We start from the raw sequence: 122,661 nt of genomic DNA on the forward strand, positions 1-122,661 counted from the left end.
TTTTCAAAAGGTGAATACAGATTTATGCTTATACATTTATTCTGAAATTAAGAGCTATTATGAGCTGACACGAGATAGATAAGAAAAGCATATTTCCTGGAATACGAGAAATAAATATTAACCACTACCAAAAATTAGCTTTGTGACCAGTAGGTGTCGCTGTAGCACATCATTCCGGTTATCCTTATCCGCAGCACTGAAACTTTTAGAGGCTGAATGTCTAAAATTGTGTATAAGCGCGTATGTTAAAAACATGTTTTAATGCTTTCCATATTGTTAGAAACACATCTTTGAACTGCATCATTTACTTTTGCCTTGAGCAGGTTAACCGGCTGCAACCTGTAACCTGCTAGCTAGTAGTTTGCTCACAAATTCGTGGATTGGATTGTACAGTAATTTGGCCTAAACTGTTTGCCGTAGTAAGAAAAAATGGCGACGGTGGCGCTGCTTGGCCGTCCTGCGAGTGTCCTTCCTAAGATTTCAAGTGAGTGATGTCGGAAGAGCGAACATTATATAATAGCACAAACGTGATAGAATATGAAGTTATAATTTAGCACCTTAACACGTGTGTCCTCCTTATGCTTTGTCGCTGTGAGAACATGCACCTGGTTCGAGTGACCTTGCTAACAGACATAGCTAGTCGCTTGCTAGCAAGAGCGTTAACTAACTAGCTTTAACTCGTCTCCCAACCTTTGGACCTCTAACTTATCAAACAGCAAAAGTGTGGATGCGCGTTAATAACTGCAGGGTCATGCCATTATGTAGCTAAGCTCTTGTTATTGTCCCATTCAGTGGGATACGACATATTGACGTCATTGTTGTGGTTACAATCCCTGCAAGACTCAAGATTCAAGAGTTTTTATTATCATTATGCTAACATAAACAAAATCGCGTGAAGGCCCACGGCTTAAGGCACACATAAGACATGAAACAAAAAACACAATCCCTCCTAAAACAACGATGTATTTATATAAAGACAAATTAACGTAACGCTAGGTTGTCACGCTTGAACTTTGGCTTTAGATTTAGATGTCTGATATGTTGTTCTGATGTTACATTGATTTCAGACGCTACCTCCTGAGCCAGAGGCTCCCCCAAGAACAAAGGCATTACAAATGATAGCATGAAATGATTTCATGTCGTAAGGATTTACTTTTGAATTCATTTGTCCATGTTGATTAAACGCTGTTCTTTTCTTCTCAATAGGTAGCTGCTCCCCTGCTGTATTATCAGCTTCCTCTGTCGTTGCAGTCCAGCAGAGAAAGCTGCACCATGCGATCATCCCCAAAGGAAAAGGAGGGCGTTCCTCCTCCAGTGGAATAGCAGCAACTGTGTTCGGTGCGACAGGCTTTCTGGGCCGATATGTGGTCACGAGGCTGGGTGAGTTAAAAATGCAAACATTAGTACGGCTGCTAAGTGACATGTGTTTCAACGTAGAAGGTAAATGATGTGGGGTGATACGTGAAGATAGTTTAAATTCAGCAGCTGGTTCATTATGGTGGTGTTAAATTGATTTATATTTTCTTAAGTTATTAAAATAGTCCATTACTAAGTTGCAATCTAAAACTGTTCCTGATTTGCAGGTCGGATTGGCTCTCAGATTATCATCCCTCACCGCAATGATCAGTATGACATCATGTACTTGAAGCCCATGGGTGATCTTGGACAAATCATGTTCATGGTGCGATATACACAAACATACAGTGCAACATTCAAGGATCTTTTATCTGTATATTCATTTGGATTCTTAAATGGCACACAAAAATGATGTGCCATGCTACAGGAATGGGATGCCAGGAACAAAGACTCCATCAAACGGGCTTTAGAGCACTCAAATGTTGTCATCAACCTGGTGGGCAGCGAGTGGGAGACGAGGTATCGACTCAAATAATCAAACTAATGATTGCCTGCATGTTGTATTGTGTTGAAGAAACAGAATTTCGCCATTCAGGTGGCTTTGAGCGGCATAGGTTGGAGTGTTTGTCCTCTTCCTGTGTTTAGGAATTATCGCTTTGAGGATGTGTTCGTGTCCATCCCTCAGCAGATCGCAAAGGCAACCAGAGAAGCCGGAATTACGAAGTTTGTTCACATGTCTCACCTCAACGCTGACATACGAAGCCCGTCCAAATACCTGAGGAACAAGGTAGATGTCTACTTTCCTCATACTGCATGTCTCTGTTTTGTGTCTGTTACGCCGTGTATACATGCTTTAGAGCAGGGGTATTCAATTAAAAGTCACCGAGGTCCACTACGAAAATTTCCTCCGAATAAAAGGTCCGATTTTCAACAGAGTGCACTTGTATATTAAATAGCAGATTTCCCAGTCAAATAAATGTGAGGCCTTTATTTCAAATTCAAGAAACCGTAAACCTTATACCTCCTGCGTGCTCTCAGCCCAGACTTCAGGGGATAACTTTGCTCAAAAGAGCGGTGCCTTGTTTTGTCGCGGCGCTTCACGTTGCAACCATTAATTAATGCGACGGTTTCGGAGCACACGAGGCGCACTGGTTTTGAACCGGCTGCTGGAAGAATGAACATAGATTTCTCCGTCCATTCCTCTTTAAAACGGCCGCATCGACCTTCCTAACCTTTGAGCAGAACTGTCTCTTCCCCTCTGCTGTTCTGGTGTGCTGGCTGTGCAGGGTAAACGAAAGGTTTGATTGGCTCAACTGAGTAACGCCATTGCCGCATTAACTGGAGTAGCAGCGGTCGTCGGGGGAAATACTCCATGAAAAATGTATGTTCTTGTGAATTTATCAGAGATTTGTCATCGGTCCGGTCAGGATCCGGACCGAGGTCCCCCATTTGGTGATGCCTGCTTCAGAGAGTATTGTAAAAGGTTAAACGGGATTGAGTTGTATAAATGTGGGTTATCATTGTACACGATGCCGCTTTACAGGCTGTAGGAGAGGCGGCGGTGAGAGATGAGTTTCCAGACGCCATCATCATGAAGCCCTCAGAGATATTTGGGAGGGAGGACAGATTCTTCAACCATTACGCCAGTAAGAAAGCCGTTTGCTGCATTGTGCGCCGTGACTGGGCCATGGGAACAGCTTTGTTTTATTTGTCCCAAAAATACAAGAAATCCTGTCCTTTAAAAACTGTCAAGCAGCCAACCGGCAAAAGGTTTATGTGGCTGTAATGCTTTTTCAGACATGCGCGTGTTTGGCAATGCTATTCCACTCATCTCCCTGGGGAAGAATACTGTGAAGCAGCCTGTTTATGTAAGTTTGTCAAGAGATTCATGAAATAAAGCTGCCTGGTAGTGACAGCATTCTACTGCTACTACATCAGAGCTCCACATGCCAATAATGTGTTTTTGCTGGCAGCATGTGAACCGTCTAAACTGTCGCCGTCCCCCCTCAGGTGGTGGATGTGGCCAAGGCCATCATCAATGCTGTTCAAGACCCTGACTGTAATGGAAAGACGTTCGCGTTAGTCGGGTATGTAGCTGTAACCTGTACTGCGAGTGGCTTGGACACATAAAGCACAGATACTTCATAGATATGGAGGAAGCCTGACTAAGACTAGTCTGATCAAGTCAATTGGGTTTTGCTTAAAGGCTTTTTGAAAACGGCACACGCTAGATTTGCTCTTGTGCCGAAAACCAAATTGCATCATCCTTAAACAGTTTGTTTCTTGAATGCGTTTATGTGCGCAGACCTTGAGGTCAGCATTTGTTGGTCTGTGGTTCATGCCCTGGCGTTGCATTATACGTAAGCTCAATTTGCAATGTGTAGACTCAACTTAATGTGTTTATATGCTGTTCTTTTTGTGTAGTCCCAACCGTTACGTCCTTCATGACCTGGTGGAGTACATCTACAACGTGATACACAGAGCCTTTGTGCCCTACTCCCTGCCCCGCCCACTCTATCAGTAAGTAAAAGAAAAAAAATAACACAGGGGTTCCAGCAGTTTCTAGATTTCTGTTGCACAGATTCCATTTCATATCGGACTCGGTGTGTCCAAGTAGAGGGCCATGATTTAGACTTTCTGGAGATAACTGAAGGTGTGCCTCAAGGTTCCATTCTGGCTCATACTGTATCTTATTTTCAATTTTTATAACTTGCGTTTGTATGCATATTATACAATTGTTTACTCACTCTGCAGCACAGGCGAAATTCAGACTGCATTTGTCATTACAAAGCACCGTGGTAAAATAAAACCTCAAATTTAATAACCCTCATATACTTTAATGATTAAGAGCATCATATAGACTGCAGCTGTTAGGTTTCTCCTTTTTCCCCCGGTTCTTTTATTATATCTCGTGTTGGAGGTGTTTATTCAATAATGAGTCAGGATTATAAAACGAATCAAGTTTACTGAAGGTTTTCAGTGAGTACAAAGCTGGTAAGGAAATACAGCGCTGGACTCTCCTACAGACTCTCCTACAGACATTCGGGACTCTTCTACAGAGTTCATAGATATAGAGGAAGCCTGACTAAGACTAGTCTGATCAAGTCAATTGGGTTTTGCTTAAAGGCTTTTTGAAAACGGCACACGCTCTCTGTAGGAGAGTCCAGCGCTGTATTTCCTTACCAGCTTTGTACTTACTGAAAACCTTCAGTAAACTGGATTCGTTTTATAATCCTGACTCATTATTGAATAAACACCTCCAACACGAGATATAATAAAAGAACCGGGGGAAAAAGGAGAAACCTAACAGCTGCAGTCTATATGACGCTCTTAATCATTAAAGTATGAGGGTTATTAAATTTGAGGTTTTATTTTACCACGGTGCTTTGTAATGACAAATGCAGTCTGAATTTCGCCTGTGCTACAGAGTGAGCAAACAATTGTATAATATGCATACAAACGCAAGTTATAAAAATTGAAAATAAGATACAGTATGAGCCAGAATGGAACCTTGAGGCACACCTTCAGTTATCTCCAGAAAGTCTAAATCATGGCCCTCTACTTGGACACACCGAGTCCGATATGAAATGGAATCTGTGCAATAGAAATCGGGACTCTTCTACAGAGTCCCGAATGTTCTACGGCAGTGATCTTTATAGTGGGCATGAAAACACCCTCCTCCTGGGGGGTGCTTACACCCTCCTCCTGGGATGGGCCGTTAGGGCCCTAACTTATTCCCATCGTGTATCAGTTACAATGTGTGATACTTTATATGTGATTAATCTATGTGTGTGATTATTACCACAAAGTATGTAGAGATAAAGAAACTAAAAGTGTTTGTGCACCCTGTGTATTGTGAGCGTGCATGCATAACTCAAATATCTAACACAGTGCTAGAGGAACGTCACGTCTCTTCTATTGCTTTAATGTTTTTAGTGTTTCATACTTCATTTATTTATATTGTACCTGTGTGATAGCGCTTCTGCTTTGTATCGCTGCTACCTTGGCTGGGCTTCTCTTGTAAAAGAGATTCTGATCTCAGTAGGATTTCCAGAATAAATCAAATAAATTGTGGTTCAGTTGGGAGAGCTCACTGAATCTCGTCTGATCGTCCTTGGTAAGTGCCCTTGAGCAAGTCACTGAACCTTAATTCGCCCCCGGTGGGCCTGGCAGTGCCTTGCGTGGCAGCAGTCGCCCACTGGTGTATGAATGTGTGTGGAATGCGAGGCACTGTAAAGCACGTTGGACACTGAAGGTGTCAAAGTGCTATATAAGTGCCATTTGCACCGTGTTTCTGGTGCACATGCACACAACTAATCAAGATTGAAATATTTTTTATTGGGTGCAGATATTGCATGATACGTGATCATGTCTTTTATTTAATTTTTTTCTTCAGCCTTGTCGCTCACTTTTTTGCGAAGACCCCTTTTGAGCCCTGGACAACACCGGACAAAGTTGATAGGGTAAGAAATTGAAGATTTGATGACTTTAAATGTGAATTGTTCCATCTTTGGAGCCTCGACCACTCACCAAAGTGTGATTATGTGTTTTTGCTTCCAAGTACTAAATATGTTAATTCTCATCCTGTGCTACACTTTTATTTTCTAGTTCCATACCACAGACATGAAATTCCCAGGACTTCCAGGTCTGGAGGATCTCGGCATCACTCCCAGCATGGTAGAACAGAGGGCTATTGAGATTCTGCGTCGCCACCGCCGATTCCGTTACCTCGATGCTGAACTGGAAGATGCAAAGCCAGCAAAGACTGTCAACTATTAAACCAGACAACAACTTCCCAAAATACTATGGACATCGAGACTATGTCTGATTGCTCTTAAACTATATTCTGTACATAAATTAAAACAATCTAAAGATTTGTATTGTTTTATGTGTTTGATTTGCATATTCATTAGATTTGATTGGACCCGATGTGATTCTTGGCGTGTCCCTGGAAAGTATGAATACTTCAAATTTTCCTCATTGAACTAGCATTTTGTGTTGTAATACATTTGAATCATGAATTTAGTAGTGGAAAAGGGGATTTCATGAGGATGACTGCAACTAAAAATGTAAATTTCCTTCAGTTTAAGTGTTGATAATAGCGCGGTTGACGGGATTCTCCCAAAGGAAAATGCATTAAAGTGCCAAGTAAATATGCAACAAAAGGTACAAGTAGGCGAGCTCATTTACAAAAGAACTTGAGTAGACTTAATTTAAAAAAGGAATGACCATGCCTTTATAATGTATATATTCTGCAGCTATTATACATCTACGTTTGGGCCCTGATTCTAAACACCCAAATCCTCATTAACAGCCGTGTAGACCATAAATATTAGTGTACTTTGAAACTTGTATAATATTTTTATCTTTACAATATCAAATTCTGCTCCCCAGTAATGAAGTCATTAAAGCGCTGTTGGGTCGTCATTTGTTGCGCTAAACTGCTCTCACGGTTTCATTTAGCCGTACCATTTGCACAAGGTTTCATTCAAGTCGCCGTATTTTACGCACAGCCCCTCCTCCACTCTGTCTCAGTCAATTGACTGTTTTCTAATGTCAGCCTCAGTAAACTGACTTATATTAGATATCAAACTTTAAACTGTAGCTTCTTCAGGTGAATGTTGTTGGTGAACATTTATTGGTCAAGCAGGACTGAGGACAGATAACGTGCAAAGAAAAAAAGAAAATAGTTGTATTTATCCAGCGTTAAGTTATTTGAACTTAAACAGTTTTGTTTTATATTTCATTTAAAAATATGACGCTTAGAATCAAGTTTTGCATGATGTATGTAACGGCATCTTTAGAACACATACAAAAGATGTGAACAGAAACAAATTTGAAAGATGTATGGAAACGTCGAGCCTAAGGAGCAGTCAACTGGTTCAAAATGTGGGCCCAGAAAAAGAAAAGATGGCGGTACCAAGTCCATCCTGTTTGCCAAGTGACAAGAAATGTGATTCTTTCCTTTCCTAACCTTTGCAATAACTGTGCAGCAATTTAGTTCCTCCTCTGTCTCACAAGGGGCCCTTTATGCACAATTAAAATTACGCAATTAATAGTGATTTTGATGGAGCTAGAAGATATAAATGGCCGTTAAAAAAATAATAAAATAATAATTTTAATTATTGTATTATTCGAGTCAATTTGTATGCTTTTTATTTGCATAGGTTTCAACATATTCACAAGATGTAATGATGTTCTCTTATTCATTGTGAAATAATCTGAGGACTGGGGACTTCTGGTCGACTCAACAAATATCATCTCGTGTCATGTCAGAAGAATGGTCATGTTTAGCTCAATGTGTGTGTGTGTGTTCAGAACAGTCTGAAGATGTTTACGCAGGAATGGCACAGACGGTTCCACCCCCTCCACTACAAAGCAGTCCTGGCAATTTTTCCAAAAAGGAATTCTCAGACATTTAGAAGGGTTTGTGGAATATGTTTCACCAAGAGTTGTTGATAGACATGCTTTGGGTATAGTTCTAGTGTTATAAGCCTAAATAATGCAGCATGCCTTATCGGCACCATGTAAAAGAATCCTTTAAAAACATTCCTGTGTTCTGATCCTGATCATGTAGCCGAGGTTTTTTTGTAATATGTATGTATGTATAATTGTATTTATTTTTTATTTTTTGTAATATGTATGTATGTATAAATGTATTTATTTTTTATTTTATTTTATTTATGCCATCAGACAAACAAACAAAAACCAAACGGAATCCATTATAATTACATAATAAGTGTGAACAAACAGAAAGTACATGACATTTTTTTTATATGATCTTTCGACTGGTGACGTCACGATGTTCATTCCCACGTGCCCATTAATTAGGAACACCTTTACCTGTTACGGGCAGACAGATGGCTGAGTGCAGGTCGACGCTGACCCGATGTTGTTACCGTCATGTTGATTTCCTGTCCGGTCAGTCGAGTGATTTAAACTTTGCGGGGGGTCCGGTGGGGGTTTACTCTGCTGACGGTCGGCGGTACCGACATGAGATCTGTGTGGCTAAAGCGACAGGTGTTCACGGTGGGGGGGATTGGGCTCGTTGTCTGCGTCGGCTTGTTTCTGAAGAGCGGATACGAGCGTACCAAAGAGACGGACCTGGAGGCGAGCATCAATAGACTCTGTGAGTTCAGTGATCGATCCTTCCTGGAACTAATCAGTATAAACTGATGTGGTTAATCCCGATTTCTCCAGTTAAGTAGGAGGAGGGGGAAAAAAATATTTTATTAAACCTCACAAACCTCTGAGGCTGGCAACTAAATTCAGAGAATAACGTGTTCATCATTTGACCTCGGAAGGAACTTTTACATTTTATGAAAATAATAAATTAAATCTAATTTCAGTTGGGAGTGTGATCAGAGTCCTAATTTATATAGCTGATTATGCTTTTTTTTTTTTTACAGCGCACTCCATTGTTCTACAGGGTTTTGAGATCATCTACATTTTGTTTGTTTTGAAATGTTCTCAACATATTTTATTTAAACTTTAATGGAATTCGTGTCAATTTCTGAGGAAGATCTGCTTTTGAATGAGGATTCTGGATCACTTTTCTTTCTCGTCCTTGTTCGTAGTGTAAGAAATGACATTAAGATTAACAAAGGCTCCTGATCGATTATGCTATCTTTTTTTTTTTTTTTAACAATAATTAATAAACTGCTGTTTATGTGGTATTAGTTGATTTTCCATGAGGAAGATATGATGATGATGCTTTTTAGTCATCAGCTGTTCTTGCACTAGTACACCTAACCCCTGTATCAATAAACTGTTAGGTTCATAGAGAATTAATCAAATGTTCATTTGAAGGACAATTATTAATCTTTTATTTAACATTTTCTGAGGTGATCATGCCTCTGCCTCATTTTAATCTCTCCTTGTTGTGTTTGATTGCTCATATTCTACAAGACGATGTATTCAAAGCTATTGAGCAGAAGCAGGATGCCATGCAGAAAATGCTTGAAGAGGACCGAGACGGACGGGGAAAAGCTGCAGGGGTTGAACTGCTTGTATTCAAAAAGCAGCTGGAGCAACTTGAAGCAAAGCTTGAGGACCAAAAGAAAGCCCCTGAGAAGAAAAAAACAAAGAACCTCTTCCCCAACTCCTACTTGTTCACGACGTGGGGGGAGAATCTGTCGGAGGAGGATCAAAGAGAGGCACAGAAATTGTTTGAGGACTATGGATATAATGTTTTTCTCAGCAATCGCCTTCCACTTGATCGAGATCTTCCAGAAACGAGGGATCCAAGGTACAGCTTTCATGAAACTATGTCTCATGGTGTGAGCTCTGTTATTTGAATTTAAGCACACAGGTTAAAGAAACTTCTCTTGGTCCAAATAAAGCTAACCCAATGTAGTCTTGAGCGGTGTGCTGATGGAAGACATCTGTAGATAGAACATTTGCAGAGGTTACTGATGTTGGTTTAAAATTCTCCTTGTCTGTGACTATAGGTGTTTGAAGAAGAGTTACCCAAAGGACCTTCCAAACATTGCAGTAGTGCTGATCTACTTAAACGAGGCCCTGTCCATCATCAAAAGAGCCCTGACCAGCATCATCAACCGGACCCCTAAAGGCCTACTGAAGGAGATCATAATGGTGGACGACGGCAGCTCTAATGGTTGGTTGGGAGAGTCCTAGAGAGTCTCTCTCTGTTAACACACACACACACAGACAGACAGACAGAGAGAGAGAGAGAGATTCTCATCTAACTCTCTGTAAGAATGCAATTAGTATTTCCATTGCATCTTCTCTGCAATGCATCCTAAATGTACATCACACACTCTCTTCAATGCAGAGGATCTGAAGGAGGACATTGATGTTTATGTGAAATTTCTTGAGCATCAGAACCCAAATCTTGACATCAAAAGAATAAAGCACAAGGAGCAGCGAGGCCTTGCCCACGCCAGGGCTTCCGGTTGGAGGGCTGCAACTGCCGATGTAGTGGCCATCCTGGACGCACACATCGAAGTCCATGAGATGTGGTAAGAAGTGAATCCTTTGATTCACTAAACTAAGTTAGCCCAACTCACATTTTAGTGTTGTTCAATATGACTTCCCTACCAACAAAAAAATACTTTTTGAATAATATTAGTTAAATCTCAATTTCCATGATTCTATATTTGGTCCATTATGTTTATAATCTGAAATGAATACATTGATCCGCGTTTTCTTGCTCGACATACTTGGATCCGTGGCATCCCACGACATCATGCATAGGAGAGAATAGTTTTTTTTTTCTTTTTAAATGCAGACAAAAAATGTTGCATATGTTGCCTCATAGTCACTCTCATCCTTACGTTTCTCATGCATTGGGGTTCTGCTTCTGTGGTTGCTTTTGCAGCTATTTATGGAATGTTAGTGGTCGAGTGGTTTGCTGATTGTGGTTGTGGAAATCATAAAAATGAATATTGTTAATGGAATTTGAATTTAAATGATCTCAGCTACTTTCTATTTTCACATAACTTTACAATTGCTTTTTAATCCTAATGACGCTGATGCGTTGCTCCTCCTCCATACGTCTTGAACATTTCAGTCTGAAGCTGCTACCATGTTTAAAGGGCAGGCACCAGAGCTTTTTGACAATATGTGAAAATAACAGTAAGTACACGGGATATTGCAGATGTATAACATTTCAGTCTTGAAATGTCAAAATGCCTGCATTATAATTCCATTGAGTTGTGTACTTTCATTATCCCATGTGTTCCTTTAAATGTTCAAATCCAGTTTCTTTGTAACTTTTTCAGTAAAGGCTAATTAAAAAAAGTAAAAAAAAAAAGAACCAACCTTTTCAATTAGTGCATTTTTTTTTAAAGTAATGTGTGACACTCCCATCTTCCCTTCTTGACGTGCAGGGCCGAACCCCTACTCACACAGATCGGAGCTGACCGAACAGTAGTGGTGTCTCCTGTGTTTGACAAAGTCAACTATGATGACCTCAAGGTCCTTACCCACAATTCAGCAGCGCACGCCTTTGACTGGGCTTTGTGGTGCATGTATGAGCGTTTCATGCCTGAGTATTATGAACAAAAAGATGGATCGTTGCCTGGAAAGTAAGATGCTTTCCTTTGCGTGATATATGTGTGGAACTGTATTACTTTGTGCAAAATGATTCAGTTGTAGCGGTGCACTTCCTTCTATTCAGGAGTCCGTCCGTAATGGGAATCTTCGCAGCCGATAGGAATTTTCTTGGAGAAATTGGAGTCCTCGATGAAGGCATGAAAGTATACGGTGGAGAAAATGTTGAGCTGGGAATACGCGTGAGTACGCTGCTTGGCTAATATTTGAGTGCCTAGTACCTTTTGCCATGTGGCCTCATATTAATGATGTTTGCACATAGATTTAACATAGCTCAGAGACAGTTAATGATCTGATGACTCTCAAACCAGGCTCCCAGCCAGAACACCGTAGATCACGTGTCAAAATCCAGGCCTGGGGGCCAAATGTGGTCCTCCAAGTAATTTTTTGTGGCCCGCGGTCAGCACTGGACAGCTCCATAGGTTGTCTGCAATATATGGAGCTGTCCAGTGCTGAACCTGAAGGTGAACTTCAGCACTAGACAGCTCCATATGTAGTCAGCAATATATGGAGCTGTCCAGTGCTGATCCTGAAAGTGACGTCTTTTCCGCGGCATTGACTCGGGGAATGTTCTTTATCTTGCTCACTTCGATTGGTTTTTTTGGTTGCGCATGTCCATGACAAGACAAGGTGGTGGCATTTTGGTTTTGCTTTGATTTTGTATCGATTATCTTTGTTCCTGCATGATGATTGCATTTGAATGGAACTTTTCCACATTATTAGACGTGTTAATTTATTCCCATCACAAACTTTTGTTCATGGCTTTATCTTTTTTTTTTAAGTGATATCAAAACTAAAATCAAATTAAATTAAAAAATAGTTATTTAACAGCATGTTAAGGAGTAGTTACATTTATTTTACATTAAATGACATTACATTTTGTTACGATTTACATTTGGCGTTTGGAAGGCAAACATAATGCTAATGTGGCCCTCGGAGAAAATGAGTTTGACACGCCTGCCGCAGATGAATTTGAAACAATTCTTATAAGAAGCTACGGCTAGTTATCTTAGCATAAAGACTAGAAATTAGAAAGCAGTCTAAGCTTGGCTCTTAATAGAAGAGCCTACCACCACCTAATTGAGCTAACCAATGTAACATGTTGGACCTGGAGATAAATCCAAGGTATTAAAAACAGCATTGGAGTGATAGATTATGCATAAATGTGAGTACGAGGAGTAACGATGGCACCTTACAAGCTGAACAATGAGGTATATGAAGGGGCAGCAAATCAGCAGTGTGGTTTCTGTTAACCTTTTTGATTTATGCTCTTCCTGACATGGAAACCTGTGGGTTATTTTTTTTTTTTTTTACATGTGTTCATACAGGTGTGGACGTGTGGAGGCAGCATTGAAGTAGTTCCCTGCTCCAAGATCGCCCACATTGAGAGGGCGCACAAGCCTTACGTGCCTGACCTGAGTTTATCCATGAGGAGAAATGCCCTGAGGGTAGCAGAAGTCTGGATGGATGAATACAAACACAACATCAACTTGGCTTGGAACTTGCCCTTTGAGGTGCTTCAGATGTATTCAAAGGACAAAATGATGCTTTTTCATGGTTTACCACACGTTTCTGCATGCAGGATTCCAAAGGAACATTCAAGGGTTAATTCAAGTTAATTTTAATGTCTTGAGTTAAAAATAGTCTTTGTCTCGGCAGAATCATGGAATTGATATTGGGGATGTCACCGAGAGGAAAAAACTCAGAGACAGGTTGAACTGTAAACCTTTCAAATGGTACCTAGAAAATGTGTATCCCAAGTTGGATCCGTGGGACAACATCCTCGCTTACGGAGGCGTAAGTTTAGTTTTCTCTGGTTGCTGAATGTGTGAGTGCAGACGGTGCTGCAGAGTGACTCAGCCCAACCTGCCATCGTGGTTGAGCAGGTTCCATCGTGTTTCAAAAAGTGATAAACTCCCTTGATTGCAGATGAAGAATCTCGATGCAGAGATGTGCCTAGACCAGGGTGCGGTGCCAGGTCACGCTCCCATTGCCTACCACTGCCACTTCTACGGGCCTCAAGTAAGAAAAGCTGCTGCTGAATGAGTATTGATTAGTCTCTCATACATGTTGACCTCTTATTCTGTTTATCTGGGTAGTTCCTGTATTTTACTGTAAGATGCATTTTGACATGTATGATCTGAAAAGTAACATGTTGCATTTGAAAATGTTGTTTGTCACAGTTGTTTACTAAACCCTTTCCTTTGATATTTTAGTTCACTTATTATCGTGCGAATGGTGAGCTGTACATCGGTGGCATCAAGTCCCACAAGTACAATGACAACCGCTGTTTGGCTGATGACATAAAAGAATCTTATCCTGTACTTTACAACTGCAAGGAGGCTGTTCAGAAAGGAATGGGGATTCACTGGGACTTCACTCAGGTAGTACTTTAAGACTTTAAATTAGAGGGTGGAGTAGTTTAAGATGATTCATACAGCTTGTTATTGTCTGGGATTTCCTGAATGTTACAAAATACCATACAGCAACACTCTTGATGCCTGTCCTGTGTTTTTTTTTTTTTAGGGCACAGAACTGAAGAACAGGGAAACAAAACGTTGTATGGAGATTATAGACAAAAAGCTTATTATACAGAAATGCTCTGGCCAAAGATGGGAAATCCAAAATATAATTAAAGCCTTTTAAAAGCATGTGTATGTGTGCATCTTTCTGCTCATAGGTCAGTGGATTATATTTAAAAGTGAGTCAAATCTGTTTGCTATTCTGACGCCTGTAAAAAAAATTCTTTTATTTTTAATGTACTTTTTTAAAGGATGCAAAAAAAAAAAAATTCAACATCCAAACTTTATCCAGATTGTAATTTTTCTTGTGTAACTGCATCAGAATGTTAGCTTCATTTGAGGCTACGCTTTTCTAGGCCTGAAAGTAATTGTTTCGTAAAAAGTCGAAGTCATACGAAACGCTGACGACATCTGGTTCCCTAGCAACCGGTATGTTTGGTTCTTCTCGTCTGATGGGACCAGTGTGTTTCAGATAAAGCTCGGCGGCTTTAGTCAAAAATGATTAACATTGAATTGTTCTCGGACCGGATGGTCAGAGCAGGAACGGAGAGGCGTCGCCAGATGGAAAACGAGAGGCGAGAGAGGATTTTTAACCAGAAGGAGAGGACGATCGGGGTAGGATGCAGGAAGGCTCGTGATGTCACGCTTCCATTATCCTCAAATATCACTAACACATTTTATCCTTGGTTGATTTGCCTCCAGAAAATTATTTGCAGAAAATTGTTCACCAAGTTTTTTGTGTCAGGCTTGGTTTATTTGTTGAATACATAACTAAACCCTGATAATGAAATCTTGACTTGTCCACTAGCGCCACCATCAGGCCAAACGTAAGAATTACTTAATTAGAATCTATCTTGAAAAAGAAAAATTAGCAAAACCTATGCTGTACAAGTAAAAATCCTGAAAGGCCAAGTATATCAAATATAATACACTTGGCTTTAAAGGGTTAAGTATAATTTATAGTCGGTGACTATAAACTGGCATAAAGCCTGCCTTCTGCAGCAGATGTTCCATCTAAGATCTGGAGATGGAGACATGCTGGCCTGGAAGAGATTCTTACTAAGACACTGTAATAACTTTGTCAAAATAAGCACACTTTATTACAGACAGCTGATAAATAGTATATTTTACCAATAATACTGATGTAAAATGAGGTTTCATACATTTTCCTTCAAAAACTCAAAACAAAGTTTGGAAAAACCAAGATAGTCTTTCCTTCCAAAATTAATGACTCACCAAGCTAATCAGGAGCAGCAACTACTGTCTTCCTCTGTTAGTGTGCATTTCCCTCTGCTCATGAAACAGTATTTGAGTTTAGAATACTTCCTGGATATTCCCAAAATAACCGAGATTGATCAATTTCAATATACATGCCGTATAAATAAGTTAAAATACTCAATGCAGAAAACTGGCCTCCAATCATTACAAACCCCAATGATTACACATAAATTGTGCCTAAAATTATGAATAGAAAAATATGAAAATGCTCTCATTGATAAGATAGAACCACGAAATGTTTTTGTTTAAATGATCACAATAAAACATCATCTGGTTTATAGGTTGACAAAGACACCCTCAACATGCAGATGGCGGAAAAGAAGAAACAAGAAGAGGAAGCAAAAGAGGGAAACAAACGTTATGGTGAGTCATATAAAGTGTTTTTTCCTAATGTCACTTTACTTCAGTGTTTTTAGGCGCTGGGTGTTATGAGTTATATGAGCCAAGTTATCACAGAAAAAATAGCCTAATCAGCATATAGTTCAAAATCTGTAAAGCGCATTTTGGTGGGAAATGTCTTCTTAATACAGATGCTGACACGCTCCACAACAGCAAAGCAGCGTGCCTTCTCTTTAGAAAGCAAGAGAAGGAGAGGCGTGCGATGGAAAAGGCCATAGCCACCTACCGGCATCAGTACCAGCAGCCACGGAGTCAGCGGGAGTACGACTTGAACGACCCAGACCGCTGTAGAAAGACAGAACTCTCTGATGCACAGATGATGCCACCGGGCCTTGTGGGTGAAGACCCAGATTTTAAGATCAGAAGGCAGAGACAGAGGGAGCAGCAAAGAGACTGGCTCATCCAGCAGCAGAGGGAGAGGGCGGCAGAGAGGCATCAACAAGAGCTTCATGGTAGTTATGGGATAAGCAGGATACGTTCTCACACACACACACACACACACTCACACACTCACAAGGCACCAACTCACCTCATGTTCTTTGCATCATCAGATCGGCTCTATGACCAGAGCAGAGCAGAACTGGACGACAAAGTTTTGCAGCTTCACAGTGTTGAGATGGAGAAGAGAAAGGCAGCAGCTATTGCAGCCAAAGAGTTCAATGTGGCCAAGGTATGTCAATGTAATGGGGGGGGGGGGGGGGGGGGTAATTACAATGCGTTATAGAGTCATTTTCAACATGTCAAACACTATAGTATAATATATATAATACAGTAACTTTCTTTTCTTTTTTTCTGTTTTGGATTGACATAGATTGAAGCCAAGTGACAGCAAGGACAGCTGGGAGGTGGAGGTGATGAACCCACGCCGGGTGGAGCGCGAGTAGCAGGTCTTTGTCCCAGCAGTGATCGGCCAGACCCACCAGAGAGCCTGCAGCAGGTCGTCCAGTTCCAGAAACATCAAGTGGAGGAGAAGAAGGTAAAATGAAGAAGAAAACACCCAAAATACACACTGCTATTCGTTCATCTAGAAAGCAGCCAGTAATAATGTGTTGTATAATCATCTCTAGAGGATGGAATTAGAGACAAAGCAAGAAGAGGCGCATCTTGATCGTGTCCGCTTGGACTCGGCTCGTACTGCGCTGCTGCTAGAGAGGCAGCAGGCGGGACTGAACAAGCAGCTAAGACAACACCTGGACAGCGCCAATGCAAAACTGGCCCAGACACAGAAAGAACAGTCAGTAGCCTGTAAGACAAAATACTCTCTCTGGTTATCTGGTTAATGGTCTTTTTTTGTGACGTGTAGGAAACCGGACATCGAAAGAGGAAGCATCAACGAAAGCTTCTTCTCCAAGTTCAACGCCTGCAGCAGATGAACAATGGATGCTGCACCGATGATGGGCTCAGCACTGACAGTGGTGGTTAAACGTCTTTCTAACATCATCATGATTTTAACACTTGTTCAAAATAATCTAGGCTGTTTGTTTAATAAACACTCCAAGACAGATATATTTTGTATCCATTTCTTCATGAGTATTCTACATTCAATGTGCCTGTACGATCTGACCATGATCCTATACAGAGCACAACATATACAAATCTAAAAGCACGAGAATTTACACTAGTTCTTCATTTCATGTTTGTAAAGCAAAAGCAAATCACAAACACACAATACAGAAAACTCTTCAAGCACTGTTTAAGAATAGGCAAAGCTGAATTTAAAGCACAGACATTCCAAATCCATTTAAAACCTAGACATAAGGTGCCTTTCAGTAAAAACCATTCCGGGCGTAGCTAAAATATTTATTGCCTGCTGTAACCATACTCCTTGGCAATGAGAAACAGGCCTTTTTCACATTTAATAAATCTTGCCATAGTACCATCCATCCATCTTCTGTCACTGCCTATTCGTCCAAGCTCCCGAGTCCAACAAGAACACAGACAACACCGGACAAAGTTGATAGGGTAAGAAATTGAAGATTTGATGACTTTAAATGTGAATTGTTCCATCTTTGGAGCCTCGACTACTCACCAAAGTGTGATTATGTGTTTTTGCTTCCAAATACTAAATATGTTAATTCTCATCCTGTGCTACACTTTTATTTTCTAGTTCCATACCACAGACATGAAATTCCCAGGACTTCCAGGTCTGGAGGATCTCGGCATCACTCCCAGCATGGTAGAACAGAGGGCTATTGAGATTCTGCGTCGCCACCGCCGATTCCGTTACCTCGATGCTGAACTGGAAGATGCAAAGCCAGCAAAGACTGTCAACTATTAAACCAGACAACAACTTCCCAAAATACTATGGACATCGAGACTATGTCTGATTGCTCTTAAACTATATTCTGTACATAAATTAAAACAATCTAAAGATTTGTATTGTTTTATGTGTTTGATTTGCATATTCATTAGATTTGATTGGACCCGATGTGATTCTTGGCGTGTCCCTGGAAAGTGTGAATACTTCAAATTTTCCTCATTGAACTAGTATTTTGTGTTGTAATACATTTGAATCATGAATTTAGTAGTGGAAAAGGGGATTTCATGAGGATGACTGCAACTAAAAATGTAAATTTCCTTCAGTTTAAGTGTTGATATTAGCGCGGTTAACGGGATTCTCCCAAAGGAAAATGCATTAAAGTGCCAAATAAATATGCAAGAAAAGGTACAAGTAGGCGATCTCATTTACAAAAGAACTTGAGTAGACTTAATTTAAAAAAGGAATGACCATGCCTTTATAATGTATATATTCTGCAGCTATTATACATCTACATTTGGGCCCTGATTCTAAACACCCAAATCCTCATTAACAGCCATGTAGACCATAAATATTAGTGTACTTTGAAACTTGTATAATATTTTTATCTTTACAATATCAAATTCTGCTCCCCAGTAATGAAGTCATTAAAGCGCTGTTGGGTCGTTATTTGTTGCGCTAAACTGCTCTCACGGTTTCATTTAGCCGTACCATTTGCACAAGGTTTCATTCAAGTCGCCGTATTTTACGCACAGCCCCTCCTCCACTCTGTCTCAGTCAATTGACTGTTTTCTAATGTCAGCCTCAGTAAACTGACTTATATTAGATATCAAACTTTAAACTGTAGCTTCTTCAGGTGAATGTTGTTGGTGAATATTTATTGGTCAAGCAGGACTGAGGACAGATAACGTGCAAAGAAAAAAAGAAAATAGTTGTATTTATCCAGCGTTAAGTTATTTGAACTTAAACAGTTTTGTTTTATATTTCATTTAAAAATATGACGCTTAGAATCAAGTTTTGCATGATGTATGTAACGGCATCTTTAGAACACATGCAAAAGATGTGAACAGAAACAAATTTGAAAGATGTATGGAAACGTCGAGCCTAAGGAGCAGTCAACTGGTTCAAAATGTGGGCCCAGAAAAAGAAAAGATGGCGGTACCAAGTCCATCCTGTTTGCCAAGTGACAAGAAATGTGATTCTTTCCTTTCCTAACCTTTGCAATAACTGTGCAGCAATTTAGTTCCTCCTCTGTCTCACAAGGGGCCCTTTATGCACAATTAAAATTACGCAATTAATAGTGATTTTGATGGAGCTAGAAGATATAAATGGCCGTTAAAAAAATAATAAAATAATAATTTTAATTATTGTGTTATTCGAGTCAATTTGTATGCTTTTTATTTGCATAGGTTTCAACATATTCACAAGATGTAATGGTGTTCTCTTATTCATTGTGAAATAATCTGAGGACTGGGGACTTCTGGTCGACTCAACAAATATCATCTCGTGTCATGTCAGAAGAATGGTCATGTTTAGCTCAATGTGTGTGTGTGTGTTCAGAACAGTCTGAAGATGTTTACCACAGGAATGGCACAGACAGTTCCACCCCCTCCACTACAAAACAGTCCTGGCAATTTTTCCAAAAAGGAATTCTCAGACATTTAGAAGGGTTTGTGGAATATGTTTCACCAAGAGTTGTTGATAGACATGCTTTGGGTATAGTTCTAGTGTTATAAGCCTAAATAATGCAGCATGCCTTATCGGCACCATGTAAAAGAATCCTTTAAAAACATTCCTGTGTTCTGATCCTGATCATGTAGCCGAGGTTTTTTTGTAATATGTATGTATGTATAATTGTATTTATTTTTTATTTTTGTAATATGTATGTATGTATAATTGTATTTATTTTTTATTTTTTGTAATATGTATGTATGTATAAATGTATTTATTTTTTAGTTTATTTTATTTATGCCATCAGACAAACAAACAAAAACCAAACGGAATCCATTATAATTACATAATAAGTGTGAACAAACAGAAAGTACATGACATTTTCTTTATATGATCTTTCGACTGGTGACGTCACGATGTTCATTCCCACGTGCCCATTAATTAGGAACACCTTTACCTGCTCAGATCCAACTCTGTCAACCCGGGCTGATTGGCCAGGAAGGCCCCGGGCAGCGTTGTCAGCTGATTATACCCCAAGTAAACTCGCCGCAACGAAGGGGGCTCTTTACCGTTGGGTTCGATGGAACTGATGTTGCAGCAGGAGAGGTCGAGTGTCTCCACACTAGTCGCGTTGGCAAAGAGAAACCAGCGGACGTGGCCGAAGGTGGATCCAGAGTAGTTCAAGCAGCAGGCGCCGGGACGGACCTCTGCAGGAAAGTGGGACAAAACAGTGGCTGCTGGACACAGGCATCCACCTACAGGCCTCAAGCTCGCCAGCAGCAGAAAGCTCCACGCAGCGCCCAGCTGGTAAAGCATCTCTGAAACAGGAAGCACAGCAAACGCTCGAGAAGAACGTGGGACTCTGGAGCGAACCAACTTCCCTCCACCTACCTGTGGCCTCGCCTCGTTCACTCAGCTGACAACGGGGCCGGCGAGCCTAGCGACTTCTCTGAGGACTCCAAGTTGCCGTGGGGATCCTGAGAGTTGGCATGGCGACGGCTCGCTCGGGATCAGGAGTTCAGCTCTTGGCTGTTTGGAGGGGAAGCAGATGCTACTGTGACTTCATCGTGAAGCCTGACAGAAGTACAAAAGTATCTGTTTGACATTGCTTTTAATGTATAATTTCGCTGTTGGAATTTCTATTGATTGCTTAAACCGTGTTCACTTTTAATGTATTATTTGACTGTTTGAATTTTATTGATTTTATATCCGTGTTCACATTTTTATCGTTTGTATTTTCTGTATTACTTTACTGTTTTTATGTACACTGTAAAGCATCTTTGAGTTCTCAGAAAAGCGCTATATAAATAAAATGTATTATTATATTATTTATTATTATTATTAAAACGCTCGCCAAGACTATGACCTTTAGTAAAGGGGAGGGACGTGCATAGGCCACGCCCCCGTAATCATGCCCAACAATAGCACAGAAATTGTGCCTATAAATGTAGAAATAAGCTAAATTAAGAGGTAAAATTATGAGGTGCACACACATGCACTATCATTTATACTCTATATAATGTAAATAGGTGTAACCGGGTGATTGGAGTTAATTGGGCAGGCAGGTGTGGGAGGGAGCACCTGTGGCCCATTTACCACTGATTGGGGGGGGGGGGGCGTATATAGGTGCTTCCCCTCCCTCGTTCCAAGTCCTCATTTGTGTTTTCCCCGTCTCAAGGGCAGGTCGGCCGTAGACTGTCACTGCCGTTTCTCTCCTTTTCTTTTGTTAGTTTTGCTTTTAGAGTGTTAATAAATGTTTTGAATTCCTAATGCCGTGCTGGTCATCACTGTGAGCGGACCTGTGGGTGGGGAAACCCGCTAAAACGAGCTGGGAACCAAAGGAACAAATTAAATAGATCTTCAGGTTGAAAGTCCTGGAGTGGCGTTGTCGGCTTTGGCGACCGTCGTCTAGCCCCATATCCCCAACGCTACATAGGCAAACATAGGCAGATATAAATGCACCTGTCATTGTGGCTACGGACAATCGTGAGGGTGATTTGTTGTTTATCTTTCCGTGCGTAGCCCTGGAAACAACAACACATTTAACCAGAGTGCTTTTGTTCAACAGGAAAATGAACAGACCAAAACAGGCAGCATCCAATCATGAAATAAAATACAGAAACAATTACAAGGCTTAGCGCCAAAGGGAACGTCAGACCGTGTCATTTCCTGCACTAAATGACCTTTAATTCCAAGTTTCCCGAACGTTGTGCGTCGACAATAAGCAACAACCGGAGAAATGGTCACTTCCTGAAAACGACTTAATAGCACTGCCTGAACTTAAAAACATGTCTGACATAAACATGTGTATTCTGATATATGTTCTTCACATAAAATGAGCCAAAGCCAGTGAGTCTCAGTTTGAAAAAATAATTCATTGTATCCTTTTTCTTTGATTGAAAAGTGAAAACGGGTCCCACAGACCCGAACACCACACAAGGGTTAAACTGACATAATGGCCAACACAGAAACTTTTATAACGACTTAATTGTTGAATGTTCTCTTTTTTCCCAAGTTGCTGATAAAGCACAGATACTTCATAGATATGGAGGAAGCCTGACTAAGACTAGTCTGATCAAGTCAATTGGGTTTTGCTTAAAGGCTTTTTGAAAATGGCACACGCTAGATTTGCTCTTGTGCCGAAAACCAAATTGCATCATCCTTAAACAGTTTGTTTCTTGAATGCGTTTATGTGCGCAGACCTTGAGGTCAGCATTTGTTGGTCTGTGGTTCATGCCCTGGCGTTGCATTATACGTAAGCTCAATTTGCAATGTGTAGACTCAACTTAATGTGTTTATAGGCTGTTCTTTTTGTGTAGTCCCAACCGTTACGTCCTTCATGACCTGGTGGAGTACATCTACAACGTGATACACAGAGCCTTTGTGCCCTACTCCCTGCCCCGCCCACTCTATCAGTAAGTAAAAGAAAAAAAATAACACAGGGGTTCCAGCAGTTTCTAGATTTCTATTGCACAGATTCCATTTCATATCGGACTCGGTGTGTCCAAGTAGAGGGCCATGATTTAGACTTTCTGGAGATAACTGAAGGTGTGCCTCAAGGTTCCATTCTGGCTCATACTGTATCTTATTTTCAATTTTTATAACTTGCGTTTGTATGCATATTATACAATTGTTTACTCACTCTGCAGCACAGGCGAACTTCAGACTGCATTTGTTATTACAAAGCACCGTGGTAAAATAAAACCTCAGATTTATTAACCCTCATACTTTAATGATTAAGAGCATCATGTAGATTGCAGTGCTAGAGGAACGTCATTGTTTCTCTTGAGAGGCCACTGTTATTCTCTTCTATTGCTTTAATGTTTTTAGTGTTTCATACTTCATTTATTTATATTGTACCTGTGTGATAGCGCTTCTGCTTTGTATCGCTGCTACCTTGGCTGGGCTTCTCTTGTAAAAGAGATTCTGATCTCAGTAGGATTTCCAGAATAAATCAAATAAATTGTGGTTCAGTTGGGAGAGCTCACTGAATATCATCTAATCGTCCTTGGTAAGTGCCCTTGAGCAAGTCACTGAACCTTAATTCGCCCCCGGTGGGCCTGGCAGTGCCTTGCGTGGCAGCAGTCGCCCACTGGTGTATGAATGTGTGTGGAATGCGAGGCACTGTAAAGCACGTTGGACACTGAAGGTGTCAAAGTGCTATATAAGTGCCATTTGCACCGTGTTTCTGGTGCACATGCACACAACTAATCAAGATTGAAATATTTTTTATTGGGTGCAGATATTGCATGATACATGATCATGTCTTTTATTTAATTTTTTTCTTCAGCCTTGTCGCTCACTTTTTTGCGAAGACCCCTTTTGAGCCCTGGACAACACCGGACAAAGTTGATAGGGTAAGAAATTGAAGATTTGATGACTTTAAATGTGAATTGTTCCATCTTTGGAGCCTCGACTACTCACCAAAGTGTGATTATGTGTTTTTGCTTCCAAATACTAAATATGTTAATTCTCATCCTGTGCTACACTTTTATTTTCTAGTTCCATACCACAGACATGAAATTCCCAGGACTTCCAGGTCTGGAGGATCTCGGCATCACTCCCAGCATGGTAGAACAGAGGGCTATTGAGATTCTGCGTCGCCACCGCCGATTCCGTTACCTCGATGCTGAACTGGAAGATGCAAAGCCAGCAAAGACTGTCAACTATTAAACCAGACAACAACTTCCCAAAATACTATGGACATCGAGACTATGTCTGATTGCTCTTAAACTATATTCTGTACATAAATTAAAACAATCTAAAGATTTGTATTGTTTTATGTGTTTGATTTGCATATTCATTAGATTTGATTGGACCCGATGTGATTCTTGGCGTGTCCCTGGAAAGTGTGAATACTTCAAATTTTCCTCATTGAACTAGTATTTTGTGTTGTAATACATTTGAATCATGAATTTAGTAGTGGAAAAGGGGATTTCATGAGGATGACTGCAACTAAAAATGTAAATTTCCTTCAGTTTAAGTGTTGATATTAGCGCGGTTAACGGGATTCTCCCAAAGGAAAATGCATTAAAGTGCCAAATAAATATGCAAGAAAAGGTACAAGTAGGCGATCTCATTTACAAAAGAACTTGAGTAGACTTAATTTAAAAAAGGAATGACCATGCCTTTATAATGTATATATTCTGCAGCTATTATACATCTACATTTGGGCCCTGATTCTAAACACCCAAATCCTCATTAACAGCCATGTAGACCATAAATATTAGTGTACTTTGAAACTTGTATAATATTTTTATCTTTACAATATCAAATTCTGCTCCCCAGTAATGAAGTCATTAAAGCGCTGTTGGGTCGTTATTTGTTGCGCTAAACTGCTCTCACGGTTTCATTTAGCCGTACCATTTGCACAAGGTTTCATTCAAGTCGCCGTATTTTACGCACAGCCCCTCCTCCACTCTGTCTCAGTCGATTGACTGTTTTCTAATGTCAGCCTCAGTAAACTGACTTATATTAGATATCAAACTTTAAACTGTAGCTTCTTCAGGTGAATGTTGTTGGTGAATATTTATTGGTCAAGCAGGACTGAGGACAGATAACGTGCAAAGAAAAAAAGAAAATAGTTGTATTTATCCAGCGTTAAGTTATTTGAACTTAAACAGTTTTGTTTTATATTTCATTTAAAAATATGACGCTTAGAATCAAGTTTTGCATGATGTATGTAACGGCATCTTTAGAACACATGCAAAAGATGTGAACAGAAACAAATTTGAAAGATGTATGGAAACGTCGAGCCTAAGGAGCAGTCAACTGGTTCAAAATGTGGGCCCAGAAAAAGAAAAGATGGCGGTACCAAGTCCATCCTGTTTGCCAAGTGACAAGAAATGTGATTCTTTCCTTTCCTAACCTTTGCAATAACTGTGCAGCAATTTAGTTCCTCCTCTGTCTCACAAGGGGCCCTTTATGCACAATTAAAATTACGCAATTAATAGTGATTTTGATGGAGCTAGAAGATATAAATGGCCGTTAAAAAAATAATAAAATAATAATTTTAATTATTGTGTTATTCGAGTCAATTTGTATGCTTTTTATTTGCATAGGTTTCAACATATTCACAAGATGTAATGGTGTTCTCTTATTCATTGTGAAATAATCTGAGGACTGGGGACTTCTGGTCGACTCAACAAATATCATCTCGTGTCATGTCAGAAGAATGGTCATGTTTAGCTCAATGTGTGTGTGTGTGTTCAGAACAGTCTGAAGATGTTTACCACAGGAATGGCACAGACAGTTCCACCCCCTCCACTACAAAACAGTCCTGGCAATTTTTCCAAAAAGGAATTCTCAGACATTTAGAAGGGTTTGTGGAATATGTTTCACCAAAAGTTGTTGATAGACATGCTTTGGGTATAGTTCTAGTGTTATAAGCCTAAATAATGCAGCATGCCTTATCGGCACCATGTAAAAGAATCCTTTAAAAACATTCCTGTGTTCTGATCCTGATCATGTAGCCGAGGTTTTTTTGTAATATGTATGTATGTATAATTGTATTTATTTTTTATTTTTGTAATATGTATGTATGTATAATTGTATTTATTTTTTATTTTTTGTAATATGTATGTATGTATAAATGTATTTATTTTTTAGTTTATTTTATTTATGCCATCAGACAAACAAACAAAAACCAAACGGAATCCATTATAATTACATAATAAGTGTGAACAAACAGAAAGTACATGACATTTTCTTTATATGATCTTTCGACTGGTGACGTCACGATGTTCATTCCCACGTGCCCATTAATTAGGAACACCTTTACCTGCTCAGATCCAACTCTGTCAACCCGGGCTGATTGGCCAGGAAGGCCCCGGGCAGCGTTGTCAGCTGATTATACCCCAAGTAAACTCGCCGCAACGAAGGGGGCTCTTTACCGTTGGGTTCGATGGAACTGATGTTGCAGCAGGAGAGGTCGAGTGTCTCCACACTAGTCGCGTTGGCAAAGAGAAACCAGCGGACGTGGCCGAAGGTGGATCCAGAGTAGTTCAAGCAGCAGGCGCCGGGACGGACCTCTGCAGGAAAGTGGGACAAAACAGTGGCTGCTGGACACAGGCATCCACCTACAGGCCTCAAGCTCGCCAGCAGCAGAAAGCTCCACGCAGCGCCCAGCTGGTAAAGCATCTCTGAAACAGGAAGCACAGCAAACGCTCGAGAAGAACGTGGGACTCTGGAGCGAACCAACTTCCCTCCACCTACCTGTGGCCTCGCCTCGTTCACTCAGCTGACAACGGGGCCGGCGAGCCTAGCGACTTCTCTGAGGACTCCAAGTTGCCGTGGGGATCCTGAGAGTTGGCATGGCGACGGCTCGCTCGGGATCAGGAGTTCAGCTCTTGGCTGTTTGGAGGGGAAGCAGATGCTACTGTGACTTCATCGTGAAGCCTGACAGAAGTACAAAAGTATCTGTTTGACATTGCTTTTAATGTATAATTTCGCTGTTGGAATTTCTATTGATTGCTTAAACCGTGTTCACTTTTAATGTATTATTTGACTGTTTGAATTTTATTGATTTTATATCCGTGTTCACATTTTTATCGTTTGTATTTTCTGTATTACTTTACTGTTTTTATGTACACTGTAAAGCATCTTTGAGTTCTCAGAAAAGCGCTATATAAATAAAATGTATTATTATATTATTTATTATTATTATTAAAACGCTCGCCAAGACTATGACCTTTAGTAAAGGGGAGGGACGTGCATAGGCCACGCCCCCGTAATCATGCCCAACAATAGCACAGAAATTGTGCCTATAAATGTAGAAATAAGCTAAATTAAGAGGTAAAATTATGAGGTGCACACACATGCACTATCATTTATACTCTATATAATGTAAATAGGTGTAACCGGGTGATTGGAGTTAATTGGGCAGGCAGGTGTGGGAGGGAGCACCTGTGGCCCATTTACCACTGATTGGGGGGGGGGGGGGGCGTATATAGGTGCTTCCCCTCCCTCGTTCCAAGTCCTCATTTGTGTTTTCCCCGTCTCAAGGGCAGGTCGGCCGTAGACTGTCACTGCCGTTTCTCTCCTTTTCTTTTGTTAGTTTTGCTTTTAGAGTGTTAATAAATGTTTTGAATTCCTAATGCCGTGCTGGTCATCACTGTGAGCGGACCTGTGGGTGGGGAAACCCGCTAAAACGAGCTGGGAACCAAAGGAACAAATTAAATAGATCTTCAGGTTGAAAGTCCTGGAGTGGCGTTGTCGGCTTTGGCGACCGTCGTCTAGCCCCATATCCCCAACGCTACATAGGCAAACATAGGCAGATATAAATGCACCTGTCATTGTGGCTACGGACAATCGTGAGGGTGATTTGTTGTTTATCTTTCCGTGCGTAGCCCTGGAAACAACAACACATTTAACCAGAGTGCTTTTGTTCAACAGGAAAATGAACAGACCAAAACAGGCAGCATCCAATCATGAAATAAAATACAGAAACAATTACAATAATGTGCGTATTTTGTAACCTGGCCCACATGAACCACAGTCTGACTGTGTCAGGTAATCATGTCTAGTACAGAATGATGCCAGGACCACACCTAATATTATCAGCACTCAGTGGTTGTGTGCAACAAACTTTAAGACAACACCCACCTGCGAGCAGCTTCATCAGGCAGACGTGCACATAATACAGGATTACAGCAGTATTATACTGCTGCTTCTGAATTTAGGTCACATCTTATGCTCTTTGTCTGGCTTTAGTTTACAGTTATTGTTCTTTGATGAATGGTCTTCATCTTGGAAAGAAACCTGCTGCTCCGGGTATCTGAGGACTGGGGACTTCTAGTCGACTCAACAAATATCATCTCGTGTCATGTCAGAAGAATGGTCATGTTTAGCTCAATGTGTGTGTGTGTGTTCAGAACAGTCTGAAGATGTTTACGCAGGAATGGCACAGACAGTTCCACCCCCTCCACTACAAAGCAGTCCTGGCAATTTTTCCAAAAAGGAATTCTCAGACATTCAGAAGGGTTTGTGGAATATGTTTCACCAAGAGTTGTTGATAGACATGCTTTGGGTATAGTTCTAGTGTTATAAGCCTAAATAATGCAGCATGCCTTATCGGCACCATGTAAAAGAATCCTTTAAAAACATTCCTGTGTTCTGATCCTGATCATGTAGCCGAGGTTTTTTTGTAATATGTATGTATGTATAATTGTATTTATTTTTTATTTTTTGTAATATGTATGTATGTATAAATGTATTCATTTTTTATTTTATTTTATTTATGCCATCAGACAAACAAACAAAAACCAAACGGAATCCATTATAATTACATAATAAGTGTGAACAAACAGAAAGTACATGACATTTTTTTATATGATCTTTCGACTGGTGACGTCACGATGTTCATTCCCACGTGCCCATTAATTAGGAACACCTTTACCTGTTACGGGCAGACAGATGGCTGAGTGCAGGTCGACGCTGTCCCGATGTTGTTACCGTCATGTTGATTTCCTGTCCGGTCAGTCGAGTGATTTAAACTTTGCGGGGGGGTCCGGTGGGGGTTTACTCTGCTGACGGTCGGCGGTACCGACATGAGATCTGTGTGGCTAAAGCGACCGGTGTTCACGGTGGGGGGGATTGGGCTCGTTGTCTGCGTCGGCTTGTTTCTGAAGAGCGGATACGAGCGTACCAAAGAGACGGACCTGGAGGCGAGCATCAATAGACTCTGTGAGTTCAGTGATCGATCCTTCCTGGAACTAATCAGTATAAACTGATGTGGTTAATCCCGATTTCTCCAGTTAAGTAGGAGGAGGGGAAAAAAAATATTTTATTAAACCTCTGAGGCTGGCAACTAAATTCAGAGAATAACGCGTTCATCATTTGACCTCTGAAGGAACTTTTACATTTTGTGAAAATAATAAATTAAATCTAATTTCAGTTGGGAGTGTGATCAGAGTCCTAATTTATATAGCTGATTGTGCTTTTTTTTTTTTTATAGCGCACTCCATTGTTCTACAGGGTTTTGAGATCATCTACATTTTGTTTGTTTTGAAATGTTCTCAACATATTTTATTTAAACTTTAATGGAATTCGTGTCAATTTCTGAGGAAGATCTGCTTTTGAATGAGGATTCTGGATCACTTTTCTTTCTCGTCCTTGTTCGTAGTGTAAGAAATGACATTAAGATTAACAAAGGCTCCTGATCGATTATGCCATCTTTTTTTTTTTTTAACAATAATTAATAAACTGCTGTTTATGTGGTATTAGTTGATTTTCCATGAGGAAGATATGATGATGATGCTTTTTAGTCATCAGCTGTTCTTGCACTAGTACACCTAACCCCTGTATCAATAAACTGTTAGGTTCATAGAGAATCAATCAAATGTTCATTTGAAGGACAATTATTAATCTTTTATTTAACATTTTCTGAGGTGATCATGCCTCTGCCTCATTTTAATCTCTCCTTGTTGTGTTTGATTGCTCATATTCTACAAGACGATGTATTCAAAGCTATTGAGCAGAAGCAGGATGCCATGCAGAAAATGCTTGAAGAGGACCGAGACGGACGGGGAAAAGCTGCAGGGGTTGAACTGCTTGTATTCAAAAAGCAGCTGGAGCAACTTGAAGCAAAGCTTGAGGACCAAAAGAAAGCCCCTGAGAAGGAAAAAACAAAGAAACTCTTCCCCAACTCCGTCTTGTTCAAGACGTGGGGGGAGAATCTGTCGGAGGAGGATCAAAGAGAGGCACAGAAATTGTTTGAGAACTATGGATATAATGTTTTTCTCAGCAATCGCCTTCCACTTGATCGAGATCTTCCAGAAACGAGGGATCCAAGGTACAGCTTTCATGAAACTATGTCTCATGGTGTGAGCTCTGTTATTTGAATTTAAGCACACAGGTTAAAGAAACTTCTCTTGGTCCAAATAAAGCTAACCCAATGTAGTCTTGAGCGGTGTGCTGATGGAAGACATCTGTAGATAGAACATTTGCAGAGGTTACTGATGTTGGTTTAAAATTCTCCTTGTCTGTGACTATAGGTGTTTGAAGAAGAGTTACCCAAAGGACCTTCCAAACATTGCAGTAGTGTTGATCTACTTAAACGAGGCCCTGTCCATCATCAAAAGAGCCCTGACCAGCATCATCAACCGGACCCCTAAAGGCCTACTGAAGGAGATCGTAATGGTGGACGACGGCAGCTCTAATGGTTGGTTGGGAGAGTCCTAGAGAGTCTCTCTCTGTTAACACACACACAGACAGACAGACAGACAGACAGACAGACAGAGAGAGAGAGAGAGATTCTCATCTAACTCTCTGTAAGAATGCAATTAGTATTTCCATTGCATCTTCTCTGCAATGCATCCTAAATGTACATCACACACTCTCTTCAATGCAGAGGATCTGAAGGAGGACATTGATGTTTATGTGAAATTTCTTGAGCATCAGAACCCAAATCTTGACATCAAAAGAATAAAGCACAAGGAGCAGCGAGGCCTTGCCCACGCCAGGGCTTCCGGTTGGAGGGCTGCAACTGCCGATGTAGTGGCCATCCTGGACGCACACATCGAAGTCCATGAGATGTGGTAAGAAGTGAATCCTTTGATTCACTAAACTAAGTTAGCCCAACTCACATTTTAGTGTTGCTCAATATAACTTCCCTACCAACAAAAAAATACTTTTTGAATAATATTAGTTAAATCTCAATTTCCATGATTCTATATTTGGTCCATTATGTTTATAATCTGAAATGAATACATTGATCCGCGTTTTCTTGCTCGACATACTTGGATCCGTGGCATCCCACGACATCATGCATAGGAGAGAATAGTTTTTTTTTTCTTTTTAAATGCAGACAAAAAATGTTGCATATGTTGCCTCATAGTCACTCTCATCCTTACGTTTCTCATGCATTGGGGTTCTGCTTCTGTGGTTGCTTTTGCAGCTATTTATAGAATGTTAGTGGTCGAGTGGTTTGCTGATTGTGGTTGTGGAAATCATAAAAATGAATATTGTTAATGGAATTTGAATTTAAATGATCTCAGCTACTTTCTATTTTCACATAACTTTACAATTGCTTTTTAATCCTAATGACGCTGATGCGTCGCTCCTCCTCCATACGTCTTGAACATTTCAGTCTGAAGCTGCTACCGTGTTTAAAGGGCAGGCACCAGAGCTTTTTGACAATATGTGAAAATAACAGTAAGTACACGGGATATTGCAGATGTATAACATTTCAGTCTTGAAATGTCAAAATGCCTGCATTATAATTCCATTGAGTTGTGTACTTTCATTATCCCAAGTGTTCCTTTAAATGTTCAAATCCAGTTTCTTTGTAACTTTTTCAGTAAAGGCTAATTAAAAAAAGTAAAAAAAAAAAAAAGAACCAACCTTTTCAATTAGTGAATTTTTTTTTAAAGTAATGTGTGACACTCCCATCTTCCCTTCTTGACGTGCAGGGCCGAACCCCTACTGACACAGATCGGAGCTGACCGAACAGTAGTGGTGTCTCCTGTGTTTGACAAAGTCAACTATGATGACCTCAAGGTCCTTAACTACAATTCAGCAGCGCACGCCTTTGACTGGGCTTTGTGGTGCATGTATGAGGGTTTCATGCCTGAGTATTATGAACAAAAAGATGGATCGTTGCCTGGAAAGTAAGATGGTTTCCTTTGCGTGATATATGTGTGGAACTGTATTACTTTGTGCAAAATGATTCAGTTGTAGCGGTGCACTTCCTTCTATTCAGGAGTCCGTCCGTAATGGGAATCTTCGCAGCCGATAGGAAGTTTCTTGGAGAAATTGGAGTCCTCGATGAAGGCATGAAAGTATACGGTGGAGAAAATGTTGAGCTGGGAATACGCGTGAGTACGCTGCTTGGCTAATATTTGAGTGCCTAGTACCTTTTGCCATGTGGCCTCATATTAATGATGTTTGCACATAGATTTAACATAGCTCAGAGACAGTTAAGGATCTGATGACTCTCAAACCAGGCTCCCAGCCAGAACGCCGTAGATCACGTGTCAAAATCCAGGCCTGGGGGCCAAATGTGGTCCTCCAAGCAATTTTTTGTGGCCCGCGGTCAGCACTGGACAGCTCCATAGGTTGTCTGCAATATATGGAGCTGTCCAGTGCTGAACCTGAAGGTGAACTTCAGCACTAGACAGCTCCATATGTAGTCAGCAATATATGGAGCTGTCCAGTGCTGATCCTGAAAGTGACGTCTTTTCCGCGGCATTGACTCGGGGAATGTTCTTTATCTTGCTCACTTCGATTGGTTTTTTGGTTTGCGCATGTGCATGACAAGACAAGGTGGTGGCATTTTGGTTTTGCTTTGATTTTGTATCGATTATCTTTGTTCCTGCATGATGATTGCATTTGAATGGAACTTTTCCACATTATTAGACGTGTTAATTTATTCCCATCACAAACTTTTGTTCATGGCTTTATCTTTTTTTTTTTTTAAGTGATATCAAAACTAAAATTAAATTAAATTAAAAAATAGTTATTTAACAGCATGTTAAGGAGTAGTTACATTTATTTTACATTAAATGACATTACATTTTGTTACGGTTTACATTTGGCGTTTGGAAGGCAAACATAATGCTAATGTGGCCCTCGGAGAAAATGAGTTTGACACGCCTGCCGCAGATGAATTTGAAACAATTCTTATAAGAAGCTATGGCTAGTTATCTTAGCATAAAGACTAGAAATTAGAAAGCAGTCTAAGCTTGGCTCTTAATAGAAGAGCCTACCACCACCTAATTGAGCTAACTAATGTAACATGTTGGACCTGGAGATAAATCCAAGGTATTAAAAACAGCATTGGAGTGATAGATTATGCATAAATGTGAGTACGAGGAGTAACGATGGCACCTTACAAGCTGAACAATGAGGTATATGAAGGGGCAGCAAATCAGCAGTGTGGTTTCTGTTAACCTTTTTGATTTATGCTCTTCCTGACATGGAAACCTGTGGGTTTTTTTTTTTTTTTTTTACATGTGTTCATACAGGTGTGGACGTGTGGAGGCAACATTGAAGTAGTTCCCTGCTCCAAGATCGCCCACATTGAGAGGGCGCACAAGCCTTACATGCCTGACCTGAGTTTATCCATGAGGAGAAATGCCCTGAGGGTAGCAGAAGTCTGGATGGATGAATACAAACACAACATCAACTTGGCTTGGAACTTGCCCTTTGAGGTGCTTCAGATGTATTCAAAGGACAAAATGATGCTTTTTTATGGTTTACCACACGTTTCTGCATGCAGGATTCCAAAGGAACATTCAAGGGTTAATTCAAGTTAATTTTAATGTCTTGAGTTAAAAATAGTCTTTGTCTCGGCAGAATCATGGAATTGATATTGGGGATGTCACCGAGAGGAAAAAACTCAGAGACAGGTTGAACTGTAAACCTTTCAAATGGTACCTAGAAAATGTGTATCCCAAGTTGGATCCGTGGGACAACATCCTCGCTTACGGAGGCGTAAGTTTAGTTTTCTGTGGTTGCTGAATGTGTGAGTGCAGACGGTGCTGCAGAGTGACTCAGCCCAACCTGCCATCGTGGTTGAGCAGGTTCCATCGTGTTTCAAAAAGTGATAAACTCCCTTGATTGCAGATGAAGAATCTCGATGCAGAGATGTGCTTAGACCAGGGTGCGGTGCCAGGTCACGCTCCCATTGCCTACCACTGCCACTTCTACGGGCCTCAAGTAAGAAAAGCTGCTGCTGAATGAGTATTGATTAGTCTCTCATACATGTTAACCTCTTATTCTGTTTATCTGGGTAGTTCCTGTATTTTACTGTAAGATGCGTTTTGACATGTATGATCTGAAAAGTAACATGTTGCATTTGAAAATGTTGTTTGTCACAGTTGTTTACTAAACCCTTTCCTTTGATATTTTAGTTCACTTATTATCGTGCGAATGGTGAGCTGTACATCGGTGGCATCAAGTCCCACAAGTACAATGACAACCGCTGTTTGGCTGATGACATAAAAGAATCTTATCCTGTACTTTACAACTGCAAGGAGGCTGTTCAGAAAGGAATGGGGATTCACTGGGACTTCACTCAGGTAGTACTTTAAGACTTTAAATTAGAGGGTGGAGTAGTTTAAGATGATTCATACAGCTTGTTATTGTCTGGGATTTCCTGAATGTTACAAAATACCATACAGCAACACTCTTGATGCCTGTCCTGTGTTTTTTTTTTTTAGGGCACAGAACTGAAGAACAGGGAAACAAAACGTTGTATGGAGATTATAGACAAAAAGCTTATTATACAGAAATGCTCTGGCCAAAGATGGGAAATCCAAAATATAATTAAAGCCTTTTAAAAGCATGTGTATGTGTGCATCTTTCTGCTCATAGGTCAGTGGATTATATTTAAAAGTGAATCAAATCTGTTTGCTATTCTGACGCCTGTAAAAAAAATTCTTTTATTTTTAATGTACTTTTTTAAAGGATGCAAAAAAAAAAAAAATCAACATCTAAACTTTATGAAGATTGTAATTTTTCTTGTGTAACTGCATCAGAATGTTAACTTCATTTGAGGCTACGCTTTTCTAGGCCTGAAAGTAATTGTTTCGTAAAAAGTCGAAGTCATACGAAACGCTGACGACATCTGGTTCCTTAGCAACCGGTATGTTTGGTTCTTCTCGTCTGATGGGACCAGTGTGTTTCAGATAAAGCTCGGCAGCTTTAGTCAAAAATGTTTAACATTGAATTGTTCTCGGACCGGATGGTCAGAGCAGGAACGGAGAGGCGTCGCCAGACGGAAAACGAGAGGCGAGAGAGGATTTTTAACCAGAAGGAGAGGACGATCGGGGTAGGATACAGGAAGGCTCGTGATGTCACGCTTCCATTATCCTCAAATATCACTAACACATTTTATCCTTGGTCGATTTGCCTCCAGGAAATGATTTGCAGAAATTGTTCACCAAGTTTTTTGCGTCAGGCTTGGTTTATTTGTTGAATGCATAACTAAACCCTGATAATGAAATCTTTACTTGTCCACTAGCGCCACCATCAGGCCAAATGTAAGAATTACTTAATTAGAATCTATCTTGAAAAAGAAAAATTAGCAAAACCTATGCTGTACAAGTAAAAATCCTGAAAGGCCAAGTATATCAAATATAATACACTTGGCTTTAAAGGGTTAAGTATAATTTATAGTCGGTGACTATAAACTGGCATAAAGCCTGCCTTCTGCAGCAGATGTTCCATCTAAGATCTGGAGATGGAGACATGCTGGCCTGGAAGAGATTTTTACTAAGACACTGTAATAACTTTGTCAAAATAAGCACACTTTATTACAGACAGCTGATAAATAGTATATTTTACCAATAATACTGATGTAAAATGAGGTTTCATACATTTTTCTTCAAAAACTCAAAACAAAGTTTAGAAAAACCAAGATAGTCTTTCCTTCCAAAATTAATGACTCACCAAGCTAATCAGGAGCAGCAACTACTGTCTTCCTCTGTTAGTGTGCATTTCCCTCTGCTCATGAAACAGTATTTGAGTTTAGAATACTTCCTGGATATTCCCAAAATAACCGAGATTGATCAATTTCAATATACATGCCGTATAAATAAGTTAAAATACTCAATGCAGAAAACTGGCCTCCAATCATTACAAACCCCAATGATTACACATAAATTGTGCCTAAAATTATTAATAGAAAAATATGAAAATGCTCTCATTGATAAGATAGAACCACGAAATGTTTTTGTTTAAATGATCACAATAAAACATCATCTGGTTTATAGCTTGACAAAGACACCCTCAACATGCAGATGGCGGAAAAGAAGAAACAAGAAGAGGAAGCAAAAGAGGGAAACAAACGTTATGGTGAGTCATATAAAGTGTTTTTTCCTAATGTCACTTCACTTCAGTGTTTTTAGGCGCTGGGTGTTATGAGTTATATGAGTCAAGTTATCACAGAAAAAATAGCCTAATCAGCATATAGTTCAAAATCTGTAAAGCGCATTTTGGTGGAAAATGTCTTCTTAATACAGATGCTGACACGCTCCACAACAGCAAAGCAGCGTGCCTTCTCTTTAGAAAGCAAGAGAAGGAGAGGCGTGCGATGGAAAAGGCCATAGCCACCTACCGGCATCAGTACCAGCAGCCACGGAGTCAGCGGGAGTACGACTTGAACGACCCAGACCGCTGTAGAAAGACAGAACTCTCTGATGCACAGATGATGCCACCGGGCCTTGTGGGTGAAGACCCAGATTTTAAGATCAGAAGGCAGAGACAGAGGGAGCAGCAAAGAGACTGGCTCATCCAGCAGCAGAGGGAGAGGGCGGCAGAGAGGCATCAACAAGAGCTTCATGGTAGTTATGGGATAAGCAGGATACGTTCTCACACACACACTCACACACTCACAAGGCACCAACTCACCTCATGTTCTTTGCATCATCAGATCGGCTCTATGACCAGAGCAGAGCAGAACTGGACGACAAAGTTCTGCAGCTTCACAGTGTTGAGATGGAGAAGAGAAAGGCAGCAGCTATTGCAGCCAAAGAGTTCAATGTGGCCAAGGTATGTCAATGTAATGGGGGGGGGGGGTAATTACAATGCGTTATAGAGTCATTTTCAACATGTCAAACACTATAGTATAATATATATAATACAGTAACTTTCTTTTCTTTTTTTCTGTTTCGGATTGACATAGATTGAAGCCAAGCGACAGCAAGGACAGCTGGGAGGTGGAGGTGATGAACCCACGCCGGGTGGAGCGCGAGTAGCAGGTCTTTGTCCCAGCAGTGATCGGCCAGACCCACCAGAGAGCCTGCAGCAGGTCGTCCAGTTCCAGAAACATCAAGTGGAGGAGAAGAAGGTAAAATGAAGAAGAAAGCACCCAAAATACACACTGCTATTCGTTCATCTCGAAAGCAGCCAGTAATAATGTGTTGTATAATCATCTCTAGAGGATGGAATTAGAGACAAAGCAAGAAGAGGCGCGTCTTGATCGTGTCCGCTTGGACTCGGCTCGTACTGCGCTGCTGCTAGAGAGGCAGCAGGCGAGACTGAACAAGCAGCTAAGACAACACCTGGACAGCGCCAATGCAAAACTGGCCCAGACACAGAAAGAACAGTCAGTAGCCTGTAAGACAAAATACTCTCTCTGGTTATCTGGTTAATGGTCTTCTTTTGTGACGTGTAGGAAACCAGACATCGAAAGAGGAAGCATCAACGAAAGCTTCTTCTCCAAGTTCAACGCCTGCAGCAGATGAACAATGGATGCTGCACCGATGATGGGCTCAGCACTGACAGTGGTGGTTAAACGTCTTTCTAACATCATCATGATTTTGACACTTGTTCAAAATAATCTAGGCTGTTTGTTTAATAAACACTCCAAGACAGATATATTTTGTTGCCGTTTCTTCATGAGTATTCTACATTCAATGTGCCTGTACGATCTGACCATGATCCTATACAGAGCACAACATATACAAATCTAAAAGCACGAGAATTTACACTAGTTCTTCATTTCATGTTTGTAAAGCAAAAGCAAATCACAAACACACAATACAGAAAACTCTTCAAGCACTGTTTAAGAATAGGCAAAGCTGAATTTAAAGCACAGACATTCCAAATCCATTTAAAACCTAGACATAAGGTGCCTTTCAGTAAAAACCATTCCAGGCGTAGCTAAAATATTTATTGCCTGCTGTAACCATACTCCTTGGCAATGAGAAACAGGCCTTTTTCACATTTAATAAATCTTGCCATAGTACCATCCATCCATCTTCTGTCACTGCCTATTCGTCCAAGCTCCCGAGTCCAACAAGAAAGTTACCGCTAAGCAAGTTTACCAAACTCGCAATCTCATTCTACATCACTGAATGCATTGCATTATTGATCCTCGGTGTCAGTTCTGAACAATTCCAGCAACTCCGGAGGAGCCCTGTTCCTGGTTCCACAAGCACTTCCCCGGTCCTGCCTGATTATGCCTATGCCATTTTCAGACAGACATTGCACAACCTGCCATATTATATTACCAAAAAACTGCAGAAACGGCATGCTTAAATTGGTCTTTTTAGGGAATGGGACAAAATGAGTTTGAGGACTGGGATTCAAATGGATAACAAGACATTTCAGCCTAACAGCTAATAGCAGGAAAATGCTTATGCACATTGTCAGATAAGCGCGTACAGAGATACATGCATAGTCTTCCTGTCTGAACTTCTGCAAAGCTTCATTTAGCTAGGCTGCTCCACCCACTCGCTTGGTATTTAAATTCCAAAGTCCACCCAACTTATCAGTCCTGCCGATGTTTGAACAGATTGTACCCACTGAGCCGCCGTGACATCAACCTGCTTGCCTGGTTGAGTTTCGACTTCCTGGAAAGGCAGCCTTTTTCGTAAGTTTGTCGTTTTTCTTTTCTTCATTTAACTAAAATGCAGAGAAGTTTATGCTAAGTGTTCTTTTGATAAATGTCATTGGAGACTTGAGAAGAAAATCTAATGCCGGTAAACTTTTACCAGCATTAGATTACTAATTCCTAATTTAATTACTGGGAATTTTACTGTATTTAGACATTCACATGTGTAATTGCAAAAGTGCATGCTCACTTGAAACAAGATGGATTCTATAACGGCAGGTCTTTGTTATGTACAAGTAAAACTGAATTGACCTTAATTTATCCTTTTGTGATCAGAGACAGTCAAACAAATATGGGTGATCATGACACCTGGCAGAGGCAGTCAAAAGTCAGCAGCGTGACGCTTCTGTTACCTTGCACTACTGGTATTTTCACTATCAAAAGAGTTCATGAAATCAGTCCTGTTTTCAGTTATGTGGCATGGCATTTGAAGTTAATCTAGGGTTTAAAAAAATGTATATACCTGTAGCTTTCAGTTGATGCTGATAAATACGGGTTTTGCTGCCGTCAACTTCCACTATTGTCCCACAATGATCTGATTATGAAGGAATTGACACACAATGAAGCTTACATTTGAGAACTCCCTAAATAAACACAAATCTACATAAAAACAAGTTTGGTAGGTGAATACAGATCTCAGGAACAGACTGTGGGGAGAGCATTTAAGCACTTGTATGATGATCTTAAAGGTTCTCCTGTGGCAAAAAAAGATGTGAAAATATAGGTCACATAGGTCAAAGTTATTTTTGTATAATCAAGGAACTTTATTAAGTAATCCATTCCATGTGATCGCTAAGGCGTGACTGTAGGTAGTGAGCAAAAAATGTCATTTTGATTGAAAACATTTAATACTTAAACTGACATAATGGCCAACACAGAAACTTTTATAACGACTTAATTGTTGAATGTTCTCTTTTTTCCCAAGTTGCTGATCTAAAGGAGGCAGTGAAGAACTTTTCACATAATGGAAGCTGCGATTGAGATTATTAATCTGTTCCACATCAAGGAAAGTGGAATATCTGTGACGCTTTTCCTCATCCTTTTAGGTCTCCTCTACTGGTGCGTAATGCTTTGAAATATTCTGCAGCTGCTGTCAGATATATAATGTAAAATAATTACATACAGTACTCACTATTCTAAACTATTGAAGGACATTAATATGTTAAATATAAATATACATCACTCATTGAACAAGCTCACAGAAAGACACAGTCTCCTGTTCATTTAAAAACAATAACCAAGACATGCAGCGGTGAAGATAGGTAAAAATACATATTTGAGGAAACTGGTAAAATACCATTCACTGCATTTCTTTTTCTTTTTTTTTAGGTATTCAATTTATCCGTTCTCTTATCTTTCTCGATGCGGCATAAAACATCCAAAAACAATGCCTTTCTTCGGCAACATATTAATGCTTCGCCAGGTAAGACGTTTCTCCATCCGTCCATCCGCTTTGTTACATTTCCCCCCTCACAATGAGGGACATGTACACAAATTCCCCTCATGGCTATTACTAACATTTATTTACAGTTTGTACTGATATTGTTCTTTCAGGGTTTTTTCTACACTTTGCCTGATCTTATAAAGAAATACGGCAGAGTTTGTGGGTAAGTACATAAAACCTTTATGAACATGTTAATGTTCTTCCACTTTGGAAAAAAATTATACGAATTCTGAAAAAATGTAAGATTATAATTTTATTTGACTGAGATTGGTTTAATCGTTTTAGGTATTATGTGGGTCGCACACCAGTGGTGTTGGTAGCGGACCCTGACATGCTCAGACAAGTGATGGTCAAGGACTTCAATATGTTTCCAAACAGAAAGGTGAGTACATCAACCGGAGCAATCACGTCAAATATGCGTTTGTAACTTAAACTATGATCATGTAATAACAACATAATGTCTTTTACTCTCCTCAATCCCTGGAGATGCTTCGTTCGTTCACCGAGCCCTTGTGTAACAGTTTAATAATGTTGAAGAGTGAAGAGTGGAAGAGGGTGCGAAGCGTGCTCACCCCGTCCTTCAGTTCTGCCAAGATGAAGGAGGTGAGATACGAATGTGTCCACTGATTCAGCAAAAGTTAGAATTAATTCACAAGATTTTTCTGTTTTCCTAATTAATAAAAGTGAAAAGATCTGTCACATATGGAGGGTAAGTGAGAAGAGTCGAGAACAAATAGCTGATGGAGCTATTTATATTCCTCTAGATTCCCTAATCATTGGATGAGCAGGAAAACAGACAGGGCAACCTGCACCAACAGGCTAAAGCTGAGCGTTCTCTCTAGTGCGTGTCTGTTCCGGCTCTGCTCAGTGCGCCTTACTGTAGTAACAGAGGAATTGAAGCAACGGCACCTCGTGGTCCTATTTGGTTATTACACTTATTAAAGTTGCTATCAACTGTACTTGCTCAAGGTTGTTTCACCTGTCATCCAAGAGCTTATTCTACCTATAGGGCCATTCTTATTATTAGTTGGTCTTTAAACTTTGTAGTGTTGTATGTTTGTGCAACCAAATGCAGTTATGGCAAGTTATGCAAGCCGTTCATGAAATTATTATATATAAAAAGTGAAGTTTCAGAATATGGACAGAAGGCTGATATATATATACCGTACGCTGATATTCATATATGTGTGTGTCTATATATGTCTCTTTCATGCTCCTACAGATGGTTCCGCTCGTCAACACAGCCATCGATGTCCTAATGACCAACCTAGATGTTCATGCTGAGTCACAAGAGGCCTTTAACATCCACAAGTAAGACATGACTCAAAACATGTCAGTAATGCTTCTTTTTTTCCATCCCTCACATTTTTTGTTCGTGTCCTTTTCCTCTGCAGGTCTTTCGGCTTCTTTACCATGGATGTTATTGCTAGTGTGGTCTTTGGAGTACAGGTGGATTCGCAGGACAACCCGGACGACCCGTTTATACGCCATTCGCGGATGTTCTTCTCCTTTTCTTTCATCGGGCCCATCATCATGTTTGTCTGTCAGTACACATCTTGTATATTAGTGTTTATGCACGTGAATGATTACAATAGACATGTCAAGGAATCGGTTAAAGCACAGTATAAAGTATTGATAAGGCATAGATGAAAAAAGAAAAGAAAATAGAGGTTTTACCATTCTGTTATTTACAAATCAAGAATATGCCTGGTTTATATGGGCTTCCTAAATAATGTTTAATTGGAGAGTAAAATTGAACAAACATACAATGGAAAGATGTTAATATATATATTTTTAAATGTTTAAATTTTATGACTGTGCAGAGACATGTTCCTATTTTTTTAGTTTGTAATTTCAGGTCACACCAACACATTTGTTTTGTGTGTCCAGTTGCGTTTCCATTCATTGCGACGCTCCTGGAGAGACTCGTCCCCAACAAAAGAGAAGACCAAATAAATCAGTTCTTCATCAGCAGCATTCAGAAGATCATCAGGCAGAGAGAGGCGCAGCCTCCCGAGGAGGTTCGTCTCAAGGACATTTACTTAAATGCAGTGTTGCTTACCCTTTTCAGAGAAATTATTTTTAAATGAGTTGAATTAATATCATCTTTGGATACAGCGGCGTCAGGACTTACTTCAGATGATGCTGGATGCTCGAACCAGTGGGATGGGCGTGTCCGTGGAATGCTTTGACCTGATGAACCCCGCCGCTGAGCTTGATCACAGTAGCCAGCAGACACAACCGTCGACCTCAGATCAGAAGGGCCAACTTCACCCACATGAGCAACCTACAAGACGTCCACAGAAAAAGATAACTGAGGACGAGATAGTGGCTCAGGCTCTTCTGACCCTACTAGCAGGCCACGACACCAGCAGCAGCGCGCTGGCCTTCACGTGCTACCTTTTGGCCATCCACCCAGAATGTCAACGTAAAGTGCAGGAAGAGGTGGATGACTTCTTCACCAGACATGTGAGTGTGTTATTCATCTATTTTTTTTTATTCTATTTGATGACTGTTGAGGATTAATGTGACAGACTTTGATTTTCAAGCACCCACTAAAGGAATGTCTGTTCTGCCCCGTCCTCTGTAACTTCCTATTCACAGCCCCTTTGAAAACCACTGGACACAATTCAATTACCTTTTGTATTTCGTCTTATAATTTATCTTGTACTTAACTCTTTTTTTTTAGGAGTCACTGGATTACACAAATGCTCAAGAGCTCAAGTATTTAGAAATGGTTGTGAGCGAGAGCTTGCGCCTCTACCCGCCTGCATTCAGGTAAATTAAATGAGGAATATTTTTAATTACCTCCGCCGAGGAGGTTATGTTTTCCCCTGCGTTTGTTTGTTTGTCTGTTAGCAAGATAACTCATAAAGATCTGGATGGATCTTGATGAAATTTTCAGGAAATTATGGGACATTTTCAGTAATATTGCAGTCAATGGAGCTGAGACGCACCTGTTACACATCTCACCTAATCAGCTCCTGCCTCTTTGGACCCGACTCTCTGGACAGTTCTCTGCCAGAACATCCTCTCTGTTTCCTCAGTATTTTCCTGTTCTCCCGTTCTATGTTCTTTACCAAGACATTCTGTGGAATTAGTAGTGGACAAACGGATTTGTTGTATATTCAAAAGCTATGGATCTAGATCAAATAAATGTAGGGCCATTATTATTGGGGTAAATCCCAATATAGAGAGACTGAGGTGCTCGGCGGAGGTCTGCGCTCTCTCAGCTCTCTCCTCTTCACTTGTTTCTGGACATACAGGCAACATATTTCTTAGAAATGTTTATATTAATTAAAGTCATAATAGAAAAACAAAAGTAAAGGAAACTGAAAATTAGTTCAGGTTTCTTAATATTTGTGGTTTTTGCCCTGCCAAGGTTTGGGAGACACATTGACCGCGACTGTGTTGTGAACGGCCAGTTGCTCCCTCGAGGAGCGATTCTGGAGGTCCCAGTGAGCTTCCTTCACTATGACCCAGAACACTGGCAGGAGCCAGAGAGATTCATCCCTGAGCGGTAGGAGGCTGTTCCTAAACTAAATTTGGATAATATATACAGTATGATTGAAAGATAAGGATGTTTTTCTACAGACGGCTGCTTAAGATGCGCCGGCAGCAAAGGCACAGGACTGAATAATAAACAACTGAAGAAGATATTTATTAATATTACCAGTATGTAGAGTGAAAAAAGCCTGCTTTTCATCACATTGAAACTAAATGAAAGGCACCTAGACGCTGACTTGACTGCATCTACGTTTAATGCAGCCAAATACTGTACTTAATTCCACTCGAACAACCAGATTCACGCCAGAAGCCAAAGCCGGTCGACATCCGTTTGTATACCTGCCGTTTGGAGCCGGTCCCAGAATGTGTGTCGGGGTAAGGCTGGCCCAGCTGGTGATCAGGATGGCTCTGGTGCGTCTGTTCCAGAGGTTCACCCTTGTGACCTGCTCTGACACGAAGGTGGGCTGAACACAGAAATATGTTGGAAACTATTTTTAAATACAACAGGCATGGATAATGGTCCTTTTAAAAGTGGAATTCTTTTCATGTGCAGATTCCTCTGGAGTTGAGTGGGACAGTCAGTCTCGGACCAAAGAATGGCGTTTTCGTGAAAATTCAAAGAAGAGTCTTGAAACAAGGTCCCGGAACGTCCTCACCAGATTCTTAGACACTGGTAATCTTAATTTTTGGATAGATTCTCTCATTCTGCAGGTCCATGCGGTCACACTGACACATACTGTATGTGAGCAGTTTATTTTCAGGAGCAGATGTAGAAGGTATAAGCACTGTAGAGTGAATAATAAAATTAAATATCAAGTAAAACAACTCAGTGAGAGCAAGTGGGGGGTCCACAAACCCTCTCAAACTAATTTCACTATTTTATGTAATCTCATTGTGTTCCTAATCTCATTGTGTAGCTACTATGCCATGACAATAAAGGCTTTCTATTCTATTCTATTCCTATTATTTACATACTGAAGGGGAAAGGACACTTAAGCTCCTCCAAATTAAAGCTGCCATTTCAATTTTGCAGAAGTGTCAAAAAGGCCAAGGAATAAAAGCACTTTCATCCTTTTTCTCTGGGTTGAGTCACTTTTAAGGAGCACATTGATGAAAATCCAATCCTTCTCATATTGGGATTCACATATTTTTAGAAGTTTATTCAAAGTTTAAGTATGATTCTGAGATACTTAAATTGCATGAATATTTATATATTAATATTGAATGTCATCTATGAAAGGGGTTTGCCAACGATGTAAACGTGAAATAGGAATATTTCAGCAGTTGCGATCAAAGTACACACTCACACAATACACGAAATGAAAGCACGCAATATCATTTATTATTTGTTAATGAACTGGAATACCAAAGACATTTTCTGTTGTTCGGCAACGTCAGCTACAAATCCATCCGCACAAAGGTCACCTAGATTATTCTAAAGACACACACCAAGAGATGAAAATAGAAAAAAAACACTCATAACTGCAGTGTGGATGTAGCCAATGTGAAAAACATCCCATAATAATCCCCCTTGAACAAATACTTCAGAAAAGTCAACAATATGGACTTATGAGTAGTTGATGAGATACTCTGGATAAATCTGCTGTTTATCAAACACAACATGGATGCTGGGGTCCAACACAGAGTCAACACAGCTGTCATAGTAGGTGCTGCCATCTCCTTTGGGCGGGGGCCCGATGAAGCTGCTGTTTCCCACAGTGTAGTCTCCCACCAGGACCCGAGCAACAAACATGAACTTGTTCCGACTCGTGCTACTGCTGTAATATCCGTCAGCACAAGATGCATCTGTGTCAAAGTAGCTCCCTAAAAGAAAGACAGCGTTCCTATTGATTCGTGCTTAGAGTGAATGAAAGTCCCGACAGTTATGGTTGGTTTGTTCTCTGCTCTCTGATGAACGATCAGAAGCGTTTTGCGAATCCAGATTTTACTGTACCCTTAGCATAATGCAAAAGAGTACAAGGAACACATTCCTTTGTGACTCATTACTCATTCATTTGTACAACCCCTTTTCCAAAAACATTAAGATGCTGTATAGAAGGTACTTGTAAACAAACACTGACGACACACTAATGCACCCCCCACCCGTGATGGTATGGTGGGGGGGGGGGGGGGGGGTTTGACCTTTGATTTTTTTGGGACTTTTTGACACTAACCTATGAAGGCACCATTAATGCTGAATGATATAACCATATTTTTGAGCAACACATGCCGTTTAGTACACAAACATCACCCTGGCCCAATTTGTCTGAAACGTGTGGCATCAAAATCCAAATGAGGACATAACTTTCAAAAGGTTTTTTTTTTTGTTTCACTGGGATTAAATGATTTGTTAACTGCTGCATGCTGCTTTTATAATTACATTTTAGACAAGTGTCCCATCATGTTGAAAAAGGGTTTGTGCATTCATCAGACAACTGGATCGGCAGCTGAAGACGGTTCTTTTACCTTTGCCATATGATATTCCGTGACCACCGCAGATCCTCAAGTCAAAGTTGTGCTCGCAGATGGCATCGATCAGAGACTCGGTCGACCCGTGGAACAACTGCAACTGACTGACTTCATTCCCCCCCTTTCTCCTCATCATATGTTCTTTCTGCCTGGAAACACAATATTGAAAACATGAATGCATTAACGTGAACCAAACCATTGCTTTCACTTCTGATTGATGTTATTTTTCACTTACCGGTAGTTAATTGCTTCTTTACTACTACTATTATAGTACTACTACTACTACTACTATTATTGTACTTCTGGCTTGTCCCATCGGGGGACGCCACACCAAATCAACCTCCTCCACTTCACCCTGTCCTTCGCATCGTCCTCCCTCACTACGTCCATGTATCTTCTCCTGGCTCGTCCTCTAGCCCTGTTCCCTGGCAGTTTTAGTTAATTGCTTCCATAACATCTATTTTTGGTCAATAACAATTCCTGAGAAAATGACTTAATATAGAGAAGCTTAAAGCTCATCTATATTGACAACTTGCCAGCACTTTTCTACTTAAAACAGCCTATGAAAGCAGTGAATATTAAACATAACAGGCATGACGGATAAACGGTGAGCTGAAACTCATGAAAAGCTCTAAAACCAAGGAGAACTGCAAATTCAACGGATACGTCTCTGCAGGAGCAACACACGCATCATGATTATACAAATATAATAAATATATTCAGGCCTAAGATTTACCACTGAAAGACTTCCCACAGAGAGCGGTTCTGGATCCTCTGGATGCTGTTAATTTTACTCTGGGACATCGTGCGTTTGAACAACATCTCAATCGTTTTGTACTCATTTGCAGCTGTAGAGAGAGGCACAAGCTGAAAGACAAGAGTAGAGTACAGATAAACACAAAGGAACAAAACATAACTGAATATTAAGCACTTCGATAGACAATGCTAAGCTACCTTGTATCCAATATTTGGGAGAGCATTCTGGTCCCAGTGGGATGGGAAAATGTCAGATGTGGAGGAGCTGGAACTCTGTGATGGCGTACTACAGAGGTAATCAATATAACTAGTGTCACTTGATCTCACCATGTTGAAAGGGTAATTCAAAAACTCTCTAACAGGAAATGAGAATACCTCTTAAGCATCGACTCCACATGTGGAGCAGACACGAAGCATGGCCTCCTCCTAATCTCTCTCTTTGTATTGCTCTTCACATTCCATTGATACATCTGGGCTCCCGGCGCATCCGTGAAGTGGAAAATGTGCTGCTGGTCGCCGGTACCGACATTAAACTCAGCATTTCTGTCTGTCAAGTACATGTTCTCCAGAATTTCAGAGGTGACCAAGGCCGACGGGTCATCGGTAGTCTAAAGAGATCAAATCAGAGTTAACAATCCATGAAAGTTTGCCAGTGATGAAACAGGAAAAATTACGACCAACAAATAAAAAGGAAGCAATCTGTAGATTGAAATGCACGCGCTCTTCTCAACAAAAGGGCCAGAATGAAGCAATACACACAAGTTTGACTGACCTGTGCAAAAATCAGCCATGCACCACTGTCGCCTTTCCAGTACCAACGCCACTTTGTTGTAAAAATTAAGTGGTCAGGCTTTACGGCAGAAGAGGGAGTTGACAGACGCCGGACTGGAAGCGCTCCATGTGTCATTGTAATGAAGTTAACCGATGGCACAGTGGAGGCTGAGCTGAAAACAAACAGGGTGAGTCAATCAGCAATGCCTTAAAGGGGAACGGACATTTCTAAAAGGAAAACAATGAATGTGAAATGTGAGTGTACTTTGCATTATCCATTTGTCGCTACACGTAGAAAATCGAATGCGATCTATCACCTTTGAACATCCTGCTGTGGGTCACAGTAAGCCATCTCAATGTCCTCCATATTTGGCAGGTCTATCCAGGTCACGGAATCAGGGCTTAAAACCTGCCATCTGTAAGGCAGGTACCAGTGTACGAAAGCACACTTCTCTGTTAAAAAGCAATTCAAATACACGAGACAGTGTTAGACATCGAGACGTCATCCGGTCTCCTCGAGAATCTATGCATGAGAAGTCACCGACTGGCTTCAGTGTTACCTCTGTAGCCGCAACTTTTGCGAATGAAGTAGAGGCAGATTTCATTCCTGTCAGCATCGCCCTTGAGCAGTCCAGGGTTCCGGCAGGAAAACACCTGAGTGGGGGGGCCTCATTGTAGAAAACACAGCTTGTTTAAATATATTGTGCAGACGTACACTATCCATAGATTAAAAACAAGGGCTCTTTATTCTTTACCAGCCTCGCAAGTGGCTTGTGTCTCCTGTTGTGCCATGATGATGAGTTTATTTCTGTAGCTCTTGGAAAGGTTTTCAATATTTTCTTGACTGAATCCTTGGAAGATCTTCATTCCTTGGCCATCAAAATGATGAGTTCTCTTACAGGAAGATCCAAAACTACAGTTGCCCTGGAGATAGTGCTGGCAAACATGGAGTTTGGTGCAGATGGTTTTGAACTTGCATAAGCCGTGCAAACCATCCCCTTTGTTGTAATGCATGCAAATCTGGAGGGGTTTACAGAGAGCGGTGATCTCGTTACAGAAAATAGCATAACTTTCCACACAACAGAGACAAGAGTCTGAATTCCCACCTCTGTGTCCAGCTGCTGCCAGTGAAACGTACCTCAGGAAGAATGTAAGGATCATTCTGCAGTAAGAGCTGGAACAGCTCCTTCTCCGTGAAATACTGAAGGTCATATCTGCTCAACACCTCTGCGTTGTGCAGGGAATTCAGACTATGAGCATTTTTACACCTCTCTCTGAAAATAATATAAGTATTAACATTTCAGTTTAGATTCAGATTCTAGTTTTTAATCCATCACTGGAAAAAAAAAAAAAGCATTTAAAAATCTTTTGGTGATCTGTTACACTTAAAGTGTGAATAAAAACTCTCCTCGGTGCCTACTCATCGGTTACGATATGTACATGCAGGAAGCAAGGACTGGACCGTACAGAGGTGACCATGATGCAAACAAAGGTCAAATCAAGTCAATCAATGAAGCTATCAAAACTTTATGCAAAAAACAGCGAGCCCGCTACAGTAAATGCAACATTTAAGGGAAGCCTAAATTCTAAATAAAAAGATCAAACGCAATAAAGGCAACAGCAAGCTACTCACCCAAAGGTGCAGCCTCCACAAATAAAGTACCTGCACAGGTGTAACTTGTCGCAGCGTTGACACCCTTTTATTTGACAGAGCCGCAGACTAGTTTTAGCTACAATTAAACTATCCGGTTTGATTGTTTTACCAGGAAGGGCCGCCTCGCTGCCTTCTTGAATAGCTATCGTCCCCTTGTCTAAAAAGCTACGTCGCCGTAACGTTTCCTCGACGGTGATGCGCCGTGATAACTCTTCATCCAGATTCCTGAAGTCCAAACTCCCCTGGTTGTCGCACAAGATCTTGATGATATGTCTAGAAACAAGCGAGACCATCTTGAAACGACTTGAGCTCCGCTGTTGTGTTGTTGCTATTCTGGGCTAGCTCCTCGCAGAAGCAGACGGTGACGTCACTTAAAATGAAACAGAAACTGAAAGTTAGAGCAGTGTTTCCTTTGAACTGCGAAATAAATACAAATAATAATAATAAAAAAAAACAACGTTAATGTAAAACGAATGATTAATAGTCGAACGGAAACTATTAATAGCAGACGTGCTTATTTTTCCGAAAAACTTTTATGAATGGACAGGCCTACGTAAGTACGTCGACGCAACGCGAGCCCTAGCAACGACGCTGCTAGGGCTTCTAAGCTTCAATAACCATGGAGAATGAGCTAACAGTGACGGAAGGAAAGATCAAAGAGGGCGGCGCAGAACAAAAAGAACTATTCTGCAAACAAGTCGAAGAACTCAAGTAATGCAAATTGATGTTTGGTAATACGATTTTATGCTAGAATATCATCACCGTGTTTTATTTTATTTTCACGATATTTGTACAACCTGCCAACATTGACCGTGGACGCTAAGCTAATTGCTTTGTGGTAAAAACAATGAGCTCAGTGCTAAAACAAACCGTATGATGTTCCAGGGTAACCAAATATCTGTACGCAATTAGTCACGTAGTTGGAGATCATTTTATTATTGCATTATGACATTTAAAATAAATCAGATTTATAAGGATATTTTTCACATTAGATACATCAAAGTTTTAATATACCGTAATAAGATGAGTTTTTTGTGTGTGAAATTATTAGAGCTCAGTAAATAAATAGCATTTGGCAGGCCATAATGTTTTCATTTACTTTCCTCCAGTAAATTTCATTATCTCTTTTTAATGTTAATTCTACCCAAGACACTACAATGCAGCTCTACTGGCAGAAAATGACATGTTTGAGCGCTTCATTGGTCGCATCCTGTCCCAAGCTGGGCGAGATGGTCTGGAGGCAGCAGGAGCCTTTGAGCTGGAGGGTGGGGTGAGTAATTATGGACTGACTGAAGAGGCAAAACCAAAACTTGTACACTATAAATACTAAACCAGAAATCTATTGTGTTTGTAAGAACACTGGGGAGACCTATGCTGACTCTGTACAAAGGGAAATGTTTATTGTAGTCTGTAGATTTGAATCCATCTCCTAAAATAGGTGGCCTCACGACACTATGTTGATATTCCTACATCATTCTGTATATGCTTGTGTGATTTGTCAGGGTCATGAAAGGATATCAAATCACCCTCACCAGCTGACCTTGGAACAAAAGCTCTTTGTGGCAAAGAGAGAAGTAGCAGAGACAAAACAAGACCAGGAGAAACTCAGGCAAAGATATGAGAAAATTCAGGACGACTACAAGGTTGAAACACACTCTTGCACCGAGAAAAAAGAAATAGAAAAAGAAAAGCAACCAGAGAAATCGTACACTTCCACTTTGCCTTTCCAGATTTCACTGAAAGTGGCAGAAATGCATCTTGCTGAAATCAAGAAGGCAAAAAGTGAGTTTGAACGCAGGCTCCTCAAACCCATGAGGGATGGCAGATTGAAAATGGCACCTGAGAAGGTGATTCAGTCCATTGAAGACAAGTCAAAGGTAAAAGTGAAGCTCAGTATAGTGACATCAACCTGTGCAAAGTGGCAGTAGATTAGACTCAAGGTTCAGTATTTTTGTCATAAAATATGGGTCTGCATAATAAATTGCAGGTTTCCTCATGACCTTAACATACAAACTATTTTTATATCTAAGTAAATGTCAATTAATTGAAAAATGTGCACACACTGCACATTTAAATATACAATAAATGTCCAAAAGAAATTTGGCAAGAAAACACAAAGTATCTTTTTGTCATACTTTAAATGTATCTGGTCTCTCTGGTTCTGTGAGATTACATAATTTATTTATTATTATCCTTCTGTTTTCTATTCAAATCCAAACAGTTCTCCCAGATGGAGAATCTTAAATTGAAGAACCAGGAACTGAAGACCCACGAGAAGAAGCTCCAGCAGCAGCTTCTGCAGAAAAAAGAAACAAGAAAAGCCGAATACGAGGTAGATAATAGAACATCCACAGAGGTTCAGACCGCCGAAATAAAATATCATTTTTCGTCGACTGATTGTGTCGTGATTGAGGTTGACTTTTGCAAGAGATGCAGCTTATCCTATTTTCTTTGGTTAGTAGATGGAACAATTTACCAGAAAATGTGTTGTGCTTAGGAATTTTTCCAGGAGTACAGTGGGCAGGGGATTGAAAAAAACCTGGATGAACTTCAAGACAACAATCTGAAAATGCAGCGTGTCCTCCGTTCACACAAGGTGACTCGACAAAAATGAGTGGATAGAGGGAGATCATTTTTTCTGTAATTTCCTGCGCATGCATGAATCCGTCTTTGCAGTGCAGCTACCGGTAATCATCTTTAGCGGAGATCCAGTTTTAGAAGTCAGTGTGTGTATCCAGGTCTGCTTGTGTCCGCAGGAGAAGCTGGAGACTGTGACATTGGAAACCGCACAGTTGAGCCGTGACATCAGTAGCAGGAAGCTGATGCTGGCAAAAATGGAGAAGGAAATACAGCATGCTGAGATGGTTGGTCATTGGAATTATAGACTACAAATGAGGTCCTTTATCCATGTTTTGGCCGACTGTTTATCGTTTAGAGATTAGGAAAGGAAATTAGAAAATAATTAAAACACGCGAATCAGCTCATAATTTATTTCCCCTTTGTTATTTGTTAAACCTGCATTTTTAACCAATTCTCTTTGTGCTTTAAAAAAATATCTTAGAATCTTAAATCTTTTATTCTTTGTCATTATGCATGCAAATACATAGTAAAAACATACACAACGAAACACTTCTACCCATCCATGTTCTCTCTCTTAAGGAGCGATTGAATGCAGAGGCTCTCAACCAACATCTGCGCCGCCAGATGGCGGATTATCAGGCTCCAAACATTTCTGACTACATGCATGTCAAGGACAAGTGCAAGAAGCTGCAGCAGAGCATTCACACTTGGGAGAGAAAAGTCGCGATTGCTCAGGTAAAATATCTTTTGCAGGATTCTTTTTCAATCCTGTGAAAACGTGTTGCTGAGCTTGTATCATACCTCACTGACTGTATCCAAAACAACAGACTCTCACTTTTCTGTTTACTCCAGATGGTTTGGAAGACTCACAGTAAAGGAAACAGGAAACAGCAAGCCGCTTCATATAGAGCTGAGGCTGGAGTTCGACCTGCATGTAGGGGAGTAAAGCTCCCCTACATCACGGAGCACAGCACATAAAGAGAGACTCTATTACTCTTTTTATTTTACAGTCAATAAATGCACATTCTGGTAAAGTCATTTCATTCAGTTCTCTAAAATCTTATTACAACTGTGAATGGAATTTTGGGTGTGTTTACTCATTCTGTAGTTTGAAGCGTGTTTCAAAGATGATCTTATGATCTTATCTCATAATATTATGAGAATAAAATAGAACTAAAAATGTATTTAATTCAAATATGCAAAAGGACTTAAATGCTAAATATATCACATTGTGGATGGGGACAGTCGTGATGTAGTCAGTTTTAAATGCAGTTTTTACTGAATGCAATACTCTCCGACTGTAATCTACGGAAGGAAGAAAATGCACCTTGAACTTGACAAGCTATATCCTTTATTAGAAAGAAATCCTTGGAGGCATTAGCCCTCAAATAATTCTAAATGTTATGATGTTTACATGCCATATATACAGTTATATACAACATAAAAGTGCAATGCCACAATGGTTAAGCTGTAAAACGGCAGCATTTCTTATTCTTGCGATGCATTTTCAAACACGACATCGGACATGAGAATTCAATGGTACCGAATGTCAGGTCCTCGAAACATTTCAAAGGCACTTTCACAAGTACATACTAGAGATGGACATAACACCACAGGGTAGCTTGAAGCCTACGGAGGCCATGATGGAGTCCTACGGTCGATGGTGTTAAGACAAAAAAACACACTTTTTTTTTTTTTAACAATTGGCTTCATGCTGTAGCTGGGACACCAGAATCCCTGGATTTATCCTACCCAGAAACACGAAACAATATAAAAATAAGCAAAGTAAGTAATCCAGGAAAATCATCTATGTTTCTATTACTATTATACATATATCTGTCAAGTCAAAGTAGTGTAAACCTGCATTGCTTATTAATTACAACCCTAGTCTGTTCTCTGTGTGTACAACGCTAGCTAACATTTTGAGGACATGCACCCCACTTCTGTCATTTCAACAGTACAGGGGTGCAGTCACACAGGTGGGGGAGCTCTGGCACATACAGCATCACGGGGAAGGGGGGGGGGGCTATTGCATTGAAATGATTAGACATCCTCTGACTGCAGCGGAGGCCTCGCTGCCAATCACAAAACGCGTCACTGACATTCTGTCAACACAAAACCGGCTCGAGGGACAAATAGCAAGCTGCAGGTTTGAGCGACTTAGTCCAAAAGAAGCGTAGGAGACGGGGTGAGGCTTTTAACAGTCATTAGGTCCATGGCTAGTGGCGGCACTCCCACAGGGCGCTGCCGTCTGCACACACACACACACACACACACACACACACACATACCGTGCCTTTAGCTTGTACAATCGTGTCTTTGCAAAAAAAAAAATAGAGCCAAGCAAGACATCAAAAGAAGCTACTGCATGTGTTGTACTGCAAATGGGAGGTGATGCATCGTCAGACTCTCACACTGTTCCTCACAGCGTTTGATGATGCAAAGGTTTAAACCATTAAGTATATGTAATCCCCGCATCATGACTTATTCACCAGGAAATCAAAATGCATTGGAAATGTTCAAACAACATTTACGATGAAGTAGTGGTTTTATCCGTTAGTCATAGCTAATCCAGGCAATGTGGAAATATATTCAAATACATGTGAGTGAATCCAGCACAGAGGTGATCTTTGTACATTTCTGAGAAACAAGAATGATGGTCTTGTCCTTTACAAGACAAAAATGAATACACAAGAAAACAACAGCCTATTAGTTAACAAGTACCGTTAGTTTTGACGGGCTCACCGTGCCCCGCAGTCATCGCCAGCAGCACCCTTCATAATATTTGACATTTTGAAACATCAGAGAGTCAGTAAGGCCTGAACGAGTTTGCGATGCCTTCAGATGGGCCTCTCGGGTGAGAGAGCAGTCTGGATGAGAGTTCCCATCCAACTCCAGGCTCATCAGTGTCTTCTTCAAATACACACACAGTCCACGAAGGCCGCTCAACGAATCTAACGAGTGAACATTCTCTTTGAGGAAGCCTTTGTGATTTGTTGTTTGATTTTATTTTTTTTAAAGGCGTCTGTTAGATAATACTCTCCTAAGCATATTAGTGTACGAGAGAGAGAGAGAGGATTTTTCCAAACCACAGATGTCCTCTATTTTCACCACAAGGAAGGATCCTAATCCTTTCACTCTTACATATTACTTAGCTGTACATCTATAAAGTCCACACACTGGTAGCATTTTGCAGCTCAGTCGACGTTTTCGTTTTACAACACCTGCTCCTGACCCAGATGTTACATGGTGCACGACTTGTCCGAAGGGTCCTGAGGAGCTGGGGGTTGGGATGCCTGGTTGGACTTGGGCAGGACCATGGGCTTTGGCCTCAAGGCTGGGGGTTTGAGCTGCACCCCCATGCGGGGCACCACCAGAGGCTTGAAGGTGCTCATGGCGTCGCTCGAGGAGCTGGTGCTGCGACGGATGGGCGGCTCAGTGTTGGCGGTGGACCTCAGCATAACGCCATGGATTGGGCTGAGGGACTCGCTGGGGCAGGCCAGCGCGGGACCCCCCCCGCCGCCGCCGGAGGTCTGCCGCTGCTCCAGGGTGTCCAGCACCACATCAGGGGCGTGCTTGGCTGAGCTCTGCCTTTCCAGCTCACGCAGCTCATTCAGGGCAGTGTTCATTGTTTCTTCAATGTCCTGTAGAAGACAGAGAGACAAGGAGAGTGAGAATGTGAAAATATGGTAATAATGATGATGAGACAATCAGGATAGTTGGGGGTTGAAAATAGAGGAAAAGAAATAACGTCATAATAAAAGGGAGAAGGCAGAGGAAACAAAGATCTCATATTGAGAGGATCACAGTGATGGTTTAGATGAGTGTGTTACTCCCCACCCGCACCTCTCCCTCTGCATGCTACCTCTGGATAGCAGCGAGATGCAGGGATGTGTTCATCTGAGCATACGCCCCATAGGCAGACAGACAGACAGACAGCCCTGCCCAGATTAAACTGTTCTGACTTACTTCTGCTTACTATTCGTAAATATGTGACAACTTTCCATCTAGTCGACAGCCTTCCTTTCAGCAGAGCTGAAAACATGGATGCTTTTCACTCGCGTACATTCAGAGTATTTTACACTAACTGTTTATGTTCCACTTTTTTTTTTGGTATGGTCACTGCGTCCCAGTGTGGAGCCGAGCTCCCTGCTGCCTGTGAAGCTCGTCTTTCGCGTGTTCTTATCACACAGACACGGTTGCAGCCAGAGGAAGCAGAAGACGGGGACTGACTATGTTTTTACAGCGCAGGGCAGGGCTTTGATGGTGGAGGGAGCTGCGGTTGGTTCGCCGCTCGTCCCGCGCTGACCTGTGCGATGGTCTCCGGGTCCAGAGGCTTGCCTCCGTGGTGGCGGTGAGCATCGGTAAAGCTCGTGTACTGGCCCGAAGAGGTAGAGCGGCGGATCGGGGGACTCTCCATCTTCTTCAACGATTCGTGACGGCTGATGTTGCTCAGGCTGCCGTGGCCAGCGCGCCGCCGACGCTCAGGGCTGTCCGTGGGCATGTGGTTGTGACTCCGGAGGATATCCCGTGGGCTAAAATGGCCTAGAACAGGGGAGCCCATCTCTGGAGTGCCATGTCCTCCATGACTATGCTGCGAGGCATGCACCATGCAGTGGACATCACTGGGACGCCCTGGGGGACGACGGGACGGCGGCTCAGATCTTTTCTTGTGCCTGCTGAGAGAGAAGAGAGGAAACGACACAGGAAAGCATTTATTGGTGGAGTTACAGCATTCAAAACTTTGCGTTTTCTCTCATATATTTATGGGCCTTGCCTTGGAGCTCGCTGTGGAAATAAAGTAAATCCTTCTGACATGAAATCCAAATCGGTTGCACACGGGTTTTCATAGCCAAATACCTGGAAGGCCTCGGTGCCGTCAGAGGAACCCTGAGGTCCGTGTCTAACAGCTCATTTGGAGAGTGGGCAGAAGGGACCTGGAGATCTGCCAGTGGAAGGGGGGGGGGCTGTGTTTTGTCAGAGCACCAAAACAATCTATCCTCGATCTGATCCTGGACCAGCACAGGGCCACACACACGGTCCGACACACACATAAAGATGACGAGGAACCGCGTGTCTCTGATCGGACTCAAACATGTTCAGTTATGCATGATGCCTTTACACAGAAACACGGTCTCCTTTGAAGCCGCTCTATTGCTCCATTAAAGTGCGACGGAGCAGCACATCCTCTTCAGGATGGCTCTAATAGGCTGCGTGCTCTGCATATTTATGAGCAGCGGCACTGCAGGAGCTGCAAGATAACCCGCCTCCAAGAGCAGTTATGTTTTATCAAATCAGTCATCGTCTGAAATTATAATGATTAAGCTACTTGACATTTACTAAATGACATCTGAGGGATTGAGATGAAAAAAATGGTAGACGAAAAAGACAACTTAAGAATCCACTTGAGTATTACATGCTCAGTTTTTCAGTTGGTATGAAGAATTGATAATTACGTGACTAATTTTAATTGCTCTCCCGACTGCATTACTGGCTCTCCGTGATGATAAACAAGCAGCAAATTACATCCAATCATCGCTTCAGTGAGGCCAATGGAGTCATTGTAGTTTAAGGCCAGACCAAGGTCTCGGTCATTATCACAAAGATTTAGAGGCGTGGAGCTAAACAAAATGCAATGGTAGGTAAGGAAATGGAGGACTGTGACACTGCTGCTTGGCATCTATTGCATAATTTAGCAGAGCAAACCTCTCTTCTACGTGAACTCGAGTCTCACGTCGATCCTAGAAACGTGTGTTTATGTAAGACTCTGAAACTCGTACCTGATGCAAAACAAAGAGAACACAATGTGGTGTGATTTAATGTCCCAAGCACTAATGTCTACTGATGAGGACCAAAAACAGGAGATCATGGATGGAGCGGCACTGGTGAGAGAAACACATCTATGTTTGGACTGCAGTGAGAGAACTACATGAGTAAACAGGTGCAGGATTCTCGCAGAGCCACCAGAGGACGCAGTCTGCATTTTCACCGCTCGTCACCCTCTGTAAGGGATTCCAAGTTCCAACAGGTACTGGAAGCCGTCATTAAGACGGCCCACTCTTTTACTAGTAATATTGTAAATGAGAAAACACTCAGCAAATACGCCAACGAAAATGGCTCTCCGGGCTATTTTTAATAGAATTTCACAGGTGGGAAGTAACAAAGTACAAATATTTGGTTATTGTACATTACATTGATTTTTCAAGTATCTGTACTTTGATCATGGACTTTTCTGGCCACTTTAGACTTTTATTCTTTACAATTTAACAGAAATATATTTAGTTTCTCCTCCTCACATTTGAAAATTAACAGATAAATAAAGATCACTTGGTTTAAAACTAGCCGTTTGTGTCACAGATGATGGATGAAACGAGATGATGCCAAAACTACTTTGATTTTCCCGGCATGTGTTCTATGGTGCAGAATACATTCTACTCCTCTATACTAGCAACAATAAAAATGACATATGAGCTTTACTTTAATATTTATGTATATTTTGCACAAACATTTTACTGTTCCTACACTGTAAGGAAAGAATGTGTGTATTTTCACAACCTCTGCAACATCCGAATTGGCTGCAGTGACACTTCTCCACTCTGGTCTACATTATTATCCCAGATCCAGATTATGATCTCGATCTAATAATACAGTGATGAAAGCGATGCCTCTTCCTTTGCTAAAGCTCCACCCCTAACAATATCTCATTGAAACAACTGCAAATGGCGTCCTGTTTGAGAGGCTTGTCTCAGCGGTGATGCTGAACTAGCAGATGTCTGTTGAGCATGTTGCTGATTACCAGGACAAGAAACATATCCAAGTAAAGCTCAGTATATAAGTGACTCAGCACTCATGAATGGAGGGTAGAAACATAAGGGTGAGTGGTCAGGTGGGAGCTGAAGCGTGTTGAGACAGACGTTTGGGAGCTACAAGAGCTTCATTACAGCTGATGTGAAAAAGATGACTCATTCAGAGATATTCTCCACGCGCATACACAACCCTGCAGCTGCCTCTAGGATGACTCATCACTCGACAGTGAAGTAGAGGCTGTGAGGAGGATAGCATTTGCTCTTGTATCCGACAAGCACCAGTTTCAAGGTCACTTATGCTACACCACGTGCAATGCAGCGGCAAAAGAAGAGGGACATTCAGCCAACAGGCGCTACCAAAACTGCAGAGGTGTGATTGAATGTGTGTGCGTCTTCTCTCTGCATGCCGTTAATCCCCTCAGCGTGCGTTTGTCCAGTGCACTCTAGTGGATGTAGATGACGACAAGCCGCCACTGTGAAATATGTAATAATACTCATCCCATCCCATAAAACCGGAACTGCCTGGTTACTGGGAATATTGTTCCACCAATGACAGTCGGGCTGGCGGAGGTGAGATGAGGATACGGGATGACGACAGGGAGAGCATATGCAACAGGATTGGGTGTGCTATTGTGCAGGTCTTCACCGCTTCCTTCAGTCAGGCTTGTGAAACAGACAATCCGGATACATGCCATTAAGCTGCTCTCTCTACGTGAAAGGAATAACTTCAACAACACACAAACAGTCTGTGCCCAAAGGATGATGCAACAATGAGGTCATTGCAGACTGATGTTGGACTGGCCCGTCTGAATTAGTGCGGTATCTCGGTCAAACTGCTGTGGCCCCTGCGATGAACTGGCAACTTGTCCAGAGTGTAACCCCGCATCTCGCCCGTTGACTGCTGGGACAACCTCCAGCATGATCCGCGACCCAGTAACGGGCAAAGCGGTTAAGAAGGTGTATGAATGGAATACTGTTGGAGTTAACTTTGCTCCTTGTTGTCATTTGGGGGTCATTCAGTGCAAGTTTCTGCTGGTGGAATCTGTAACATTGCCTTTCCAAACAGATCACTGTTGCTCCTTGTACAGGAAACCCGACGCAGCTCATCGTTTTATTCCAGTGGAGAAGAAAAGCATCAGTTGTCCCAAACAACAAAGTCTGAGACTTTTGTGAAAGGCAGATAAAATGCATAGGATTTCAATTTAAAATGGCAGAGTTGTAATTCAGGTCTCTTACTTCAATCGATATTTACGGTAGTCCAAAACCAACGCAAACCGACCTGGTAATGTAGGCCTCAGAGATCCTCGTGTCAGAAGTCGAGCAGACATCTTTCCCCGAGCATTTATCTTCTCCAGCGTGGCCGCTGCTCGCCTCGCTGTCGGCCTTCTGGCTCAGAGTGTCTGAGAAATTGTCGTCTCTGTAGCAGAGCAGAGACAAAATGACATTGAAGTGAAGAGATAGAGAGATAAAGAGGCAAATCAGCAAATCGGTTGTTTGCGCTATTCTTCAAAGACAGTGTTTGATATCCCTTTTCCTGCCAGTCAGCACGTCTCCCTCCCCCCCCAAGGTACAGAGAGTCAGATGAGACACATTCCCGGACTTCTCAATATTCTGCTGGTGAAATATCAAGCTAACGGTATGGGTTTCAGTGAGGTATGCGTCTGGATGCTGGGTACAGTCCGTGTCCATCCGATAGCAGCTTCCACAGCAACAGGGCTTCTCTGTTGTTGTACTAGCTGATGTAAAATAAAACCTGCATGTCCACATAATTACACACCGACAGAGACAGACCAAGGACAAACCAAATGTACAGACAAAAAGAAATCTTAAGCACCCTGGCAGCCAATTCTTGAGAGGGATGTCAGACGTTTCTCTCTGTGTCTTTTTTTATTGGACACAACATAACCACCTTGTGTGCTCTTAAGCCTGCTCTGTTCAAGTAGAGAACGGGATGCTACTCAGCTTGGGAATGACCCATAGAGCTGTAAATTCCCCTGCTCTTTCATTAAATAAGAGGACACTGCAGGAACAGTGCCCCTCGTGGTGAATTATTGATTGAGGTACTACTGACGGGATAGCAGCAGGAGAAAGAAGAGTGAGAGGAAAAAAGCCTTCTAAATGGCCATTTTGTTAGTCAGCTACTAAAAGGCTAGAGCGATTCTCTTTAGTGAATCCCGTCCATTAGTCACCGACAGTGGTCATGTCAGAGTGTACGCGTGGTAGCATCGAGAGTCGGGAAAAGGTAACAGAAGGTCTGGTTTAGGATTTTCAGGTGTTTGGGATGAGATATAGAGAATGAGGGTCAAGAAATGGCTTGTAGCCTCTTTTGGAGAAACATCAACACGGATAAATGTGTCGTTTTACCCATTGGGACATCGTTCGAGAGCGCTGGAGGATTCCTCAGTGGAGCCGATGGTAGATTTGTAATAGAAAGCGTAATTTACCGACATCCTTTGCGCTAAATGCCACAGTCACTATGCTACCATTGTCATTGTGAAATGCTATTCTGACAACTTTTAGCAGGCAAAATGCTTACCATGTTAACATATGCTAATTAAAACTGAACCAGTCAAGTGAATTGGCCTCATCACTCCGTTAATATGACTCACATGTCTTGGACCACGATGTACTGGTGTGGCACCAGGCCATCGATGCCGTTGTGCCGTCCTTCCCACCAGTCTTCCGACGCCCGCTGATAGAGCAGCAGGGAGGCGCCTTTCTTGAAGGACAACTCTCGGGAAGAGCGGCCAACATAGTCGAACTTGGCAATGGCTTCAATGGGCTCACCCTCTGTCAATGGGGGGGGGGGGGGGGGGATTACACAGGTCAGGTATGTCAGACAGGACAAACAGCTATTATCACACGTGGAAGCATCGGCACTGATCGATAAAGGTGGTGGAGAATGCTCAATAATACTCCTGATGCAGATTGAAAACATGGACAGCAAATACATACTCTGGCATATTATTATAGACCCATGGCTGCTCGCTTCATGCCCTGCATTATTAAATAGCAAAATGCTCAGGTGAATAATCTAGGGTCAGCGCTGTCTTTTTGCATGTGCGTATCTCAAACATATGCATGCACTGCAGCAACACGGGTCTAAAAATAGCTTTCTCATTTCTTCCTCACTCCTACCTCTGCCCACCTACCGTCTCGCGTCATGAGACACAGGGGGGGGGGGGGTCCCTGGACAAGCATAGCCTCACCCTAACACAGTCTCTATAAAATGGGAACAGGGTAAATGGCAGAAACTTGTACTGGCTATGAAAAGCCATCATGAAATGTCTTTCACAGGTGCTTGAAAGTAATTCCCAGATGAGAATATGGGCGTTATTCAGGGCAGACGGAAGGATTCTTTTTCAGTTGCATTTATTTCTACCTCTTGGTTGTTTGACATGGCGCCAGATAAATCTGAGATTTATTGTCTGAATGAATTGGGCAACACTGCAGCAGACAGGAGTGTTAATAACAGTCTGACAGAGCCCTTATTGGTGCAGGGGGTTTTCTCTTCCTCCCTCTTCAACCCATGCATCCATCCTCTTTGTGTGAATGTTTATCCAGTGCACACACACACACACACACACATACACACATACACGTACACACACACGCACACACTCACACCAACAGTGCAGTGACGCAGCAGCGGCTGAAACCAGCAAACCGTAAACTCAAATCTCAATGCCGTAAAGAATCCTCTTTGTCAAGATATGCAATTACAATGGAGAATTGCTTCAGCTCCAACCACCGGAGGTTACGCATGCAACATGGAGATAAAAAGAAAAGAAAAGTTGCACCATGAAAGCTGCAGCCCTGTCAGATTTCCTACACAAGCCAGTGACGCTAACTCAGCGGGGTGTCGCTCTACATTCATGCTCATACACAGAAGAGGGGCAGGAGCCTAGTGTGGGAGACTGCTGTGATCAATAGAATAGGAGAGAGTGTCAAATGTATTTCCTCTTCAGTTCACCTTCATCTCATTTTATTCTCAGGCGCTTGCTGGTGTAAACACAGCAGGACACCTCATGCGGAGCAGGTGCAATGTTTTGTGCAGAAACAGGATAACCCTTGTAAATTAAAATATCCTTGACAATGCATTATCCAAATAAGCAGTGCTGGTGCAGCTGCAAAGTGATATATCCTCAATGTGTCGACCGGTTAGATCACATTTGACCCTGTAGTGAATTTACCAGCAGATAAGATCAATGCATTGATAGTGTGCAAGCGCCACACTAAAGCGCTGAAAGACATTCCAGAAAGTGAAAATATCCCCCCCCCAAAAATAAACATCTTCAGTTATATTACAGTTAGGTGCTGAACCGGGATGCTGCAGCGCTTTTAGCTTAATGCATGCGTTAAGTTTCTGAGATGTGCCATCAAACAGCTTCGTTTAGCATGCTAGAGCACGCTAGGCATGGCTGTCTGTCTGAGTCTGAGCTTCCTTTTTTTACACCAATGTTGGATTTTCTTTCTACATGAACAGAAGATAAAAGGTGTTTTATGTTGGAGGAGTAACCTTTCCCTCCCAACATCACACCTTTAACGTACTAAATCATCGGGAGACTTATCCGAACGATTTATTTCCCCCACGCTGCAAATTTGATCATATAGCAAGGATGACTTTGGCTTCTCTTTAAGGGTAAAGCTGCCCAGTCTGGATCTCAGCTAATGAGCTCTAACACACTCCCAAGGGGTGAGTGGACCAGATTTCCGGACAGCTTCTTAGACCCCCACATGTGGAATGACTTTAAGTCCTCTCTCTCTTCCTGCCTTCATTTTTATTCACTTGCTTCCAGGCCAAAAGCAAGAGAATAAACCTTTTTTATTTTTTCAGCCTGAGACATGAATTAAGAACCGGAGACAAAAGGATATTTGGGTATTTCTTTTGTGTCTGAAATTCATACGAGGACACGGGAGTTTAAAAATAACCGGTGACAATGACCACATTTCAAGACTTTGCAGGGAGGGGTCTCGACTCAGTGAGAACATCTTTCCTGCAAAGATACGCTTTTGGACCAAAACCATGGTAGCAAGGGATTTTTGGTAAACATAACCTTCCATTAACTGCTCAAGAAGTTGATCGCTGGCATCTGTGTGTATAACATTTGGAATCCCCCCACACATGGACGCTTCCCTCTGTAATCGCATATCCGTCTCAGTGATGAAAGACAACCTCATGTTGACCTTTGTTTGGAAGCAAAGTGATTATCAGCTAATTTAATGAGGAGAAATCTACCCCACTTCCTCATTGTCCACGGAGAACGATGATGAATGGCGACAGTGAGACCCCAAAGAAAAATCATCAACAGGTGTGAAAACCAGACAGTATTGGAGCCGTTTCCATGACAATAAAAACAGGTTTAAGGACATGCATTTCACTATAGGTCAACGTTTTTTTTTTGTTCAACTCCTCTACATCTGGTCAGCACTCTGCCACAGATATTTCTCACTTTTTAATAAGCTGCAAGTTTTATTGTCTTTTTTGCTTGCTTTTCCTTGGATTTTAACAACAACCTCTGACCCCATCTTGAACTCCCTCGCTATTTGGTTTGGACCAACTGTAATCCATTTTGCTCAGACTAACAAGGCACCGTGTATGATCACATAAATTCAGCGTCTCATACATACAGTGTAGATATGAGCATGGTGTTATTTTAGAGTTGCTCATATTTTCCTTTGGACATGGCGCATGGAAATAATTAAACGCAACCTGGTAAAAAATAAATAAATGCGATATTCAATGAAATTTGTGGTTTAAAATGCAGTTTTGTGCTAAATCATGAGGGAACTAATGTACAACAAGATCAAATCACATACAGTCTAATAAGTGAGGTTGTTATTTCTTTAATACACATTTGGCACCACTCTTTCCATCACTCACCGTCCTCGCTGGTGTGCGTTTCTGTGCCTCCTTCGTTCTCTACCTCTTCCAGGGTTCCATGCTCACTGTAAGGGCTCTCACTATGGAGGAAAACAAACCGTCAGCCGCCGGGGAAGGGTCAGGAGCCAGCGACATTTCATCCTTAATATTTTAGGCAGTTTTTATTTTCTTTTAGGACAATTCATTGATTTAATTGTGGTTCCAACACAAGACATTTCCTCATAACAGATTTCTATACGGTCCTGATCTGGTGCCATGCCGACGTAGCAAACGGGAACTAAAGTCTCCTTCTACGTTAACATGCCACCAGCCACCTCTGACAACAAATTTCCCCAGGACGTCATCAACAGCCAGGGAGACAGACACTTGATATGGCCTACGTGCTGCATCTAATCCTTGCCCAGTGAACTCTCTCCTTCCTCGAGCAGCAATCAGGGTAATTGAGATGATTGTTTCACGCCGTCTCCCCTAGAAAGAGTCCACCATGTAGAGTCTGAGCTAAAACCTGCTTCCAGACACCTAACTCTATTGGGCACCCGGCTGTTCCAGCTAAATGCGTCATTGCTCACCAATAGTCTCCTCCAGCCATGCACTTTTCATAGATAGGCCCATCCAGTTCTTTGGCATCGGGAAAGATCGCCTCATGCTGGATGATGATGGTCTTTATGATTTCGTTGACATGGGCCTGACAGGAGACCTGATCCTGACAATCCGGCGTGGGCATGAGCGTAGGACCAAAGCATATGGCCAGGTTGTACGGGTCCATCATGTTCTCGTCGCTGTACTGGGAGAGGCTAGATAGAAGTGGGAGGTAAGAAAAGAGAGATGGGACGGTGATCACGAAAATAATAAACGAGAAGTGGACACAGCACTGGAGACAATAGTTTGGGCTTAGAATGGCACATTCTTTATGAACTGGTGAACATCTGCAAACTCACTGGTTGAGGAAGGCAAAAAGGTATCGCATGACAATGATGACCGATCTGGGAATGGTCAGAAGGATCTTACGGATGTAGAGCGCTCTCTCATACAGGTTGTCTATTCCTATTGCAGCAAAACAAGAAAAGAGCATGACGTTAGAAGAGGTCAAATAATGTGTTACAAAAAAGTACCGGTACCGTCCCGTTTGGTGTGTTATTCTTCATTTCACCACTGCTGTTGATCAAATTGAGTGTGATGATGTCAACACACCGACTATCACCACACTAACAGCCAGCATGCAAATACGGGAACAGATTGAAGCGGAGCCAATTACTTAGCTAGCATTGCTGTTGGTGTCTGGAGGACCTGCAAATGCAGCGGAACAGAAGATGTGTGTGCAAATTTATTAAAGGTGGTGGCGACCTTCTCCTCAGCCGGCGTTCCTCCTGATTCCATACAGGAGGAGGAGGAAGAGATCAACACTCCGACTGCACGGAAATACAACGATGCCAAGCATGTCTCCAAAACCGTTTTGTCAAGTTCTTAATTCTATAACTTGTTTATTTTTTATTGACTTGTAGAAATTAGGATTTTGCCAACAAAGGAATACATTTTTTCAATAAATACACTGTATTTATCACAGGAACATCACATCTGCAAACCCCACCCCCAAAAACCTTTAAATATCTAATAGTGTGCCCTTGCAACATCGTGAGAGCTTTTATGTCTTCCCATTGCTATCTTCTATCTTATTTAATGCAGCCTACTCGGCTGAAACGGGACGCTGCTGCCTGCTAAAAATAACTCTGTCACAACGCAAGCCGCTTTGTGCTATCTGGGATTTGGGGCTTCTGGGATTTTTGTAATGCATTTAATTTTTCATGAATACAAGGATTCTGTAAGGTGCAGAATTCACTATTTAAAGATCTACTTCCTTATACATACACTTATGCATTACCTACGAATGCACGTGGCAGCATGGCCGAGGCAAAACATCACTGCTGTTGAAATTAAAGCCACTAAGTAGCTGAAGTCTGAGCTTGTAGCTGGTCTGAGTCGTGCTATTTAGAATAAACTAAAGGGATTTAATATGGAGCGTGTTGCATGTTCACTAGCATGTTGAACTGGGGTTGGGCCTTGGGCTGGGAAGCGGCCACATCCACCGGTTCGTGCCCCAAAAATATTGAGTGTGGACTGGCGGCTGGAGAGATGCCAGTCTACCTCCAGAGCACTGCAGAGGTGCCCTTGAGCAAGGCACCGTCCCCCCCAAACTGCGCCGATCATGGCGGCGCCTTCACCCTATTCCCTCTCCGCATGCCGGGGCCCCTGCGTGTGTGTTATTTCGAGGGGCCCGTTGTACTAAGGTGTCTGTGTGCTTGCAGTGTATCAATGACATGAATAAAGCTTTCTTCTTTCTCTCTTCCTAAACAGGGAATCCCCATCAGTCTGCACAAATGAGTATCAGTACACCAAGGAAACACACAGAGACACACTTTGGAGTACGTAGAAGCTCAGGAGAGAAATGAAAACACTGTAGACATGGCAAACACAAAGTGGCACAAGGCAGCGGGTGAATATTCAACTTCTCTTTGACCGAGTCCCCCCCATGCAATGTCTGAGAAGATCAGAACACGACACACAAAGAGCTGACTGACAAGAGAAATGACTCACGGGAAAAAAAGACAATGAGTCTATTTTTATGTACAGTACAGTCTCAAATCTCCAAACAGAGCTGGAAGTATTTAGCATTTCACCAGAGAGCTGTGGCTAGCTTTATGCTACATATGACCGATGACAATATTTTAAAAAATATCAAAGAGTAGCATTAACACAGTCAAAGAGGAGAAGTCAAGGACACTGTGCTGATGAAAGTTCTCATCTGAGGACTGTATTCAATGTGGAATACCTAGAAGGTTTGTGAGACTACAATAGATGTGATAAGGCAGTAGAGATCAACCATAAAAAATAAAAATAAATCCATAGCACGTATGCATATAAAATCATTACTTTTAACCTAAAAAAGAAATAAAACAAGAGAATAGGACTGCCTCAGTGAAAGTGAAATGTGTGTGTGTTCTTACTGATGCAGGCTAGCAGTTCATTGAACCTCTCTTTGGGGAAAAGAGGGTTCTCCAGACCTCGGAAGTAAAGTTTGAGAACACCAGCCACGGAATTAATGTCGTGATTATTCTCATCATCCGTCAAAGGATCATTTCCTAAGATACAGAGAAGTGAGCTAGTCAGTTTATTTCATTTATTAAACATGCACATGAAAATGAAAACGCAGAACGACACCAAACCTTTGGATGTGAAAACCAAGCAAAAAAAAAAAAAAAAATCATTTATACACACACCTCTTTCAAAAGAGTTCTTGATATCATTGACTTCCAGCTGGGATCCGGAAATACGAAATATTCCTTGATGTTGGAGGCCTGTGCAAAGATAGAAGAAACAGGGAAAGGAAAGAGGAGGCGTACAAGGTAAATTAAGCATGTAGACAAACATGATTTGCACATAAATCCACTGATGGTCAAACCCTGACAAAGCCTGTGCCATTAGGACTTAAAAGACACATCCTGTTCGTTAAACCCCTTCACTTTTCTAATTAAGGATAATGAATGAGTCTGGGACATCGCAATCGAGCTTAACTAAAGTGTCTTCCAGCTGAGATTAGGACGTTATAGGCGAGAGTGCAAGGATCAGAAAGAAGCTTAGTCTACAGTCTAGTAGACTGCTTGTGGACAAGCGTGCAAAAATGAGAGAGGAGTCACAGCAGTTGCATCTTACATGCTTTCAGTTTTATTTATTTTTTATCTGACTCAAAACCAATTGCAGCTTTTAATTTATGCAAGACAACACCTTTGCATTTGTCTTGTAGTATGATTGTGAAGCTGTGTGGAAAAAAACACTGCACTGCTGAAGTGAAGCTGCATTTTCCCACGACTGCAGAGAAGCACGCTGTAACCTCGAGATGAAGGGAGCGGTGCACGCCCAAGCAGTTAGTGTGTTGATATCTCTGAAGTGTCACTGTTTACTGAAGTCTGATTGGCTAGGGAATGAAGCAGTGGTTGGATGCCTAACCAAAAGGGAAGAAATATCTACACGCAGTAAACAACAAGAAACTCACCGTACAAATTGATGAACCGAATGCAGCTTTCCACCACGCGTGGTATGGCTTGTCCAGAGTCCTAAAAAAACATCCAAAATGTCATCTCATTTATGACTTTCCTGCTTTCATTACATTATCTAGAGTCAGAGGCTGACAGACTGGAATTTGGAGAACTTAATCAATATCAATATCAATATTTAAGATATAAACCAGCTGATTATATTATTAACCCAGAAGACTTTCTATGTTAACTCATATATGATCCGTCATATCAGTCGGCCTCTAACAGAAATTTGCTACTGTGATATTTGAAATGTATATAAACATGCACATTCAGTGTAAGTGAAGTTAGAAATTTTAGTTCTGTGAGAGACTGACAAAAATCTCTGTCCTGCAGCACATTTTAAAGGACCTTCAGTGCTGCTAAATATACTTTGAAACTTGTTTTGCTGGCGATCAAGTGCACCATGTGTGTAAATCAACAAATCAACCTTATCTAAAGAGCCAAACACTTGGGTGGAGCTGAGTGCAGAAGTGGCACCCTCTGTTCCAGCTGCTCCTGTGGCTCAGTGGAGGACAGGGACCCAGTACATGCTTTTAATGATGCAGTGGATCTGTTTACAGTCCTCTGGGGTAGACGCAAAATCTGAACACCACGCTCGTGCCAAAATCAACTGTCCTCAAAGTGCAGATGCACGGGTAAGGCACGGGGCTGATGCTTTTTTTTTTTTTTTAAAGGAATGAACCTTCGTCAGTCTCTCTCAGTTGCGTAAGATAAATAAAAACACAACACAGGAGAAAAGGTTTCTAAGGAAAGTAGAAGTGATAAAAAATGAGCAAAGGCAAGCAGAGCAGGCCCCAATGGTGCTTCAAGGTGCTACCTGATGTCGAGCGTGTGAATTCCTTCGTCCACGGCTACAAAGAAGAGTCGCAAGAGCCACAGATGGACACAGGAAGAGAAAGAGAGAGAAAAGGCAAGACCCAGATTAGGACCACAGCAGCTGCCCACCAAAGCCATTACCAGGAGCGAATACTTTCATTCCACTCTGTGCTGGTAACAAACCCAATAGTAAACTAGGGAACTGAATTCAAAGAGGCAGGAATGGACACAGCCACCAGTGAGAGGCAGGGAGGAGGCCCGCAGGAGGGAGGCAGCAACACTTGATCGGTCTGGCATCTGCTCCCCGACTGCCATTCATGCTGCCGTTTTCTCACTGGCCTCTGCTCTGGCTGTGGTGGGGGAGGAGACGTCTTTATGCCAGAGCAGCTCAGTGATGCCAGGTCAGCAGACCGGGGGAGCTGACGAAGGGAGACATGTATTTCTCCCTCTGACGGCCACTCTCCTCCTGCAGCCCTCAAAATCTGTATGTACCACCCCTTACATCTCAGATACAGGCCGCCGGAGCTTGCTGACTTATGAGGAAGGTTTCCAGAATCCATCTTAGCACAAATTTATAACTATTTTTTGGGGGGGTAAAAAACAAATTGAAGCTAAGATGTTTTTTGGGTAACCCATCAAAATGGCCAAAAAGCCAAAGCAAGATAGAAAATAGATAGCAGAAAGAGCAATTTTAAGTGGGCAAATGAGTACCTTGATAAATGACTCCAAATTTCCATTAAATAATCTAACATTAAAAACAGAGCGGGGTCTAGCCCGCCGGGTGCCAGTATGGGTTTTGTGATGCCTAGAATACAAAGAATGCGTCAGAGTGAGTCAAATTTCAGAGAGTCTCCCCAAAAACTTTGATACCAAAATAGAGTTTGGTCTACATTTGATTCTATTATCAAAATTCTGTTTGCCTTTTCAGTAACCATCACCTTTCCAGCGTAATTGTACCTTTAATCACAAAGCACAGTAAAATCCTTTCTGAATTTTACCATTTAAAATTAATCGTTTCTTCTTTCAATCAATATTTAGTTTACACTACTTGGGAAATGTAAATATGGTTGTGTACAAAATGAAATGTAAATGAAACATATGGCAGCACTAAAATTAGGGAGTAAAAATAAGCCACATTACACTATTCTATATTTGTATTGTATAATGCAAATTCAATTCAAATATTTCTTTTTTAAATAAAAAAGAAAAGATAAACAGTTTGGAATGGGAAGTACAGTAAACATTTAGAAAATATGGGGCCCCATCATATTCGGTCAAGACTCTCCAAGTCTAACTAAACCCCCTCTGCTTGTATGAACATGTGGGGGGGGGACTTCACACGAGGCCTTCCTGGTGTGAAACGTCCATGCCGTCCATGCCTTCATGAGCAGCATCACACCACCCGCTGTTCTGTCAAAAGGAAAGACGGAATGTGCATCTTGAAGCGATCCTACTGAGTACGTTACCTCGTGGTCATGTAGTCGGCTCTGTGGCCTGTGGGCAAAGACAGAAAAGAGCAGAGATGCGAGGGGAAGTTAGATGTGGTCCCTGCGGTCTATTTAACAAAGACCTGGTGAAGCATTTGAAGCCTGCCATCTATCTGAAACGACTGGGGGGGGGGGGTCTTCATTTTACCTGGACTTAAACAGGACCCTCAAGATAAAAGACGCAAACATTCCTCCATCACCATAAGGCCTCTTAAATTGTCATTTAACAAAAGCGAATCCAATTTTAGATCCTTTAGTAAGGTGTTCCGAGCCAATGGTGCTTTTCCCAGATTTGTCCGAACTGGGAGAACACACACTCTGGGAGAACAAGGGACACACTTGCAACAGGTTTTCAGGCATATCAAGATCAAGCACAAAATACATTCCCCCCCCTGAAAAAGGAAAGGATTTGACATTGAGAGTGAAGAATCAAAAGTAAGCGCTTGTTTAGTGTAATGGGGACAGAGCATGGAATCAAAAGGGATTGTGACTGTACCTTCACCCAGTGTCCTCTTCAGCAAATCATGTTTGGCCTGAAGTTTGGAGATGAGATTACTCCCCTCCAGAAACTCCCTGAATTTCTGTGGAGAATTGAGAGAAATTACACGGCGGTCATGAGAGCTGGTCTCTGTTTAGATGGCAAACTGTGATAAGAAAGCCAAGCGCAAGGGAGACGCTGAATCTTTTTAAATGAGACCAGAGTACATCTGTCTTCAGACTCGAAACAAGATAGCAATTAGTCTTTCAAAATGGTAATTGATCAGGCAGAGCTGGCCGTCTGCCAATTTCAGATACTTGCCTCGGCCAAGGAAGTTATTTTTTGTTTTATTTGTCAGCAGGAGTACGGAAAAACTGCTGGATGGCTCGTGATGAAAGCAAAACTAAAGATGGGTTTTGGCCTAATGCAGATCCCTTTAGATTTTGAGAGCGCTCCGTCTCAAAGTAAGATTGAGTATACCCGTCTGGATACAAACACATTTGGCTTTTCCCATTTACTATATCCATATTTGAAATATATTTTCAAATATGGATTCAATTCACTCACCAAAAATCACAGTCATAAAGGAGTTCAATCTGCACCATCATGTAATTGTAATTGAAGTCAGCACTTGTATGGAATGAGACACTTTTCTTCTATAACATCCAAAACTAGAAGGATAACGATATAAACAACATATCTGCCTACTTTAATACAGCAAAGTGACATCTATGAAGTCCTTCCCACTGTATTTGATCACTCCCTCCCTTTTCCTAAAACCCTCACCATGAAGTAGAACTGCTCAGTCTCCTGCTGGTTGGCTCTCCGCTTGGCGATGCTGGGTTTGCTGAGGTACGTCTCTGAAACGGTGGACTTGAGCGACTCGGTGGATCGGCTGTGGTGGAAACACTCGGACACATCGTAGTCCTCAATGGTCACCATGTCCTGGATGGTGGTCAAGGTAGCCTCTGAAGTCTTTTTGATCTGAAGCCACAAGGGATGAGAAGATATCATCTCTTCAGGGCAATTTTATTTTACTTTTTTTCATTTTACTATTGTAACATATTCTGAGGCTTGTGTCGTTACACTCCCTAAAACCTGTTCTCGCTATTCCATGAAAAAAAACCAACAGTTTTTTTTTTATGGATGGATGGATACTTTATACATCCCAAGGGAAATTCCAAATCTTCAGCAGCTTATACATTTCACACAGATGAAAAGAACAGACAAAGACAGCTCTTAGAAACCCGTCTACTAGAAAGATCAGACACTTCTTGTTTGAATATCTGCAGAAAATCCTAATGGGATCCTTGATGCACAGTTTTAAAAATCCATGGGCCCTTGAACGCCTCCCGGCAAAAGCAATGACTTTGCATGCACTCCAAGAGACGAGACATGAACAGTGTCTGCTGAGATGGTTCACTCAATTGCAAGCTTTAAAGATTAATTTCATAACTTCCTGCTTCCTGCCAACACCGCCTGCTTATAAAATGATGGACTCTGGCTGCGCGTGCAGGTAACACAGGTTACGACTCTTCCGAGTATGATAACAGAGGATGTGGGAAAAACAATTGAATGGTGAAATTAGTTTAGAAAGAATGTAAAATTTGACAGACATTCTCCAGAGCAGGTTAATACCTTAAAAATCATGATTCCACAGAAGCCACAAAAACTAAAAGTTGCCAGAAATTCAAAATGTCAAAAGCCAAACTATAGATCATTGTGAATGTTTGTGTAAAGAATGTTGAAGCTGACATGCATAATATATGTGGACCAGAGAGAAATAGGAAAAACATACCAGGAAGGAAGAATGGAGAAACTGTCAAGTGTGAGCATGACTCACTGATGTGGAAAAGCCGCAGACGGAAAGAGGCCACGCTGATGTAGAAACTCTCCCAGGAAATGTCATTTTACCTTCAAACATGAAAAGGCCACTCACACACAGCAAGGTGGACCTCTCCTTTCATGTGTTGCACTGATGAATTACAGCGCTGACATACATGCTCAGGGCACACAATGTAAATAACGTTTCAGTGTTATCCATACCATCATGAAGCAAAAACATCCTGCAGGTTGGAACAAGGTTAATTACAGAGCAGAAAAGGAAGCAAAGATTCCGCCATCATAAAACTTTGCGAAAACATCATCCTGTCTTCTAACGGCACTTGCTGTCATTTGGTGATCAAAGCACTGAGTTTATGCTGGAAAGGGACCAGCGTCATTTAATAAACAGAGGAAGCCTACAGAGATCTCCACGTAGATCCGCCACTCTATGTCCCCGAGTGTCGGACAGCTTTACCCATGCTAACTCCTGTGGGGGGGGGGGGGGGGGGGGAGAGATACTAACTGTCATCATGAGGCCCAGATGCGAGCGCGACAGCAAAAAATGCTGTTCAGTTTATCCATTATTTAGCAGATGAAAAGCTACCAGCGTTCACTGCTGGGCTTGATTACAATGGAGTTGTTAGTCAGGCTTGGAGGGAGGATATTAGTCCCTGCAGCTGCACAACAGAGTCTCTGCAATGGAAGTAAGCTGGTTTACATTTCATACAAAACACATCTGGTATGTCCTAAACTTGCTAAACAGAAGATCTAGCGATGAAGCTACGCTAAGCCCAAGTCTAAAAATTGCTTTGAAGCTTTGAAGAGACCACGTTGTATGTGAGCAATCTGTTGATCATCCTGCTGGGACACACACGCTCTGATCAGCCTCATTCAGATTTATTCTGACAAAAAAAAAACAATAACCGCCAAAGTAGAAGGAATTAAGCGTATAGCATGAAACAGCTGGCGGATCAGAGAACCCACGCAGACACGGTGAGAACATGCAAACTCCTCGCAGAAAGGCCGCAAGTCGGATTCGAAGCTGTGACCTTCTCGCTGTGAGGAAACAGCGCTAACCACTGCGCCACCCATTTATAAAACAAACAAACCAAAAAGTTTATTCTACCTCTGCAAATAAAGCACCCCAGCAGGCAATACTAAACCAATCCCCCCCCAACACCTCATCACATCCCAGATGCAGAGTAAAATTTTCAGCAACGTTTTCATGGGAGTCGAAGATGTTTGAGGAAACATCTGTGCTCCTTTTAAGCGCTGCCCTGCAGCCTTTCCGGGCCACGTAAAGACAGACTCTCTCTCTGTCGTACATTTGACAGTTGCGCCGCGCCGTAGGTCATTCACTGTGCTTTGTAGGTTTATTTTCAAGGATGCATCAGACACGCTGGGCCCCAAAAAGAGGCCATCTGGCGAGCCTAACATAATGCAGCAGTGCCGCTCTCTTTCCTAAGAAAGGGTTCTTACCCAGCAGGACATGCGGAAAAGGAGATGGAGGAAACATGGATGGGTGGAGCATGGAGGGACATGTGCCCGTTTGCTGAAATACTGTATCAACTAATTGATGTCAAAATGGCTGCTGTGAAAAAGGTCCAGCAGAGTTCAAAGTAAGGCGTCTGCCAGACAGTCCTGGCAGTTCTCCCCTGCTGGTTTTGCGTTTTAAGAAAGTGTTGAGTCACGTATGAGGCAGAGAGATTAAAACGGTACAGCCTGAGAAGCACCTTCAATCCCAAGCAGCGCAGGATGGGTTTCTGCAAATAAAAGCAAGACAGAGAATTCTACCAGTGGGAGCAGAAATAGATGCTTCACAGACAGGGCTTGATGGCTACCTGCAGGGCATGAGAGAGAGGAAAATACAGAGTGTGTGTGTGTGTGTGTGTGTGTGTGTGCGCCTCAAAAAACGATGCTTCAGAGATCATCAGCAACTATTCTGTCTCACCTTGGATGACTCATGGCTAAAGTTAACTTTCTTTGGTAGTTTAAAAGCTTTGCACCTGTCAGCATCCTGCAACCAAGGAATAGCATCTTAATTTAACTCCTCCCTCTCTGCCAGATTACACAGCTGGAGCAGCAGAGACTGGCTTTGACATGTCTGACACATCCACCACCGCCACCACACACGTCACCAATACCTGTCTAATTAGTTGAGTTGCATTTCACCATTTTACCTCTTCATTCTCGATCTTCAGAGTGGCCAGGCGAGACTGAAGTTGCTGGAACCTCAGGATGAGCTCGCCGTTAACCGGCGGCTGCACTGAAATCTGGCACACCTGGGGAAAAGAATTGTGAGACGTCAGCCTGAAATTACAACCTACTGAAATGTTTCCGCATTTACACAACAAACCATGGCAACGTAGGCAAAAAGAAGGCACGGCTAAACAACAACTACACTTAGTAAACATCATATGGTATATCAGTGCTGATTGTTCAGTCAAACATAGAAATGTTTAGATGCATGACTGCAGAGAATAACACACAAGCTGCTAAATTCATATGCTTCATAACACCGGATTTGGCATACTAAAATTCTGCACAAACAATTAAAAAAAAAAAAATCCTAAGACCAAGACTTTTTTTTTTGTCAACTTCAAATACAATTTAATGTTCTTCAGTCGTTGGTAGCAAAGAGTTATAAATTCATTATATAGTGGAACCTTGGTTTGCGAACAAAAATACGGAGTTTAAAATGCCTCGGAAGTCAAACAGATTTTCGGAAATCGAACACACGAGGGGAGCTGAGGCAAAACAAAGCGCGAACAAAGACGGAGTCTACCCGACTTGGATGAGTTTGAGACGGCCTGCCAAGGAGAGAGGATGTGCTAATGTTTCGCTTCGTATGTGTGTGTGTGTTTTTCGGATTTATTCTTTTGAGCTCTTAGTTATGGATCAAAACAAAGGCAGCAGTAAGACGCCTGGCAACGAAAAGCAGTGAAAATGGCGTCCGTATCTCAGATCTTGCAGCACAATACGGTATGGAGAAATCGAAGATTTCGACTTTTCTTACGAAAACTGAGCTAAAGGGAAAGAGGAGAAGAAAAAACCCCACAGAAAGACAGTTATCCAGTCATTTTATGGAGGAGGACTTGCTTTCAAAGGAATAACGTTTTTCTTCATGTACAAGTACTGCAACGGTAAATTGTGTTCCAAATGCCAAACGATGAGATGTGTTCATCGCCACCGCTAACATAATGATTGGCCTGCATACCTCGTCTCCCATATGAGGCTGGAAATCAAATTTTGTTGGTGGACAGAAGGCCGAAGGATACATCTCCATGAATCTCTGCCGGTCGCTCCGAGGATCCAAACTGTCCACAGCGTTCTCGATGATGTCGAGGCCCTCGTGGCGTGATGTCTCGAGGTTGTATTCGGCTGATAGGTAGGTCCGCAGAGCCCGGTTTAGACTAGCATGGTATCCCAAATCACAGCACTGTGGAAAAGGACAGAGTGGCATTGAGGGCTTATATAAATTTATACACCTTATTTAAAGCAGAATCCACAATGAAAAAAGGCTCACACAAAAAAAATAAAAGTTTATTATGACAAGAAGGAACACAAAGTCTCGTACGGTTCTAATAACACACAAACACCAGACTAGCGCTACAAATGGAAAGTATGTTCAATTGTTCCCCAATAACAACCTGCTGATTATTTTCAGTTAAGTGTAAATCCCAAAATGTAAGCAAAATAAATAACTGATATAATTTACAAAGAAGAGATTTGATGGATTCAAGTTGCTTGTTTTGTTAAACCAATTGTCCAATAGCCAGAAACATTGGACCTAAAAACAGGATAACATCAGGATTTGTTCTTCCTTTTGTATTTTTGCTTTAAAAACATGAAAGACATCATTATCATAACAGTAACCAATTTATTGAACACCTATTATCTCCTTATTTATTCACACTGGACAACCGGTTTATCAGAATCACCAAAGTCTCTCTTGAAGGCATTTATGATTTGTTCATAACGCTATTCGCGATCAGTACAAACAAGCCTCTTTATTAAAACTTTAAAATCCAGCAAACCTGATTTCTTAAAGTTAGCTCAGCATGTTGAAGTATATGTGCAGCAGCCCTGTAATATTACACACACAAGATGTATTAGTAAATATATTGCCAGTCCTGCAATGTTTATATATATATTGTTCCTTTAAGAGAAAGAATTTAGTTTTTGATTTGATTATGTTATGATGTGTGCCTTAAGCCGTGGGCCTTCTCACGATTTTATTATGTTCGCATAATGACAAAAAAGTATCTTGAATCTTGAATGTCTGAGCCAGCAGCCTCAGCGTTACTTAATGTTACCTTCAGGAGCTAATGCTGATTTTTAATAACTGCAACCTTGGCCAAGGTCTTTTTTGGGAAGACACACATTGCCCAGGCATACACACACACACCTACACACACTGATAGTGATGTGCAAACACTACCAACCAGCCTGAACACATTGTTTTCCACCATAAAAAAATAAAAGAAAATGTCCATCAAGAAACGAGTACGTGCAACTCAGTCAGAGTGCATCTTAAACACATTCCACTCATGTACACACACACCCTGGTGAGATGTGAAGGCTTGGAGAGGGGTAATTTCAACACACAGCTTGCTGATGTGCAGAGGTTTTGATTCTCCTCTCTTTCAGTCCTGTGCAGAATATTAAACCAAAGAAATGCTCTCTAGAATTCTCACACACACAAAAAAAAACACTTTAACGAGAGCAGTGGATTTATTTCTGCATCAAAATAGAACCCAGTTGTTCGTCGGAGTATCAGCGCCACACTAAGAATGTTTTTTTTTTACATTACGAGATTAAAGTCGTAATATTCCGACTTTATTCTCTGAATATTCCAATTTTATTCTTGTAATATTACGACTTTAATCTTGTAACGTAAAAAATAATAATAATTTTTTAGTGTGGCCCTGATACTCCGTCGTACAGTTGAGCCGTTCACACTATAAATAAATTATGTTTGCAAGGAGAGCAGAGATATGCATCCTGAAAAGGATAGAGTGATACCCCAGAGACTGCCTGCATGACATTTCATAACGAAAAGTTATTATTAGTAACATTTTTGAGGCCATACTTTTCAGCACAGAAGTTAATAAGCTGCTTTAATATTGGCCTGCTCTGTAATTGTCCTCTCACACGCTTGTGCCTTCAATCAGATCTGGCTGCTAAAGTCATCAGTCTTTCCTCTGATGGTGATTATAAAGTTCTGTGAAACTAACCTTTGATAACGCGTGTTTTACATAAGGAGTTCAAAGGAGGATTAAAAACTACTTCGGAGATGCAGAAAGATGACTAAGATGTGTGATCAGTGATGACAAAGTTAAATGTTTTATATACTTACATCGATTAGGTCCGACAGATCGTGGATGTAGAATTTGAAGACGGAGGAGTTTGAGGCTTCAAGTGTCAGGAGGTACTCGTTCCGCGCTTTGATCGACTTCAGCTTGTTCTCCGAGTACTTTGCTTGACGCTGATGAGAGAATTAGGTGAGAATGAGAAACTGACAAATCGAGTGAATGAAAGAGGATGATTTCGTTGAGTCAATGATCGCATCTTTTGAGGAATGGAGAGACATTGGCTGATGGCAACACATCCGCTTCAATGATCATGAGGAAAGAAATAACTTAAATTAGGTTGACGATGGAAAAGGGGGGAAGAAGAAAGCCACCAAAGTGATTTACTGGCACAAACACAAATCGTTCACATTGTAACATTTCTGAATGCATTAAAGGAGGAGCTGTGTGAAAAAAAAGATTTCACACAGTTACAATTTGTCACCAAGATGTGACAGAAAACAGGCCGGTTCTATGAATAGCCTCAACGTTTAGAAGGATCTCTAGGAAAAAGATGTGCAGCGGCTCGAAAAGTAATAAAAGAAAAAACCTCATGGAAAACTGAATGCAGTTTAAGTGCAGCTGTCACAATTTTGGAGTGAAATCGCTGAGGCATGCAAGCCCTGGCGCCGTACCTTCTCTTTCATCTTCTCAATCTTCTTCACAGAGCTACGCCTCTGGTGTTTGTCCTCCATGCGGATCCTGAACACTGGATCTCCCCTGCCGATCTGCTTCTCCTCTTGCTTCTCGGCCTCTTTCAGCTTGCTCTCGGCACTGATGCTCTCCGTGTGGTACATGTGGTAGGTCTTCATCACCTGGAGACGAGCAGAAGTTTCAATGGGCTGAAAAGAAACAAACTTCAATGCCTGTCGATGATATTTATTGATGAAACCTGACTATGCTGTGATAATTTATAAAACTGAGGCCAGTTTCATGAGGTTAAAAACTGACCTGCTGTAAATCACAACTGAGAATTCCATCCTTTGATCCACTTACTCATCATAAATCGATTCAACTCATCTCGCAGCAGTTGGTTTCTCTAAACCACAAAACCAGAGACATATTTCTCTCAAGCATTTCTATGACGAGCAAATATTACCACAACAAGGGCAATAACTGCAGCTCAATCTCAGTGCTATATCTGAAAAATAAAAGATTTGGGATGGCCCTTCAAACGTGATCCGAGGTTACAAAGAGCGAGGCTCACTGGTTCGTGTTTTACTCATAGGGTATTAAAAGTTTGTCTTATGGGGTCCGTCTCACATCATCAGACCCGATAAAACGCAGACCTAGTTTCGCGTGGAGCGCATGCTTTTTAACACACGTCAGAAATGCAATGGCCTTCCTTCCTCATTCATTCACTAGAGATCCATTTACCAGTCACTCAATCTTCAGGTAACAGGTGAACCCACGTAAAAAACAACCGCACTGGCTTTTACAAGAGGAGTAAGAGATTAGAAACGTCTTCTTGACATCGAGTCAAATCACTGAGGCCAGCTAAATGTACTGAAAGAGAGAACAAAGGCCATGCATTCAAGTCCCAGTGGTTTAACCTGGAATGAACCACCTGCAGTAAATTACAGCTCAACCTGTGTATGCAATACATTGTACGTACAAAAAAACCCGCAACTGCAGTACACAGAGAATCACCCGTTTCTAAATCCAAACATCCGTCCCCCCCCAAAAGGAGTTATTTCTGTCTGAGTGGAAAACATAGCAAAGCCTGACGTGTCTGGAAATCTCTCTGGGGTTTGACCCAACTGGAAACAGTTTAGAGACGGGTGACTGACCTTGGGCCCTGCAGCCCTCACTTACTGGTCTGGAGTCTGCCACTACTGTGTTTACTTTGGTGTTTCTTTTAGAAAGACACATTTAGAGATGGAGCAAGACCTGTTATTTAATTGGCAGAGGCAGACATCTACCCTGTGGCCGACTGATGCAATAGCGACAGTGTGTGTGTGTGAGAGACCAAAGGCGAATGGAGAGCATGGACTGTGGTGAGAGTGACACACATTTAGTTTGGAGTAACACTTTGTTGTGTTTGGCGCGGCGCTGCCACGGACTGGAAGCCTAACCACTAAAATCCCAACAGTGAGGAACTGGAGACTGTTGAAGCAAACTGAACTGCTGTCATCTCATGGGACGTATCAACTAATGACTCACACCCCCATCCCCAGGTTACCGTTGCTGGTCCTCAATGACACCAAACTGATGTGCTTGTTTTCCTTCAGTGGCCCGTTATCATGAAATCCTACTGCCTGATCAGATTTGGTTGTTGCCTGGAAATGGTGCGGTGTATGTGCAATAAAATTCAAACCACAAATTCCATCCGGTCCATCTTGTCCAAGACTAAAATCAGCATATTACAGCATTAGAAGTATTACTATGTTGAGTCAATCAAACATAAATACATCTTATTTTAAACAGTCAGTTTAAAAGGTAAGAGAGATCATATTTAGAATTGTAAAATTAATTTTGTCAGTTTTCCAACTTGAACAGTCAGATAGGTAACAGCTAAAAACTGCTGTTAGCTGCAAGACTAAAGGTATAAATACATTTAAGAGAGGACAGTCATTGCTACTTACTGTGTACAACTCATTTAGGACCTTCATTAAGTCCTCCTGGAGCTGAAAGGCTATTTCCTTGCTCTGAAATGAGATAAGAAAAAAAGTTAGTATTTTTTTAATGGATGTGGATCTATAATTTTTAAACATTATATCATAATTGCACACAGCCTCCAACTATTTTCATTTCTGTTGGGAGTTGAAGTCTCATTAGAAAGATAATTCCATCATATACGTCAGATTTTTTCATTTTATTTTTGGCTGGTTGCTAGATTTACTATCTTGATATAGTATTTAAAAGGACTTTCACACCAGAAAGTCTAATTTAAGATCTGAACCAAGGTGTGGATTTGGTTACATCATATACATTTGATCCTATTCACACATCCAACTTTGATCTGGATTAAAGTGAAACGTGTGAGAGCACTTTTTCTTGCCACGGGCAGCCGCGAGTTTGAGTAGTGACCCTGAAACACGTTTGGGTCATTGACCGGCCCTTTCTGATTAGATGAATCTCAATTATAAACGCTGCAGAAATTCACATGTGATGAACTGAAATGTGACAAGTCTGCTTAATACACACTGTTTACTGTACCCTTGTTTGGGGTATTACAAACACCAATAAAAGAACAGTGGATGACGTATTTTATATCACATTTACCTTAAAAACACCGGCTTCCGGTGTGAAAGTGGTGTCACAAAGACGTTTTCCACACAAACTGCCAAAGCTTGAGTTTCACCATACACATGCTCAACACATTATCTGTCTTCTCTGCCCTAGTGTGAAAATAAAACTACAAACTCAACGTGTCAACCCGATCGACCGTGCCACGAGGCTGATTCTGCCCCCCACACCCCCCCCACAGACATTAATGCATATCACAGTTGTGTAAAACAGGTTAACAATGACGTCTTGATGGAGTTAAAGGGGATTTACCCACATTTCCTTCACGCCGACTCATATTTCATCGCATTTATGTGATTAGAAGTCATGACAATCACTTTATGGTCTCCCCACTATAATTGAACACAGGCTGCTACTCAGATGAGGTTATAACTTTGGCCGACGAGCTGAGTCTTTCTTCGGTCGAATTACTCTCTGACAAATCTCATTCTGAGACCAGCTTCCACCAAGAGGCTGTAAGAGGGTTCTGACCCAGAGGTGATGCACCTCTGATCAGGAACAGAGTGCAGATCAGATTTTATGAAAGACAACTGTAATCAATTATCAATCAAGTTTATAGAATTGTTTTTTAATGCATGGCAGTGTTTGCTTACTTTTGTACAGGCCTAGTGTCCCTTAACATAAAAAAATATATATTTATTGATATGTCAAATATTACTTTATTCAAAATGAATCATGAACATTTGGGATTACAAAAAGCAAGTCCGTCCCCCGTCTGCCCCCCCCACCGTCACTAAACCCTCCGTCTCTCATACTGTCAGGCCTGTATGGTTGAAGGTTTGACTATAAATGATATAAATTAATGTTGCGGTGTGATGATTTTATGGGCAAAAGAATTGAACCTTTATATTTAGGAAATTACTGGACAAAGACCAATTTAAAAACCAGACCTTAGGAATAGGCTGAAAGGTGAGTCCCTCGAAGCCTGCACAGAAATCCAATATATAGGCCTTCTGTTGGATAAAATCCATCCAGCAAAAATAAATCAGGCACACCGTGCTCATGATGTGCTAAGTATTAAGTATTTTCTTTAAATTGAAACATTAATATTTGTATTTCATTTACTGTCTATGCAGTCTTACCTACTTATTTTAAATAATGTTACTAAAATAATAAATTGATTTTATTTGCGTGAAGTAAAGCGTAAGAGTATGTAATAAATGCAATTTATGGAGCCACCCTCTCATTGTGATCACTTTATTTGAACCGTTTCAAGAGGACTAAACAACCAAACCTTTGGTGTGCGTGCAGAAACTCTAACCGCTCTTGCTACCGGATCTAAAACTATTGCAAGGGCAAACCCTTAGTGGGTGTAAATAATGAAAGTCTTTACACGCTCAGGCAATTTAATTTACATTTCTGCCACTGGCTACTTCCCTATTTGACAGTTGTGGGAACAGGCCAAAAAATAAGGTTCTAATAAGGAGGGATGTGTTTAAGAAAATATTGACGCTGGTAAAATTCTATGAGGGTGGAAGTGCTTTTATCACCTTTGAAAGACTGTGAATAAGGGAAATACAAATAGTAAATATAACTTTTCTTTATTTACAAGTAAACTCCACAGCGCCCCATCAGAAAGGTGAGAGAAGTTTGTAAAGCATTAAAGTGGATTTATGATAAATTCAATTCATGGCAACCAAAGACTGCTACTCCTGCATGTGGACTGGCTTTAAACCGTACAAGTACAACACAGTGAGCTGAAATGAGTTTGGTAACAGCAGGAGGAATTAACAACAAACTTCAGGTCAGCGTTTGAGGTTTTCTAGAAACTATTACCATCTAATCTTGAAGCATTGCCAATGCTTTTCACACGCAATTAAACCAATTCTTTTCGGTAAAAGGATAGACCTGCCCATAATCCAGCAGACCGTGACACGAGGAATTTACATGAAAACATGTACAAAAACACACAAACCTTTCACACGTCACACACACACACACACACACACACACAGGTAAAGCGGATTGATGTCGAAACATGTGCATCGACAGCAAAGAGGATTACACACTTGGATAACAGCCTGCCAAGGTGATGAAACGAGTGTCATGCTGGGTGGCCCGTTCGATCGGTGGCATCTTAACTAACACTACCTTGACTTTCAGGTCTGTGATTTGTAGCTCTTATATAATCAGAGGGGACGCAGCGTCTAATCCTGGATAAACCAGAGCTTCTGGAAAGACTCCAACCCAAATGCATTTGGGAATTAAGTGTGCATAACGGCACAATAAAAAGACAGTGTGTTCAACTATATCTTATTGGATGGTGTGGATCTGTAACAATGTCAAATTTTAAGTGATCCAGAGCTCAATGAAACGCTTTCTCTGGGATCACATAAGGTGTGAAGGCTTGTGCGTGAGAGAGGTAAACACTGTACATTATACCTAATAATAGTTACAGTTACTCTCATTTACTAAATATTTCCATTGATTAGATTTCCACAACTTATCCACTTTTATTTTAAATCTGAACTTGAGGTTTCAAGTACAGTCTGAATTATTTAAAAAGATCTTACCAATTGGTTTTCGACTTTAAAACTCATACCATCTGCATTTTAACCACATTAAAATGATAACACAATCCCAGAGAGGAGAAACCATGTCAGGCTTTGGAGGTTGGTTGGTTTCATATTCCCCACTGACATTAATCAAAGGATAGAGAAGGCAGTTGGGTTCTCTGGTTGCCTGTGTGTGGCACCCAGCTTAAATCAGAGTGCCTTGTCCGAAGGGATGTTAAAGATCGTAGGTATTACAAATATTGGTATATTTTATGAAATTGAGACAAATCAGTTTCAATCTTTCAAAATTAAGTTCAAAGCTGGAGTCGGAAAGGTTAGTTTATCTGAGGATATAACCTGGAAACACTGAGAAGACAGGAAACAGTTTGGAATCAAAATATCGATATATATATATATCACAGAATCGATAAAACTGTTCATCTCTAGTCGTGAACATGTGTGACTGTGGGAGCAAGAATAATACCAAATGCACTGCAACCTAAATAATTAACCGAAGTGTAGCCATCCTAAATCTAATTATAACTGCCAAATCTTTCGCCTTTGGAAAAGTTCCAAATTGCCCAAAGCTTTGGGAAATTCAGCTCATGGCTGCAGCCACGAACATGACTTCCATAAATACAACAGGGCAGAGTAAAACAAAGAGCCATTTGTATGAATAATGAAACATGGATAAGAGCTGTTCAAGCATGAAGACACAAAGAGAGAGGTCCTCTACTTGACTCTTCTACTCGAGCAAAAAAACCAAAAAAAAGCCAAAGTGGAGTGTTTTCTAAAAGTTGTGGCTGTTTGATAAACATGCCCACAGTCCAGTAGCAAATAAATAAATGCACGTCAAACAGCAAACATGTCAGCCGGAGGACGTTGACAAAGACATCGGGACTACTTCTGCTGTCCCAACTCACAGCAGGAGACCTGAACATACCAGGAAATAAAAACATGGCTTTGATGTGCTGGAAGGATGACAACAGCACAGCTGTCTCCTTGAAGCACAGAGGGAACCAACAAAACATGGGGGACGCCTCTGTTGTTTGTGTCTCGTTCCTGAACCTCTGCTGAGATCAAAGGCTCAGGGGGGCTTTAATTAAAGGGTGAATGCTGTCTCAGGTCACCTGTGCACCAGGACCGCCCAACAAGTTGTGGTTTGTCAGCACAATGGCACATATTCTATTACCAAATTCCACTTGATCGGAAGGTTGGTCTACATGCCAATGTAGGCTCGATTGAAATACTAAAGCCCAACTCGCTTTCTGGGTGTGGAATGGCTCAAATGTAGAATTAACTTCTCAAATTGAGTTTATTGATGCTCCACCTGTGTAGATTTGCTACTGTGAACCCCGACTGTGATCAAACTACACGCCCTGGAAAGCAGACTTTATTTTTTGTGTATACAAATTGTTTAAAAAAAAATAAAACAGAACAGAATTTTTGTTTTTGTTTTCAACAAAGCAATACCGTCAGTCAAACTGTATTGGATAGGGTGGAAGTGTAACGGAGATAAAAGGGTTAAATTCCACTTGTCAGTCAGACTTGTGTCTGGTAGCGCCCCTGGTGGTCACGGGAGCGTATAAAGCCTGCGGGCGAGGCGCGCTCGGCGCCATTGTGATCGCGGATCAGCCGAGGTAAGGCCACGGGTGTGGTGCGTCTGCAGGTTTTGTATGTTCCCGTGGTTAATATGCATTATTACTCCCTCCGTAGCTGCTGCGCCACCGCGAGTGTCCCGGGTGTGTCTGACCCGAATAAATGTCGTTGCACAGGTACCCATTTTTATTTGATTGTACATTTATAATTTATTATTTGCCATTGTGATCGCGGATCAGCCGAGCTGCTGCGCCACCGCGAGTGTCCCGGGTGTGTCTGACCCGAATAAATGTCGTTGCACAGATAAACGGATCCCGTGTCTTGGTTGTACGTCACGAAACACACAACGCAGAGTCAACCACGTTACAGAAGCAACAAGACAAGCATCTGAAAAACAACTGTTTCACATCTGGTTGCATTAACGGAACCATAAGCTTTTAAACATAAAAAAGGAAATGAATGCTACGGCTTCCTGTTTGTGTGTTAGAGGGTCTGGGTGAGTAACCCCACACAGTCAGATGAAACCACAGTGATCAAGAGAAGATAATTACGCTGAGTGAAAATAAAAGACTTGCACTCTATTTAAATAATCAGGTTTTGCAGTAAAGTAGAGCAAAAAAAGACAGCGAAGAATCAGAATCAGAACTGACTGAGCTAAACTGACACAAAGGCACTCCTCTCAAGAAAAGCCAGTTTGTAATTTAGGACTGCGGTGACTTTACATGTCTCAGACTGTATAGGAGATCATAATCTTCTAGGGAGTTGTCATCTTTGTGGTGGAAAAGGCAGCACGGGCCTGGATTCAGCCATGAAGCCACAGTCTTTCACATGGGAGAGTGAAGATGTGCCGTTCTGAAACTGTGGTGACCAAGGTTCCTCTATTATAATTCATACAATTAAAGCACAGGAACCCAAGAGTACATATCTTGAATATCATGCAACTAAATATACTTCACTGTCAAATGAAAGGGTTAAAAGTAAGTGACATATTGTTTGTGCAATATGAGCGACTGGAGACACTGCTTCCCAACCTAACCATCATGCAAAATCTGGATTACATTAGTGGTCAGTTAAAATGTCTGTTTTTGAAGAAAGGTCACACTTGACCTCTTCGAGCGGAGGTCAAACATCAGTACAGGCGAAAGATGAAAAGGCTGAAGAAGTTAAAAAAAATACTCAAATGAAAGTGGACTTGTGCTTACTGTGTTAACACTATGTCTAGTGTTTCACATTTCATTTTACCTTCTTGCAAAAAAGTCATCCTTATCATGTCATTTAATTTGATTAATGCCGTCTCCTGTGTGCACTCGCTGCTTAAACAGTACGAAAGTCCTGTTTGGTCCTCATCTCCACCCTCCAAACAAACCTCAAGTCACTTTCACGACAGAGCTGTTTGGTCTGCTTTAAATGGACCAGAGTTAATTTCCTCGGATAGTCCGCTTCGTTAGGGCAGGTGTGAAAGCTCATTCAAACTCTGGTGCGGACCAAACAAACATACTCTTGTACGCTTGAAAACGTGGGTTTCAGTTCTCTTGCAGGTGAATCCTGCAAGAGTTTGTATGCAGGGTGAAGGCTCACCAGACCAAGCACAGGACCAATTGTACGTGGTAATGCTATACACAGGGCATCTAGGGTAAATGAAGTACAATGCGCACTCCAAATCAAAACGAACATGGGAGAGGCAGGGATTTCCTCTCCTACTTTGCGCAATCACGTGATCCTGCTCAGAAAGTTCGGTTCGCTCTAGAAATCACAGTGTGAAAGCAGAACTGAAACAAGTGTTAAATGCAACAATGATGCGACTTTCAGCTACCCAATCGAACCGGAGTCCACTTGACCAGGTGTGAAGACGACTTCTGTCGAAGTTTAGCCAAAAGTTGAAGTGGCTTGAAAAGTGACAAGCCCAAACACTGAGTTGACAAAAAAGTCTCAACCAGAAGAGCTTACACCCAAACGAAATAATGTTTGAATGCTTCTGTGAAAATGATTTCAAAACTTATATTGGGTGCGCACAACCGTTTTCTTTAGCTTTATATGATCAAGCCTTCGGTGCGTTTCCCATCCTCACCTTCTTGAGTAGTCGCGTGGAGTCCTCACTGATCTGCATGAACCTCATGATGACGTTGTTCAGATAGATGTCACTCAGTGTGGCGTGGTCCTTGCTTTCTCGCCTCACCTGGTTCAGCAGCAGGTACCAACAGTTGACTGGAGACAGCAGATTCTGGTCTTTCCTAAATAGGTCAGGGAAAGAAGCAGGGGTCAGTGCATTTTTGAGACAACATGACATTTTTTAGAAAGAGAAACTGTAAACTATTTGGCAGTTTACAAATAGAAACATGTCTACAAACACCTACAAGTGCAGCAGCGACAACAAGAGATGCGTCATCAGCCTCCCTTGGTGTTAAATGTCCTATATCCCGCCTGCTCCAGATGCAAAAACATCTCAATCTATTACATGTACTCTTTATAGTGGAAATACTTTGTACCAATGGCATATCTGGGGCAGAGTTTTCGCATTGCTCTGATCCAACCTGGGAAGAGTATGCTACAAGCTTTAAATAGATTGAGTGGATTGAAGTCGCAAAAGACATGGATGCATTTTCAGTTAAAACATAGAATTACATAGGAACTGCAACAGCAGAGCAGAGATGAGAGAGGAGAGGGAGATCGAAGCAAGGAAGAATGATAGATACTTGAGCTCAAAAAGGTAGAGAACAATATTGGAGCCTGGATCTGTTTTCTGCGCTGTGTGCCGGCTGCTTCAAAGCAAACTGTAAGGAAATCATGCAGGCTAGAGCAAACTGTGGCACAAAGCACGAGCCTGCAGGCTAACTTCCTCTGAGATCATTTCCAACATTCCTGTTGCTTGCAACGAGCAGCACAGAGTATGGCTGTGTGTTTGGGAGAGGTTTAACCATGGTCGGGTCTGGGGTCAAGTCTTGCAGGAACCATATGGAGACTCGCCTCTGCGCTCTACTCACAAAACTAGTTTGCATAACAGGCAGAACTTGTCAGCACAACAGGTGAAGCTCTGCAAGCGACCCGGCCCTGAACTAGCCTTGAGCCCAGCACAGCATCTGCTGGATGAGCAAAATATCTCTAGGAAAATGACTGATGCAAGCAGTTCAACAGGAAAAACACTGGCAAACACACCAACATGATGTAAGAGCACTGGAGATATATATATATATCCATATTGAGATAAGTATTTTCCGGTCTACAAGTCACACTTTTTATGATAGTTTGGCTCGTTCTGCGACTTGTACTCAGGTGCGACTTGTGTGTATTCAAATATGTACAGTAAACTCCCAGCTATCCGTGGCCAACTCAAGTATCCGCAACAATATTGTCAGAAAAGGGCTATGGTTATGAAATTAGCTCAGGAATTTGTTTACCCTACATAATGGCAGGAAAATCTCTCAATGCCAACATTTCCCCCACAGCCAAGGCAGGACATGGATCAGACAGAGCAACAGACGGATGAATGGGACCCCAATGGCCTAAAACACATGTATGAAGGGCTTTATACAATTTTACCCAGGTGAGCTTTTGCTATTAAAAATACTTATTGTGTTCCTCTGTTAACTCGACGTCCCTCCCTGAACAAACCTTGCATAACAATATCTCGTTTGTGTGTGTATGAGTATGAACGTGTGCTTTGCCCATATTTGTTCAATGCTGTGTGTCTGTATTTGTGCTTCTGTCCTACCGACAGCTGCTGAGTTACAAATGGATAGTTCAGAGAGGATTTTACTTTCCCACAATCTTCTGTTGTCAGTTGGATATGCAATTTTTGCATGGATGTGTGTAAGTTTCTCTTTTCTTTGTACTCGACAGAACAATTCCATATATTGTGGAGGAAGAAGCCTCTTGCTTCTGTCTCCCTATGACGCGGCTTCTTTCCTGACACTTATTACATGTGTGACATATGTACTGTATGAACATTGTAACATGTTTACTTTTTGTTCATGCTGCAATTTGCAAGCACGAGCTTATTATAGTGATATGTTTGTGAGGATACATCTGCTGCTAATACTTCTGCTCACCGTCTTTTCTGCTGCCGATTTACTTAACATCTGAGAATCAATTAAATAATACATCTTGAATGTTTTTTATTTTATACAGCAGTATTCTGGAGTTTACTTAGGACAATGTGTCCTTGAAGATTCATCTGACTGACTATATTGAACGCAATTCCATTACTGGCCCTGAAATAAAATACAATAAAATCACTTGGACAAGCTTCTTAGGTCATCCAACCAGAACTTTAGCCTTTATCTAGGACAGTGGTTAAATGGAATTCTTTCTCTTCACTGATGAAAATGTGATGAATCACTGCGGGGACGGTGGTTAATGTGCTTCAAATTGAACCGCTACTAAAACGTTTCTCCAGTCAATGCCACCGACTGAACAACTATTGTATTTGTACCTCAGAAAACCGTGAAACTGTGAACCTCTGCGACGCTGGCTGCAAACCAGAGAGCAAAGTTCAATCGTACCCACAGCGTGACGATGAATACCAATTAACACAAATAGTTTGTTTGCAGCTCGGAGGGAAGTGTGTGTTCATCCCTGTGGAGATTCATTATGGACAGCTGTAAGGTCACAGACAGCATCAGACACAAACTGTTTCGCCTTCTTGATAAAGATTCTCGGTGGCAACAGAAATAGTCCAAATGCATCAAGAGGAGGTGTGTGTCTGCCGACAGCGGAACAGACCCCTCCACATTAGGGGACAAAGGGGCGAAATTGTCTTCCCAAAAAAAACGTGTGCGCATATTAACACATCTTTTACGGTTAGAATGACATTGTGTGTCAGCATCAGTTAAATGAAACCCGATTGGTAAACCTCCTGCACGCCCATCCCACTCTCCGCATGCAGCTTGTCCTACAGCAACAACTCACACATTTAGCCATTCATTCCAACAGAACATTAGCAGTTTGCGACTCTGCCAAGCTAACCTGTCATGTGAATAGTAGCTTTGGGCACCAGACAGAATAAAAATGAACTTAGTCATGCAACAGACGCGGCTGCACAATGAAAACAACCCAGCGGGCACGGCGCCTCGCTGAACATGCGACGTTTGTGTGAATACAAAAATATAAAAGCCACATTGTTTAAAACCCCACAGGAATGTTTTTAATGATATTCGGGCATCTTAAGAAATGCGCTCCGAGACACTTGCAAAATGTTCGACCTGTCAGTAAAGTGAGCAGAGGACGTCATGCAACAAAACCCGCAGAGCGCCATAGCCAGCTTTACACGCGGACTCACACAGCTGCTGCAGCCATTGGAGATCCAGACAGCGCAAGGGGCTATTTGTGGATGGTGAGGACTGCACACACAAGTTTAAAGAGTGTGCTCATGTCTATTTGATTCCATGAGCAGACTCCCCACACTATAATGAGGCCAAAGAAATCCGTCCCGCTTTGTCATATCGTGATGCATCTTGACGGGGTAAGAGAAGTGACAGATGGTAGCAGACCGATGGGATGAAGATGAAAAGGTGACAGACACAAACAGCTTGTTTGATAAAGAACTTACAAGTATGGAAAGTTATTTAGTCTAAATACTCTGTCAGTCTTGAACTAAAATGTATAAAAACAAATTTATCAAAACGGCCGGGTTTTTTTTTTTTTAAACTATAAAATTCTCGTTCAAATCCGACAACTAAATACAAAAGATTTATTATTTTAGACTGTATCTTATTCAAGGAAATAGCTGCCGGTAGTGTAGCTTGTGTTGTTGAACATACAGTAAAGAGCGATCAAAGAACAAAAGTTTACTGTCTTGACAAAGAAGTCTGAAAAGTGGTTTTGGCATCTGTGTTGAAATGCATCTTGTACTTTCAATATTGATCCTCGTATCTGTCTTTCACCTGTTCAGGAGCGCATTACGCATGCCTGTGAGTAAGCCCAGCAGATTTCAGATCACACAGTGCACATCGAAAAGGAAAAGAAAGACAGACTCAGGAAAATCCCTTCACTGTGCAGCATCAACAAGTAGTAACTCAAGAAGTTAATAAATGATACGGTAGGAATGTCTTATTCTGATACTCAGAGTAGCCTCAGTCTCATAAGTGACCCCAGATGAAACCATAACATGAGGGCGACTCCTTACTTGTACTGCTGGTGGTCCTTGGTGCTGCGTGTCTTTGCCATGAAGCGTTCCGCCAGTTTCTCCAGGTTCCTCGAGTATTCCATCTCAATCTCTGCCTTCTTCCGGAAGAAATCCTGGAGGTCCTGCAGCAGCTGGACTCTCATCTCTGTCTGCTGGTCCAGACATTTCTGCTGTTCCACCAGCTGGGCCCGAATCTCTGAGGAGACGTGAAAAGGGAACAAACAGATTAGTATGGAAGGAGAATCGGAAGGTGGAGGTTATATATATATATTCTAAAAATGTAGAACCTCAGAGTTACCGTCAGACCTGTGTTTGCATGATAGCGCATTTTGTCCATTTTTAAAAAGGACATTTTCTCACAGGTAAAGACAGCGGCATGCAAAGCCAGACAAGCAGAAGGATATCAAGACTTCCATGTTTTATTGCAGCCAACTCTTGGAGATCAGAGAGGCACAGATGATTTTTACATTTAACTTTTATCACCAGCTATACTTGCAAAAGTGAGAGGTGGGTTGTTTTTTTTTCATCGGATGGAAAGCACGTGCACTGATGTGACGTGGATGTTGATGCACTTGTGCCCATCAGTGACAAAAAAAAGGAGGCCAGTGTTGCTTATTATCCTCCAGTTACAGGTCTTCTGAATGCTCATGGAAAAATCGGTCTCAGGTGTTTCATTAAGGCTGAAAATAACCCCATGATGAACAGAACATGATTCCCCTCACACCCATAGTTACAGCACAGAGTAACCCCCCCCCCGGACACACACACATACACACACAGTCACAGTGAAAGAAAGCAGAGGGTGACAACCTTGCTTAAACAGTCTGTATATGCAGGTGAATTACCCTTGGAGGTTCTGAAGATTTATGCCCGTCATTTAATTTAAATTTTACTCAACAAAAGAATTGCAATCTAACACAGACACACACAATTTGTTTTTATCTCATGTCCTCCATGGTCAGGGCCTGGTATAATGGATTTCTCCTAATGGACGTTAGCCTGGCCAGACATCTTCAGCAGAAGAAAACAGATTAATGAGGTGATTTAGAACCATGCTGACATCAGTAGAGGGAGCACGGAATGATCGCTAATATTAAAAGGAAACAACAAGACTGCAAAATGTCACAAACTATTTGTACAACGCACTGGACTGGATGTCAATAAGAGATGCGGCAAACGTTCAATTTGGATCCATCTTATTGTAAAAGTTCAAGTTACTCTGCTATTATACGGTGCATTCCTGTCATTCTGAGGTCATGTGCATAGTAACCGTGTGTGGAGGCCTCTGCTGTGGGATTTAGGTGTGGGGAGAGAAGTGCATCTGTGTGTTTAACCTCAGTGATCCTTTTCAAACAATGGCATTTCACTGAGGGTAGATGAGAGACAAAAATAACAGTGCAATGTTCCACAATGACAATAGCTGTCACTGTTTCGCTCTCCAAATATCACAGTTTCCAAGCAAACAATCCACCGACCTCCACAGGATTTTTCTAACAACATTCAGGTGCATGTTTCTTGCAGATTAAAATTAAGGGCTTTTAAAATTGTTTCCAACAATTCCCACTGAGTGAAAGACATCTCGTCAGCGATGCCCTGAATGGACATGATGATGATGATGATGATGATGATACAAACAATGAGGAAGCGCTGTTCTATCTTTGTGGGGATCAGCCTCGACTGAAGCCCTTTTGTTTCTGGACTGGATTTTATACAAGTGCTCCTTTGGAGGCCACATCACATACTTCCCATTAAGACCATTCACGACAAATATGTCCAGTGTTGCAGTTCAGACTAACGACTGATTTGCCAGATAGGCTGGTTCTATTGTCAAAGAAACTGCCCCGTCAGCAGGATGGGCACTGACCCACATTGTTGACCAGAGATGGGAAACTGGGCTTCAAAAACAAATCAGCTGCTGTCAGAGGGGCACAGAGGTATGTTTTCTTCCTCTCCTGAACCCAACAACATTCTCTCGCTCTACAATGTGCTCGGACCACCCAAATTATGCGTTTAGAATTAACTTTGTGATATGTCTAAAAAAGCGTCCGTTACTTTTGCTGAGAGCAGTGGCATAATCCTCTCTAGATTATTATAAAGGACCGAGTTCCTGCAGTTTGTCCTAGTTGATTACGGTCTCCACCAACAGCTATCTGGGACATGTCAGACCACATCGGTCGCCGGGCTACATTTGTCGACGGAGAGCGGTTCCCCAGCGCCACGTGAAACAGCAGGTGAAGTCTGAGGGGAGTGGGACAAAAGGCTGCCCCGCCTCAACACCCACTTGACCGATGAAGTTGTCCAAGTTTTTCATCGACCAACATGTGCCATACCTATTGATCAGATCCCAATTTCCCAAGTGATGACTTAAGGAATAATCAGATACATTAGAAGTACCCAACACAAATGAGGCTCAACAGATCCTCTCCAATCACATGAAGTGCAGCCAAACTACACACGATATGCTGCCAGCTATACTAAAGCATTTTGTCTCAAAATATAGAACTGGAAATGTGGGTCCCATTACAACATCTGACTGACATGTTAGCAGCTTCCAAAACCACACACATATCCAACGAAAGTACTGTAGGCTACCGTGAGCCAGAGAACGACTGTTAAAACAGTGGAAAAGAACCTGGCTGGCACATTTTCCTTTTTTAAACCTCATGAGTGGAGCCAATGTCCTCTGGGATATTTTATGGTCCAGCCCAGAGGACGGAGCTACTTCCGTGAAGTGACTTACAAGAGTTATGCATTATAGCAAGCCGGTGACGGAAGCTTTTTGTTGCTCACCGCTGCCAAAATCTTCCAAGCCCTAACTTCCTCTGACGCGTGTGAACACACACTCATATATATACACACATATAAAGAAATTATATGCAACTCCAACTTTTGGTTGACAAACTCCATCCAGGCATCATGGGATTGCTAGCGACTGACTAGCGACAGGCATCCTAATAACAATAATGTTTCACAAATTTTGAAAACAGAATAATGGATTTAAAAAAACTAAAATCACAAAGTCATCAATAAAATTCAGTGTTGCATATTTAGCACCAGCAATATCTTCCTCATACAAAATATAGTTGACCTCTTCTAGTATGAGCAAAGATTTTTCCAGGTGCTCGGTTTGTTTAACATTCAGGTTTAAAGAGCAAAAACGGGTATTATGTTTATCATATATTTTTTGTTTCTGCCTAACTAAGGCTAAATCACCTTTGTTCTTATAATTTTTGTTGAAGTAATATAGTTTGTTATGTATATTTGGTTATGGTACACATTTCTCACAGGTTGTGAGTCATTTACAAATGTATTATTCATTAAAACCGAAACAGAGACTCAACTCTTTAAGAATTAACCGAACTGAAACTGAAACCGAGGGCCAATTCCCACAACCGGACGGCACTCGTCTAACACCTATCTGGTAATACGCTCTCTGGGCTCTTGAATATTCTGTTTTTAAAAAAAGCATATCGACAGGAGAGTTTAAACAAAAGGAAATTATGCAACTGGAGATCAGTTGCAGAGATATTGGCTTGCAAAGATATTGATTTATGGACAATTTGCTTATATTTTCATGTTCTTACATTCTTCAACGGAATCCTTGTATTCGTCAAGAATTAAACAAGATATAAAGCTATGCGCCTTGGCTAAAAAAGCAAGCTACAAACCTTGCAAAGACTTTTTGAATCTCCTGGGAGTCTCACAGTCAGGACAAGGGACACAATTGTTAACATTGCTTCACTTTCACGCTTCATGCTGCAAGAGAATGTCAAAGACCAATGCTAAGGACAGGAAGCGGTTACATGAGAGTGGCTCAATATCAAAGAAAAGAGAATCTGTGAAAAATGCATTCATTTCTTTCAATCTCTTGGCCAGACTACATCCACCTTTCTCACGCATCTCTAATACATACCCTGCTCTGCCCTTCAGGGCCCAGGTGTGGATGCTTGTGTGTCAAATAAAGGAAAAGCGACAGAGATAATCTTTAGCCGGAGAACCAGTCCAGACAAAAGCCCTCAGCTTGTTCTGATGAAGACTTCTGTCTACTATGTATTTCAGAGATTCACACTGTATGCACAGTGTCTGAACATCAGATCCACTGATTTCTTTTTGAGTGTTAACCCGCTGAAAAGCAACACCTTCCCCCTTGGATGTGGCCTCCTTTGTCCTTTTGTTTGAGGATATTAGTGATGGGAGAGATAAAGGAGCTAAAGCTCATATGTCAAGGCAGTCAGAGGCAGACAGTCATCTTTTCATTCTTAACAAAGTTAACCTCAGGCAAAAGACTTGGCTGGGCAGGCCTATAGTTCTTACAGTTGGGACGTTTCTGCGGTCAGACAAATGCAGACATGAATGGCTTTAGAAACGGTGTCAGCCAACAAACATCTGGAATGGAGGCACACGGAGAATTTACTTTTCCCTGCAGCAAACAAAAAAATGAAAATGAAGCACACTGGGAGAAAATTTAATAATGAAAACGCTGAAAGATAATCCTACAACATGGTAAAGCAGTTATGTGGCTTGCAGGGACTGAAGAGTGGGGGTGGGGGTTCTGAGAGAATGTGGAGGAAGAGTTTATAAATTACAGCCACACACAATGCGACTTCTCACGTGCACGCGTTCATGCACTCTCGACACAAACACATACACACAAAAACACGCGTTAAATTGTAGGTTTGAAGAGAGGAGAAGAAACACTCATTTAAATTATTCCTATGACTTCCTGGATCAAGTTTCCGTGGTGACGGCCGGCAGCTTCATGGCTTCCACCTCACAGGAAACATCAAATATGGCTTTACTTTGCCCTGAGAAAGTTGAGTCAGCATTGGGTCAGACTTATTTTGTGCAAGGGAAGACGAGTGGAAAAACGTAACTCAACAAGTCACTACTAAATTAATCAGACTACTGTATTTAAATATCCAAAGTTGGCATCCGAGTGACCCCTTGATGTGACACTCAGTTCACTTCAGTGGCAAAGTAAGGAATGGCAGTTGAGCAAGTTGTGGAATCCAACGGAAGAGAGTTTATTTGGTGGGAAAGCTGCATCCTTTCTCAGATGTTGAAGGACCAACATAATATGTCAGCAAATTTAGGAAACAGGCTAAGTTAGCTAGCGTGCTGCTGGCAACTCACCAATAATCTTCAATATGTAGAATTATTGTCATCAATCTTCATGAGAATCACAAACAACAAAACTTTCCAAAGATTAACAAATGAAAGCTGGATGGGTTAACGCCCTGCTGGTACATCCTGGACTGCGTCACGACGGGAAGTAAAGTATTTTCTTCTAAATGTTTTGTGATATTTGATAGGCAAAATATTTTATCGTGGAACTGAGGATATAAAATTACCCTGATGGGAATGTTGCCATGTTTTTTTTTTTTTTTAATCAAAGTAATAAAACATCTTAAATTCAGCAACAATGTGTGACTTTCTGCTTGTTCCAAAGGCAAGCGATAATGCAATCCAAAATGGAAACTTCCATCTGCCTGTGTCTGGAGGCCAGAGAATAATGAGGATTCATCGGGGCACAATGGATGCCATGCATGTGACAAATTTCAAAACAATCCACATCATCAAGCTTGTTTTGTGTGGTGGGAGAACAAGGTGAGAAACCAAACTACAGTGCAAACGGAGCAAGAGCTGACATCCTTTTTGACTGGGTAAATGTTTGATTGCAACGTCAGGGCAGCGAATGGCCACTGTGCTTGCTGGAGATGACAACGTGACAGACCGCTGTGAACCTTCACAACAGAGTACATTAGGGCCAAACTCAGAGGGGTGCAGAAAGACCCTTTTTTTAGAGCAAGAACCCACGGAAAGCAATGATTCCTCCACAATTTGTAGCGTATCTATTAAACATCAAAGCGAAACATCAACCTTCACGCGTGTGTATTCTCTCCCTTTACTGACCACTCCTCACGTCACCACAAAAAAAACAGCACCTCACAGGATGTGTGGTTTTGTGGGCTTTTGATAGGGCTAAGCCAGAAAAACTGGTGGAGGGACTGAGGAGAAACAACTCTACTATTCAAGAGTCGTAGAGGCCCACTGGGGAGGAAACATGAGTACAGACAAATACAAAGACAATGCAAACACAGTAAAACATTATAAAGACGAGTTTTCAAATGACAGACAATTTCAAACTGGACAAAACACAGATAATAAAGATGCCAGCAAAATCTATTTAGGCTACACTTGTTTTGAAATAAAAACACAAACGTAGATTGAATGAAACCTTTTTTCCATTGGACAGGTTTAAATAGACAAAGCTACTTTCAAGTCAAAAAAGAAGAATGAGATAGATGTCTTATCTGCAAAGCAGCAGCTGGCTGAGACACATCACACACAGCCATCAAATAAAGAAAGGAACTTTTTTCAAGCCCTGCTGTGTGTACACAACAAGCAGCACTGATTACTAAGGGGATCTCGATTGAAAGATTTACAGGTAATGAGAGAAGTGCTACAGCAGTGGAGATGCTGCAGTGCGGCTAAAAGTACTTACTAATCAAGATTGATGTTTATTCCATCAATCTGTCTTAAATAAAACGAAATGCATAATACATGAATGAGGAGAGACAAATCAGGAAATACAGTTTGATGGCATCAACCGACTCTAGGAAAACAGTTCATGAAGTTAAGATATGCACAGCAGCCAAATTTAAGGAAACCGTTTGCCTATTAAAAAAGATGGCATAAATACAAAAACAGAAATCAGCTGGCTCTGGTGTAGCTGTAAATAGCATCAAGGACAAGGGGGGGGCGGATAAACCATCACACATAGACAACCAAGAGGCATTTATCTAAACGTTTTCTGGAGTGTGAAGTTGCTGAAAACTTTGCACACAAGATTTTCCACCAGCTTTCTTGGTTCATCTTTTCTCACACGTTGCTCAGAGTTGTGACGGCTGAGTCGACTTGAGCCTCGTGTAAACATATTCATTTTGGGAATGTGGAGTCTGATCTCTGGAAGGAAGGAAGGAAGGGTCGAGAGATACAAGAGCGGTCCTTCAACTGTACAGAAAATACATTGTCTTCATTAAACTGAGACGGGTTAAGATCAGCTTATTAAACAGGCTAATCATTTCAAGATTATTTGGTTCTTGCAAGGATTTCGTTATTTCAAATATCTTCAAAGGCATAAATTCAAAGACGTTGGAAAAAATGTACTTTCAAAATGTTGGGGTATTAACTATGAATAAAAACAATCTGCCTATCGATCTATGATAAAAACAAGCGTGCGAAGCAGTTCTACTGAATCTAAATCTGATTGTCCAAACTGAATAATGATAGTATGGACCAACGGATACAAAGCACTGGATGACAACAACATGAACAGATTTTATTTATTTTAAAAGCACAATGACAAGCAGAGTTGGACGTAACTTACGGCAAAGGAAACTGACTGAAGGGTTTAACCTCCAGTCACAGGAAAACACCACTGAGATCTCGTCTTCGAGCCATAAATCGAAGCAAACGCATAATTATACAAACAGGAAAGACTTCTTCATTTAGCTTCAACCAATCTAAACACGCTTTACTGGCTGTTTAAGAACTCTGAATGAGTCATCAGGGACCAAGAAAGAGGGAGCATTGCTCGTCGACTGCAAATAACCAAGGTGACAGTCTCAAAGCAAACGTCTGGAGAGTGAGGAAACTCAATACTGCACAGGAAGACTTGGTTTCTTAAATATTTGCTCAACCTTCCTCTTATGAAACCTTAAAATAAACCAGACAGAGGACTCTTGAGGAGAGTGGTAGGTAGAAACAAATAATTATATGTTAATGTCAGCACATTGAAAAACCATGTATGTTAAGGAAAACACAAACAAATAGTATTACCAACATTTCAGTCAGTTATTCCCACCCCCGAACTATGATCACAATTTACCGGTGCTGTAAGAGGGGCAAGTCTTTTTAGCCATGTCAGTGACGCGTCTTTGTAAACTGAACAAAGACACAGCCGACTGGTTTAATCGCATCTCGATCTCTCCCCTCTCTCAGGTTTCAGGCCGAGTACCCTCACCCTGTCCTGCACTCCAGCCTGAACACCAATCAGTCGCCTTGTCAAAGTCAGAATCACTGCAAGCAGTTTGGCATTCTAACATCTGGGAAACAAACACGCACACACACACACACACACACAGATAGACTCAAAGGGAGAACATGAGCAAATGAAAAGGCTTTAGAAGGAACTCATTTTTAGATAATTATAGTGGAAGCCAATACCGAGGAAATGACAGAGAGCTACATGCCGTTATCTACCCCCCCCCCCCCCGACCTGCCCTCAGGGAGGCTTTAACTGACGATCTTCTCCCACTGTTCTAAGAACCAGGAGCCAACTCTGAGAGAGCAGGCTCTCAGGCACCAAAATGACACGGATGTCTTTCACCAAAAGGCTTCCTGAATATCTCAGCGAGAGCCTCTCTCACCTTTCCAGCATGAATACCGACTTGGCAGGACCGGGCAGGTGAAATCAGTAGCCAGTTCTGCCTGTGGGGAGCAGCGGGACACACAGATCTGTCCAATGTTTTTTGGGATTACACACGAGATCTGAGAATGTGACCAACCTCAGGGGCAGCTGCTCCGAGCACAAGAGCGTGGAACAAAGAGCAAAAAAGAACAGACAGATCAGCTTTCACTGCTCTTTGTTTCTCCTCACAGTAGCAAGCAAGTCTCGAGCTTTCTATTTTCTGCCTCCCACAGAGTGGGGGGAGAGAGAGAGAGAGCGAGAGGCCATCCTTTCGTGCATGTGTAACCGCGCTCCGGTCACGCATGAACCACACACCAGACAGGTTGCCATGCATCACACTTCCGAGGCACGCCATTTTAACCCGGACAAATTACAGCACTGCGGGAGAGACAGTAGCTTCCCTCCACGATGTATGATTAAAAAGTACTGTATAAGATACATGAGGCCACAATGTCTGTGTCCGTGCTGGGCAGTGCGACTGAGCACGTGCATCCAAACACAAAAACACATTTCTGAAATGCTTTTTTTTTTGCAGTTTAAGTTGCACAGATGGGCATCAATATGCACCTGAAAAATAGACACAGATTTATTTGACTGAATGGCCTACAATCATTCTCAATCCCTGTCATCTGCAGGAAAGCCACAGCCATCTAGCAAATCAAGTTGGCAGGACTTGCGGGAATTCAAGTCGTGGAGCAGGTCAGGAGTTTGGATCAGAGGATCAGGTTCTCCTGCACAGCGGGCTGCCAGCAGAGGGTCAGAGAGAGGACACTAACTATCACATAAGCAAGATGATGGCAGCCAAAAAAAAGCATGAACAAGAAGACTATAGAAAAATCTATCAGCTATTTCATCTGTTGCATAATAACCACATGACACGAGGCCTCAACAACAATAAATAGTGCGATTTATGTTTAATCTGCTGAACAAAGTAGCCTGTAAAGCCTTTAAAAGTGGGGGAACATATCTAGCATCTTAATCCATAGATGCCTCTTCTTATTTAAAAACCTCCACATATCCATTACTGCTTTTGCAACTACAGTACGGCTCCAGTTTCCATCCGGGGGGCGGGGGGGAGTGTGGAGGAGAGTTTGGTTCCGAGCAGACAAGACGTCGGCTCAGGCCTCCTCCTGTGGCAGCCCACGATGAACCTTGATCGAGAAGCCAATAAGGTAAGAGCAGAGACCGCAGGAAACCGATTCCCCTGCACTACTAAAAACAGACAGAGTGTTACAAGAGGCCGAGTGACCACACAAAAACACCACAAGACATTTTGGGGTGTCCGCTGGAGACTGAATTTTGAAATTATAGATGGTTGTTTCTTTGCTTTCAGCTCTAATTCATCAATCTTACAAACACAAAAGGGGTCGGCACTTTAGACGATAATCATTTTACAAAACCACGGCAGAAACAGAAGCCACATCGTGCCGGCTGTGACAATGTTAATTCAAATAACCAATAACCCAGGTGGTTGTTAGTTTACTACCGTAACACCAAGTACAGCTACAAACTTTGTGATCGAGTTTTCATGCCGGTTGCAATAATGACAGATCTGCATTACCTGGTTTGAGGCTCCTCTCTGACCACATCACTAGAGATTTGATCTGACCTAATGGCTTGTTTGTCGCACCAAATAAAAGACCACTGCACAGCATGCCGGCTTGTTAAAAGATAAAGCAACCAAGGGACATTGCATGTAAACTGGTGAGAACATGTTTAAGCAAAATGAGGCTTGGATTTAAAACTGTATGCAGGTCAGCTTGAGGCTTCATGAGGCCAGGGAACCTGAGATGAACAGTTTACCGTGGTCAGTTGGGTTTTGACAGAGAAAAGAGAAAGTCAAGGTGGCAGATGACACATTGTTTAATGGAATGTGGGAGGTAAGAACCAACTGGAGACTTGTAGCACTCATCTTGAAAAGCCTTCATCGACGCTTAACACATAAACGGCTTCATTTGGAAGATAAACCAGCTGAACACACAAACACACACACACACACAAAGATTAGACCAAATCAGCCAAGGCAGAACTCGCAGCCTCTGCCTTCACTTATTCCTGTCCTGACCTCGTACCCTTCCTTCCCATCCCCCCCAATCTCCTTTCCTCTAATCCAGTCCTGCTGGGTGGCAGACAGCAGTATGTTCTGATGATCAAACAGTGTCTGTCTGCCTTCCTGTCTTTCCATCTGCTGCGCTCCATCAGTGGTTCAAAGGAATTAAAATTGTCTAGAAAGTTGCTAAAATCTCTCCAAAACCTTCTGAACTCTTACTTTTATTTCATCCCCACAACGAAGATTTAATTCCTCTGTTTCTCTTATGGCCCAATGCCTGATTCAGCACAGCTACACAATAAATCACAATCCGTTTTAGCAGGTTCAGTCATCCCACACAAACACCATCAGAGCAGGGGAGGGGGGGGGGGGGGGGCAAGCAGCAGAACGTGGTTTTACCGAAGAGTAGCGATAATACATCACGATTCATGTTGCATCTTCAACATGATCTGAACTGCTCCCTTTTAGGATTGTCTCTGGTTTAGGGATGCAGGAGCATGAATGGGGGTTGCTTTGGATTGCAAGGGGGCGTGAGGGGTCAGGGGTGGCTACCCTAATGTCCTGGTGGTCTTTGTGGCGGTACTGAAAAGCACAGCAGGGAAGGTGAAGCATTACTTTCTCAGCAGAGTTTATTAAAACTGCAGAAAGGATGAGCATCAAACAGATGGCGCCGTCAACAACTGTCGACTTCATCCGGCTGCGCAATTGCAAGTTTATGCACAAAACACACACCAATACCGAACACTATGCCATACAACTGGGGCGAACACACTATAGAGAAAGGGGGGGAAAAACAGATGAGTGGGTGGATGGATGCGTGATGCTGCGGAGAAGTGCTCCAGGGGGGCAATTCCAGTCGTCTTTCAACCTCTAACCTCCATCACCACCTTTGAGAAAGATGCAGCATCACAGATCAAAAAACATTCTCTGGAGAATGCTGGCATCAACCGATCCGCGGCAACAAGTTCATGCAATCGTTTGTTTTGGTGCTGAAAATGGCAAAGTTCAAAGAACAGAGTCTTGCTTGGAAGTCCAAGTAAAAAAAAATTCTATAGCACATCTAAAATAAAACACAGCATCACCCAGAATTCTGGGGAAAAAAAGGACAAAACAGAAAAAAAAAGTTTAAACCACAAAGAATTGTTCAGCTGCAAAAATAAATAAAGACATGTCCTACCATGGGGCTGCAGCACGGCGTTAACGGGGTGGAATCCGACCGTCACAAGACGTCAGGCTACAGCGACAGCTGGACTCAACAGCTGCTCATGTTGCCACACAGGAATTTTGGTTTTATATATATTTACTAATCAATTATTCATCCTCTGACATTAAATGGCCTACATTAACTCCCACTGTAGCTATTGTAATTGCACCTATCCCTTTTAGCAAAATTCAGGCTATCTGAAACATAATGATGACCATATGAAGAGAGAACAATCTCCTGCTTTTACTGTCCCTGCATGCAAACACAGGGAGCATGCAGAGGGGTAAGGGCTCTGACTCCAACAGCAATGAAAGGAGGTCAAAGGGAGCGACCCGAATGATGCTCTGGGAGAGGTTAAAGGAGTCCTGAGCAAGCCTCAGTCTGACATCAGACCAGCATCTTGTAAAACAGTGTGTTGATACTAAATCCAATATACACAACAATAAGGTGGAGAGCACAATCATGTTATAAAAGTTTAATCTACCTTTTCTAACAAGATTTCTACAAGGGTCAGGTTAAAAAGTCTTAAAAAATAATTTTCTTGTCATGGAAAACAGGCACTTTGAGATTTTCCCTTTTGCATCAAGCAGCAAATAAAGGTGAGTGTGACGTGTGTGTGTGTGTGTGTGTGTGTGTATTTACTATGCGTGTTCTTCAACACGACTAGTGCATGGACACATTGCCAAATTGATTTTGAAAATACACCCTGCGGTCCTTACCCACAACCAATCCTTAGCCTGCTTGAAATCACTAGAACAGACTCCAAACGATGCACACGCTAAAGCACAAAACAAATTCCACTGCCTTAATCTAATCTCCTTAATGGCTCTGTTTTCCCAAAACAAGCAGAGTCTTGATATAGATGACAATTTTGGCAATTAACAACAATTAAACCCCCATGTTACAGAGCTTTTTTCAAAAAAGTATAATTTCCTTGGACTGGCATTGATTCTCATTTCATGTCCTGCGCTCATTAACTCGTGTTTGTGTGTGTGTGTGTGTTGTTTATTGTCGGGGGTGTGTGTGTGTGTGTGTGTGTGTGTGTGTGTGTGTTGTTTAGTGTCGGTGTGTGTGGGCGTGAGTGTGTGTGTTGGTCGTCGTCAACAGCATTGCAAAGCAATAGCCCCTTACGCCTAGGATAGGCGCTGGGGCCTAATTACTCAAAATGATCTAATCCTTTCACATTATATACCTTAATCGTTTTAGAAAATGTCAGCACCCGCATTTCACACGTCATTCATTTCACATTGTAATCCTTAATTAAGTTCCAGCAAAACATGGATTTGGTTTATTTTTGTGGTACTGCATGACAATTTAGAAGCTTCGTCATCTCTTGCTCAGCATCCCCCGCTTTGACCACTCTTCGTCATTTAATAGAGACTGAAGCCCTTAATCATCCTCACAGAGAGAATAAAGGGTGCTGAGCATTCCTTGAAAATGAGGACTCATGCCCATCCCCTCAAGCAGCGTCGGGTCTTTCAGTTCTCTGCCAAGCCAGGAGTCTATTAGATGCGTAAAAACACGTGAATCTCATCGTTAGCCGGAGCAGCCAGTCACCGGCTACTCACTGACTCACAGTGGGAAATAGCACAGAATTAATCTTTACTTATTTATGTTATTTTCAATTTAGGTTGGATTTTTTTTTTTTGTGCGCAACGTCGATTTTCGCTGCGCGAAGACAGTATCAGCTGTGCGTAATTACGCACGATCTCACCTTAGAGGGAACGTTGCCCATGCCCTCTCCCCCTCCCCCTCCCGACCCCCCCCCCCACCCACTCTGGACTCAAAGTTGGATACAGGCAGTTGGTATCTATCTCAGCATGCAAACAACACTTTAGCTGGCTGGGATCCGAATCCCTTCGGGGAAGCCCGGAGCAGCGACTTGGTCTTTCCTGCAATGTTTGTGAAATAAAACCAGGTAACATCCTTCAAAGTGTTTGATCACACCTGCTGAATCAATTCAAATACACCCAAAGGGAGAAACATAAATAAACACATGAATATAATAAAATGGAGAGGACCCAGCGGATAGCGGAACGTGTTTCAGCAGATGGAGGACCAGACTAGCCGACAGGACAAGCTCTGTTCACCGGCGACACGTTCGAGCCGGCGGGGAACACTTTCAATGCTAACAAAGAAAAAAGAACTCAATTACCAATCTTTTTATTTGATTTTTCTAATCACCTTCACGCAATTGTTTGCTGAAATACACAGCAGGGAAAAACTGCAGAAACTTTTTCATTCGACATACAACCTCCCGGGCTACGACTCATTGTACAGGCTGAGCTAAACTAACGCTACCCCCGGTCCGAAGCACTCCTCCAGCGGCTCCAACGAGCACGCTACCCCCGGTCCGAAGCACTCCTCCAGCGGCTCCAACGAGCACATTAACCCCGGTCCGAAGCACTCCTCCAGCGGCTCCAACGAGCACGCTACCCCCGGTCCGAAGCACTCCTCCAGCGGCTCCAACCAGCACGTTACCCCCGGTCCGAAGCACTCCTCCAGCGGCTCCAACCAGCACGTTACCCCCGGTCCGAAGCATTCCTCCAGCGGCTCCAACGAGCACGCTACCCCCGGTTCGAAGCACTCCTCCAGCGGCTCCAACGAGCACATTAACCCCGGTCCGAAGCACTCCTCCAGCGGCTCCAACGAGCACATTAACCCCGGTCCGAAGCACTCCTCCAGCGGCTCCAACGAGCACGCTACCCGGAGCTAAACATTCACTCCCACGTACCTTTCACTTGACTCTCGTACTCCACGATGATTTCTTTATCCTTTTTAAACCTCGGCGTGGACATTTTCCGCCTTCTTTGTGCCGCAGGCTTGTTGTAAACTTCTTGTGAGAAGAAAAATAAATTGTCAACAAGATGGATTTTAACGCAACAAATGCATCCCCGCACTGGAGGATGAAAAAATACAAAGACGAGGCAAGAAAAAAGAAACGCGAGACAAAAAGATTGATTTAACTCAAGGAAAGGGGGGAGCAGGGGGGGGGGAGGGCTAGAACTTCCCACCGGATAAACTGTGAAGACGCGGCAGAACGAATGCGCAATCCTGGCCGCTCCAGCCAGCGGGGTCCGCGCGGTGCGGCGGTGCGGCCGCCACCACAGAAGAACAGAAACAACAACAACCACGCAAGTTTCAGCGTCCCTGCGTCAGAATTCACTGTAAACTAGTGTCAATGATGCGCTGTGATGGCGCCAAAGTCCGCCCAAACCGCGGGTCTGTGTATTTTAGTAGTGGTTTCCAGTTTTGGCACACACACGCACTAACCCCCCCCAGCCGCTCTCCCTCGCCAGCTGAAGGAAGGGCAGCGGGAGAGGGAGGGATCTGCGCACACGCAGCGAGTGGACGGACACCAGTGGGGTGAGGGAGAGACCGCGCGGACCATCCAAAATATTGGTTTTCCCTGAAACGTTTGATGTATTGTGTCATTTTTTAATGTTCTTATTTAGTCTATGTCTTCATTCTCTTAGTTATAAAGATCCATCGACTAGGGAGCTACACAATTATATAAGATGTGATTATTGCTTGAATGATTCGGATGAATGAATGTGTACACAAGCCAAATCCGGTCCTCATAAAAGAAACAGAAAATATCACGATGTTTCCACATTGTATCGCTTGAGCTGTGCTGTTTTAATAAAGTTTTTTTTTTTTACTCCACATTTCACCGGACTTCACTGTCGTAGTTCACAGCGCCATCTGTCGGTAAAATAAAAGCACAGAATATGCACGTCCGCGGACTACTTTTCAGGCCATCACTTTATTATACTTATTTAAAAAAAAAACATGCAGAACACTGAAATAAAGAGAACAAAAAGAAACGAATTGGTTGATCAGAAAAGCAATACATGCCACAGCAGCAACATCCATTTTCAAGATGCTCACAATACAAAATAGTTCAATAAACCACTTTCAGAGAGGGCCAACATTTGCCAACGCCTTCAGTCATCCTTACGAATCTCAATACTAAATAGATACAAAATACGAAAATAAAATATAACTGGATTTAGAAAAAAAATTGCACCATTGTGTAAATAAAATAGAAAACAATATTTTGCAAATCAACTGTTTCAAGACAGATTTTACCAGAACCTATAGAGAACGGTAACACCCCTCATTCACACACCTTTTCCTTCCTTTGCTACTCAGTCATGACACTATCACCGACAATTACCAACAAACGCCGACCAGTCAGGTGTTTTTGGGGTATTCCACAAACGTCCCTATTGCCCTTGTAACCATCTCATTTTTTAAAAAGAAAACATGTTGCTGACATCACAAACAGAATAAGAATATATACAATAATCAACAGAGTCAATGAGGTAATCAATTACCCGGTCAATTGTGTACATGCTCACAATGTTTAGGAAAATATTATCATCTTTTTTTATGTTTTATACAGCATCCCAAAAGTTTATGGGTTGTATGCAACCCCAAAAATTGCACTGGCAGTTTATTATTAATTAATTCCAAAATTCCTGCACATTCCACCATTGTAAACATTAAGATGATGAATATGCATCAGCGCCACAGGGCCCTTTACTATCTGGTATTCAACACTTTACAACACACACAAAGTAAATGGTGCTAGAATAACCCATAAATATGGAATATTCAAGTTCTAGAAACAGTAGTATGACACATTTCTCCACAAACCACAACAAATAAAGAAATGAATATTGAACACCTATCTTTGATCGTTTGTTCATCCCTTAATTAATTAAGCACCATGCTCAGCCACTTTTAAATATAGTCTCTTCTATGACCTCAGTGAACCGCTCCTTCATCTGCTGACGGAAGCTGGCGTACCACTCCAACAGCCTCCTCCTCCTGTCCACTCTCTGCTCCTGGTTCATCCCTCTCTCCCTCGCCAAGATGGCTGGTAGCTCTTTCCAATTACTGATGAAGATGAAGGGTGCTCCTGCAGCTTTCAGCAGTCGCAACGGGGAGCTGGGTCCGGCTGCACAGGTACCAGGTGTCAGCACGTCTTCAACCACGGGCACTGAGCCGTACGAGCAGGCCTCGTAGATGCGGTAGCACTCTGTGTTGATCCCTACCGGGCAGAGTGTGAGTTCACTCTGGGCCAAAGCTGTTTGATATTGTTTCAGACTGTCTGTTGTCTCCTGAGGGAGCCACCTGCAACAAGGAGGGAGGACATACTGTAATAGATAGCCAAGATAGTTCAGTATTGCTCAAATGAGACAATTCACGTCGTAGATTTGTCTCACCACAACTCAAATTTATACTTTCATATTTCCAGAACCTGAAATTAAACATTTGAAATGGGCAAACACAGTAGATACTGGGACATGAGATTGATTACTTACCTCTCCCTGGCACCAGTGATGCATTCCGTTTCCAGTCCAGATTGTTTCAGCACCTGCATGAGATGTTCTCTGGAGGAATTTTTGTAAACTGTTCCTAAGAAATTGCAAAGGTATGGTCTGCTAGAGGTGATCAGTTGGGCATTGGGCCTGATCATAGGAAACTGCCTGTAACTGCACAGAGACAGTCCAATCAGAGCATGAAGATAATATTCTTCATTTAATGAACAGTCTGCTAAAAGTTCAATATATTCATCAGCAATGATGCACACACATGCACACACAAGAAGGTCTAATACAAAAAGACATACGTGGCAACACCAAGAGGCCACTGGAAGACATCCTTGTCATTGACCCAAGGGCTGTCATACACCAGAAACAGCAGCTCCACAAAGCCACCATTTCTCTTTAGGTAGGGGCCGATCCAATCGTTGTTGCAGCGCTCATTGCCAAGAAGCACCACGGCCACATGGGATATCGTGTGGGACTGCACCATAGACTGGACATGCTCCAGCCATCGTGTGGCGTAAGAGACCTTCTGCTGCTCACGACCATTCAGCACCAGAACCAGGCTGTTCATATCCATAGGAACATGACCCTGGACTACAGCCGGTCCTGTGTAGAAACTTAAGATACGAGGCAAAGAAGAGAGTGACGAGGGGCAGTAAATCAGCGCGCTCAATGGGTGTATGATATGAGGAGTTATATTTTGGAGATCAAAAGCAGACTTGTTACCTGAAATCTATCATTCCTGACTGCAGCTCCCCTTCTCTCCATTGTGCTACCTTATCAGTAGGGTTGAGGGGTCCTTCTAAAATATGCTCCCAAAGGTAAAGGCCTGAGGAGAAGATGAGGGTGCGACACTCATGACCACTACAGGCAATTACATGTGAAACTGTCTGTATAATTCATCTTTGAAAAGAAAAAAAATAAATTCTCACAGGGACCATCAATATTAAAATATAATATAATAAATTATAAAGCCATTAAAAGAAAGCATGTTAGTGTCCGCATCAATGCACACAACCCGAACATTTCAAGGCCCAATCACAACACCGCCCGTAACGCAACAACTTACCAATGGCGGCTTTCCCCCAGATTTGGACTTTGTGTCTTTTGGGTTTGTTCACGTCAATTTGAGCCAAGTGCTTTTTAAAGACGTCTCTCCTTCTGTTGAGGGCAGAATTGTATTCAACCTGTTCATCCTCCCACGGGTTCCATTCGTCGTTTAGAAATGGAGCAGCGCCGCCATCTCTGACACCGCCTACATAAAAATGCATTTTGTATTCACAAAATGTGTTACTTTTTTTGTGTTGTAGAACATCGATAAATACATCGATAAATACGTTTTTGGGTTGTCATTTTGTCAGCATTATAACGGTCGTGTGTCACGGGAAATTACCTGCCGGTTCGCCGTTCTCTTTCTTCACTACCCTGTGGACGCGAGATATTACTTTGCTACTGAAGAAAACATTATACGCAGCATAGAGAGAAAATGCCACATAGGCAAAAATGATTAAAAGGAATAGCTTTCTTTTCGGTATTTTCATTTTATCGCTTTCCGTTTTTTATTATTATTATTATCAGGTTACCATTGTGTAGCTCGTCTCCATATTTTGCGTGAGGACCCTTGTTTACATCAAGAGGACCCCTTGATAGAGCCCAATATATAATGCCTGTTCTAAATAAGAAGGTTTATATATAAATTAGCTGTTGCGTATTCTTTGTTCGTTGTTGGATATATATTTATTTTTGACCACGTCGACACAAAAAAACAGCTGTGATTTTCGTTAGACTTTGACTTACACTACATAATCACGCCATAACGCTAAGGCGGAACTATGTGCATCGGTAGACAGTGTTCCTAGTGAGACACATCACAAAGGTGCACCATTTCTAAGCACTACAAGGTCGCGGTCGCTTCTGCGGGTGGAGTCCTTCTTACTTTGGGCAAATATGCTGTCCATGGCCGCTCGTTTCGGGGGGCTGTCCCCTTACCTACAGACAACGAAGCACAGGGTTAAAAACCTGGTGTTTCCTGGAGCTAAGGAGTTGGTGCGCATCGCTGGTAAGGCCGACGAATGGCGTGTGGCCGTCTTCAGTTGACAAATTGTTACAAATGTCCACGTTTGGCTTTGGTACCGTGTAAATTTCGCAAATGGTTCAGTTGTTGTCTGAACTCTATAAATTTACTGCCAACAACCGGTAGGGATTAGCAAGTAAAGAGCTCTCTCTGATCTGTAGACCGCGCTTTGCTGCGATATACTGTATATCAGTCTAAATGCGTTGCTTTAATTAATCTTCATCAGATTACTGTATCTAGTTTTGAAATACTTCAGAGAAAAAAGTTGTAATAAGTGACAGCGTCATCAGTCGACGTAAACGGATGATCACATCCAATATTGAACATTGTTTTGATTATCTGTATTGGTGGATTGTTGTTGGTTTTTCAGGTTTTCCCATAAAACATTAAAAAAAAGTACCACTATGTAGTTAATCAAAATGGTAATACAATATAATTTACTATATATATAGTTAGTTTAAAAAATACTCAGTCTGTATCGTGCCTAAAATAATTTTGTTGTCAATCCTTATTCTTGACTTCTAGATCTGATTTGTTTAATTTGGGGGGAAAGCAATCAATACTGCAATATTTCCAAAATGGTTTCTGTGGTTTTATTAATCTGTAATAAAAATTGCATCATGTCTCATTTGTAGCTCCTGGAGGGGTTTGCCTTGCCCACACAGATGTCAAGATTCCTGACTTTACAGACTACCGTCGCCCTGAAGTTCTCGATCCAAACAAGTCCTCCCAGGAAAGCAGTGACGGGAGAAGGCTGTTCTCCTACCTTGTCACTGGAGCCACCTCTGTGATTGGTGTGTATGCAGCCAAGACGGTGGTCACCCAGTTTGTCACCTCGATGAGTGCATCAGCAGATGTCCTGGCCTTGTCCAAGATTGAAGTCAAGCTCTCTGGCATCCCTGAAGGCAAAAACATGACCTTCAAGTGGAGAGGGAAGCCCCTGTTTGTCCGCCACCGCACCGAAAAAGAAATTGCCACAGAGGAGGCTGTGAATATTGGGGAGCTCCGTGACCCCCAGCACGACAAGGACAGAGTGATTAACCCTCGCTGGATGATCGTTCTTGGTGTGTGCACCCATCTTGGTTGTGTACCAATTGCCAACGCTGGAGAATTCGGAGGATACTATTGTCCTTGCCATGGCTCGCACTATGATGCCTCAGGAAGAATAAGGAAGGGCCCTGCTCCTCTTAACCTGGAGGTTCCCAACTATGAATTTACTGATGATGATACAATCATAGTGGGATAAATAATGGAGCTGTCTTCTGTCCTCTGTATATGATTTTAGATGGCTTTATCTGGGGGGTGGTATTAAAGCTGTTGATGTACTAATAAAAAATGTCAAATCTCTTTTTGGGTTATTGCATCTTTAAACTATAAATGCTTTCTCAATAGATCATTTCACACAACTTGACCAATTCAGAATTGTGCAAATGTGTGACACTAAATACTAGAATTAAGGAGTGCAATCCACAAAAATCAAGCAAAATAGACTAAAGCAAGAGTTGAGAGAAATAGATACGAGAAACCGTAGAGTATTAAAGAAAAAATTAACAATTCACAGGCTTGCTCAATAAAACCGACAATTATATTGAGCATTCAGTCAAATATCTAGATTTGTTTGGAGTACACTTAATTGCAGTGGGATGAGATCAGTCAAACATAATCCAAGATAGTATATGGGTTATTACTTATATATCTTACTTGCAAAGATAGATCTGTATTTCTGGGGAAACAATCAAAGAAGTCAAGCAGAACATGGTCAGTAATGGCAGCAGCAGGATGTCAGACAGACATAGTAATAATGACATTTTCAGACCAGGAATAAACAGGAACAACTTGATACTTGACTGATAAAATATTTAATAATGTGATCGCAATAAAACAATATACATATAGTAGATGATCCTTTGTATTTAAACACGCTGTCCTTAATTCACAGCAGCTTTCAAATTCATAGATTAGGTCAGCCATTTAAGACTTGCGTAGCAGTGTATCGATGATTCCTTCAAGTGCACCTTCAATAATAGGTTATTCTAGTTGTACAAAATAATGTACTAAGCTCTGTACCAGTGTAGCCTGATACCACTGAGATGGTGTCTGACCCGTATTCCAATATTCAATTTCACATTCAAAGAGACTCCAAATTCAAAATCAGTACACAATCTTAAAAAAAAGAAGAAAAATCCATTTTGCTGAGCATACAAACTCCAGAAATCAGGTAATCCCATGATTCCCAGAGATTAATCCACATAGTGCACCTCTGCCTGGAGTTCCTTGGTGATATAACCGAGGAGGGCACCAGTTAGCTGCTGTTTTAGCGCTGCATTGCCCATCACCAGTGCAGTTAGCTGGACCAAATCTGTCCACTGAATGTCTCCAAGGACGGCCATAAGATCACCATAAAGCTTCTGCTGCTGCTGAGGACTGAGTTCCATTATGATCTGAGGCAATGGTTTGAATTGTCCACTGGTCAGCCAGCAGCCCAGGAGGCCTCCAACAGCACCACCTACAGGTTAGGAGGGTTTCAAACACACTGTATAAGGTGAGTGTAATGTTTACAATAACAATCATTTCTGTAAATACGGTATACAGTACTGCACATTCGGGTACTTTTGGTATAGCAGTAGTACAACAAGGTGATGCAGTTGTTTCAATTGCATTTTACCACTTACCTACTGCAATACCTAGAGGACCCCCAACGAGCCCTCCAGCAAATGCCAGTCCCCCAGCCGCTGCTGCTCCTTTACCCGAGCCTTTCACTGTGATCTGGATTTGCTGATTGGTCGATAACTCGCAGCACAGCTTCATGACGTCATCAATTCGATGGCACATACTGCAGATCAGAGTCATCATTTTAGCACAACACATTTTTTTTAGCAATAATATGAAATCATTAAAACAGATAAAATATGCTTTCTTCCTAAAAGTGGTGATGTTTTCCCAGAATCCCTCCTGCATGTCCTGAACTTTCTCAGCTTCCTGCTTGACGGGGGGGGGGGGGGGGGGGGGCAGAATTCCCTGGCAGTTGCAGGAATCTTGGACTGATTTTGTGGGTCCAGCAAGGATCTGTAGTGTCACAGCAGGACCCACAAAATCAGTCGAAGCTTTATGCAACAGCCAGGGAATTCTGCCCCCCCCCCCCAGTCAGACAGGAAGCTCAGCTGGTTACTGATAGAACCACGGGACAAGGAATTATTATATGGAAATATAAAACTCTCGGTACCTTACAACGTTCAGAGATCCTCATCGATAGTTGCTGACAGTGTTCCCAGCTGTTCAGTCCCGATATCTGAGATGGCATGATTCTGGCCGAAAAGCCTGATGGGAGCTCAAAACAAAATGCTACGTTCAGGGGCTGTCGTCTAATCGAGGACTACACTTCTTGCTCAGAAAACATGCACGCTGAGGTTTATCTTTATCGTCTGTCGATCACGAGGTAAGATGTCACCGAAAATACCCCTCAATTTATGATTTAAGTGCTTAAAAGTTTTTGTCATCACATAATTACGAAAATTAAATATCTTAATAAAGTTGTTCTTTTTTGGTGAATATGAGTTTTTATACGTTTTTTGGGGAGTATATTCACTAATAACTAATACATTGTTACTCTTAAAACAATCAACATCATCTCTTATTATGACAGATGCTTTTTTTTTTTTTGTATTTTAAACTCATCCGTTGGATTTCTTTATGTTTGCAACATGTAAACAAACAGTGCAGTGAAAAGTACCAAGGCACAGTTATAATATAAATTTGTCCCAGGAAATAGACCATGTAACTGGGTATTCCATCAAAGTCCGTGTATGAATGTCTGTACACCCACGCCAACATACAGGGACCCACTAGATCCGTTGTGTGCATTATTTATTTGCAGGCATAATGACAAATAATTTAAGATTTTTTTGAAGAGATTATAAAAACAACTATTATTTAGAAGAAGAGCAACATTTTTACTCCCTCAACACAATGGGGAAATTCTTATTTATTCGACTACTTTTACGCGCATACAGGCCGGCCACACACAAACACGCCTAGAGGTCTATACCTCTAGAAATGATGAAGTGATTGGCAGATAGGGAGGTTTACTCATGCAACCATCACTTATAAATACTGAATATGTCAAATATTCCACAATCCAATTAAGACACCGTAGAAATGTATGGTGGTTGTGCTTTTGGTTTTTGTTGTGTTCATTTGTTTTATCACTGCTTTACTAATAAGAAGCAGAATATAGTTCTTACTTTCAAAACACACAGATTACTCAAGCAAATTTGCCAGTGAAAAAAAAAGGTTGCATTTTAAAGTGACTTTGTTCTAAATTAAACGAGACTATAAAGTATTTTATTCTGACATGTCTGAACGGAAGTTCCGGTGCCAGACTTGTTGTTTTGACGTCACACTGATGCGCCCGTCGCAGCAAGACTACTCGGGGAGGGGGGAGTAGTATATTTGCCAACCTTGGGAATATCAAAAGCGTGGATAATTCTGGAAGTCATGCAGCAATCTTGAAATGACCGTGTGAAATGGTTCCAGTCCGGAGAGTGAGGATCTCTACGACCGCCATCTTGATGAATACGACCAGGACGGGCCTGCGGGAAAGCTACTGCTGCATTCATAAACACTTCTTTAGGACTCACAACAACAAACCCTGAGCCCGGCTCAGCGTTTTGGGCCGCCACACAACGCACTCCTGTTGTAACTGTGAGTTTAACAATGGCTGAAGAAGGACTAATGACCACAGACCATCTGGACGGAGTTTCCAGGCTCCGAAAGGAACACGAGAAGGTAATTTAATCGCGCTGGCACGAAACACTTTGGACGGCTAGCAGGGACTCGCCACGCGGCGCGCCAGGTTCACGGTTCCCGAAACACGAGTGGATCCACTGACATGCCTTTTTATTTAAAACACTGCGTACAAATCACTCCGCTCGAATCGTATTAATATGCACGTCGCGTTTTGCACGTCGTTTTACAGAAGCTTCCCGCGGTCGCTCACATTTTTTTTAAAGTTCTAGTTCCGGGAATGCTTTCTGGAGGTATGTTTGAATTTAAAGCGAGTTTATCTTTATTTTGCACAACCCAGTGTCCAATAAAATACTCCATAAGTGCAGGAATTCATGCATTTCTGTGAACCACATGTCAGAGAGAAGGGCCGTTTGTGCGGATGCTGAATAACGTGGATGTGACTTTAGCAGCTGTGTTTGTCTTCCTCTCCGACTTCCCGTATCCGGTTGGATTTTATGTCCCAGCATTGTTCCAATTGGACCAAACGTTTCCTTTCACTGTTTGCAAAGCAGGATTTTGCAATTTAGCCTTTGTATTGTTTTTGTGAAATGATTGAACAGAACGAGAAATGCGCATTGGTTCACATCGAAACACAAGATTGTGTAATTTGTGCAGATTTTGCAGGATTCATAATGAAATAATTTGTTCTTAAAACAGGTGGTGAAAGACTGTGATAGTCGGATTCAGCACTGGTAAGCATTACGAGTCCCATGAATAGTTCTAGAAGTTATGCTGACCGTTCTCCTGCCTTTGTTGCTTTTGAGCACTTGAGCAAATTTGATGTCATTCAAAGCAGCAGCATTTATATATATATATATACAAGGCTAATTTCACTGTGATTGGCCTTTGAATTGATGACAGAAAAGCATCAAATCTGGTGTTACCCTCCTGTTATTGATGGGTGTCAATCGTTTTAAAGTTAGAATGTAGTCTTAAAACCCACCAGATACTGGAGCCAATCGACAGAAAAATCTTGGATCCCGAATGATAATGGCGATCACATTTGTGGAGCACGTGTTCAATGTTTGAAATGCAATACGCACAACTTCAGCAAAATGTGATCAATTTCTCTGAATGAATTTGGAAACATAAAACTTCTACTGGCAACTCTGTCAAAATCTATATTTACTTTTCTGTGATCTTGTTCACAGAGGACTAGTAATTATTAATAAGGTGAAATCACCAGACTGATCATAAACTCGAAAGCGGCATCAGTCCATCGTGAGCCTGCGTGAACTAAATGGAATTTATCCATTGATTTGATATTTTCCATGCTTGTGTTGTGACATATCAAAATGTCTGCAGCCAAGGCGATGCAACAAATATGGAATACAGTCTAAAATACTCTTCTTCTTGTTCTGTTAACATTCAGAGAGAAAAGCTGAAGCTTCAAACGAAGTCGTGTATTGCCGTTAAAACTGTAATCAATGCTTTCGTAGGCTGAAGGTGTCGGGTGACTATGAAGCCCTGAACGAACGCCTTCAGACTCTCCCAGACCAGCTGTCTTATGATGTCATGGTGAGCGCTATTATAATAAAGATGCTGTGCCCCACAATTAACATATAACGTTGAGAACATATATTTCTGCTGTAAATTGCAAACGCCTCATTTACTGGCGCTTGATTAATCTTCTAACTTGAAACTGACCTCTTGTTTCTGCCCTACCCTTCCCAGGTTCCCGTCGGCCCTTTGGCCTTCATGCCTGGAAAGCTGGTTCACACCAACGAGGTCACGGCGCTGCTCGGCGACAACTGGTTTGCCAAGTGCTCTGCCAAGCAGGCTCAGAAAGTTGTTGAACGCAGGATGAAATGTAAGTCCATTTCCTGTCCCCCCCCCCCCCCCCCTGAGGAACGAAAGGATGTTGTCGTTTTAATGCAGCCTCGCAGGCACTACTGTCCAGCGTCCACCAGCAGAGGGTGCTGCTGCACCAGGGCTTAGTGGTCGCTGAAGAAGGGGAGGAAAACACTGAGTTCGTTTTGAACTGAGGGGTATTTCATGTCACCTAAAGCAGCGAGGCTCATTCGCTGTGCTGCGGTTTGATTTAGATGTTACATGGCACTGCAACGTATCGCCACTACTTTTGTAAATATTACAAGAGTTTATACGACACAAACAGTCCTTCATATGCAATAGAGCTGTCAGAGATTAAAGGGATTAAAGGGACAGTGTTTATTCTAACATGGCTTGTGTGTAGCCGTTCTTACAGAACCATGTTTGCCTTGCTGCTCATTTTACATCTGAAAATCTCAAATGTGCCCAAGTAATGGTCTCTGATGTGAAAATGATCAGAGTGTTTAGTGAAGCACAAATGTAACCCCCCCCCCCCCCCCCCGACCTTGCCCAGCCTGCCATTACAGAGCTAAGTGCTGTAATACAAACACAGCTAGCTGAAACATGTCAGACAGTCGTCAGGCCTTCTGTGTTTGACCTTTCCTCACTTCCAGTTGATGCGCTGACTGGAGGGGCTCCCAATTGCCATGGAAACAAGGGCCCTCTGCTTCCATTAGTAAAAAGGGCTTAATTGTTGTCAAGATTTAATGATCCGGAGTGGTATTCAGGGAAGAAGATATTATGAACCCCCTCCCCAACTTGTTCAGGATGTTAACTCCTCAGCTGCTGTCTGCCATTGTCAGATTAAATGTTTTGTTTAAATCTCTGTCCGCCTGCAGACATCTTGTGTTTTTGTCTGCAGATGTGAAGGGGGAACTTGACGATCTGTCAAAGACGATGAAAAACTTTGAAGCCAGAGTTGGGTTCGTGAAGAATTTGGAAAGCATGTCAGCTGTACGTTGCATCTCCAGCAGTTGTTTGACAGATATTGTGCGAGACGCATAAATGTGGGCGCGAGTATTGACACGGTTTCTTTTTTAGAGTAAAGGCGACTATGTTGACATTAGAGAAGATGCCGGACACGGCGGCGCTCTCGCCAAAGGTATCGGCCCCTTTTTCCGTCCGGATTTTATTTGTACATCTTGACCTATTGAAAGAGAAGAAAGCTCGCTGGCCATACTTTTAATGAAGGTCACACTCATAATGACTTTCTGAAGGTTGGGGAATTTCGTTTCCTTGCTTTTGCAGGACGGCAAAGAATAGCCCACAAACTGAATGCAAAGCCCGAGTCTGATGCTGCGTCGGTCCTAGAAGAGGAAGAGGATGAGGAGGAGAAAGGAGAGGGCGGCGATGAGCCGAGCAGGAAAGGCGTCATGTCCGAGGAGGAGTTGTGGGCTCGGCTGGATGAGCTTGAGAAGCTCGAGGAGCTACAAGATGAGCAGGACAGGTGGATGCTAACGCACACTCGGGCGGTGTTCTTAGTCCCATCACTGATTTCACATTTTGTAACCTGATTCTTTTACATGTTTTGCCTCCAGATTACAGGATAATGCAGACATGAACGGCGAAGACGTGTCTTCATTGTCCTCGGAAGAAGAGAAGGAGGGAGACGCTGAACCGCCTGTCGGCGGAGGGAGTCTGAACCCCAGCTGGGCCGCCGCTCCTCCAAGTAAAACATCACCAAATGCAGACGGGAAAGGGGAGGAAGACGGCGACGAGGAAGACGCCAGCTGTTTGCCTACCATCTTTTTCTCCCACACCGTCGAACCCAAGAAGGTCACGGCGCGACGGACGACTTTACTTTACAATCTTTTGCAAATGTTTCGGTGACTTTCTCTTTATCCCGTTTCTCCTTTCCTCTCCAGGTGAGGATAAACATAGGAAAAAACACCATGCTGAAGTTTAGCGAACGGAAAGAGCAGAAGGAGCACTCGAAGCGGAAAAAGAAAAATGGCCACAGTAATGGACACGCCCATCACGAACTCTACAAAATCACCACGCCAGCAGACATTTACAGGTACAAACCACACTGCAGACACCATGAGCTCTCATGCATGCGCAGCGCGAAGCTCGGTTGTGCATGTTGACGGGCAAACAAAGCCGAAACAAACTGAGATGGAGCTCTGAATTTTCGCTGAACATTTTTTGCTTTATGAACCTGGAACACCGTCTGTGTGTGTCTGACCTTTTTGGAAGTACAGCAGAATACAAAACATTTACTACATCAGATTAATTGCATGAAAAGAAGCGGCTGGACCTTGCAAAGAAATGCACCATCCCTCTGGCCGGGTATGCACTTAATGTTTCTTTCTGTCGGGGGGCGGGGGGCGGGGGGGGTTCTACATTTAATGTAATTAATATTTTCCTCATTAAAGATAAATATCTTTAATGTCACCCACCCGCATTCCATCCACGATTAATCATAACAATAAATCTTTATGATCTGGCCCAGCCGATCCGCAGACTGCAATCCATTCATCACTATTTCACACCCCCCCCCCCCCCAGTTCAATATCGGTGGATTTGCTCCTATGGAGTCAGAGCAACATGGTCGATGGCACAGATGCCATGGAGACGCAGCGTCCATTGTAAGACGGGCGCGGCCCTTTAAATAGCCGTGCACCTGGCTTTTAAAGGGAATGGGGCGATGCTTTTATTCACCTTACACCCAAAACACAGCCACGATTAATCAGGATACTAAATATAGCTCCCTTGCAGCTTGTTTTTTTTTTTTACTGGACGATCAAAGGGAACTTGTAGAAGAAGATACTGCAGCAACGAAGCCTTGTTGCCTTTTTCAGGTTGTTTGTGGACGTGAGGAACGGGGAACCCATTCCCAGGAAATCCATCCTGAAGTCGCGCAGTCGGGAAAACAGCGTGTGCAGCGACACGAGCGAGAGCAGCGCGGCGGATTTTGAAGAGCGGCGCATGATCGGGCGCAGCTTCAGCCACGACGAGGCGACGCACAGCGACACCAGCGACGGCATCACGGAGGAGGACAGTCCCACGGCGCTCCCGCAGCAGCCCGGCAGTAGATTTGAGGTAAAACGGCGCATGGTCCTCCCGTAGTTTCGTTTTTGAGCTTTTTTCTTTTTTTCGCCTGGATAAGTCAGTTGTTTTTCATGGTTTGTTCTTCATCTCAATCCCACTGTGAATCTGCAGAATACTTGTGTTTTTAACTCACCCTCTGCTCTCCAGGCTTTTTCAGGCACAGTGATAGAAAAGGACCCGATGCCTTCGGTTCTCCCCCATCTGACCATCTCTCCCCCAGCTCTGCCCACCATCCTGGAGAGGAAACAGGAGGAGGTGGTGCCTGAAGCGCCGCTGCCCCAGCAACCCCCCAAAAGGATGTCAAAGTTTAAGGCTGCCAGATTGCAGCAGACATGATTGTTAATAAATATCAATGTTTTTTGTTTTTTTGTTTTTTTCTATGAATTTTCTTCTTATCACTGATTGACAAACGGGAAAAAACACAGACCAGTCTGTCCTCTGCTTCTCTTCTATCCTTCTTGCACTTCTCTAACCATATGGGGGGGGGGGGGGGGGGGGTGTTGTCAATAAGTAGGACTGAGCAGTGAGTATAGTAGCAACATTTCCTCCTCTGCTCATCTTCTCATCTTCATCCTCACACTGACCGTTGTCTATCTGAGGTCTGTTCCCGCTGATTGCCGTCTAGGTGAGCCTCGAACCTCTAGGTTCGGCCACTAGTGATGCGTTGTTCTCTTTCCTCTTCCCAGTAGCGATCATTAGACTTACGGTAGCTGCCTGCTAGTTCTCATTCTACCTTCACTTGACCTGCCTAATGAATGTTTATTTTCCTTTGTGATGAGATTAATGCCAAAACGAAAATGAATATGGATGGATGCTAAAAAAAAGGAATAAACATTTTTTTTGGCTACAAGTATTGTTTTTGTTGTCTCTTTAAATAAAATATTTGATTTTAAAGACAGATTTCTGTTTCTTATGCCGACAGGTGTTTATCTCACTGATGGTCACTGTGTGTCACATGTTTGATCTTTAAATCACTTATAAACAGGCCGAGCTCTACTCTGATCATTTCCTGTTTTGAGGAGCCAGTGAAGCTTCATCTTGTCTTATGGCCAAGCTGCCACAGAGCGAAGACGTCTCATCAAAGCTGTAAAGCAAAACAAAAAAGCCTTTGTTAATGCAGAATCAAACTGCAGCCTTAATGAGAAAGCACATTTCCACAGAACTCGCAAATCAGTCCAAAAATCCAGATTTAGCTTCGGAGGAGCAGAAGAAAGATTTAGACGTCCGCATTTAATGGTTGTGATGGGCATAGGATGTAAAAGCAATATGACTCGACGTGATGGGACATTTTAGCAGAATACACTTCCAATATATAAATAGTAAATACCAAATGAGACTTTAAGTAGTTGAACTCATTGCTTCCCAAGATTAAAGGCAAAGAAAGAAAAAGCATGCATTTTTATTTCAAACTCTTCTGTCAAATCCTTACATTTTGGAGAATCTCACATCGTTGTAGATGAAACAAAATCAAATTAATTTCCAAACATTTCTTTTTTTAAAACAACTTTCATCTGTCCTAACACATCTGAAATGTTTTGCTGCTACCAGGTTGAGAATAAGAATATATTTACAAAAAGTAAAGTCACGATAAACTCAACTGATAAAGTTGAGCTAAACTTTTAATGTAATGCCTTTGCTGTGCGTTTTCTAAGTTATTTGCCTTCTTCTGGAATATGATACAGTAAAATAGAGTATATAGGCATAAAGTTGAGCTTGATCTTACCACGTATTTAAATTATTTTCTGGCCATCTGTGATCTGTGAAAGTTCCCATGCATGAATCATTTCATTCTGCCCAGATTATAATGTTAAAAGCGAGGGGGGGGGGGAATGTTTTCCTCTTCTTTAACAGTGAACCTGGAGGAGACAGCCACTCTGGACGAGCTGCCTTGTTGAATGCAGTTTAGATTTCTAGTGGGGCGACTCACACTCACAACCTTCCACTTCATCGCCTCCACAAGCAGCTTTAATTAAAGTTGCAGCTTGTGAGTTGAAAGGCTATCACTCCCCTTTTAGTTAAATGGTGGGAGTGCAGGTCTCTGATAAGAAGCTTTAAAACAGGTCCTGAGGTGACCC

At 41.9% G+C, this 122,661-nt stretch overlaps 14 protein-coding genes across 14 annotated transcripts; 10 read left to right on the forward strand and 4 right to left on the reverse strand.

Moving 5' to 3' along the window:
* Positions 1–416: 416 nt before the first annotated feature.
* ndufa9a (NADH:ubiquinone oxidoreductase subunit A9a) lies at positions 417–6,232 on the forward strand. Its single transcript, XM_068738957.1, has 11 exons — positions 417–484; positions 1,207–1,380; positions 1,584–1,681; positions 1,784–1,875; positions 2,002–2,143; positions 2,900–3,002; positions 3,154–3,224; positions 3,367–3,443; positions 3,781–3,876; positions 5,753–5,819; positions 5,965–6,232. The coding sequence occupies exons 1-11, from the start codon at positions 430–432 to the stop codon at positions 6,133–6,135; spliced, it is 1,146 nt and encodes a 381-aa protein (XP_068595058.1). The 5' UTR covers positions 417–429; the 3' UTR covers positions 6,136–6,232.
* Positions 6,233–8,349: 2,117 nt separating this feature from the next.
* Positions 8,350–14,076, forward strand: LOC137893546 (probable polypeptide N-acetylgalactosaminyltransferase 8). The gene is made up of 11 exons (XM_068738956.1): positions 8,350–8,485; positions 9,265–9,604; positions 9,807–9,973; positions 10,151–10,337; positions 11,208–11,405; positions 11,498–11,612; positions 12,759–12,944; positions 13,090–13,227; positions 13,360–13,452; positions 13,647–13,814; positions 13,957–14,076. Exons 1-11 carry the CDS (start codon positions 8,350–8,352, stop codon positions 14,074–14,076), a joined length of 1,848 nt encoding a protein of 615 aa, XP_068595057.1.
* Positions 14,077–14,450: 374 nt separating this feature from the next.
* On the forward strand, positions 14,451–17,002 carry LOC137894367 (RIB43A-like with coiled-coils protein 2). Its single transcript, XM_068739848.1, is given in 6 exon segments — positions 14,451–14,567; positions 15,512–15,593; positions 15,761–16,299; positions 16,441–16,605; positions 16,697–16,863; positions 16,933–17,002. Coding segments are annotated over 6 exon segments (1,140 nt in total).
* Positions 17,003–20,546: 3,544 nt separating this feature from the next.
* On the forward strand, positions 20,547–23,827 carry LOC137893482 (NADH dehydrogenase [ubiquinone] 1 alpha subcomplex subunit 9, mitochondrial-like). Its single transcript, XM_068738890.1, has 5 exons — positions 20,547–20,640; positions 22,258–22,312; positions 22,377–22,472; positions 23,348–23,414; positions 23,560–23,827. The coding sequence occupies exons 1-5, from the start codon at positions 20,547–20,549 to the stop codon at positions 23,728–23,730; spliced, it is 483 nt and encodes a 160-aa protein (XP_068594991.1). The 3' UTR covers positions 23,731–23,827.
* Positions 23,828–28,604: 4,777 nt separating this feature from the next.
* LOC137893592 (probable polypeptide N-acetylgalactosaminyltransferase 8) lies at positions 28,605–34,337 on the forward strand. Its single transcript, XM_068739002.1, has 11 exons — positions 28,605–28,740; positions 29,509–29,848; positions 30,051–30,217; positions 30,407–30,593; positions 31,467–31,664; positions 31,757–31,871; positions 33,021–33,206; positions 33,352–33,489; positions 33,622–33,714; positions 33,909–34,076; positions 34,218–34,337. Exons 1-11 carry the CDS (start codon positions 28,605–28,607, stop codon positions 34,335–34,337), a joined length of 1,848 nt encoding a protein of 615 aa, XP_068595103.1.
* Positions 34,338–34,711: 374 nt separating this feature from the next.
* On the forward strand, positions 34,712–37,244 carry LOC137893594 (RIB43A-like with coiled-coils protein 2). Its single transcript, XM_068739004.1, is given in 7 exon segments — positions 34,712–34,828; positions 35,772–35,853; positions 36,021–36,358; positions 36,361–36,549; positions 36,683–36,847; positions 36,939–37,105; positions 37,175–37,244. Coding segments are annotated over 7 exon segments (1,128 nt in total).
* Positions 37,245–39,351: 2,107 nt separating this feature from the next.
* Positions 39,352–44,281, forward strand: tbxas1 (thromboxane A synthase 1 (platelet)). Its single transcript, XM_068739003.1, has 13 exons — positions 39,352–39,454; positions 39,725–39,818; positions 39,950–40,002; positions 40,125–40,221; positions 40,326–40,442; positions 41,062–41,150; positions 41,234–41,382; positions 41,730–41,860; positions 41,958–42,308; positions 42,529–42,617; positions 43,222–43,359; positions 43,643–43,805; positions 43,900–44,281. The coding sequence occupies exons 1-13, from the start codon at positions 39,360–39,362 to the stop codon at positions 44,011–44,013; spliced, it is 1,680 nt and encodes a 559-aa protein (XP_068595104.1). The 5' UTR covers positions 39,352–39,359; the 3' UTR covers positions 44,014–44,281.
* A 546-nt stretch (positions 44,282–44,827) lies between these two features.
* Positions 44,828–49,289, reverse strand: parp12a (poly (ADP-ribose) polymerase family, member 12a). The gene is made up of 11 exons (XM_068739578.1): positions 48,976–49,289; positions 48,481–48,616; positions 48,098–48,362; positions 47,903–48,010; positions 47,660–47,795; positions 47,344–47,515; positions 46,947–47,179; positions 46,770–46,857; positions 46,552–46,682; positions 45,813–45,964; positions 44,828–45,170 (listed from the first exon to the last, which is right to left on the reverse strand). Exons 1-11 carry the CDS (start codon positions 49,287–49,289, stop codon positions 44,914–44,916), a joined length of 1,992 nt encoding a protein of 663 aa, XP_068595679.1. The 3' UTR covers positions 44,828–44,913.
* Positions 49,290–49,615: 326 nt separating this feature from the next.
* LOC137894356 (cilia- and flagella-associated protein 263-like) lies at positions 49,616–52,554 on the forward strand. Its single transcript, XM_068739839.1, has 9 exons — positions 49,616–49,707; positions 50,146–50,266; positions 50,499–50,639; positions 50,727–50,873; positions 51,218–51,328; positions 51,494–51,592; positions 51,735–51,860; positions 52,156–52,311; positions 52,429–52,554. Exons 1-9 carry the CDS (start codon positions 49,616–49,618, stop codon positions 52,552–52,554), a joined length of 1,119 nt encoding a protein of 372 aa, XP_068595940.1.
* A 2,264-nt stretch (positions 52,555–54,818) lies between these two features.
* srgap1a (SLIT-ROBO Rho GTPase activating protein 1a) lies at positions 54,819–106,305 on the reverse strand. The gene is made up of 22 exons (XM_068739784.1): positions 106,242–106,305; positions 91,781–91,976; positions 87,728–87,890; positions 80,902–80,964; positions 78,952–79,131; positions 78,325–78,453; positions 76,183–76,404; positions 75,146–75,247; positions 71,928–72,125; positions 71,160–71,244; positions 70,643–70,670; positions 69,178–69,211; positions 68,315–68,375; positions 67,542–67,619; positions 67,269–67,403; positions 65,205–65,310; positions 64,836–65,060; positions 64,267–64,346; positions 60,992–61,172; positions 59,662–59,799; positions 55,886–56,252; positions 54,819–55,220 (listed from the first exon to the last, which is right to left on the reverse strand). The coding sequence occupies exons 1-22, from the start codon at positions 106,303–106,305 to the stop codon at positions 54,819–54,821; spliced, it is 3,237 nt and encodes a 1,078-aa protein (XP_068595885.1).
* Positions 106,306–108,246: 1,941 nt separating this feature from the next.
* Positions 108,247–110,387, reverse strand: rxylt1 (ribitol xylosyltransferase 1). The gene is made up of 6 exons (XM_068739780.1): positions 110,240–110,387; positions 109,916–110,101; positions 109,573–109,675; positions 109,149–109,463; positions 108,841–109,011; positions 108,247–108,649 (listed from the first exon to the last, which is right to left on the reverse strand). The coding sequence occupies exons 1-6, from the start codon at positions 110,385–110,387 to the stop codon at positions 108,247–108,249; spliced, it is 1,326 nt and encodes a 441-aa protein (XP_068595881.1).
* Positions 110,388–110,692: 305 nt separating this feature from the next.
* uqcrfs1 (ubiquinol-cytochrome c reductase, Rieske iron-sulfur polypeptide 1) lies at positions 110,693–112,267 on the forward strand. Its single transcript, XM_068739536.1, has 2 exons — positions 110,693–110,905; positions 111,556–112,267. The coding sequence occupies exons 1-2, from the start codon at positions 110,794–110,796 to the stop codon at positions 112,164–112,166; spliced, it is 723 nt and encodes a 240-aa protein (XP_068595637.1). The 5' UTR covers positions 110,693–110,793; the 3' UTR covers positions 112,167–112,267.
* Positions 112,268–112,763: 496 nt separating this feature from the next.
* Positions 112,764–114,212, reverse strand: zgc:112052 (protein C19orf12 homolog). The gene is made up of 3 exons (XM_068739564.1): positions 114,144–114,212; positions 113,593–113,753; positions 112,764–113,426 (listed from the first exon to the last, which is right to left on the reverse strand). Exons 2-3 carry the CDS (start codon positions 113,750–113,752, stop codon positions 113,161–113,163), a joined length of 426 nt encoding a protein of 141 aa, XP_068595665.1. The 5' UTR covers position 113,753; positions 114,144–114,212; the 3' UTR covers positions 112,764–113,160.
* A 1,151-nt stretch (positions 114,213–115,363) lies between these two features.
* Positions 115,364–121,055, forward strand: uri1 (URI1 prefoldin like chaperone). The gene is made up of 11 exons (XM_068739458.1): positions 115,364–115,705; positions 116,363–116,397; positions 117,145–117,223; positions 117,380–117,515; positions 118,398–118,489; positions 118,577–118,637; positions 118,784–118,982; positions 119,074–119,311; positions 119,401–119,552; positions 120,337–120,577; positions 120,734–121,055. Exons 1-11 carry the CDS (start codon positions 115,634–115,636, stop codon positions 120,920–120,922), a joined length of 1,494 nt encoding a protein of 497 aa, XP_068595559.1. The 5' UTR covers positions 115,364–115,633; the 3' UTR covers positions 120,923–121,055.
* Positions 121,056–122,661: the final 1,606 nt, after the last annotated feature.

Source organism: Brachionichthys hirsutus, chromosome 5, assembly GCF_040956055.1.
Source record: "Brachionichthys hirsutus isolate HB-005 chromosome 5, CSIRO-AGI_Bhir_v1, whole genome shotgun sequence".
In the NCBI taxonomy this organism is placed as follows: domain Eukaryota; kingdom Metazoa; phylum Chordata; class Actinopteri; order Lophiiformes; family Brachionichthyidae; genus Brachionichthys; species Brachionichthys hirsutus.

Coding starts and splice junctions, on each gene's coding strand:
- srgap1a (XM_068739784.1), bottom strand. CDS start 106,305: ATGTCCACGCCGAGGTTTAAAAAGGATAAAGAAATCATCGTGGAGTAC. Junction 72,126..75,145: donor TGAAGATCGAGAATGAAGAG/GTAAAATGGTGA, acceptor TTGTGGCTTCAG/ATCAAAAAGACTTCAGAGGC. Junction 67,620..68,314: donor TCGGTTCATCAATTTGTACG/GTGAGTTTCTTG, acceptor ATCTTTGCACAG/GCCTCCAACATCAAGGAATA.
- tbxas1 (XM_068739003.1), top strand. CDS start 39,360: ATGGAAGCTGCGATTGAGATTATTAATCTGTTCCACATCAAGGAAAGT. Junction 43,360..43,642: donor GAGAGATTCATCCCTGAGCG/GTAGGAGGCTGT, acceptor TCGAACAACCAG/ATTCACGCCAGAAGCCAAAG. Junction 43,806..43,899: donor TGACCTGCTCTGACACGAAG/GTGGGCTGAACA, acceptor TTTCATGTGCAG/ATTCCTCTGGAGTTGAGTGG.
- zgc:112052 (XM_068739564.1), bottom strand. CDS start 113,752: ATGTGCCATCGAATTGATGACGTCATGAAGCTGTGCTGCGAGTTATCG. Junction 113,427..113,592: donor TCCTCTAGGTATTGCAGTAG/GTAAGTGGTAAA, acceptor CCTAACCTGTAG/GTGGTGCTGTTGGAGGCCTC.
- ndufa9a (XM_068738957.1), top strand. CDS start 430: ATGGCGACGGTGGCGCTGCTTGGCCGTCCTGCGAGTGTCCTTCCTAAG. Junction 3,877..5,752: donor CTGCCCCGCCCACTCTATCA/GTAAGTAAAAGA, acceptor TTTTTTCTTCAG/CCTTGTCGCTCACTTTTTTG. Junction 5,820..5,964: donor CACCGGACAAAGTTGATAGG/GTAAGAAATTGA, acceptor TTTATTTTCTAG/TTCCATACCACAGACATGAA.
- LOC137894356 (XM_068739839.1), top strand. CDS start 49,616: ATGGAGAATGAGCTAACAGTGACGGAAGGAAAGATCAAAGAGGGCGGC. Junction 50,640..50,726: donor AAATTCAGGACGACTACAAG/GTTGAAACACAC, acceptor TTGCCTTTCCAG/ATTTCACTGAAAGTGGCAGA. Junction 50,874..51,217: donor CCATTGAAGACAAGTCAAAG/GTAAAAGTGAAG, acceptor AAATCCAAACAG/TTCTCCCAGATGGAGAATCT.
- uri1 (XM_068739458.1), top strand. CDS start 115,634: ATGGCTGAAGAAGGACTAATGACCACAGACCATCTGGACGGAGTTTCC. Junction 116,398..117,144: donor GATAGTCGGATTCAGCACTG/GTAAGCATTACG, acceptor ATGCTTTCGTAG/GCTGAAGGTGTCGGGTGACT. Junction 117,516..118,397: donor TGTTGAACGCAGGATGAAAT/GTAAGTCCATTT, acceptor TTTTGTCTGCAG/ATGTGAAGGGGGAACTTGAC.
- LOC137893592 (XM_068739002.1), top strand. CDS start 28,605: ATGAGATCTGTGTGGCTAAAGCGACCGGTGTTCACGGTGGGGGGGATT. Junction 29,849..30,050: donor CCAGAAACGAGGGATCCAAG/GTACAGCTTTCA, acceptor CTGTGACTATAG/GTGTTTGAAGAAGAGTTACC. Junction 31,872..33,020: donor ATGTTGAGCTGGGAATACGC/GTGAGTACGCTG, acceptor GTGTTCATACAG/GTGTGGACGTGTGGAGGCAA.
- uqcrfs1 (XM_068739536.1), top strand. CDS start 110,794: ATGCTGTCCATGGCCGCTCGTTTCGGGGGGCTGTCCCCTTACCTACAG. Junction 110,906..111,555: donor GGAGTTGGTGCGCATCGCTG/GTAAGGCCGACG, acceptor TCTCATTTGTAG/CTCCTGGAGGGGTTTGCCTT.
- parp12a (XM_068739578.1), bottom strand. CDS start 49,289: ATGGTCTCGCTTGTTTCTAGACATATCATCAAGATCTTGTGCGACAAC. Junction 47,516..47,659: donor CCACAGCAGGATGTTCAAAG/GTGATAGATCGC, acceptor GTTTGTTTTCAG/CTCAGCCTCCACTGTGCCAT. Junction 46,683..46,769: donor TCCCAAATATTGGATACAAG/GTAGCTTAGCAT, acceptor CTTGTCTTTCAG/CTTGTGCCTCTCTCTACAGC.
- rxylt1 (XM_068739780.1), bottom strand. CDS start 110,387: ATGAAAATACCGAAAAGAAAGCTATTCCTTTTAATCATTTTTGCCTAT. Junction 109,464..109,572: donor TCAGGAATGATAGATTTCAG/GTAACAAGTCTG, acceptor TCGTATCTTAAG/TTTCTACACAGGACCGGCTG. Junction 109,012..109,148: donor TGGCCTCTTGGTGTTGCCAC/GTATGTCTTTTT, acceptor GTCTCTGTGCAG/TTACAGGCAGTTTCCTATGA.
- LOC137893482 (XM_068738890.1), top strand. CDS start 20,547: ATGGCGACGGCTCGCTCGGGATCAGGAGTTCAGCTCTTGGCTGTTTGG. Junction 22,313..22,376: donor GCCCTGGCGTTGCATTATAC/GTAAGCTCAATT, acceptor CTTTTTGTGTAG/TCCCAACCGTTACGTCCTTC. Junction 22,473..23,347: donor CTGCCCCGCCCACTCTATCA/GTAAGTAAAAGA, acceptor TTTTTTCTTCAG/CCTTGTCGCTCACTTTTTTG.
- LOC137893546 (XM_068738956.1), top strand. CDS start 8,350: ATGAGATCTGTGTGGCTAAAGCGACAGGTGTTCACGGTGGGGGGGATT. Junction 9,974..10,150: donor GGACGACGGCAGCTCTAATG/GTTGGTTGGGAG, acceptor TCTTCAATGCAG/AGGATCTGAAGGAGGACATT. Junction 11,406..11,497: donor GATGGATCGTTGCCTGGAAA/GTAAGATGCTTT, acceptor CCTTCTATTCAG/GAGTCCGTCCGTAATGGGAA.